Source organism: Podarcis gaigeae (genome assembly GCF_964106915.1).
Source record: "Podarcis gaigeae genome assembly, chromosome: Z".
NCBI classification, from domain to species: Eukaryota; Metazoa; Chordata; class Lepidosauria; order Squamata; family Lacertidae; genus Podarcis; species Podarcis gaigeae.
The window spans coordinates 32,840,306-32,983,422 of record NC_139691.1 but is presented as its reverse complement, the minus strand read 5'-3'; the positions used below and the strand labels follow the sequence as shown (position 1 = coordinate 32,983,422).

General features: G+C 46.3%; 3 protein-coding genes and 1 long non-coding RNA gene across 11 annotated transcripts in view; 2 read left to right on the top strand and 2 right to left on the bottom strand.

The window, feature by feature from the left end:
- The window catches only part of ZDHHC9 (zDHHC palmitoyltransferase 9), a 21,204-nt gene extending 14,997 nt beyond the window's left edge, over positions 1 to 6,207 (top strand). For 4 of the 5 annotated variants that reach the window (XM_083722416.1, XM_083722417.1, XM_083722418.1 and 1 more), the window contains exons 5-10: positions 46 to 183; positions 349 to 398; positions 561 to 662; positions 1,472 to 1,575; positions 3,596 to 3,746; positions 3,999 to 6,207. In XM_083722416.1, the coding sequence (XP_083578542.1) occupies positions 46 to 183; positions 349 to 398; positions 561 to 662; positions 1,472 to 1,575; positions 3,596 to 3,746; positions 3,999 to 4,100 (647 nt within the window). In that variant the 3' untranslated portion in view covers positions 4,101 to 6,207. The remainder of the gene's footprint in view (positions 1 to 45; positions 184 to 348; positions 399 to 560; positions 663 to 1,471; positions 1,576 to 3,595; positions 3,747 to 3,998) is intronic. The other variant, XM_083722420.1, reaches the window with a different exon arrangement.
- Positions 1,829 to 18,162, bottom strand: SASH3 (SAM and SH3 domain containing 3). Of its 2 annotated transcripts, XM_083722422.1 has the most exons (9): positions 17,964 to 18,162; positions 14,173 to 14,268; positions 12,865 to 13,017; positions 11,190 to 11,301; positions 10,543 to 10,706; positions 9,521 to 9,727; positions 8,320 to 8,470; positions 7,854 to 8,032; positions 1,829 to 2,282 (listed from the first exon to the last, which is right to left on the bottom strand). In XM_083722422.1, the coding sequence occupies exons 1-8, from the start codon at positions 18,018 to 18,020 to the stop codon at positions 7,860 to 7,862; spliced, it is 1,113 nt and encodes a 370-aa protein (XP_083578548.1). In that variant the 5' UTR covers positions 18,021 to 18,162; the 3' UTR covers positions 1,829 to 2,282; positions 7,854 to 7,859. The 2 variants fall into 2 exon arrangements, with proteins under 2 accessions (XP_083578548.1, XP_083578547.1); XM_083722421.1 differs by having other exon boundaries at positions 1,829 to 8,032; positions 17,964 to 18,157.
- Positions 18,163 to 21,985: 3,823 nt separating this feature from the next.
- On the bottom strand, positions 21,986 to 56,299 carry XPNPEP2 (X-prolyl aminopeptidase 2). 2 transcript variants are annotated; one of them, XM_083722256.1, is made up of 21 exons: positions 56,045 to 56,299; positions 52,113 to 52,186; positions 51,035 to 51,145; positions 49,724 to 49,787; positions 48,371 to 48,475; positions 46,534 to 46,620; positions 44,131 to 44,277; positions 42,868 to 42,969; positions 41,958 to 42,039; positions 40,763 to 40,961; positions 38,838 to 38,927; positions 37,996 to 38,105; positions 37,388 to 37,465; positions 33,016 to 33,087; positions 31,247 to 31,307; positions 27,049 to 27,118; positions 26,175 to 26,279; positions 25,544 to 25,603; positions 24,083 to 24,159; positions 23,114 to 23,212; positions 21,986 to 22,478 (listed from the first exon to the last, which is right to left on the bottom strand). In XM_083722256.1, exons 1-21 carry the CDS (start codon positions 56,091 to 56,093, stop codon positions 22,284 to 22,286), a joined length of 2,037 nt encoding a protein of 678 aa, XP_083578382.1. In that variant the 5' UTR covers positions 56,094 to 56,299; the 3' UTR covers positions 21,986 to 22,283. The 2 variants fall into 2 exon arrangements, 1 of the variants encoding a protein (XP_083578382.1); XR_014560171.1 differs by lacking the exon at positions 24,083 to 24,159.
- On the top strand, positions 40,969 to 108,738 carry LOC310836817. Of its 2 annotated transcripts, none has more exons than XR_014560223.1 (3): positions 40,969 to 41,628; positions 58,551 to 58,726; positions 108,627 to 108,738. It is a non-coding gene; the product is annotated as an uncharacterized lncRNA (long non-coding RNA). The 2 variants fall into 2 exon arrangements; XR_014560224.1 differs by lacking the exon at positions 40,969 to 41,628 and adding an exon at positions 51,880 to 51,923.
- Positions 108,739 to 143,117: the final 34,379 nt, after the last annotated feature.

Genomic DNA, 143,117 nt, shown 5'->3' with positions numbered 1-143,117 from the left:
AGGTACAGCTTTGGCTCTGCTGATGTGCTTGTCTGGCTCTTGCAGAGCGGTTTGATCATCATTGCCCCTGGGTGGGCAACTGCGTGGGAAAGAGGAACTATCGTTACTTCTACCTCTTCATCCTCTCCTTGTCTCTTCTCACAATCTACATCTTCTCCTTCAACATTGTCTACGTTGCCCTGAGTGAGTCCATGTTTTTGGCGGGGGGGCGGAGGAGGAGAAGAGGGGCTATGTTGCTGGTGATTGAAAGAGCACTTGGGAAGGGGGTGGTTTTATTGGGAAACAATACCTGCTCTTCCTGGTTTGTTTGGCACCTGTAGACTAACTAACTTTTCTCCTTTCACATAGAATCCCTGAAGATTGGCTTTTTGAATACTCTGAAAGAAACCCCAGGGACATATCCTTTTTGCTTCCGCTGCAGCTGTCTCTAACCTGCCTGTTGCAGGAGAATGAGAGAGACCATCTTGAATGGAGGGGCATCAGGGTGGGGTTGTCTGCAATGTGGGGGGAAGCTAAGCCATCTGTGGTTCAGTTCTTGTTCCCTAACTCAGCTGCTCACAGTCCTGGAGGTTTTGATCTGCTTCTTCACACTTTGGTCTGTCGTGGGTTTAACTGGCTTCCACACTTTTCTGGTAGCGCTGAACCAGACAACTAACGAAGATGTGAGTGTCAATACAAAGATACACCCCTTCCAGCAAGCAGCCTTCCAGCTTCATATGTTACTCCTCACACTCTTTGTAGGAAGGCTGCTAAATGCAAACATGGGCTAGGAATCCTGATGGGCAGGAGTGGTTAAATACCATTGGAACATGGTCCAAAACATCTCTTGGATGGATTTGAACTAAATCAGATTCCTTCAAATAACATTGCAGAACCTTTCTTTCATTTTTTAAATCCCTAGTTCTTTCTGAAATGTTTTAGAGGTGGGAGGAAGGTGCAGCTCTGGCTTCTCTACTTTGGGAGCCTCTCTTTCAGTCATAGCCTCCAGAGACTACCAAACTGGAAGAAACTTTTTCAAGTGCAGATTAATAGGCAAGATAAAAGTTTTGCTGGACAACAGTTTGTCGAGTCTTTCAGTGACGTACCAGATTCTGGGACATGGGCATAGCCAGGATTTATGTTAGCGGGAGGAGGCTGGGGGGGGGGCAGAACTGAGTTATCTGTGATGCGATTGGTCAGTTAAGTATTTTTATTATTTATATGATGATGGACAGCTGCACCACCCCACCCCCAGCTGCGCCCATGTTCTGGGAGCAAATCTGCTCTGTAAATGAGAAAGGTTTCTATTAGGACCAAAGTAATTAAGAAAGCAGCAGGGACCATCCTCTTAGAGAAGCGTAAGGGGAGAGGGAGAATCAGGATAACAAGACAGGTGCTTTTTTGGTTGGGGGGTGGGGGGAGGTCTGTCATCATGCAGATGAGTGCTAATTTTGGTGTTTGGTCTTCCTTCCACCTTTTGCTGTTCTTTCAGATCAAAGGTTCCTGGACAGGGAAGAACCGTGTGCAGAATCCCTATAGCCATGGCAACATTATGAAGAACTGCTGTGAGGTCTTGTGTGGCCCTCTGCCTCCCAGGTAATGGTCTGATTTGGGCTTGGATATTACATTATGCCTCTGAGAATAGTGCTGGGCATAGTAGGGTATGGGGTGCTTGGACTGAAGGCCCTCATGTGCGTGTAAGTGATGAGAGACTAATGGCAGCTTCTGGGAATTGGGTGGGATAATCTTCCTCCTTGACTACCAGATCCATATTTTAATTCCTCCTGTTTCCATCTCCCAGTCTTGCTTCATGTTGAGGTCACAAGGAGAGATGGACAGATCCATCTGATTCCAGTCCATTTAATTTAATTTATTTTAAATATTGTTGACCCACCTTTCATCAGAAGTGATCCCAGAGTGGGGTACAATAACTCAATTTACAAGTAATATCCATCAGCACAGTAATATAAAATAAGAGCAGAAAAAAACAAATAACTAAAACAAGCAGTTAGAATGGCAGAAACATTTCTTTCTGCTAATCTGTAGAACTGATAGCAATTTATGCTCCTATTTGAGGCATATGGCTGAAGATACTTTTCCAGACACATGCACAAAAGCTGATCACGTTATAATTTATTACATCTGGCATGGGGAACTTGTGGTCCTTCAGGCATTGTGGGATTATTGCTGTCCTCATTCCGTGTTCCTCAGGTGTGGAGTCTGATGCAAGCTGGAGTTTTAACAACAGGGCCACAGGCTCATGTCAGTTCTGCAGGTGTTGATTTATACATCTGTTCCATTCACTTTCCATATGAATGTCATTAAAAAAACCATAATTGCATAGTACTTAGAATGTATTTCAACAACATGTATTTAACAACTTATTTTATTTCTAAGTACACATTTTAAGGTGGGTTTTGGTACTTGGTGGTGGTTGCTTAGTTCAAGCACCATAAAATTCTATGATATCCACTGAGGGTGGACAGCTGGACAAAACTGGACAGCTAATCATGTTCTGATTTGTATGTTAGTCTAGGAGGTGCGGTGTGTGTGTGTGTGTGTGTGAAATACGACATTCTAGGGAAATGGATAAGGCAGCTTACATTGCTACTGCTTCATTGGGCTAGTTCCTTGCTGCTCTTCCCATTGGAGCAGGGAAAGCATGTCTCAAGCCTTCTGTGTGTGTGTGTGTGTGTGTGTGTGTGTGTGTGTGCTTGTTTGTTTGTTTGTTTATCTAATCAAATAGTTCCATTTGAACTGCATATATTTAAAGCCCAGTGGTAGGTTGAGCTAGAATTAATGACAGGCAGAGCCATACCCTCAGTGGTTATCATAGAATCATAAAGTTGGAAGAGGGAAAAAACAAGCTTTTGCTTCACCTTCTCTGTGGCAGCCCTTTAGATACTTGAAGATGGCTCTCATATCTCCTCTTTTCCAGGCTAAACATACCCAGCTCCTTCAACTATTCCTCAATAGGCTTGGTTTTCAGACCCTTGGTCATTTTGGTTGCCCTCCTCTGCACACATTCTAGCTTGTCAATATCTTAAACTGTTGCACCCAGAACAGGGTACAGTTTTCCAGGCGTGGTCTGGCCAAGGCGGAATAGCAAGGTACTATTACTTCCCTTGTCCTGGACACTACTTCTGTTGATGCAGCCTGGAATAGCATTCATTTTTTTTGCTGCTGTATCACAATGTTGGCCCATGTTAAGGTTGTGGCGCACTAGGACCCCCAATATCCTTTTCACATGTACTGCTTGTAAGCCAGGTGTCCCACATCTTATATTTGTGCAGCTGGTTCTCCCTGGTAGGTGAGGGCTTGCTGAGAGCAACTGAGGTTGGTGCAACAGTGACCCACTATTATTATTATGATTAATATTACTATTCTTTATTTATACCCCACCCTTGAGTCCCTTGAAAGGGACTCAAGGCAGCTTACAGAAAGAAATAAGAACAGCTAAAAACATAGGAGGAGGGAGAATAATAAAAAAACAAGCATAGATCTGTTCACCCTAATGATCCAGATTCCACTCATTAAAACACAATAAAATGTTTTTAAAAGATCAAAAATGTATACTACTATTCTTGATTCACCCCACCGCATCCTTTCTTTGTAGCGTGCTGGATAGGCGAGGCATCTTGCAGCAGGAGAGTGCTGCCCTTGAAAGCAGTGCTGGACCCGAGCCCAACACTCAAGAAGAGGGGACCACAGAAAAACCCAGTGCCCAGGAAACCAGTGGTGACAGTGCCCTCCCAGAGGAGCGTGTGGTAAGTGTGGTAGATGCCGGCTTGCTTTGAATGTACTCAGTAAACATCTCTGCAATCTGGTGGCCAAGGGCAGGGAATTTGATGGGGTTTTCTCAGGCGGGGTGTGTGTGGGTGTGATTTCTGCTATGCAGTCCTAAAAGAAACCTCCAGGAATTGCCAGTTTTCCTTCTGAAATAGATTTTTTTTTTTTAATACTCTGCTGTGACTCAACCTTCATTCTCTTCTCCCTCTTTTTTCCCTTTCTCTCTCCAGCTCCCTGTGCCAACAGGCAAGGTGCCACAGGAAACAGCGCAGCCCCCTTCTGCAGCAGAACCATCTGTTCCATCCCTGGATCACGAGCAGACAACGCACTAGCCTTCAAAGTGGACATGAACGCTGTTTTTGTTTGGCATACTCCTTGTGGAGAGGACCAGGGCAGGAAACAGCTTGGCAGGACAGTGGCCTTGCTGTTCCCTTTGGCTGTTTGTTCACCAGTGGTTGTGACCTGTGTCTACAAACTGATGAGTGCCAGCACTCCCCTTTCTAATGGATGCTGAGCACCCACTATGCTGCTGAGGGACCCTTCCCCCCTCAAAAGGCAATTGCTGCTGCCTAGGGCAGGCCCACTTCCTCTGTCTTTGGTCTCTTAACACTACTAAGTGAGTGCCTCTCTAGCCTGACATCATTGAAGTGTGGAGCCAGCTGGGAAGAAGATGGAGCTGGTGGCACTTTTCTGTACTGTCTTTCTACCTGTGGTTGCAGTATTTGATGTTGGCTGAACTCAGCAGCCAGCAGAGCCAAGTTGATAATGGGAACATAAGACAACCAGGTTTCTACATAGCACTCCTTCCCAAATGTTTCCTGCCGGACCGTGCCATATGGTACCTCTGAACCCCAAGTGGTCCTAAATCATCAAACAACCAGCCAAGGGAGCTCTAGCTTGTCCTTGCCCCCCAACTCCCTCTATTTGTCTAGATATTGAAACTCTGGTACGTTTTTCTCTTTCCTCTTTTATCCCAGTTAGTATGTCTTCCTGGTCTTCTCTCAGTCCCTCCTCCCAACCATTCAAGTCTTCTGAGGTAGCATTGGTAAAAGCTGGCCCCTCCATTCTGCTAAGCTGCTCAGTCAGAGCTACTGAAGGGGCAGGGTGGACCACAAGGTGGTAAAGTGACTTGGGAGCAAAAGAGCCAGTGGCATTTGCTTGGAAAGGATACTACTATACAGGCATAGGAGGTATGCCCTGTTCCCATAAACCACCTGGTGCTCTTCAGCTCAGTTGATCCAGTGTTGAGTGATGCTCTTTGTATTATCTGGCTAAATGGTAATTGCTCTGTTCAGACCTTCTTGTGCCTCCCAATCCCTCCTTGTTTATAAGTGGAGGGGAGTTGCCAAAAAAAGGGCTCTGAATGAGTGGTAGTATGTTTGGGGTGGGTGGGTGGAGTATCCTTCAGTGCCATTTCAAGCAAGACTCATACAGCTTAACTGCACATCATCAGGATTCTTCACCATAGGATAATTTTGTGGCTGCTGGTCAGACTGTTGGTAGGGACATGTTTCTTTTTTAAAACTCTCCCTCCGCATAAGAAGCCAATTACATTGGGGAGAAAACTAGCTGGAACCCTCACTCCCTGAAAAACTAGCCTTCTTCCTGAATCATGCAATTGTAACATAGTTCAGCTGTCACTGAGTAGACCATATCCAAAGTGCAGTGAACAGCATCTCTGAGGTGGGAGCAGAGCATTGCTTAGCCTATTCCTAAGATTTAGCTAACTGTTCAGGTCAGGAGAGCAGAGAAGCTTATCTTCCCCTCACCTCTCCCTGATGGTCTGCAGCTGTGAGAGGTTATATCTCAGTGTATTCCCACTTGGCTTAGGACAGTCACATCACCAGTTCTTCCCACTGTGTTTCTAAGTAGTGAAGCACTCTGGCCAAGTTTGTGCTCTCTTCATCTGCAGGGGTAGAATCAGTGTGTTACCAGATAAGGTTACCAGATGTCCCTGTTCCCCGGGAACAGTCCCTGGATTTACAAATCAGTCCCCATACAAAATCCATTGATGTTGAAAAGTGTCCCCGGATTCATTGAAAAAAATCTGGTAACCTTAGTTTAGCAAGTCCCCTGCAGTGACTGAGAGAAAGGTGGTTCCTCTTCTAACATGGTGGTGTGGTCCATGTAGCTTCCTTATTTCCCCCACTGGGCATGGTGGGAGCCAGGAATACACCTCCAACAATCTGGCAGGGAGCCAGATGCACCTCCAACAATCATTGCTTGATGCCTTGCCAGTGCTGCCCTCCTTCCTTGAGGCAAAGGTGGAGGCTACTTCCGTATTTCCCCAATTACTGACCAAATCTCAAGTGTTGCAACCATATTGTTTGGATTATATTTTATAATGTACTGTGTAAATTGCTCCAGGAAGCAGGATGGTCCTGGCTGCCTTGATGCTTTGGTGTGCTCCTCTGATCTCAATGAAGGTATTGGAATTTATCTGCTGTGTTATGTGTGTTGCCTTGGCACCAGTTTGTCTCCACTGCTAGTCTCCATTATTGGTGTTAGGCTTGTAGGTGGTTCCCCTGCCTCTGTTTATAGTGCAACATTTACTTTAAACTGAATCTTCCGCAGTAAAAAAAGAGGCAGCCTGCCTTGTGAAGTGGTACTTTGCCAGGACACCACCCTTTTGATACAAACAGAGAAGCCACATTGAATCAGTGGCCATAACTGTTGTCAAAGAGGGAAAACCTGATGTGGTATACATGACATCTCTTCCTGCCAGTCATTATCATGGAAGCCTGCTTGGAGAACTGCCTTCAAGTTTTCATAAGACATGGCTTCTGTGTAGGCTGGCGTAGGGCAATTGGATGAGGGGCTGATGGAAACAAACAGGATGAACTGGCTGTCACAGTTGTGTGAGAGGGGCCAGTATGCCTCACTCCACAGCAGAGTGGAGGGTTTCTTTTTTCTGCTGCTTGGGTAGAGGGTGGTGGTTTTAAACCCACTTTTCCAAAAAGGCACTGTACCAGACCTGTGCTTTGGGGGGTAAATGTGCTTTATTGGGATCCTGTACAAAGAGGCTAAATCTTACCCCAGGAAACCCTGGTTCAATTTGCCAAACACAGCCCAACATCCCCAGCCAGTAAAGTGCAGACCTCCTAATCCAAATGGTGCTGCTTCTCAGAGGCAGCTCAGCTGGCCTGTGAATTTACACCTACCTGATGTTGTCCAGATACACAGGAAGCTTCCTTATATTTAGCCAGACCAATGGTCCATCGAGCTTTAGTCCACACTGCCAGCAGCATCCCAAGAGTTTCAGACGGGAAGCATCTCGTGGCCCTACCTGGCTATGCCATGAATCAAACCTGGGACGGTCCTTGTGTAAAACATGCATTCTGCCACTGAGTTATGGCCCTTCCCTGCTTTCTCTCTCTCGTTGCAGTACCACACGTCATTTTAAACAAGATAATTATGGGTATATTCAAAGCAAAAAAAAGTAGTAAATTGTTCATCTTCATTTCCTCCCCACATTAGAGCAAGCCACCCTGCTTTTTAGGTCGTTGTTCCTCCTGGGGAGCCTTTTTCCATTCCACAACGCAAAGAAGGGGAAAGCAGTGGCTACATTCAGAGCATTAATCTCTGCATCTGCTGCTCTTCTTCAGGGATACAGCCCACAGTTATTTAGTTCTACCTCCAGCCTTCAGTCATGACCCCTCTTGTGTCGGTTCTGTATTTTGCGTAAGGGGGGTTGGGGTGTCCTTTGAGCCAGAAGGTACCGAGCCTATGGGTAGAACAGAAACCATCCTCAGCTCAGCACCATGTTCAATAGTTCTCAGTGCCTGTGGTGGGGGGACAGCTTGAGCCAACTGCACGCAAGAAGGCTAAACAACAAGCCTTTCTAAATGCAAAAACCTGTTCTTAAAATTTCTAGCCTGGGGAAACCTGACAGATTCTGGGACCTGACAGATTTATTGATTTATCCAGCCAATACTCCGGGAGTAGTAAGGCTGCAGCAATGCCCTTACTCTTTCTGAAGAGGGAGCTTTTGATTCTGCAGCTGTATCTTCTGTCTTGGAGGCAGGCGCATTTTGGATGACTGCTTACATTTGCCAAACCAACCCCAAGGACGAAGAAGGAAAAACCTTTTCTCAGCGTGAGCCAGCCAGAGAGAGATTTTGCAGCTCTTCCCCCAGCTTAGAGTCTTCTCGCCCGCTGTCCAGTGTCTCTGTCCCTTCAAAGCAGCCAGAATCACGGGGAATGTCTCCCTTTGGCTCTCCAGGGCCCCCCAAGCTTCCTCCTTCATCTTCAGCCTCACTGCTTGCTGGGAAGAGAGAAAGCAACTATTGTTACTGGAAAGCCCACCTGTAGGAAAATAGGAAGCTGTTGGACATGAGGCCAGATTATTTGGCCAGTGTTGTCTACTCTTGAATGCAGTAGCCTCCCATGATTTCAAGTAGAATGGGGTATATTCTATTGTCTGCTACTTGACCCTTTTAACTGGAGATGGTAAGCATTGAATCTAGGACCTTCTGCGGGCAAAGCAGAAGGTCTGCTAAAGAGTCTGTGAATGGGAGGGGAAGAAACAAGCTTTTTAATAAAAGCACTTACTGTCATAATCAAGCAGGAGGTCCGCTGCTGTTAGCAGCTTGGCACGGTGCTGTGGGTCAGTTATATTCAGTTCATTCAGGTGGGTCTCCTGCAGCTCTTTGAAGTCCTCCAAGGTCTGGTAGCCATTCAGTAGCAATGTAGAGGCATACTCCTGATGAATGGGAAAGAGCATCAATGTGCTGGCTATGAGCAGCTAGTCAGGTTCAGTGACTGGGGGACTTCATGTGTAGACTCTGATAGACTTACCTGACATTGGTCACAGCAGCATTCTGATCAGTGCTGGGCTGTGGTTGCTTCCATTTAAATTTCCCACAATGCCCCAGAAGTCCTGAGCATTGTGGGAAATTTATTGGTGGCTACCAGACCCAATCACCCAGTGCTAAGGAAGCAAATTGTTTCTTCAAGTGGAGTCCAAAGCAAGGATCTAGCCCCTGTCCCCAACAACTGCCCTAAGGTCCTACATGCTGATAAAAGATTTTTGCTGAAGAAGTAAGTCTCATTGTAAACCCCGAAAGGGAGAAACAAGAGTAGAGGCTATAACAGTTCTGACAGAGGCCTCTGTGCAACAACATAAATAAGTGTTTTTATAGAGAGAGGGAGGATTTAAAAAGTGGGGACTAGCAGCTTGGGGGAGAAATACAACAGATGCAATCAGAACAGATCTTCAGCAGTGGAGCTCAAATGCTAGTTCTTGTGGAATTTTTGCCAATAAGTTTAGATCCTTCATTGCTGCACATTTGTGCAAGCTGCAAGAGCTTTTATGCAGTGGCTATGACAGCTCTATATGGTATAACTCAGGCTGCTAAAATTCAGGCTGGCCTATTGTTCCTTTATGGGGAATGAATTATGGCTGTATGTACATATGTGGACTATATGCTAGCCTGGGCTTGTTAATCGCATTTGTTCCTAACCTCTCTGTACAGCAAAATGCCAGCAATGAACTAGAGCTACATGCACCCTCCAAACATTCCTCAAAAACAGCTCCACCAAGTCAAACCATTAGCCCATCCAATGTCTATCTAACTATAGTTTGCTAATTAGCACTAAGGCCCAGAGTTCCAGACAGGGGTTGTTTCCGAGCCATATATGGAGATTCCAGAGGCGGACCCCTAGATCTCCTCCACGCAAAATGTGTGCCCAGTCCCTGAACCACAAACCCAACCCTTGTTGTTTTGCTCTGCTGGTAGGGCAACATCCTCACCTCAAGATTCATGCGTTCCAGCAGTTCATGCAAGGTCTTGGGTTTGGGCCTCTTGCTCCTGCTTCGCGAACTGCTCTTTGCAACTGGCGCAGGGTCGTCTGGGATGATGTCCACATAGATGAACTTGAAGGAGCCCACTTTGTTGTTCAAAAGACCAGTCCAGGTACCTGCAGGTGCCTTTGCAATGATGTGGATGACATCTCCTTTCTATGCCAAATGCAAAATCATCACATCTTTTAGCTGATATTACAGCACCACACAGCATGACTATTCAGTCCTACAGGAACACAGGTGCTGGTATCAGCCTGGTATCTCCCTACGTCCTCCCCACCCCCATCCCCAAACTAAGGATTTGGGGTTTCTGTGACCTTCAGGTATGGTTCAGTCAAGCTACTGCCTTCCAACAAAGGAGCCATCAGCCTAGATCTGTCTTGTTTGAGATAGCTACCCTCTGAAAACTAGTCCCACTCTTCATGTTGCTGTGGTGTTGCCAGCTGTACACAAGTAATGGTCACACATCTATTGCTGCGCCCACTTTTTGCTTCTGGCCTTGCTCACCCCTGGTGTGCTGATCTTGGAAAGTTGCCTAAGGGAATGAAGTTTCTCACCTGCTATTATACTGAGTGCAGGGAAGACAGCCAGAACCAACACTTGAGAAATGACAAAGGTTTTATTAAAAATTTAATTTATCCTTCTCAGTTGTTAAAGTGCTCCAGTTTGTGGAGTTTGTGGTCCTGCAGGTGTTGCTGGACTATATTGTCCATCTCTGACCACTGGCCATGCTGGCTGCTGTGTTGGGACTTGGGAGTCCTACAACAGCTGGAGAGCCAACTCTTGCTACACAGTCCTAATCCTACAATGGGTCACCATTGCCACATTGATGCCACATTGGCCTGATCAATAACTTGACATGAAATATTTCCTTTGTAGGCTGATGATGAAAGAGATCGTTCTGCTAGAACAGGTCTGCCTTTGCAGACTTGCATGGGAAGATAAATGCCAAGTGTTGCATTGTTGCTTACCTGAAGTTTCAGAGAGTCTTTATCATACGGACTGGGGAGGAAGTCAGTGTGAACTTTGGCTTTTCCACAAAAAGGGCCAACGTAGGGTATGGGGCTGGCCTCGTCTCCCTTCTTGCTGCTACTGCAGCTGCTTCCCATCAGTCTGGGATTGGACAATTCAGTCCCTGCGGGAGGAGAGGTTCAGATAAGAAGGAAGAAATTGTAGTGGGTGGATTTTGCTGGGGCTTAAAAGTTTGGACACTGGACCTCTGGTAGGTTCAGTGAAATGGAGACAGAGTGATTGATGGATGTAAACTGCCTCCTCCACTTTCAGCAGGGGGTGAGCTACTCAGGGTTTAGGAGATCTCGCCAAGCCACTTCATTCAGTGTGTGCTGATATAAAACTACCCTCCAGCTTGTGGTCTTTCTCCTGCTTCCTCCATCCAGAAAAAGAAATCCCTGCAAACAGAAAGCTAGTGTGCCAAGGAATAAAAAGCGATGTTCAAACCCTTCTCCATGATGCCGCGTTTCCTGTATGGAGGAAACTTGGTGTTGGTGTTGCAGGGTTTTATTTGTACAGACAGGCGTCCTCTTATGAGAACTTCTGTCTTCAGTCCGAAGTGTTTATATAGCCCAGCCTCAGTGCTAAGCCTTCATGCTGGACTCACCATTTGGTGATTGAGAGCTGCTCGTCTCCTCACTTGATTCTGGAAAGACTGGGCCTTCGTCTTCAGTGGGGCTGCTGATGGGAGATGCAGCGGCCTCGTCTTCAGCCTCCCCCTGCATTAGGGCAATAAGGCACAATGAACACCCCTTTGCACTTGAAGAAGAGACAAGGGCGGATTGACTTTGCTCGGGTCTAGTGTCTAGAGCCTGTTTTCTTGTAGCATCCTGCTCGGTTCTGTTCTCCCCCCAACTACCAAAAGTCTTTCCCAGCTGGGCAACCCTTTAACTGAACATGTGCTTTGCATGCCCAGTGGTCCATCACTGAGCTATTAGGGCCCATATATTTTGGAAATACTGGTCGTATGTTCCTTCTCTCCCCACTCCCAAACCTTTAGAGGGTATCATGAATTATGTCACTGCCTTCAAAATATGGTATGTAAATCCTACATAAGTGTTCAGATGCCATGCTGCTGAGTCGGGACCTGGATTTCTCCCTTAAAGTCCTAAACATCATGGTTAGCTGTGGGTACTAAACATGTCATTAGCAATCGTGTATCTGTTCTTACACACCCACACAGGGAAGGGCCAGAGCATCTGCTTTGCATGTGTCCTAATTTGAATCCTTGACATCTCCTTGTAGAGTTGGGAGAGAACCCCGTCTGAAACTCCAGAAAGCATTAACAAGTAGAGACAGTACCAAGCTAGCTGGACCTTAGGTCTGATTTTGTATAAGTCAGCTTCCTATCTGCAGCATTCTGGCCATTTCTTCCCCCTGCCCTTTGCTCTTGATAAGGGTTTCCCAAAAGTGGGTCTCCAGCTGTTTTGGGACTACAACTTCCATCATCCCTAGCTGGCAGGGCTAGTGGTCAGAGATGATGGGAATTGTAGTCCGAAAACAGCTGGAGATCCAAGTTTGGGAAACCCTGCTCTAGATGAATATCCCCTTGCCCAAGCTGCTATTAAGCTCAGAAGGAAAGTTCCTGCTGGTGCTTTCTTTCAGCAGCTCATGGATCTCTGCACCTGTTATTAATTTTTAATTTTTTTAAAAAACAAACAAACAGTGATTAATGATGCATTTAAATGTCATGTCTTGTTTGGTGCTTAGGCTTCAGTCTTATCAGGCTCTGGGCAAGTATTCAAAGAGTTATTATTATTAATAAAGAATTTATAAGCCACTTAGCATCCAAAAAAATCGCAACGCAGTGTAGAAAAGGATAAAAGGCACACGGTGCCAACCACTGAAATAAAACCTGTTCAAGCACCACAGTGGCCAAGTAAGAGACAATAAAATGCACAGCCAGCAAGCTACTCCATAAAGGGTTAGGTGAAACAAAAAGTCTTTAGCAGGTGCTGAAAGCATAAGGTTGTTGGCCCCTTGACCCAAGGTGTCAAAGCATCACAGACCTTGGTGGTTTTGTTTCGCACAAGACACGAGACCCAGGCCTTGCTGCATGAATTGACATCACCAGGCACCTGTACAAGGGGCCTATTGCTTATCCCTAGAGCCTCTTTGCTGGCGTTGCTCTTCGTTTCTGTTGCTGCCTATTTACTTTCCCCTCGCAAGCATGAGGGCTGAGAAAAGAACAAGAAAAGAGCAAGCCTCTCCCTTTAGGCAATGACGCAGTTTAGGTCCAGTGGGAAAGGAAAGTCGGCTGGTCACACTGCCTCGTTTCTCACCTGCTCTGCGAGAGCTTTGGCGGCTGCTTTGCCAGTCTTCCTGTTCATGGTCCGGGAGATGGCAGCTCTCCATCTCTTACCCAGCTTTGAGGTGCTGCTTCGGCCTGAGTCATCTGGGCTGGGCACAGAGTTTGTCTGACTGCCTTCGGGGACCTGTACAGAAGAGGAAAAGTATTGAGAGCAGCTGGCCTGGAAAGGAGGAGAATGCCTACTTGCTGGGTGTGGGATGGGGTGAATCAAACCTTCCATGTGCCCCCAGCAACAGATATGAAGAGGCCTGCCTTTTCAGACAGGCTGAGCTATTTGCATAGCTGTCTACACACCCTTTCCCCACTGAATACAAGGGGGAAAGTGCATGTAAATATATGCACAGTTGCTGAACTGTAGCTTTTGAGATGGGACAGAGATGGACAGCACAGTGTTTTGGATAGTGCAGGAATCACGGAAGAGGGGAAATAAGGACCAGGCGACATCCCTTGAAAGGGGCAGGAGCTCTAACATTGTCAATGTAAACCAGAAATGGGGAACCCGTGGCCATTTGCATGTTGTTTGGGATGCAGCTCCTGCCATTCTTGACCAATGGCCATGTTGGCTGAGGCTGATGAGAGTCCCAACAGCTCTGGGATGTCACAGGTAGGAGAAGCTAACATGAGCTGCAGTACGAGAGGCAAATGTGATGCAGCTGATTCAGGGCCGCAGCAGCGGAAGCCCTAGGCAGGCAAGAGCAGGACTGACTGTAGGCAGTGGATGGGAACAGGTATGGTCCCAAGGCACATGAGACCACTCCTTGCTTTGCTGAAACTGGTGGTCAGCACCTGGAAAGTGACTGGTCAGAGCCATATAGATGTTGCCTGGTAGCACCATACATTTAAAACACACTTATATTGCCTTAACAGTCATGGCTTCCCCCAAAGAATTGTGATTTGTAGCTACAATTCCCAGCATGCTAAGCAAATCACAGTGCATAGATAGAATTCTTTGGAGAAAAGAATGTGACCATTCCATGATGGATAAAAGGTGGGATGTTAGAGTAAGAAAACAAACAGATTAATATGTGAATAAGGGTAAGAAAATAAACAGATTAATATGTGAATAAGCCTGAGCAGAGTCGGATGCTGTGTGATGAGGGTGATATGGTCAGAGTATAAGAGCCTAGAGTTCGAATCCCCATTCAGCACTGAAGCTCACCTTGGGACAGTCACTGTATCTCAGGGCTGTTGTGAGGATAAAACTGGGAGAACCACCTTGAACTCCCTGGAGGAAAAGGTGTCCTACAAATGTTATAGGTAAATAAATGGGGGTACTCACCTCCTCCTCTAGGTTGAATTCCTTCTCACTTGGTAGAGGGGAGCTGGGTTTGGATTTAGGAAAGTCCTTGAAGCTGCTGGATCGCTGCAGGGACAGCTGATAAGGGGAGCAAGAGGGTGCAGAATGTAAATATAGGAAAAAGCAGGGAGCACACATCGGGAAACGGGTGGAGGGGCATGCTCAGCCTCCTAGTCCTCATGTTGTAACTAATTCTGCAACCAAATCTAAGCTGGTGTAACTGGAGAAAATAAAGATTCTTCCTGTTAACCCAACCTCTCATTTCCTCATTCCTCTCTTGCATCCACTGTGCAGTATTTTTAGATTTGAAAGCTCCGCGGGGCAGAGATCTGGCCTCTTATGAAGTGCCATGCGCACGGATTGTGGCATGCACGTCAGACTAGCTGGGGCTGATGGGAGTTGTAGTCCAAAATAGCTGGAGCGGGTACTAATTTGGCGACGGCTATACAACAACCTCTCCCACATCAAGCTCTGTTATTAATATGTTGGCTGGGGAACGGGGGAGTAAATGGGGAACTGTGGGAAGGCGTGGCTCGGGAAGGAAGCAGGCCTTTTTAAGGAAGCATGAACTGTTGTTACGAGGGAAGTACCGTAGAAAGCTGCACGTCTACGCTCCTCGCCAGCTCACGATCTGACTGTACATTTTGGTAAGAGGGAAGAGCAAGTCGCTCCTGTCCTGCTCTCTCTCCAATTAGTCTTAGCATCACTTGGAGTCCACTAACCCAGAAATAGTACCTCGGGTTAAGAACTTTGCTTCAGGATGTGAACAGAAATCGTGTGGTAGCGGCGCGGCGGCAGCAGGAAGCCCCATTAGCTAAAGCGGTGCTTCAGGTTAAGAACAGTTTCAGGTTAAGAACGGAACTCCGGAACGAATTAAGTTCTTAGCCAGAGGTACCACTGTACATGCATTGCATTAATACCTTGCTCTGGGTCTTGCCCGCCGTCAGAGACGGGAAACGGGTGCACGGACGAATCACTGGCCTTAAGCCAACCTAGCCGTTCCCGCTTTCACATTTGGTGTGCATCTCTTTTCTTTTCTTTTTGTAAGGTCGCTACAAAAATCGCCACTCAGCGAATGAAGTGTGTGGCTTGGCATCACCACCAACAGCAAGCTCTCTCGAGCCTAAGCGCTAGAGCGGCAAAGGTGTGCGGGAGGTGGGGCTTAGTTTTTCGAACAGAGAAGCTGCCGAAGTCAGAGGACAGGTATTGCGTGCGCGTGTGTGTCCGCACGCGGTGGCGCATTTGAGGTCTGGAAATGCAAATGCTTGCAAAGCAGAGTTCACGCCTCGGTGCATAAGCAAAGCAGGAGGAAGGGGTGGATGTGGGGAGCTGAGAGCTGCTGGTAAGCCTACACCAGATACACACAATACGAAGCCCACGACTCCGCCCCGATGCAACAGCTGCTCATCATCGCAGTGACCCCGCCCCCCTGAGCAGGACTATCAGCCGGTCACACCAAAAACACACACAGTCAATTCTTTTGCGGTAGCCCTCCAGTCACACGTAGGAAGGCTCGCTTCAGCTCTTGTCGGAGTTGCAAGCTTTCAGCGCTGTGCAAAACTCGGAACTGATTTGCTCAGAGGGCCCCCCAGGTGCGGCGGCCGCAACGAAACTGTGCAATGACAGCTCTAGTCGCGGTCTGTAGTTGAGTTGCAGCTTGAGATCTCACGGGCTGCAGCCCATTTCATCAAATGCATCCGAGAACAGATGCATCTGATGAGGTAGGTTGTTGCCTAGCAAAGCTCTGCCCCCCATTAAGAAGCCAGAAAGAAGATATTCTAGAGGGGGTGCTCTTCTGTGGGAATTTGAACCATTGTTTGGTTTTTGAAGAGAGAAATGAGGAAGTGAAAAAGGGGGTGACAGGAGATGGAGAGGTGAGGGGAACAGCATCCCCCCCAAAGAATGAGAGAGGAAGAAACTGGGGCAGTAACATTTAATCCACTAATGAGTGAGATAAATGGGAAATAATATGCCCTGAAATCAATCAGTCTGCCGTTTGGAAAATATATAAAAGCTGTAGATGACAAACACCATCTTCCTTGTTTTAGGTCAAGGAGGAAAGCAGCTTTGAAGATGATGCAAGCTACGCAACACATGTGAATAGGCTAAAAATTGGGAGAAAGTCATAGCGCAGCCATAGGGCATTACATTTGCATACAGAGGGTCCCAGGTCCAATCCCTGGCATCTTCAAGTACAACCGGGAAAGATCCCTACTTAAAACCTTGGAGAACTGCTATCTAGCCGGCGTAGACAATACTAAACTAGATGGAACCAATAGTCAGCATGAATGCAGCTCCTTGTTCCTAAAACAGACTTATTGCTTCAAAAACATTTGCTTTTAATGTGTGCAAATTTAACTGACAGGTTAATGACCAATACTGTACTCATATTATAAATTCTTTAACACTTATTTAATAGGCCTAAGAAAGAGCACCCTCTGTCTGCAGAGAACAGAGTGGGCACTGAGCTCTGATCTTTCATGTTTCTATGGCTTGATCATTTCACTCCTCTTTTCTCCCGTGTTTCTGGGTTACAGATGAAGTCTTCCCTCCCCTTTGCCCTGGCATAAGTGCTGCACTGTTTATCAGTTGCTGTTTTCCGTGGTGTGGAAAATGTCCCTGGTGGATTTCTGCCCATCATACCACTTAAACTAGAACAAGCTCAGAGTCAGAAAACAAACACACAAACACATCCACATATGCAGTACACAGACACTGCCTAACAAGGATGCCTGTTGAAGGAAACTGCCCTCCCCCCCAAGAAGCAGGGTTGGAAGGCTTGGATGGCCACAGTTTACCCATCCCTGCCCATGAAGCAAGCTGGAGGACTCGTATCTAAAAAGCATCTGTCCTAGACAGTTTGGTGCTCTGCAGGGCTGTCAACTGTCCTGGAGAGCCCCTCTAGGATTGTGGCACTCAATTTCACTGGTATGACAGCCTCACTCCAAGGAAACATTGCTGCCCAAAGAGACCACTTGAGCAGATTTTGCAGTTGCTGTGAACCTAGCTGGGTCCAGCTTTGCCTAACATAGCACAACCACAAAGGGATCTGAGACAGCTTCTACAGCAGCAGGTGCCAAGCAGCATGGGGGAAAGGGGAACACAGAAGCTGCCATATTTTCAGAAGCTTGCTACAGCTAGCTCAATATTATCTATGCTGGCTGGCAGTGGCCTTGCAGGGACTCAGCTAAGAAGCTTTTACCAGCCTTACCAGGGATTGAACCCAAGACCTTCTACATGAAAAGCAGATGCTCTACCACTGAGCTACAGCAACCCTTGAACGAAAGCATAGCCCCTAAGGCAGGGGTCAGCAAACTTTTTCAGCAGGGGGCCAGTCCACTGTCCCTCAGAGTTTGTGGGGGGCCAGACTATATTTTTTTGGGGGAAAGAATAAATTCCTATGCCCCACAAATAACCCAGAGATGCATTTTAAATAACACATTCTACTCATGTAAAAACACGCTGATTCCCGGACCGTCCGCGGGCCGGATTTAGAAGGCGATTGGCCCCTGGGCCTTAGTTTGCCTACGCATGCCCTAAGGAAATCCACAACCCCTAGCCTCTGGCTGGCAAACTATGCTCCCCCAAGAGTCTTCTAAATACAATAGGTACAAAGGACTAGCATGAAACGTAAGCAATTCAGGCCCTGGTGCTCTCCACAGCCTCATCCCATTGGTCAAGGGCTGCTGTTGTGCCCCTACTAGCAATCTGTTGGGCAAGAAGAGGCTTTGGGAAGAGGTGAGGACCTGGTGCTTGCCTCTCCAATCACTCACCTTCCTCTTCTGTACTGGGTCCTTCTCACTGGCATTGGATGGCTTCCGGCGCAACATGGTGCTCTCTCTCCAGAGTACATTCAGTGACAGGCAGAGCAAGAGAGTAAGCCAGAGAGAAGCAGCAGGCTACGAGAAGCGACGGAGGCCAGGAAGTAGGCAGGAAATCACTGCATCACATGGACTCCTTTCCCAGCAACAGGGCCTCAAGCAGCAGAAGTCGGGGGCCCAGCCCCACGCTTGCACATTTGCACAGGAAGGAAGTGGCGACTTACATGCACAGGCAGACTTCTCCACCCAAGACCAAGTGAGAGGTTGATGCCTGTCTTCTGGAAACAAGAGACTCAAAAGGGTGCCTCTCCCCCTGAAAACACAATAGTGGGGCCCTTGCTGTGGTGGTGTGGGTCTTTGGAGCACAGGGGTTGTTTGGAGAGCCAAAGGAAAGGATTATCTATGAACACTCCCATATTTATTTCCATTTTAGCCCACCTTTCCTCTAAGGCAGACGGGGGGAAACCTTGGCTCTCCAGATATTGCTGAATCACAAGTTCCATCAGTTGCAGCACACATGCCCAATGGCCAGGGGTGATGGCAATTGCAGGCCAGCAACATCTGGAGATCCAATGGTCCCCTGCACCACCTGCTGTAAGGAATTTAGCAGGCGCTCCTCCCCATTTCACCTGCACAATAGCTGTGGGAGGTAGGATAGGCTCAGAGAGAGTGTCTAGCTGAAAGTCACCCAGTCAGCCTCCAAAGTCACATTACATCATGGGCTTTGTAGTTTTCTGAACAGCTTAAACAGGCCACCACAATACAAGTGTGATGTGCTGAAGCCTAGTGAAATCAATGGGCTTAAGTGCACCTAACTTTGTAAGTTGGACTGAGGCCTTGGTGGTTTCCTGTGCAGGATAGTGACAGATTGCTCACTGCACAAGCACTAAAAGCAACACAGCACTTCCTGGGTGAATACTGCAGTTGATTTCAGAAAGCCTCTGTATAATTTCAGAGCATGATTTCGCACTGTCAGGATACTACATTTGGACACAAACTCCATTCTGTGCAGGTCCCCTTCTCAATGTGACTTCATGATGATTTGTGCCCACAAATCTATTAGGGTGGTCATGTGCAACAGCAATGGATTTAGGGCACTGCAGGTCCCCCCCCCCCACCCTGGTGCTGAGCTAAGAGGGCACATCATCATACCTATATTTATGTGGGTACCTACTGAGAAGATCCTGAAAAAGGCAACTATACCAAAATGAATTATTGTGAAAATAAGAAAACTGGGGTGGGGAGTAGGGGTGAGCCAAATTTTGTCCTCACTCAGGGCACCGTATTACCAAAGTCCACCCCTGTGTGTAATCTCACTTTTGATACTGTTTGTCACCTGAAAAAGTTTTTAGGTGATCAAACTGCTTCATTTCCAGTCAGCATATATCCCGTAACTTAAAACCCATAATTTTTAATGCCACAAATGGGATTTCATGGGCTACTTCTGTTGCACTATTGCTCCTCTGGACAGCAATAAGGTGGTAGCACTGAAGATGCATCACAGAGTAAACTAAAGCAGAATAAATACTAGTGTACTAGTGCATGATTATTGTGCCAAGAACATGTTACAGAATACACCCAGAATAAAACAATAGTCTGGTAGCAATATTGGCCAGCATAGTAGAAGCTGCTGAATTTTTCAACTTTCAAATTCAGCACATGAGAGGTGCTAAAAGGTTGTAACATGACTTGGGAATTTATAAGATACTTTGGTTATATTAAAGTAATTTAGTTTTGCTTGGTAAGTGAATTGTAAAATTGCATAGAACTCATTAAAAATGATTGTCAGATAAATGCATTTGTTTGTTTATTTGTTTGCATTACCTGACATTTTCAGAAGGTAAAATTAAAATTATTTCATCTTCTGAAAGCATCTTGATATGCTTCTTCATCACATGTAGATTTACCAAGCTAAACGTCTAGTCACAAATGAAAGCAGATCTGAATTCCTCACACCCCAAAACATAGTTTTAAAACTCCTCACTGAAGAAATTCACAGAAATTAAGTTTAACTCCCTAAAATGGCATGACCTATCTGCACAGTAACCTGGCCATATGCGCTTTGGGCATGTGTTTTGTTTGTGCCTCTGTTATGCACTCCGTGGCGCAGCTGCTACTGGGACCATCTTATTTTCCCTCACAATGAATCTCTCCCACAGAAGATGAGTATGACCTTGGTGATTTGAAGCAGCAAGCTCAAGCAATAAAAATGGAATCCAACAAAGTGGATGAATAATAGTCCCAGGCTGAAAGCAAAAGAGGGATGTCTTTTAAAAAAGAGGGGTGGGGGAGAAGAAATAAAAGAGAGGGAGAAATTAATTACATTCCAGCCCTGCCAAGGAGATGGTAGGCACACGGAACATACAAAATGTTATAGGGCTGCGTGACATTTGCAATCCGGCTTCGTGCGATGTCAAGAATGAAGGACGCACGCTGCTCACGTCAACGAATACTAGAATAATTTGTACTTTATTTAAAAATAGTAAAGTGTTTCTTGTCCATGCAAGTCATAACAGTGCACCATGCCTCCAGAAAAGACACGTGACGTTGACATTTTGGCTTTTTCCACACTTGACATTTATTATGGAACTTTGTGTTTTGTTCATTTGCTTTTTATAGGACACCTGCATGATACCATGATCAAAATATGCTCCTCTCTTGTTTTGCCCTCCTCTCATCTCAGAAAATCAGACTTTTAAAGCATAACTGAACTTCTGTGCATTTCCCCCAAGTGTAGATGGTCTATTGCACAGCCATTTTGTCTGGTTATGGCCCTGTATGGGTGGCTCTAAAAGTTTCCTTCTCTATGGTCCATCTCTCTTCTCTGTCCCCGCCCCCACCCCCAAATTGCAGCAGGGCAGAGATCATGATCGTAAGTCTAGTAAGAGGGAAGAAAATATATAACCTTCTGATCTGTTTGCAAGGTGGTTTTATACAACAATGAGTGTCCCACAGACATCTTAATTTGCTTGCAGGTGTTTAAACATCATTCTTTCAAGCAACACTTTCAAGGCATTTATCTATTGCTTTCCAAACTGCAGAAAGTCTGTTTCTTTTTTCTAAGTGGTTTTCTTGAGCAAAGGCAATGGAACACTTAGGCCCACTTTAATTGCAAAAAAACTGAAGTTACAATATGCACTTGAAATTGGGTTTATCCACATTTACCTTTCCTCTGCTCTTCCCAGGAACAGTCTGTGCTTTAAAGCTCCATGTCAAAGCACCTGTTTTTGTTTGTGCTTAGGAGATTTCTCTGCAAAAACCACACTCTTTAAAACTCAATTGGAGTAAATGACAATCCACAGAAAATCCAAACTGAGGTTTCCCAAGCCTGGTGCCCTCCAGATGTCGTTGGACAGCAACTCCCATTAGTCCCAATAAGCATGGCCAGTGGGCAAGGGACTGAGAGCTGTAGTCCAACATCTGGAGGGAACCAGGCTGAGACAGCCACAGATGCTCCATGTTAGTTGGTGAAACGTGAAGAAGACAATCCCATGCACAGATGGGGTGCTGACTCAAGGGAATCAAGTACATTACCGTATTTTTCGCCCTATAGGATGCACTTTTTCCCCTCCAAAAATGAAGGGGAAATGTGTGTGCATCCTATGGGGCGAAGTCGCACAGCTCTCTCACGGCTTATGGAGATTTCCCCGCCCCAGCCCCGCACCTGGGGGGGGGGGAAATAATTTTTTTTCTTTATTTCCCCCCCAAAAAACTAGGTGCGCCCTATGGGCAGGTGCGCCCTATGGGCCGAAAAATACGGTATTTCCTCCTTTTGGGTTTTTATTTTTCTTCGGGGCTATATATACTGCTGTATTAAATCCTGATGTCAAATAGGGATGTATCTTTTTCTGTGTGCCATTTTTACATACAGATGTATTTTTTTTCTTAACTGGGGGGAAATGACACTGACACATAATGCAGTAAGAATGAAGGAGGGCTTCGAATGAACTTTCAGACATGGACATCTCAGGTCCTTCTTTTTAAGGCCTAATGGCAGATCCCTTTATTGGATATACTGTAGGTAAAGATGAGCACAGATTCTCCAAATTCTCAGAGCAGACTGCATCTCTGTAGATCAAGGGCTGTTTGCATATATTTTGTCCTGTAAGGAGCCGGAGACTTGATGGGCAGAAGGCTTTGGAAGCAACAGTGTCCGGCAGCCATAGATGGCTGCTAACTGTAGGCTACGTTTGGAGGTGGAACAGCAAGGAGAGGCAGGCTTAAGTGCAGCGATGTGGACCAGTGAAGCGGTATAATGCCCCAAACTCAGCCCTACACCCTAGGCAGAAGAGTAGAGGTCAAGGTGCCTACAGCCAGGGTACTTAGGGATGTTGTCAGCAGGTTGGTGTGAGAAAGGGGCTCTGTGTTCTGCTCCAGCCACAAGTATTCCTCATCCAGTTTGCGTCTCTGTAGCTCACGGCCGATGTGCTCACGGATGGACTCGTAATACCTGTTGATGTATTTGATCTGGGTGTGTGTGTGTGCGGAGTGGGAGAGACGGAGTGGGAGAGACAGAGAGACAGAGAAATGGAACACTGTGTTTGGTGTGGCAGGCTCCTCCCCTCTTCATGACCCTGCTCTCTTTACCCACCAGGCTTTTGCTACAGATGCTTGAGGATTTTAATCAGTCTGTAATTTTAAGCAAACAAATCTAATTCATACACCCTGGGCCCTTCTTTGGTCTGTTCCAAATTGTTTCATTGGGTTTTAATATTCTATGAGTGCAGGTTTGCAACCCACCCCAGAACCTTATACTGAAGGGCTGGTAGGAAATCCTATTAAATTAAATAAATACTAGTTCAGAGATCGAGCACAGTTCTCTTTTAGCTTTTGCACTTCTCCAAATTTTACAGTTCTTGGCTCAATATACCAAAATGCATACAGAAATGCATGTTTTAGATGCACACCAAATGAATGTTTTATGATCATTTATGTACCCCTATCAGGGCAAAAAATGCATATTTTAGGATAACGTGCATGCAAATATAATGTTAATTTTTGTATGTGTTTTCTTAAAAATTGCAGATGGGTGTAGAAATGGGCTGGAATGAATGAACAATGCCAGAAACAGACTGATCTGCCCACCCTTAGCTTGCACCCACCTGTTCCGAGGACAGGAGGTTCACATCAATGAGGTTCCGGTCATAGGGCACTAGGGACACCACCTCAAAGGTCAGGTAGGGCTCTTCAGACATTTGGTACTATGGCAGACAAAGAAAGGAGGTGGCTCACATTTTTTTCAGCAGTTGCATCAATTTTGTGAGGTTGAGTTTTGCATGTACATTCTCTCTTCTGTAGAATCAAAGGTCAACTCGGGCGTGTGAACAAGCCAAAACCACTCAGCTTCCTCACAAACTACAGTCCTAATGAAAATTACACACCACATTTACTTTTCTTTAAAAACAACAACAACAACCACCCATGGGCATGGTTTGCCATGACACCTTTAGATTCACATCTTGTCTGGCCTTTAGTGAAGTCTGTTCACATATATAATTGCCAGTTGTCAAGTTATAGCATGAAGAAGTCAAATGTTGTCCATACACGACTGAGTTGGCCCCAAGGAAACCCAAGGGATGATGGGGTTGTCCCGCACCATCCTACGGGTGACAATGACCACCTACCCTTGCCCTGGATATTGCGTTATAGCAGGTATGAAGAACCTGTGGCTGTCCAGATGTTGCTAGATTACAGCTCCCACCTGACCCTGCCATCATGATCAATTGTCAGTGTTGATGGGAGTTGTATTTTTTGCACCACACTTCAGCCAAAAAGGCTCCCCTTGTCCTCTTTCTGTGCAATTGGTCCTGGATTAGGGGCTGCAGTTATTTCACACAAAGGACAATTATAAATGCTTTGTTTCCCTTTTAACATGCAGAAGGGCCCTCCTTAGAATGTGAAATGGGAATGAAAGAGACTTTGAGGATTCCAAATACCTTAAAGCCTGACCTGTATGTTGCAGAATCTCTACCTGTTTAAGGTTACAGCTCACGGTTTGTACAGAAAATGTCCTGCAGGTTGTCTTGCACCCACCCATTAGTGACCTATCAAAGGCAGAGAAGAAACATCACCTTGGTCTTTGCTTCTACCACAACAGCAATGTCCTCCAGGCGGATCCCAAACTCACCATCCTGGTAATAGCCTGGCTCTGGAGAGAATGGGGCAAAGGAGAGAGGCAGAGAGAGAGTTCAGAGTGCTTCTGTGCCTCCCCCTCCCCACCAATCTGGCAAATCTTCTTATTTCATTGCCCAAACCAGTCAGGCTGTTTATTTAAATGAGACCCTCTTTAGCAATGCAAATTCCTGGGTATGAAATCCAGAGGGAAGGCGGTCTCACAAAATGGGCTCTGAACGACAGACACTTATGCTGCAATAAATCTTATTAGACTGAAACTGTGGGCAGCTTTAGTTGGTTATGATTCATTGGGCCAAAGATTTTGGGTATAATATACAGCTGAGTGATTGGATAAAATTATGGAAAGAGGGAACAAGGTTTACTGCATGTAATGCATTAAAAGAAAATATAATGAAAATGATGTACAGATGGTATATAACACCTGTTAAGTTGGCAAAAATGTATAAAACTGGTAATAAATGTTGGAAATGTAAAGAAAAATAAGGAACATTTTATCATATGTGGTGGGAATGTAAAAAGGTGAAATGCTTCTGGGAGACGATATATAATGAGATGAAAAAAAATGTTGAGATATACATTTATAAAGAAACCAGAAGCATTTCTATTGGGAATGGTGGGAAATGATATAAGCAGAAAAGAGTGTAAGCTTTTTTTATTTGCCATAACAGCAGCTAGAATATTAATGGCCCAAAAATGGAAGCAAGAAGAGTTGCCGACGACTGAAGAATGGAGAATGAAGATAATGGACTATGCAGAATTAGATAAGCTAACAGGAAAGATCCGAAACCGACGGGACCAGAAATTTACCAAAGACTGGAGTAAATTTACGAATTACATGAAAAGTATTTGTGATGATCAGACGACATTTGTAGGTTTGCAGGAAGTTCTGTGAAGTGTATTATGGAAAATATTGTTAAAATGACGAAAAGGGGAGGATATGTTAAGAAAGGTAAAAGCAATATAAAATTAAGTAATACATAACAAAGGTATAAAACGAAGGATCATCAGCTGATGGAAGTCCAATAAGATTGTATTTGTAATAATTTGTGTGGTATGTTTTATAATATGTATGTTAAAATTAATAAAAATGTATTTAAAAAAAGAAAAGAAGAGAAACTGTGGGCAGCTTTTAGTACGGACACACTAAGACTTTTGGTAAACATGCACATTATTGTGATTTCATGTGATTTAAAGAACTGCAAAAAAAATCTTATTTCTGCTCGCTGTAACAGACTAACACAAGTACCCCTCTAGAATATGGTGTAGTGAATAAAACATTTTGCAGTTCCCAGATACAAACTCCAGAAAGAAAAAGAATCCCTGCCTGCGATTCAGGATGGGGAGGGGGAAGCAAGGCTTGGTGGCATCAGAACCAGCGAAGATCATGTGGCACTTACCTATGGAGGTGAACATGCCTTTTCCCAAGGGCACATTGTTGGCCTGAAAGCCCACAGGCCCTAAAGGTGAGAGGATCAGTTATTGCTATCAGAAAACCAGCCCAAGAGGTTTTGCCATCGCTACTGAACTATGAAGTCTTCCCCTTTTAACGCAATGAAAACCAATTCTCCCATGGTATTTGACCAAAGCTACACAACCCCTGCAAACAGACATAATATCATGAGAAATCTTGGTTTTCATTTTTTCATGTTAAAACTCCCCAAGTCTCTAGTCATGAAGAGATCAGCTTGAAAGTATCCTGATAGGACTGAGCTTAGTTAAAGGTCCATAGTATATCTGCAAGGAAGGAGGACGGGGAGGAAATTGGAATAAATTGGCCCCACCTTCAGTGACCCCCTCCCCCCAAGCTTGGCAAACTTCAGTGCCCTGTGCAAATTACTGGCCTTTGCTAAAGCAGACCCGATTTATAATCAAATGTGTAGGGCAGGCTGTTACAGTATATAGATTTTCCAGAATTCAGCTTCTAGAAGCGTAGAAGGTGGATTGCCATTTTTAAAATGTTTGCTTCATTGTTTGCCACTGTTGAAGGGCAATATAAGCACAATTCAACTTGACCCCGGTGCGACTTACACTCATGAACAGACAAAAAGTTGCCAATGCCATGACCAGTGCCATGGCCGTAGTTGAGCCCAGCTTCCCATAAGGCTCGGCGAGCAAGAGCCTCCACAAATCTCCCTAAAACAGAAAAGTCAAGTTTTGTTGAGGAACGGCAGGAGAGAACACTTAGTTTTCCCGCACACCCTTTCCCACACCTGCAAATCTCAGCAACAGGTAATAAAAGGCATACTTCCTTTGACGTGGAGGTGGAACATAACCAGAATGCCTAGTGGCCATTGATTTGTCTAACTCTTTTTTACAGCCACCCGAGTTGGCTGCCATCACTACATCTTGTGTGACATGGCCTGAGAGGTGACCCCTGGAGAACTGCCTGGTGGGTCAGGATCTAAGTAAAATTGAGACACAAGAGGAAAGCGGTGTGGGAGCGGGAACAGAACAACTGGCAGAGAGACTCTCACCTATGCCCAAAGAATGTTCACAGGGCCAGCTCTATCTTTAGGCAGAGTGAGGAAGCTGCCTCAGGTAAGAGTGGTGCTGATGGCAGTGGCAGCGAACTGATGGAAGACAGAGCTGTATGTATCGCACGTAGTCTGCCTTAACCACCCTTACTAAACTAGACTGCTGCTGTCAGTTATGGTGGAAAAACACCACTGGTGTTTGTGTAAGACTCAACCAGCAGTCCAGCCGGCTTCTGTCCATGGAATCATTTCATTTGCCTCAGGCAGCAAAATGTCTTGGACCACATTCACACATGTTTTAAATGTGTTTTAGATGTATGGTGTGGGTGTGACCTTGGGCTGCCCCTCCTAGAGCTGAAATTAAATTTGGAGGAGGCACACACTCTATATCAGAAGCTGGGCTGACTTTATTTGGTGCCCCCTCTCACCTGAAGTTCTGGATGGAAAGACGAGCCTGGACAGGTCAATGACTCCCATCAGCACACGGGTATAGGCTTCCTAAGAAGTGGAAGAGAAGAAGAAATAAAGAGATGAAAGGAAGCATGTCTGAAATGGAGGGGGGGGGGAGATGAGCCAGATTCATGGAAATTTATTTGCCGTAAGAACACACAAAACCTGCCCTATACTGTTAAACCACTGATCTGTTTTGTACTAGGGGCAGCAGGGAGGGGTGAGGAACCCAACCCTGACCTAGCACTCAGGGATGAAGGGGGGGGGGGACACACACACACCATATTTTCCAATACCTCTTTCACCCACCCACTCAGAGTCCTTTCACCCAGAATTCCCTGGGTTACAGAATAATCCCTTATTTGTTGTTTCTCAACCAAAGATATTGGACCACATCAGTGAGGCCAAGGGGGGTGGGTCTTGTTGTTTGGGCAGCCCAGGACCTCCATACACACAGCCTAGGTTTGTGCCCCAGGGACGTCACTTCGGTGCTACTAATGCAGCAGTTTGACTTCACCCTCAGAGGCACACTCCATTGTTCTCTTGAGACAGATGGATGCCAACAACTTGCTGTTGTGAAAGATAATCAAACAGTATGTTTTATTAAGCACCCAGTTTCCTTGTCTGGTTTGGGAAGCCCCTTGCGGAGCACAGCAGATGAGTTTCCATTCAGAGTCATGAACTGAAACCAACATGCAAATCCTGCAACAAAATATTGCAGTGTTGAGTGCTGCTGCCTGGCCACTGGCCTGCCCTGCAGTCCATTCCTTTATCATTCCAGCCCCACCCTCCACATTCTGTGGCCATTCCATTGAGCATACTTATTTCTTATTCAGCTGTTTTTGTCCCCTCCCCGTCCCAGAATCCTCCCCTGAAAAGTGTTGTTGGTTGTGTTTTTTGTTTTTTGGTACTTTTGCAAACCTCAGGGTTCCCCAAGCCTGCTGATACTTCCTTCTTATGGAGGTGCTGGGAACTGCAGCTCTGGGAGGGGTACACTTTAAATGCATGGTGGGAGGGGGAGACCTGTACCAACTCCCACCTAGGGCCCAATATAGGCAGAGGTACCAGGGACACCGGTTCCACAAGGGAATCAATATACCACTTGGCTTGGTTACTGCTGGGGTCTCCCTAGAATGGGGACAGGTTTCAGGAGGTAAACCAGTTGAGATATTTCTGCCCAAAGTGATGGCGCCTTCATTGTACACCTTTAGGCGCCAGGCAAAAACTTTACTTTTTAACCAGGCCTATGGTTGATCTGCCAACCTAGCAGTTCGAAAGCACGTCAAAGTGCAAGTAGATAAATAGGTATCAATCTGGCAGGAAGGTAAATAGAGTTTCCGTGTGCTGCTGTGGTTCGCCAGAGGTGGCTTAGTCATGCTGGCCACATGACCCGGAAGCTGTACGCCGGCTCCCTCAGCCAATAAAGTGAGATGAGCGCCGCAACCCCAGAGTCAGTCATGACTGGACCTAATGGTCAGGGGTCCATGTACCTATATGGTTGATCTGTTTGACATCTTATACCAGGGGTCAGCAACGTTTTTGGGGCATGGGCTAATTCGCAATCCTGCAGACACCATGGTGGGCCAGAGTGCATGTGTGTGTGTACACATGAGTGCACGCATGCATGCACAAATGCCATTTCCAGCACTCCTTCCAGTGCAGAGGAGGCGTGTGCAGCTTCCCATTGGCTAGAGGAGCTTCCTGCAGCCAATGGGAAGCCGCCCAGCGTCGCAGAAGGCGGTCCCCGCTCTGCTCTGCACCAGTTTAGCCCGGTGCACAGGAGCCAGCCGTGTGGGTGGCGGGGCTCCATGGGCCAGTTAAACAACCCCCATGGGCCACAGGTTGCCTATGCCTGTCCTATACACTTTAAAATGTGGATCTTTTCGGGGGGGGGGGTGTTATTGAGTCATTGTTTTTATTCTGATTATATATGTTGTGATCTTTTCTGTGAACCGCTCTGAGACCTCTGGGTATAGGGTGGTATATTAATTCAATTAACAACAACAACAACATATTACAGTAGGATCCAAACAATATAAATTTAAAGCCTTTGCTGATGACTTATTACAAGACCCAGACTCCAGTGCAGTAAAAGCACTGGAGCTGATACAGGAATTCGGACAAGTAGCGGGATTTAGGTTAAATAAGAGCAAAACCAAAGTATTAGAGAAAAATCTGGACAATGATGAAAGAAAACTACTACAAGAAAAGACGGGCATTGATTTTGTGAAAAAAGTTAAATATTTGGGGGTGAACCTGTCTGGGAAAAATCTGAACTTGTACAAATATAATTATGAGAAATTATGGAATGAAATTAAGAGAGATCTGGAGGTATGGGTAAATTTAAAATTGTCATTAATGGGCCGGATTTAAGATGAATGTGTTGCTTTTTTAAGATGCTTTTTTTGTTTCAAGCCCTCCCAATTATAGATAATGTGAAATGTTTTAAAGAATGGCAGAAAGCTTTATCTAGATTTATCTGCCAGGGGAAAAAACCCAGAATTAAATATAAATTACTTACGGATTCTAAAGAAAAAGGGGGATTTCCCCTGCCAGATTTGAAAATCTATTTTGAAGCAGCAGCGCTTTGCTGGATTAAAGAGTGGATACAGCTAGAAGATACTGATGTATTAGATCTGGAGGGATTTGACAATGTGTTTGGATGGCACACATATTTATGGTATGATAAGGTAAAGGCCCATAATGCATTTAAAAATCATGTAATTAGGAAATCGTTGTACAATGTTTGGATAAAATATAAAGATCTTTTAGAAAGGAAGATGCCCAGATGGCTCTCACCAATGGAAGCGAAGACCCAGAAAAATTTTAAATATGGATACCAAATGGTTCACATATTCAGATTTATTACTGGAGGATAAAGAAGGATATAAGTTAAAACCATTTGACCAAGTTAAAGATAAGTTAAATTGGTTACATTATCACCAGATTAATGAATTGTACAAATTAGATCAGAAAAATGGTTTTGCTTCTGAAAAATCTAAGTTGGAGACGGAGTTGGTGGACACTAAAGTTAAAAATCTGTCTAAAATGTATAAGTTACTTTTGGAGTGGCATACAAAGGATGAACAAGTTAAATCAGAGAAGATAGATTGGGCAAGAGATGTAGGACATAACATAATGTTTGAGGATTGGGAAAGATCGTGGAAGAGAGGGGTCAAGTTCACTGCATGTACAATGTTAAAGGAAAATATAATGAAAATGATGTATAGATGGAATTTGACTCCTGTTAAATTAGCAAAGATTTATCATAACTGTGACAATCTATGCTGGAAATGTAAAGAGAAAGAAGGAACTTTTTATCACATGTGGTGAAAGACTTCTGGGAAAAGATTTATAATGAATTGAAAAAAATGTTTAAATATACATTTATAAAGAAACAAGAGGCCTTTCTTCTGGAAATAACAGGTTTGGAATTGCCCAAGAAAGATGTTAAATTATTTTTGTATGCCACAACTGCTGCTCGAATTTTACTAGCTATGAAATGGAAAACGCAAGAACTACCAACTGTGGAAGAATGGCAGATGAAGATGATGGACTTTTCAGAGCTAGCCGACCTGACCGGAAGAGTCCACGACCAGAATGAGGAGGAATACCAGGAAGAATGGATGAAATTTAATGATTATTTAGTTAAATACGTTAAGTTAAATTAATTGGAAAAAGCTTGCAATTACCAGTTAGGCTTAGGACTTAAATAAGTAATGTGATGAATTATTATGTTTAATGCTGAATTGGGAAGAAAGAGTGATGTTAAGTGATTACGGTATGTTAAAATTATAAGAACTTTGATTTGGAAAACCGTTAAAATGATAAGCACTGAAATTCAACTAGGGGGATACGAGGAAGTCACTTAACAATGTTAAGAAGATTAGTTTTAATAAGGTTATGATTTATGTTTGTTTGTTTATTTGTTAGTGTGTTTTTAATTTTGTGAAAATCAATACTGTAATTTTTTTTGGAAAAACAACAACAACAACAACAACGCACTTGGGAGCCACCTGCTTTACCATAGCCATCCTGAAAGTAGCAAGAGAAAAGGAGGGCAAAGTAACTTAGACAAGGGGGGGGGGGTGAAAATACAGCAGAAGGAAAACAAGACTTAGTCCCCGAGTCCCAGGTGTGCAATCCAGGTGTACATGTAGGAAGAAGAAACAGTACCTTCTGAAAATCTGTGGGCTCCCCCCAGTGGACAGTGCGGGTTATGTCCGTTGTTCCATCTCTGCAGGGGTGAGAGAAGCAAAGCGAAGGGAGCTTTGTCAGGCAACGGTGCCCGTCAGGTCAGGATTTTGCAACAGAGGTCCAGAGCCTCACTTGGCAGAAGGAGCTGGAGGGCTTCCCAAAATGTAGCAAGGCTGGTTTACCACATTTTGAAGTAAAGTCGGTAATACAGTTGCCATGCAAAGAGGCATGTCCCCCACTCCTTAAGGAGTCCAGAGTGTATAAAACTACCTAGTTTTAGGTAGTGAGGAGCTGTTTTGGTGGATTGGGCTCCCCACACTCAGCCCCATGGAGCATGGGGAGAACCTTTGAGAGCAGCAGTTCCCGCTTTGCTACGTGGAACTTGTTGCTTCCAGACACTTAACCCTGACTCTTAACCCTGATTTAGGAAGTGAGGGTTTCATTTTTTAGCAATGCCTTTGTTCTTCCTTCTGGTTACCTGTTAGATCTGAGTAGCTGTATTTTTAAATACCATTTATTGCGCCTCAACCCTGGATCTCCTCCAGAAGACCTGTTCCTTGAGCAGGGATCCTAATGAGTCTTAACAACAAAAATAATGACAATCAGGGAGCACCTCTGCTCTTCCTCCTAGGCATAGTTTGATATTTCAATTGTGATGGGTAGTAAATATTCTGACTGTTTATATGTTGTAACCTGTTCACATCATTTTACAGACTTTATAGAGAAAGCAGACAATAATTTGTAACAACAACAAGTATTATGACAAAATCATTATCCGCTCTTCACCTGCAGGTCTCAGTGTGGGTTACAACAATTTAAAACCAGTTTAAACAAATCACAGGTGAGTCCTAAAACACACTCACCCCTTGTCAAAACCAAGGTAAAGAGGTGTGTCTTCAGCATATGACAAAAACTACATAATGTAGGCACCATATGCACCTCTGTGGGGAGGAGGAAGTTCCACAATTTAGAGGCCGCCACAGGCACAATCCCTCCACTGCAGGGGGTTGGACTAGATGACCACAGGATCCCTCCCAACTCTACAAGTCTATGATTCTACCACCCCGAGCCTGTGAGGGCAGCAGAACTATCAAGAGGGTCCCAGCTGTTGCTCTTAACACTCCATACGGTCAGTGGCAGACGCTGAGTTCTCAAATTTTAGCGGCGCCCTGTGCAATGCCAAAATTGGGCGGCCCCCCCACCTCTTTCACTGCATTCTAAATAATAGTTGTGGCACCCCCAGGTTCCACGGCCAGTGCGACCAAACCAGTTGCACTCCCCTAAATCTGCCTCTGATACAGTCTGTAGGGTAGGATGCTGTATTTCAGAGATCAATAGATGAAACCAAACCCTAGAGTACAAGGAGGTGTCACTGGAGCATACTCAGAGTGCTATCCTTGATAGGAGAAAGCTCCATAAATCCGGAAGCAGCTTGCTAGGTGGGGAGGAGTCTCTTTGCTACCTCTCAGCAGATGGCTCACTGGTGTTTACCAGGAGGCGGAGGAGGAGGGGTGAGGCAGTGGGGAAGTTGGTGATGTGTAAGCACATCAGCAGGAGTGCCACATTGGCTCTGCCAGTGTGTTTGCACTCTGCTGACCTTCCTGCCACTTTCCTCTCTCCCTCCTACAGTACAGTGACCCACCTGCCAGAGGCTCTGGCCCACAAGGTGAGCTGCTTCTCCATAAAACCCACTGCCAAGTGCAGGCACCTGAGCCTGGCCAAAGAGAGAAAGGGCACCCCATACTCACAAATATTGGCCCCCTGAGTCCAGCAGGTACATTTCATTCACAGTCAGGTTTCGGGCAGTAGCATTGGATGGGCTGAAAGAGGAAAAGAAAGGCACAGAGAGGAACATCAGAATTAGCATGTTGGGTCAGGCAATTGTGCCTCCAAGCTCAGTGTTCAGTCGCCAGCAGACGCAGGGAAATTCAAAAACAGGATAAGGCGGCAACATTCACAAAATAAGAGTAAAGGAATATTACTATTATAGGGAAGCACATAGTTTCCCCCAAAGGATCATGGGAACTGTAGTTTACCCCTCACAGACCCCCAGCACCCTTAACAAGCAGTTCCCAGAATTCTTTGGGGGAAAGTCATGTGCTTTAGAGGCATGGGTTGTACACAGCCTCTGTTTAGATGATGGTTTTTATTCCTCCCCTGCCCTTTACCGTAAAGTCCCACGGCAGATGATAACAATATAGATCACAACAATTTACAGTCAGAAAAACAGAGCAAGAATGTAAGAAGCAACAGTGGCCCAAGGGGTGGGAATGTGCTACAAAGCCGTCCTCACAGCACCGGGGCCGATGCAGCTTATCTGAATGTGCCTTGTGTGGAGTGAGGTTGTGGTGAGGCTGGGCTGTGTGGCTGCACCGAGTGCCAACCTGCCACTCTCACTGGTGCATCCCATCCGAGCCACCACCATGGGTCACCCAAGTCCCACCCAGTAAGTGGCAGGGATGCTGGTTTTGGGAGGGCTGCTCCACCTCACCACAAAGGCTGCTAGTAAAAAACCCAAAAAACCCTGCTGAATCAGACCAAAGAATAGACTAATCCGGAACCCTCTTCCTGTTTTCTACAGTGACACACCATACATTTCAAACACCACCCCAAAGAATCTTGGGAATTGTCGTTTACCCAGAGGCGAGCCTAGGTGCTTGTGCCCTTGGCAAGGAACTGTATTGGAGCCTCCAAAGCCAGGAGAAACTATGGAGTAGAAACTTAAAGTTTGCTTTTCTTCACCTTTTGCACTCCGACAGTGATTTCCTCCCTGGCCATCAGAGTTGGGTCTGCTTTGTTCCCCATCCCCCCAATCAGTCTGTCTGCTTGTCCACCTACTGCCTCCTTCTGCTCCATGCTTTCCCTTCTGCTCCCCTTCCTTTTCCCTCCTCCTACAACTCTTCCCTGCTCTTTCTGTCTTTCTTCTCTCCGAGCCCCTGCTCACACTTCTAAAAGCTCTGCCAGCCAACTGGAGAGGGCTCCACAGGGCTGCTGCAATAGTGAAGTAAAGGTAAAGGTACCCCTGACCCTTAGGTCCAGTCCCGCTCCTGCCCACCTGGCTACAGCAGTACACACCAGCAACTGGATTCCTCTGCAGAGATGGCCAGAGGAGCCTGTATGCCTGACCGAACAGCGGAGGAGCAGCCCTGGGGTGTATGCAGGCTCCTAGCCACTCCAGGCGAGAGGTGCAATTCTTGTGCCTTCCTAGGCCTGTGCCCTTGTGGGCTAACCTGGCCAGCCCCTGAATTTACCCCTCACAGAGTTACAACTCCCAGCACCATGAAGAAGCTAGAGTTCCCAGATACTTTAAATGCACTGGATGTCTACACCTGGGTGTTTCTGGAAAGCCCGCAGGCAGAGCAAGAGAGTGACAGCTCTCTCCCAGGATAGCTCCCAAGAGAGGCAGCCTGCTTCTGAATCTGAACATAGCATACAAACAGAGCAGCTAGCAACTATTGGCAGCCGTATCCTCCACAAACCATCTCCTTTTAAAGCCATTGAAATTGGTGGTCATTATTGCCTCTTGTGGGAGTGAGCTCCCTAGTGGCACCTCCATGTCCCAAGGCTCCCAGGTGGGGATATAATTGCCTTTGTGCCTTTCTGTGAGTTTCCCGGAAGCGGGGGGTGGGGGGGGGGCTAGCAATTTGAGAAAACAGGATGCTGAATTCACCAGCAGGGCTCTCTCTCCCTATGCTTTGCAGAGGCAGGTGTGACATGCACGCTCAGGAACCCATGTGCACAAACCACAACCTATATTTGGGCATGCCATTTTTAGATCCTGCCCACCCCGGTTTGTGCAGATTCTTGGCAGCTCTGTGGTTTCCCTCTACACGCTCACGGCTTTTAGGATGGGCTCCTTTATGTGAGCATTGCAGACCAAGGCTATGTGCACATCAGTAGCTTAAAATGCAACAAAGTCTCTCTCTCTCTCATACACACAACAACAACAACAACAACAACAACAACAACATTGTGCTTGTATGTTGCTGTTCAAACCAGTGAGGGGGTGGGGGGATGTCTTCAGCTGATGCACATTAACTGTTTGATTTCCCCCCACCCCTGGCCCAGCATTGCTCTTCGTGAATCTGCAATCTGTACATGTGCAACATCTGCTTCGAATGTACATGCCTTAGCTTAACTGTGAAGTGATCATGGTTTAGGTTTTCAAATCGGGTAGAAGCTGCATCAAACAGCAGTATATCTCAAGAAACAATAGCATGGATAGGGATCCTGGCTCAGTATCATGTGTGCATCGCTTCAAACACCAGCAGTGGGATTGCACTGGAGCCAAAGTAAGTGGTAATGTGTGCCAAGCCTAAGTTCTCAGAGGCTGTGACGCCAGTTTTAACAAACCCAATTTTTCAACTGTTCTCATGGAGAATGCAAGGAGGTAGTAAGGCAGAAGTAGGGAACCTCAGGCCCAGAGGCCAAATCTGCCCCTCCAGACCTCTCTGTTTGGCCCTTTGGGGCTCTCCCTTGGACTGGCTGCCTCTCAAGGCCACACCTCCTCTCTCCTGGCCACGCCTCTCATACCCCCATTTTGTGCTCCTCCTTGGGCGCTTGTGTGGCTGAAAGATGGGAAGAGGCCACACTGACGCATTTCAATCACATGGCTTCCCCCAAAGAATCCTGGGAGCTGCCATTTGTTCATAGCTGTCAACTTACAGATTTGGAAAAAAGGGACCAGCAGCCAAAATAAGGGACCTGCAGCCTCATCTGTTCCAGGCATTCCAGTCTTCCTGTCCTCCTGCAGTCTGGTCAAACTCATGCTGGTAGCTTTGAGAACACTGTCCAACCAACTTTGTAACCAGAGGTTCAACTGAATAGAATCTGAATCACATGCACCACAAGGCCTATGCAGCTACAACTTAAGATGCCTCCCCGGCCTGGCTTTGCACTGCAAAGTTTGCAGCAGCACGTGCAACAAAATAGCACCCAGCATTCAAAAACCCCCTCAGCTTGCATTAACTAGCCACACACAAGGCATGCAAGCTCCAGCCCCCAGTCTTTCTTAGACTTCTTATTGGGTGAGCAACACAGCCAAGCAACACAGTTGGAGCCTCCCTCCTCCCTGGCTGGCAGGGAGAAAGGGAGAGGAGCTGCTTCCTTTGAAATTTAAGGGACATCATTTAAGGGACATCCATCAATAAGGGACAGCAGCGGGACATGGCGCTGGAATAAGGGACTGTCCCTTCAAATAAGGGTCTCTTGACAGCTATGCATTTGTTAAGGGTGCTGGGAACTGTAGCCCTGTTGGGGGAAATTACAGTTCCCAAGGTTTCGAAGGGAGGAAGCTGTGACTGTTCAAGTGGCATAGATGTGCTTTAAATGTTATCGTGTGGATAGGATCGTGTGTTTCCGGCCTGATTTCTGTGTTGCTGGAATGTAGCCTACTGTAATGCTCTGCCTGCACTATAATTTAAAGTAATATCATCCCCCTTTAAACAGTCATAGCTTCCTCCAAAGAATCATGAGAACTGTGCTAAAGGTGCTGAGAGTTGTTAGGATTCCTCTATTCCCCTCACACAGCTACAATTCCCAGAGTTCCCTGGGAAGAGGGATTGATTGCTAAAATACTCTGGGTACTGTAGCTCTTTGAAGGGGCAACACCTCTCAGCAATCTTAACAAATTACAGTTCCCATGATTCTTTGAGGGAAGCCCTTACCGTTTTAAGTGGGGGGTGATACTGCTTTAAATGTATAATGCAGATGGAGCCTCCAAATGTGTACATCGGTCAAAACTGCATACAAAAAAACAACAGGAAAAATTTGCACTAAAATGCTGGTGAATTTGCACAAATCACAGATCGCTGCAGAAATGTAGAGAACTGAATTTAAGAGTGAGAAAATGAGGAACGGGGGGAACTGATAAGGGCAGAGCCCTCCATCCCTATCCATCTCTAATAGGCCCTAGTTAAGGAGATGGAAATGGTGAGTGACATGAGAAGTAAATGGTAGAGTCCTCCACTACTTTGGTTCTGAGAGAGGGAGCTGTCCACATGTTTTGGGTTGTGGGACTGTGAATTTCGAAGGTTACCCGTGTTTCAGTTCCTGTATTGTTTTGGTAAATGTGAATCAGGTAGGTTTGCAAACCAAAACAAATTTATCCTCAATCCCTACCTGTAATGGGCCAGAGCTGCATTCAGACCAGTGGCGGAGATTGTCTCAAAGCTGGGTCCCTTGCAGTTGGCCTCTTCGCTGTGGAGGGAAAGAGAAAACTCTGGTTGGCACCCTTTTCACCCTCCGCAGCGTCATCACCACTGATTGATTTTCATACAGTACTGTTCACATGCCACAATAGCTTCTAAGCCATTTACAAGCATAAAATCTACTATAAATTCCATAGATAATTAAAATAAAAGAATAAAACAACTCTACCAAAATAGTAAAACCACTCAGATTTGATACCATTATTATTATTATTTATTTAATTTCTATACCACCCTATACCCGAAGCATAACAATGTGACAGTTTTTAAAAAACCCCAATTAAAATAGATAGGTCAAGAAGTTCAACTTCAGGGGAATGAATGCTTGTCTAAGCAGGTGTACCTTCAATAACCGGGGGAATGCCAATATAGATGGGGCTTCTCATATTTCAGCAGAGAGGACATTCCACAACACTGGTGCCACCAGTGAAAAGGCCTTCCTCCATGTTCTCACAATGTGATAATCATCAGACAATGGCAAAACTAGCCTAAATGAAGTATTGCCCTTTTCAGACTGACCTACGCAACTGGTCTACATAACGGGCGCCAGAGATTTCATTCACAGAACCGGTGGGAACATTCTTTTCCAGCCAGACCAAGTACCGAATCACTGCAATGGCATCTCGTACCTGTGGTTGTAATCGTTGTTTAGTATTTCTATCCTGCCTTTCTATAATAAGTACACAGATAAACTTACAGCAAAATAATAAATAGCCACGTTGCAAATTTATGAGCATGACCAAAAACACCCTTCCCTCTCTCTCTCTCTCTCTCTCTCAAAACCAAATGGAACACATGATTGCAATAAATATTCAAATATCATTTTATCATCATGTCTGTTCTGGAATGCACACATCATTCACAGATGTCCCATTTTGACTGTCTACACCCTGCACCAAGTTTTCATCTGCAGAGGCATCATAGTTGGCTGGAGCCACACTATATGGCTGCAACATGGCCTCATGGTATAATCTCTTCCAGCATCATGTCTAGCCCTGACCTGATACTGGACATGGAGTCCTCAGAAGACAAAACAGACACCCCATGGGTTGAGAATCTTGGGGAGCTGGCAGGGTCCCCAGAGTTCAATGCTGAAGATCCCTTGTGGGTCCTCCCCCAAGTTGATACTTGATGAAGAACCCCTGAAACTCTCAAAGATGAGGAGCCACCCTCTCCCCCACCAGTCCTGATGGGTGCCAGCCCCAAAGGCTTCAGGTAACACTGTCCAGACCAGTTATGGTTAAAGGGTCCACTTGCTGTGGTTTAGGAGAACTCCCTTGAGCTTCCACCCAAATCTAAACTCACAAGATCATTGCACCACAACGTTCCACTGCTTTTGCACTCGCGGTGGGCTTACATACATGGGCAGCTCGCAGCATCTCTTGCTCCTTGGCATTCTTGACTGCTTTGGTGATCATGACAGGAGAGTACTCCTCTACCAAGAGTTTTTTCTGTAAGACAGGAAGGAGGCAGCCATGTCAACAGGCCATTCTCAGGGGGGATGCACCTGTCGGCTTACCATGAAGCAGAGCAGCTGGAGGCAGGCCTTTGTCATCACTCGCAGAGCATGTTGCGCAGTTTCCCTTTGCTTATGCTGCATTCTATATGTGGCAGTTCTCGCAGCATATCTTAGAGTGCCTGCCTGCCTGCATGCATGCACGCACGATCATCTCCTGATGTCTGCTGTGTCCCTCAATGAACTCCATTTGAGGCAGGGCTCTGGTCCTGGAGCCTGGTTTCAATCCCAGAGCCCAACATTAAAAACACTTGTGAAGTAACAATCATAAGACATGAGGAAGAGTCCCTCTGGATCAGATGAAAGGTCTATCTAGGTTTAGGGGGATTAGCAAATCTTCCAATTTCAGGCTGAATTCACATGGCATTTTATTTCATATTCACAACTTTCCCCCTGTTAGTTCTACAAGACATTGTGGTGAAATACAGTGCAGAAAAAAGAGACTTCAGTTATACCACCCAGGAAAAAAACCACACCTCTGCACAGGTAACTTTCTGTGCAAATGCATATGTCCTAACAAGAGTGAAAGGAGAGGTGTGCCTAATAATAGCTTGTGTGACCTAAAAAGCAAGGCTCGGCAGCTCAGTTGTTATGCACTGCCACCCGCTGCAAACACTGTCAGGTGGCACAGAACCTTTGCAGGATTTAAGACAGCAAACAGCATGCAAAAACCACGCAGGGAGCTTCCTGTGAAGGAAGTTACTAGCTATGTTGGTTATGCTCTCAGAGACAGCATGCTTTTGAATACCAGCTGCTGGAAACTGCAGGATGAGAGTGCTCAGGTCTTGCTTGCCGGTTTCCTGCAGGCATCTGGTCGGCCACTGAGAACAGAATGCTGGACTAGCCTGATCCAGCAAGCTCTTACGTTCTTAATTGCACAGTGAATGGAGGCGATGCACTATTTGATGTCATGTGAAAACATAACAAAACTTTTGCTTTTAGCAAACAAAAAGGGGTTCCCATATGGATGGGCCCAGGGTTGACAATACTAAGCTAGGTGAATCAATTGTCTGACTTGGTACAAAGCAGATTCCTATCCTAAGTTTCCAAACCATGAGTGGTGGTGATGGCTCACTCTCTATGTTCTTCCTTTTCACCTGGGAAGGGCCATAGCTGAGTGGTAGAGCATCTGCTCTGCACAGCGACGGTCACAGGTTCAATCCTTGGCATCTCCACATGGGACTGGGAGTGCCCCCCATCTGAAACCTTGGAGAGCAGCTGCCAGTCAGTGTAAGGTAAGGTAAAAGGTAAAGGACCCCTGAACTGTCAAAGGCGACTATGGGGTTGTGGCGCTCATTTTGCTTTCAGGCCGAGGGAGCCGGTGTTTGTCCACAGGCAACTTTCCAGGTCATGTGGCCAGCATGACTAAACCGCTTCTGGCATAGTGGGACACCGTGATGGAAGCCAGAGTGCACGGAAACGCTGTTTACCATCCCACCGCAGTGGTACCTATTTATCTACTTGCATTGGCATGCTTTAGAACTGCTAGGTTGGCAGGAGCTGGGACAGAACAACAGGAGCTCACCCCCTCGTGCGGATTCGAACCGCCGACCTTCTGTTCGGCAAGACCAAGAGGCTCAGTGGTTTAGACCACAGTGCCACCCACATCCCTGACCAGTCAGTGTAGTAGACCATAGTAAGCTAGATGGACCAATGGTCTGACTCAATGGAAGGCAGATATCTATGCTTCTCCCCCAGTTTTTCCAGTGCAGCCTCCTCTCTGATTCAATGGTTCCCCTGTACAAGAGTCTCTCCATCTTTCTTACTTACCAGGGGGATTTCTCTATAGAGTCCTAGGGTGGTGTATTCAGTCCCGATCCAGATTCGAACGCCATCCTGCTGGGCATACTTTCTCAGACTTGCACTTGCTTGATCATAGTCCTCCACCTGCACACACAGGGGCCCTGGGCACTGAGAGGCCAGCGACTGGGATGCCTCTTTGCTCAGTCGACTCTGGTTCACAAACAGACTAAGGAGGTGTGGGGGCAAACCAAGTGAGGTCGGAAGAACAAACAACTGTGTGTTACTTCGTTGATTCACTTTGGCCCCCTCTAACACTGTACATTTAATGTGCTAGTAAAGAGCTAAAATCGCTTTAAACCAGGGGTAGGCAACCTAAGGCCCGGGGGCCGGATGCGGCCCAATCGCCTTCTAAATCTGGCCTGCGGATGGTCTGGGAATCAGCATGTTTTTACATGAGTAGACTGTGTCCTTTTATTTAAAATGCATCTCTGGGTTATTTGTGGGGTCTGCCTGGTGTTTTTACGTGAGCAGAATGTGTGCTTTTATTTAAAATGGATCTCTGGGTTATTTGTGGGGCATAGGAATTAGTTCATTACCCCCCCCCAAAAAAATATAGTCCGGCCCACCACATGGTTCTGAGGGACAGTGGACCGGCCCATGGCTGAAAAAAGGTTGCTGATTCCTGCTTTAAACAGTCATGACCTCCCCTGCCCCAAAGAATCCTGGGAAGTATAGTTTGCTAAGGGCTCTAGCTGTTAGGATGTCTCTATTCCCCTCACAGAGCTCCAGTTTTCAAGAGTGGTTTAAAAACAGCCCATCCCTCTTCTCAGGGAACTTATGGGAATTTTGTAAACATTGTTTGGCTGGAGAACTGCACCACAGAATTCAGATAGGTTAGAATTTCAAAGGAGGGCTGTGTTTCCTGGAACAATATGAAGACTGAAAGTGAGAATTTGGTAGCGTTGCCTGTAAATACAAACTGCATAGAATTTCTCCCTCATCCCTAATGCTTAGTCAGGACAAAATGCTGAGTTTCTGTTTTGGGGGAGGGGAGGTAAAACAGGAAATGGAGGATTGGAAATGGAGTGTTCTGGAAGAGGGCATGGCTGGCTGGCTGGCATGCACCCTGAGGAGAGCATCTCACACTGCAGCCATTTTATTCTGGATCCCACTTGTTTGAACCAGACCCTTGTTTGAGACGGTGAGTAAGTTGCTCAAATACCTGATATCTGTCTTGGTGAGAAGTGTGTAAGCGTAGAAGACAGGTGTGTAAGGGATGTCATCTCCCCGAAGATTGAAGAGCCCTGTGGAAAGGTAGGAGTTTCTTACAAATTCCATTTTCCCCCTTCTTCTTTTTGCCCAGGAGGCTTTTCAGTGGTTGAAGGAAGCAGGGTAGGGTTATAGGGAGAGTGGCTTGCAGAACGGAGACAGGATTAGAGTCACGGGGGAAGCAGAGGAGAAGGCCCTGAAGTGAACGTGGGTCATTCTGAAATTCCTGGAATCTTGCACAACTCAGAGATTGGGGTGGCGTGCAAACTGTATATAAGGGAACATTCAGATGACCTATTATTATTATTATTAAGCATTCATTCTGAATTGTTTGCAGGGAGATCAGACCATGGTGGATATTTATTGTGCATTCATTCTGATTTGTTTGTGGGGAGGTTAGATGACATTGTGCCAAAGCAAATGTTATCAACACGTTCTCCAGTGCATTTCCCAATCACTTTCCTTATAAAAAAAAAGTCTGATCTTTCGGGGAGAAAGAGTTTGATGTGCAAGATCTCCCAATCCACTGTACAATTTTAATTGGCAGGGATGTTATTGGTCCATCTAGCTCAGTGTTGTATATAGTGAATGACAGCACCTCTCTGGGGTTTCACAAAGGGAACTTCCCAGCCCTACCTAAAGAAGCACAGGACTGAACATGCGACCTTCTGCTTCCAAAGCATCTGGAGCTTTCCTAACAATGCCACTCTCTGGAGCCAGCCCTGGTGGGAGTAGCTCAGGAACAGCAAGTGAGGACAACAAAGGGAATGTGTACTGACATAGCTGAGGAGGCTGCAGAAACAGGCAATGTGGAAATATAGAAAGCAAGCTGTGCATTAACTTGATTACAAGGGAGCACTCACAGGCGGATTCCTCGAGACCAGAAAGCAGGACTGCTGTGGGCTTCCTGCCATGATTCTCCATCTGAGTCCGGATAACAGAAATCTTCTCTTGCCAACTGCTCCCTGAAAGAAGAGGAGGTGAGATGCAATGGGAGGTGGGTTGGCACCTTGTGGCTCCATGAGGGCCACATGCAAGACCATGTGCAGTTAAGAACCAGTTTCGATGGTCCAGAAATGAAGGTATTAGAGGCAGCTGTGAAAACCTGGACAGCATCAGGCTATCAGTGTACAGGGCACATTACGGAGTTACATAAGCAATGGGAGGAGAGATAAACCAAACAGATGAAAATAGGAAATATATACAGAACTTATCTGCCTGATGCCAAGTCAAACCAGGGAATATTAGAACACTGAAGCATGCCAACTTGAATGTCTTTTCTTGCTTCCCCTGAACTTCATTAAGGTTAGAGAAAACAGGCCAGTCCTGCCAAATAACTCTAGTGTAATGTATGAACATAGGAATAATAATAATAAATTTTTATTTATACCCCGCCCTTCCCAGTTCAAAAACCGGGCTCAGGGCAGCTAACAACAAATTTAAAACACTTAATTATAAAGCAGCATAAAATACAGTATAAAAACATGAATAACAATAAAATTCAAAAATAAATTTAGGGGAAATAAGCATTAGATAACACCCAGGGTAGCTGGCTGAATTAGTCCTACTTGGGCCAGCGAGAAGGCCAGGGGAGAATTAGCTGTGGGGTCTCAGAGCGGGTGATCTTCATAAAAGGGTAAGGGGAGAGAAGAGAAGGGAAATAAATGATCAGGCTGAATTCAAATTAAAGGCCAGACAGAATAGCTCTGTCTTACAGGCCCGACGGAAGGAGGTTAAATCCTGAAGGGCCCTAGTCTCATGGGACAGAGCATTCCACCTGGTCGGAGCCATCACTGAAAAGGCCCTGGCCCTGGTGGAGGACAGTCTGACTTCCTTAGGGCCTGGGACCTCTAAACTATGGTTATTCATGGACCTTAAGGTCCTCTGCAGGGCATACCAGGAATCCATCTTATAGTCATAGGATTGGCCAACTAGCTCAGTGCTGTATACACTGGCTAACAGCAGCTCTCCAGGGTTTCAGACAGAGGTCAGGGGATATTCCCTGCTGTACCTGGAGATTCTGGGGATTGAACCTAGGACTTTGTTCTGGACAGGAGCTCTGCCACTGAGGTGTGGCACTTCCCCAGGAAGGCCGGCACCAGTCCATGCATGGCTCAAGAACATACCCACAAAGTTGTCACTGAGTTGGTAGATGGTGTTGGTGGGAGGAGGAGGTCTCTGTGCCCCCCACGCTTGGTCCACCAGGTTGTCCTCTAGGGGAAGGAGGATTATATCTGAACCCTCCAGGACTTGGTTGTAGCTCTCCCAGTTTTCTGCGGAAAGAGGATGTCAAGCAGGTAGATGTGGAAAAATCACCAGTGATTGTAAATATCATTTCCAGAAGAAATTAGTTCCAGTTCACATTGAACAGCAGCCAAGAACGATTACAGAAAAGGAACTAATTTTGTTCCCAAAGGGAATTGATTCCGTTCCAGTTCAGTCCACAGTTAAATTCAGTTTATTCATGTCATCCTTGGTGGTTTCCCCCCAGCCTTCAGTATCTTTCAAGTCGTTCTGCTAAATTAGAATATATACTTAAAAGAACATTGAAACACACTATGTAATGTGAGTGGTTGTTCCTCCCCCCCCCCAACAATTACAATATTTGAACTTAAATAGCAGCATTACAGTCATACCTCGTGTTACGTTTGCTTCACGTTGCAGCTTTCCAGGTTATGAATGCAGCAAACCTGGAAGTGTTTACTTCTGGGTTTGCCCTGCGTGCATGTGCAGAAGCGATCTGCATGTTTCACACACACGCAGAAGTGATCTGCACGCTTCACACATGCGCAGAAGCGATCTGTGCGCTTCGTGCATGTGCAGAAGTGGTCTATCGCACTTCACGAACGCGCAGTAGCGGCACTCTATTTATGGACTTCTCAGGGTGTGAATGGCACCCCGAAATGGATTGCATTTGTAAGTAGAGGTACCACTGTACTTTTTAGATAGGTAAAAATGTGAAATGCAGTGACCACAATCAAACACAGAGTAGTCCCATGTATAAAATTATTGAATGAAAATGAAAATTGAATTGAATTTATACAACCTCCCCAAGTTCCGCTGCAGAAGGAACTGAGGGCTTCTCTCACTTCTGTTTCCCGCACTGCTTTCCCCTGGGAAAACCCACGGTTTAGAGTTGCATTGCAGCAAATGGCAATCAGGTTTCCTGCAGATTGCCATTTGTTCCGATTAATCGCTAAAGAGCATGTTTTCTGAGGGAAGCAGGGCGGGGTGGGGAGCAAAGGTGAAACTGCTCAGACCCATCATGCTTTCTTTGCACTGGACTTGTGGAAGTGGGGATGAGCCCTTAATTCACATTCAGTTCACCTGGAAATTACAGCAGCTGATTTCATGCGTTATTCAGATTTATTTATTTTTTAGTTAATCTGAACTAGTTCAATCCAGGGGCTGAAAATGACTCCATAGGTGCTCACAGGTACAGAGCAGCTTTCCTTGGCCAGGATCTGTGGGCGAGGTGCAGAGCAAGTCACCTGTAGTAGAGCAGTTACTCTTAGACTCTGGGTGGACTTAGGCCTCTCCATCCCTCTTAGAAGGTAAAATCGCCCACTGAGCACCATGGCTTAGTGTGCATTTACACAGTAGTATGTCTAAATCTCATGAGAGGCGTGTTTCCAACTACTGTACCCAACTCCTTGTGCTTGGGAGCCTTCAAGTGAATGCAGGAGAGGGACATGAGCAACATAATGGGAGCAGTATCTCTAGCACTAAGCTGAAACTGTGAAGCTCTCTTGTTATTTTTGCTATTGGATGCTGCATGTTGTTTAAGTAATCTTGTTTTATTTATTTATTGTATTATGAATCTGTGGTGCAAGACAACCTGAATTCTGGATCGGGTTAGTGTTAGAATTTAATTAAGTTGGGATGCTAGAACCAGGAAATAGGCGCACTCATGTGTGTTTAACATAGATCCATGTGTGTATTTGACCTGCGTCCTAATAATTTAATTAGCATATTATGCCGGGCAGACTTCCTGTGTTGTGTATTAGGCACTTCTTAATGCTAGGAAATCAGCATGAGCTGAAAGGTAATGGAGTCATCTTAATTCCCTTTGAGGTGGTGGCCTGAGGATAATGAACTATTAGCATCACGACAGGGTGGGAGCTCTTCCTGAGGCCGAGACAATGAAAGCTTGAGAGGAACAGAGTGATGCAAGCTGTCAGGGGAAGGTTAGAGATGAGTGATTTGCTGCTGAGCTGCAAGGCTGCAACCAGGGGGGAAATAGAAACCTTGTGGTGCTCTGTATCCCTCTCTAGCTAGGCTTCAGGTTGTAAATGTGTGTAAATAAACCATGTATCATAAAGACACCATAGTTTCTGCTGTGCCTCATTTTTCCAAAAGGAAACACCGTCCAGAGGTGGAATAAGGGCAGTACGAGCTGGACCTGTAGTTTGTTAAGGCTGCTGGGAATTGTAGTTCTGTGAGGGGTAAGCTACAGTTCCCAAGATTCTTTGGGGGGAAACCATGTGCTTTAAATGCATAGTGCAGATATGACAAACAGTGCTTCTTACCAATAGAAAAGAGGAAGGGATCCAATCCAATTCTCTCCCCAGCTGAAACTTCTTGAAGAATCCACTGCCCAATAGAGCTGATCCAGACTGCAAGAGAAAGGAGAGTGAACACTGGTGAGTGTTCCAGCAACTGCATGGACCACCTCAAGAGAAGAAGAAGCTAGCTGCAATTCCATTGGTAACATTGGCCATTTAGTCAACTAATGCCATAGCTCAATGGCAGAGCCAGTAGCACCCAATGTCGTTGGGTGGAACTGCCTCCCTGATGCTGACATCACAGCAGCATATTTGGATGAATCTGGACAGGGCAGTGGGTATGGGTCAAGTGGGTCCAGGATGTGATTAAGGCATCCTTGCGGGGTGGGTGGGAGTGGTCCAGGCGATTGTCAAAGGGGCAGTGATTTGATCACTCCTGAAAAGGTCCACACTGGACTTTGCAGTGACTACTGCCCAGCTACAAATACTCCCTTTTCAGATTTAGGGATTGAGAGGGTAGTGGTGTAACAGCTCCAGGCACTCCTGGGTGAAACCAATTGTTTTGATTCATTTCAATCTGGGTTCAGTCCTGGTGATGGGACTGGATTGACCTTGGTTGCCCCAACAGATGACTTTTATCAGGAGAAAGATAGGGTGATGCTGTTATTTTTACTTGCACTCTCAGAAGCGTTTGCTGCCACTGTGCATGGTATCCTCCTGAAAAGACTAGGGTGGGGGGAAGATGGGTGTGAGAGACACTGTTTTACAGTGGCTCTGATACCATCTCCAGGGTTGGTTTCAGAGAATAGCCTCAGGTGACTACCTTCTGGCTCAGTGGCAGCTGTGCTGGGGGGTTCCAAATAGTACCATCTTGCCACCAATGTTATTCAATAACTATATGAAGCAATCAGGAGAGACTATGCCAGCCCTGGACCAGTTGCTTTGTGATGGGCTTGATAAAGGTCAGCAGACTTGAGTCTGAATCCTAGCAAGATGTAGGTGTCACGTGTCAGCGGTTCCTGAGTCTGTGTGCCTGTTTTTCATATATGAAATTGCATAATTGCTTTTATTCTTGATATGAATTTATTGTGAAATCATATTGAGATATTTTATGGGCACTGATTAATGAATTGAATTAGTTAATTAGCTATGCAGGTGCCTCATTAAAAAAAGTGGGTGAACAAAGCATAGCTGTTTCACAAGAAATTCACACGGTGAAAGTAGCCCAGGACTTGTGGTTGGAGTATCTGTTTGACCTGGTCATCCATTTCACACTGAAGTCTCCTAGGACACCTGCTTTAGTCTAGAAGGGCTTGTCTGCTGATGTGTGGCACTAGAGATGAACAAACCTGTCAATTTCAGTTTCTCATTTTTCCAGTCTTAAGTTCACTTCTCTGCATTTCCACATCTGGGTGCAATATATCTATCTATCTATCTATCTCTCTCTCTCTCTCTCTCTATATATATATATATAGATATAGTATTCATGAAAATTCACCAGCGTTTTAGTGCAAATATATTCATTTTCACATTTTTGTATGCACAAGTTTCCCAAAGCAACTTCCCCTAATACAATGCATTTTTGTATGTTATTTTCACTGCTATATGCATTTCTATGCACACGCTGCCCTAGTAGATGCATTTTTCTTCACATTATTTGGCTGGAGGACTCCACTGCAAAATTCAGACATGCCAATTTTGAAAGACGGCTGCTTTTCAGTCTGCATATTGTTTCAGGAAAAGCTAATTAAGAAGGTTCACATTTAATTGTGAGCTGAATTGAATTTCTCCCTATCTCTATGCAGCCCTGGTGGCCAGAGGGGGAACTGCACCCCAAGACATTTTTATGGAGGGCACTAACTTGATTTCTGCAGCTCCCAGTTGCAATCCATTTGCCGCTCAGCTTGGATCCAGTAGCGACTGTCAGTGAAGAGCGCAGCCTTCTGCAAAGTGACCACACCAGTCCCTACAACAAACAAGCAGAACAATTTAATGTGTGTGTATCATGATAAATTCCTAAAATCAGAGTTGCTATGACCTGAGCTTGCTTGAATACACATTCCTCAGCCCTATTTCCTAGCACTTGTTGGAACTGGTTACTACTTGGTGAAGGAAATATACTCTGTACATGCCTATATGCATAGTAAAGCTTCTTTACTATGTCTTGGTATCCCAGAGCTAAACAAGGCCTAAATAAAAGGTAAAGGGTAAAGGACCCCTGGACAGTTAAGTCCAGTCAAAGGCGACTATAGGGTTGCAGCGCTCATCTCGCTTTCAGGCCAAGGGAGCCAGCATTTGTCCAAGCTTTCTGGGTCATGTGACCAGCATGACTAAACCGCTTCTGGTGCAAGAAAACACCATGATGGAAACCAGAGTGCATGGAAATGCTGTTTACCTTCCTGCTGCAGTGATACATATTTATCTACTTGCACTGGCATGCTTTCGAACTGCTAGGTTGGCAGGAGCAGGGACCGAGCAATGGGAGCTCACCCTGTCACAGGGATTCGAACCGCCGACCTTCTGATCGGCAAGTCCAAGAGGCTCAGTGGTTTAGACCCACATCCTAAATAGGTCATATCCAAACCATACATTTAAAGCACATGTCTTTTCCCAAATAATCCCGGAAACTCTAGTTTATTAAGTCAACTAGCCAAGAGGGAAACAGCCAGGCAGGGGGGAATGATCTTTCCTGAGGTAGCACATGCCCTGATTGGCTGTGTAGTTCTGAGGGAATTCTTTTCTCTGTATGTTTGGTTATGTGGATGTTGTGAAGTAATAAAGACAAAATCTCTTTGTTCTTTTCTTCCCAATTTATATACTGTATTATTCAGCTTTTCTGAGTCAGGATTTCATTTCACTCTGGACTCCTGTGTTATAGAAGCGACTTTGCTAACAATAATGTGCTGTTGATATTTCTATGCACATTCCATTAACTTGGCATTCCATCTAGGTGCTGGTTCTAACTCCCAGTGAACAGAAGTCTGTATTAGGCCTAGGCTGGGGATTGGAAACCTGGGACCTAAATATTTCTGAACTACAGAGCTCCTATCCCTCCTAATAACTGACCGTGCTGGCTGGGGCTGATGGGAGCTGAAGGCCAACAACTTGCAAAGGGCCACACGTCCCCCATTTATTGTTCAGGACCTGTGTATCTTAGGGTCCTGGCCAATGTAGACCAGGAAAAGTGGGATGGTAAGTCTGAAAAAGTATTTACCTGACGATCCTGTAAAGCCTGTCATCCAGGATAGCCTCTTGTCCCGTTCACCAATGTATTCACTCTGGGAAACAGAAAAGCCCTCTGAGTGCAGTGAATTGTCTTCACAGAATCATAGATTTGTAGACTTGGAAGGGACCTCTAGGGGCTGTCTAGTCCAACCCCCTGCAATGCACTTAAGTGCAAGAAAGGTTCCCCTTTCTAATAACATACCAGTATATTATCTCCTTTTAAAGGTAAAGGGACCCCTGACCATTAGGTCCAGTTGTGGCCGACTCTGGGGTTGCGGCGCTCATCTCGCTTTATTGGCCGAGGGAGCCGGTGTACAGCTTCTGGGTCATGTGGCCAGCATGACTAAGCCGCTTCTGGTGAACCAGACCAGCGCACGGAAATGCCGTTTACCTTCCCACCGGAGTGGTACCTATTTATCTACTTGCACTTCGATGTGCTTTTGAACTGCTAGGTTGGCAGAAGCAGGGACCGAGCAACGGGAGCTCACCCTGTCATGGGGATTTGAACTGCCGACCTTCTGATCGGCAAGTCCTAGGCTCTGTGGTTTAACCCACAGCGCCACCCACGTCCCTATTATCTCCTCTTAAAAAACCCAAAAGAAAACAGAAAACTTATGCAGCTAGGAAATCAAAATTATGTGTCCAGAAAAACAGAATTCTGCAATCTGCGTACATTATACAAAGTGTGCAGATATATGCAAATTAGAAGGTAAATGGTAAAGGACCCCTGGATGGTTAAGTCCAGTCAAAGGCGACTATGGGGTTGCAGCGCTCATCTTGCTTTCAGGCCAAGAGAGATGGCTTTTGTTCAGACAACTTTCTGGGTCACATGGCCAGCATGACTAAACTGCTTCTGGTGCAACAGAACACAGTGACGGAAAACAGAGTGCATGGAAACGCCGTTTTCTTTCCCGCCACAGTGGTATTTATCTACTTGTACTGGTGTGCTTTCAAACTGCTAGGTTGGAGCTGGGACAGAGCAATGGGAACTCATCCCATCGTGGGGATTCAAACCGCTGACCTTCTGATCGGCAAGCCCAAGAGGCTCAGTGATTTAGACCACAGTGCCACCTGCACCTTTACCATATAGAAATAGATTGTTTTGCATAACCTATCCTGCTTTTGCTAGTCCTGGGAATCTGAAGCCACATACATGGCAAGGTCTCTTACGAGGCCTTGACACACACTTGCCATCCTATCTTTGTAGCTTCAGGTCTGGAAATGTAGTGTTTCTTTTTGGACAGAACCCAGTCCCTTCCCACCCCTGATAAAGGTGGAACGACTGCACCCTTTGCCTTACCATGTGTGAATCCGTGGCAGGAATGATGTAGGCAGAGAAGTTGTGAGACTGCATGTGCAGCCGCAGGGCGCTCAGGCGCTCACTCGTATTGGTGACTGTAGGAGGCAAGTGCTGAAAGCACAAATGGATTATCAGTACAAGAGCAGAAGAGGAAGAAATGGGGGTCAGGACAGCCATTCACACCCCTCCACTGGCCCCTTCTCAATGTTGCCTCACAGTCTCAGCAAAGCACTGACACTTGGACCTCAGAGGCTGCCAGACTAGGTGCTTCATAGGGCTGGACTACACCTTTGTACGGATCTGTCAGTTTTCGTTCTCTCGGTTTCTCATTTTTACACGTTTCTGCAGCAATTTGCAATTTATTTCTTTTTAAATCCTCATGACAATTCGTCAGCATTGTAGTGCAAATTTCTCTGAATATACACATCATTGTATGCAATTCTACCCAATATGCACACTTTTGTACAGTGGTACCTCGGGTTACAGACGCTTCAGGTTGCAGACGCTTCAGGTTACAGACTCTGCTAACCCAGAAATAGTACCTCAGGTTAAGAACTTTGCTTCAGGATGTGAATAGAAATTGTGTGGTGGCGGCGCAATGGCAGCAGGAGGCTACATTAGCTAAAGTGGTACCTCAGGTTAAGAACAGTTTTAGGTTAAGAACAGACCTCAAGAACGAATTAGGTTCTTAACCCGAGGTACCACTGTATTCAGTTTTGAACTAAAATTCACATTTTTCTGTTGCCCTTTTTGCATGTTATTTTCATGAGTATATTTATTTTTATGCATGTTTTAACCTAATGCATACATTATTATTTTTTAAAAGATGGTTGGAGAACTGTGCTAATTTCAGAGCACAGCTAATTTCAGAGCACAGCTGTATTTTAAGGTAGGTGTATTGTTTCAGTTAAGTGTGAATTTGATAAAGTTGATTCAAATGCGAACTGAATAGAGTTTCTCTGCCATCCCTAGATGTTAGACAATTTGGGAAGGGCATTCTCCCTCCCCCTCCCCCATGCACACACACACAAACACAAATAATAGATTCCTCAATTTTGAGCAATATTAAGGATCTCACCGGAGGGGTGATTGTACAGTTTCTGATGTCTTCTGAGTCAGAACTTCTTTTCCTGGGGTAACCTGTGATGAGGCCTAAAAAAGAATGAAACACTCATTCATATTCGAGTAAGAATATCTGGGTTGTGTATGGGGAGCGGGGGAGAGGATGTATGGCCAAATGCTCGTTGACGCATTCTGTTGCAGTTGTTTGCTTCAATGCTAAAGTCCTACTCAGAGACCCGTTGAAATTATTGGACCTAAGGCAGTCATGCCTATTATCTCAGTTGGGTCTAGTCTGAGTAGGACCATCATTGGAAGACAGGGGTTAGATTTATAATTCACTGAGTGCTTGCATGGATTTCACATCTCTTGTATCACAGAGGAAATATAGCCTTAAATATCTGGGGAAGGTGAGCAGGGAAGCCAGGCTCCTGCAGGTATCGTGCTTCAGGGAATAGGAAAGTCTCTAAAAGTAAATATGCTGGGGTGTGGGAACCCTCCACATATGTATAGTCTTCTCAGAACATAGAAAGCTGCCTTATATAGAGTCACACCATTGTCCTATCTAGCTCAATATTGTTTACACTGACTGGCAGCAGCTCTCCAGGGTTTCAGGCAGGGGACGTTCTCTATCTAGAGATGCTGGGGGTTGAACCTGAGATCTTTCTGTTTGTGAGGCAGAGGCTCCAACACTTCAGCTTTCCCCTCTAGTCTTTTAAGAACCAACCAGTGCTCCTGGTTCTATATCTTTAAACTGGACTTGACAGCCCTTCAAAGAGAGGGTTGTCTTCTGGCAACTCTTCAAACAGAGGTCTGTATTGCAAATTAAGACACATTACAACGCGTGGCACTGTGGGTTAAACCACAGAGCCTAGGACTTGACGATCAGAAGGTCGGCGGTTCGAACCCCCACGACGGGGTGAGCTCCTGTTGCTTGGTCCCTGCTCCTGCCAACCTAGCAGTTCAAAAGCACATCAAAGTGCAAGTAGATAAATAGGTACCGCTCCGGCGGGAAGGTAAACGGCATTTCCGTGTGCTGCTCTGGTTCGCCAGAGGCGGCTTAGTCATGCCGGCCACATGACCTGGAAGCTGCACGCCGGCTCCCTCGGCCAGTAAAGCGAGATGAGCGCCGCAACCCCAGAGTCGGCCACGACTGGACCTTTAGACATGACTGGACCTTGCAACCTTTAGACAAGACCTCTGGTGGCTAACTCAGTGGTGGCATATTCACACATGCAAATCATCAGCTGGTCCTGCAGTGATCAACCTGCAAGTGTGAATGAGCCTACCTTTGCAAAAATTTACCAACAAGAGACATAAATATTTAAATCTGGAATGTAGGGAACTGCTGTTCTGTGGAGTCAGATCATTGGTCCATCTAGCTCTGTATTTCTTGCACTAGCTGGCAGCAGCTCTCCAGAGTTTCAGGCAGGGAGCACTCACAGCCCTACCTAGAGAAGCTGGGAACTGAACCTGGGAGCTTCTGCATGCTAAGCAAATGCTCTACCGCCACTGAGCTATGGCTCTTCCCCCTATTCACTGAGTGTAGGAGTCCCAATGATCATTTGCCTTTGCTTCTTTATTGATTTCAGGTGCACTGCACTGATCCTAGTTGCCCAGGCAAACCGTACAAGTTTCCTGAACTTTTTCAAGTTTACTGTCCCTGTTGAGAAGAGGCTGTGCAGAGCTGATCCCATTGGATTAATACTACCATTGGTTTCCAGTAGAGAGAGATGATACTTGGCGTGAGACTGTGTGGTCCGTTCCATTAGCAAGGATGGCAAGAGAGTAATCAGCTCTAGCAATTGGCACCAGATGTGCCACGTTTTCCCTGCTGGCAGCAGGCAGAGGTTTACATCATCGAAGGAGCATGCGGTGCTATACAGTACTTTGGCTCTGTGTTGCAGCCTTAGAAATTCAGCTAGCCATGCTCAGGGCTGAAAGCATATTTAGATAGAGTTAATGGAGTGCAGGGAAAATTTGGGGGGTGGGTCTGCTTTTATTTTTATGCTCCTGTTGGGTTTTCTTTTCAAATTAACAGTCACCTGATGACAGGAAGAAATCAAACAAGGAGAACTATGTCTGTCACTTTTATCTTCACGCCAGGAAAAGTTCCCTTTCCCTAATATGGTCTGCATGCTGAGACACTGTTAAAGGACACATAAATAAGTAGGTACAGTAAACAAAGAAAAATGGTTTGAGATCCTAGGAGTCTTTTTAGGCTCCTGGGCAGTGTTGGCTGGTGGGTGCCCATTGGGATTGGGGGGGGGGCAGACAGGGGAGAAGTAAGTGGAGGCAGAGCCAATGGCAGGCAGAATCAGCTAATGGTAGTTTGACTATATCTTCCTCCCAGCTTTTGCTGCTTTTAAAATTGCAAAAGCCATGGGGATGGGCAGTGTGTGTGTGCCCCCCCCTATAAAAAGAGGTGCAAGGGGAAAAAAGGCCTGGGAATGGGGTAGGGGAGATAATTTGATTCGTACTGTTGTGAGTTTGGAGAGTTAGCCTGCATGATGCCTGCATCCAGTGCTTGCATTGACAGGTGCAATTAATGACAATTCAGTGTCTGTTCTCTGCCGCTGCCCCAAAGGGAACAGCAGCTGATAACAGGGTGGAAGCCCAATGACACAAATCATGGAACATGATAAGCATAGACTGGATGGTTCTTGGCTATGTTTGGCACAATGTAGGATTTGCTGAGCATCCCTCCGGCTTATCATTTTAAGTGCCATAAATTGACTGGAGAATGCCATTGAGCAGTTTACCAGAGTCTGAGTTGACGAGGCACCAGAGTTAGCCATGACGTGAAGCAGGACGTTTCTGCTATTTCTACAGGTTCCCTTTGTGAAGAGTAGGGATGGGTGAATTTCTCAGTTTTTGTTTCTCTCTCTCCCCCCTCTTAAATTCAGTTCTCCATATTTCTACACCAGTTTCCATTTTTTAAAAAGGAAATAAAGCCCTCGTGAAAATTCACCAGCATTTTAGTACTGATTTGTCCTAATATACATTTGTTTGTGTGCAGTTTTACATTTGGGTAAAGCACACTCTCCTAATATAATGCATATTGGTGTTTTGTTTTTGCAGTTTGGAAAATGACAGAGAAATGCATTGAAAAGTGTGGTTGAACAAATGATAAATGGGAAGATATGTAACCTCCCTGCAAGCAAATCAGAATGAATGCTTGATCCAGATCGGGGAGAAATTATATTCAGTTCACATTAAAAGCTAAATTTGTAGTTTCTGAAACAATATGAGAACTGAAACACAGACATCCTTTGAAATTCCCACTTACTAAATTTTGCAATGCAGTTCTCCAACCAGAGTGTTTACCAAAAAAAAAAAAAAAAAGTATTAGGAGAAACTGTGTGTAAAAAGAAATACATTAGTGAAAATAACACACAAGAATGCATAGCATTAGAAGAAATTGCTTGCAAAAATATGTACATCGGTCATAGCTACATATGAAAATGTGTTTATGAGATGAAAAGTTGCACTGAAATGCTGAATAAATTCCATGAGTACTTCTCCCCCCCCCAAGTAGCAAACTTCTGCAGAAATGTGGTAAGCTAAATTTAAGAATGACAAAATGTGAACTGAAATTATAAGATCCTCCCATCCCTAATGCTCAATGAATACTATAATCTAACCTCTGTGAAAGCTTTGTGAAAGCAAATTGGGATGAATGCTCAATAAACTCAAGGCTTTCCTCATGGCTAGCAGATGCTGAAGTGGTTGGATGTGCAGGCCCTGAACAATCTGAGGGAAGTGGAATGTGAGAAAAGCAACCAAAAATTTGTCAACCTTGTGTGCCAAATCAGCCCAGAAGATCCATTCAGTTCTGCCATACTCACCATGAACATGTGGTCATATGGACTGGACTGGCCTTTGGGGATGGTTCTGCAGACAAGCCCTCCCTCCCTCTTTCCACGGTCCCTGTTCCACCAATGTACATACCATGAAGAAGAAAAATCCAGACTGCTATGATGCGGGTAGAGCAGGCCATGTCCTTTTCAGACTGGAGACTCTTCAGCAAGGTAAGGTTTTTGAAGAAATATTAAAACACCGGCCAGCGCTAGAAGACCTGTGTCTGCCAGTACAGATGTGTGTGCCTTGTGGCAAAGTGGCCCAAGAGAGCCCAGATAACTTTCCAGATTGCATCAGTCTCTGCGCTCCAGAGATCAGGTTATGTTCACCAGATAAAACAAACAGATAATGAGGCACATGATGGGGGTGCAAAGTCCAACTTCCAGGCAGCTGAGGAGTCCTGTTATTTCTTGGAACACTTTCTAGTTTTTTTTGTTTTTTTTTTTGCAGTTAACCAAGACAGCTAGTTCATATTATTTGCCGAACGCTTCAAAGGTCTGAGGGCAAAAGCGCACATTATCTTCACAAAGTCCTTTCCCAGTCTTGTGTCTTTTGCTGTTTATAATGCGATTCAAGGTGGGGAGGGGTATTTGTAGGTGAAATTGGCAGGTGGGTGGGTAGGTGGGGTGATTAATACCTCTCTTTCCCACAAATTCTTCCCAGCACATACACCCGCCCACCTCACCCCGTTTGTGTGGAATCATGATCTTATTATTCATTGCATTGTTTATATCTCTGCAATAACCATTTCTCTTCTCAGAATAATTTTCTTTCTTAAGTTGTGGACCAGATGATATCATTGCTCTTTTCTGTACCTCTCAAACCTTTGTCTTGTTATATGTAATAAGCTAAAATAATTTAACTTGGCGGGATGTCACTACCCTGTGTGTGGTTGTGGTGGTTGTTTTTTGGTGCGCAGGTGGATACAAAATGTGGAGATGTAAAAAAAAAAGTTGTTTGGTTGGAAAGCTGATAACGATAATGTCAAGTTTGAAAAAAGCAGGGGATCAGGCAGTGAGGTTCTGTGCTTATTTAAGTACCTATGTGACAGGCAATGTCAGAGATAGCATTTACAGAAATGCTGTTTACAGCATATACACAAGGGTACAATGTGCTCAGTTTCCATACTTAGGCAAAACTGCCCAAAATATATTAAAACACCTTCTTTTGGGCCAGAAGCTCCTCTTCTCCTTCACCTTCCTCTTTGGCCAAGTAATGCTTTTGTTACTTGCAAATACTCTTAAAGTACTCTTGTTTTTCTCCCTGTTAAGCTACTTAACTAAGGCAGAGTCATAAATGAATCTACTATTACAGTAGATAAGAACTACTGACTTCTATGGAGAAACCATCACGGAAATGGCAAATATCGCTTTGTGTTAGTCCAGGTTTCCTTTCCTTTTTAGTGTAGGGAATGTGTGAAACTGCAAAATCTGCTCAAGATAAATAGAGTTTTGGAAATTTCAGCCTGAGCTACGCCTCCAGGTATGGTTCAACAACATTTGGGATCTGGCTGTCACTTAAAAAGGTAAAGGTAAAGGTAAAGGTACCCCTGCCCGTACGGGCCAGTCTTGACAGACTCTGGGGTTGTGCGCCCATCTCACTCAAGAGGCCAGGGGCCAGCGCTGTCCGGAGACACTTCCGGGTCACGTGGCCAGCGTGACATCGCTGCTCTGGCGAGCCAGAGCCGCACACGGAAACGCCGTTTACCCGGAGGTGCTTTCGAACTGCTAGGTTGGCAGGCGCTGGGACCGAGCAGCGGGAGCGCACCCCGCCGCAGGGATTCGAACCGCCGACCTTTCGATCGGCAAGTCCTAGGCGCTGAAGCTTTAACCCACAGCACCACCTGCGTCCCGCTGTCACTTAAGAGCATAGCAAAAGTTGTTACAAAGAGAGATACCTTTGTTGAAACCTGATCTTCTTTCTTTTCATATGTAAGGGAAGAAGATAACAATTCACTCCCACCAACTACTCAAATGTGGCTGTCTAGAGGCTATTTTAACCATTAACGTCTTAAGAAGATGCTTGAAATGACACTACAAACTCAATGATTTTTTTTATTTTTATTTTGGTGGAGATTGTATTATATTACTAGACTTGTACCCAGTTAGTTTTTGGAAAACAAAACAAAAATATTGCGAAAGAAAAAGAAAGAAAAACACCCCCTCCCTCAAGGCAGTTCTTTTCCCCTCAACGGAATTTTTATTTACAGTATGAGCTTAGGAGCATCGGAAGAGAGAACTGAACTTTGCAGGCAAGAAGCGGCACCGTCTGGGTGGGACTTCGGGGCAAAAGTCCAGGGTCCCACTTAGCAGAATGAGCAAAAGCCGCCCCACCCCCCACGTTGCAGCTCAGCTGTTTATTCTGAAGTACGTGGAGTTAATGCACTCTCACTCCAAACGCCCATACCCCAATAACTCCAGAATCTAAAATTACCTAACCGCTGAAGGCAGGAGAAGGGTTAAGCTATTGGGGAAGTCCGTGTTTATCTCAAACTGCAAGTCCTGCCCCAAACCAGAGTACGCAGACTGGTGAAGGTTTCGTCCTATCAGAGTCAATGTACTCTAGCTGAACTGCTCTGTGGTTTCATCTAACACAGATTGCTTAAAACCAAAGTGCAGCAACTTGAAAGGAGCTGAAGATAATAAACAGAGGAAATCGTCCTTTGATGCTGCTGACGTTTAATAGAGAGGAAGTTGATGGTGGTCGGCTTTGCATTTCTCTTGAAAACAGTCAGCCTGAAACCTGGTGCTAAAGGAAGAAATTAAGTACAAGGTAGTTTTTTGTGTTTTGTTTTTGTTTAAAGCACGAAATCATTATTGAATAAAACACTAGGAAATGTCATTCCAGATAGTGCTGTAATGCAGAAGAGATTGTTCATGAGCTCAAGAGCAGAAAGTTTGGTAGACATTCCTTTAACTAAGGGTACAATGATGTGAAGGGACGCAGGTGGCGCTGTGGTCTAAACCACAGAGCCTAGGGCTTGACGATCAGAAGGTCGGCAGTTCAAATCCCCATGACAGGGTGAGCTCCTGTTGCTCAGTCCCAGCTCCTGCCCACCTAGCAGTTCAGAAGCATGTCAAAATGCAAGTAGAAGCGGCTTAGTCATGCTGGCCACATGACCTGGAAGCTGTCTTCAGACAAACGCCGGCTCCCTCGGCCTATAGATGTGAAGGAAATAAGCAGCTATCCTATCTTTAAAAGACATCTGAAGGCAGCCCTGTTCAGGGAAGTTTTTAATATTTAATGCTGTACTGTTTTTAACACTTGATTGGGAGCCACCCAGAGTGGCTGGGGAAACTCAGCCAGATGGGCGGGGTATAAATAATAAATTATTATTATTATTATTATGAGCAATCCCAGAGTCGGCCATCACTGGACCTAAAAGTCAGGGGTACCTTTACCTTTACCTTTACAATGATGTGAATAAATTGTGTCCAAATGTATGATTTGTAAACCACTTTGAGGCTTTATTACAATAAGAGGTATATGAATCACGTGAAATTAATAGATTTTCCACTGAAGGAAAAATGTTGAGTGTACACCAGACTCCTTTTATGTTGCATGCTGTGGTGGTGATGATTATTGTCATCATCATTGATTTGTTAAATATTTAATTATTAGGTATTTGTTTCAGAAATTTCTTGCCTGCCCTTAACTATAAGGGCCCAGGGTAGTTTAGAAGCACATAATATTAAAATCCAAAAGAAGCAGCAGCAGCATCAATTTAAAGCAAACCAAACAATGGTCTCATCCACACCAGATTTTTAAAGCACTGTTATACCACATTATCAGTTGTGGCTTCCCCCAAAGCATCCTGGGAACTGTAGTTTGCTAAGGGTGCTGAGAGTTGATAGGAGACATCTATTCCCTTCACAGAGCTGGCAAGAGGGATCAGTTGTTAAACCTCTTTGGGAATGTGTTCTCCACACTTGCTGTAGACTACCAAGATGATCCTGGGAATTCGTTTATGCTCTTGGATGGGGTTTGGGGCTGTACCTCCCCAACTTGTAAGGGCTGGGTGTTTTAAAGGCGCTTCTGCAGAGAGCTGGGCCTTAATTCGCCCAAATAAAACATTTCAGGAAAGAACCCCCAAAACTAGCTAACTCCAAGCACTGGCAACAATGCAAGGGTTGCTACTTACATCTCTGTGGGTAAAGAAGTGGAAGAGCTGTGTTCAGGCATCCCTGGGGATGCTGTCACCATGGGAACAGCATCAACAGCCTGGCATTGGCTCTTATAACTGGTACATTTTGCTCCGTTGCTGCCCGCCTCTTTCACTGCTTGTACAGTAGCCAAGAGGGCCAGAGAAACACCTCTGCTTCCCTCCCAGCCGTTTCCAGATTGACTTTCAACACTAGAGGATTTCACTTGCCATCCATGCCCTTGCTCTGACTCTGCTGTTCAAGAAGGCAGCTGGCAGAGAGTGCCACAATCCGCCTGGGTTATGTAAGTCTAATAAATGCTCTTCAAATTACAGCAGAGACGGCTGTGCCTGCAAGGCATGACTATGAACAGGAGTCTCTCTAGGAAGCAGGAGAGTCAGCTGCTTTCCTTTCCATGGGCTGTGCCAAGGCACTTGCCCTCAGCGGGCAGCTGGTGCATCATTTATTTCCTTCTGGGCATGGCAATCCTCACCCGGGGGTGCTGGCAAAAGGCACACCATCACACCTCCTCCCTCCCTCCCTCTATGATCATTGCGGGAAGCCTCTCATGATTCTGCTAACGTGCAGAAATGCACGCACAGATTCCTGGAAAAGCTTCCATTAGCCACTCCCTGATTTTAGCGAGAGTTTTGCTGCCTAAGATAATCTTCCGTCTGCTTCTCCCTTGACTGCTAGTGCTGCGCGAAAGGAGGGCACAATCAAAACCTGCAGGCTGTTCCAGGGGTGTTGTTAGCCCTATGCCAATAACTGCTGCCAACTGCAAGAAGGGTATTTCAGTGCCTTTCAGTTTCAACTCCTTAGTGACCCTAAAGAGACACTGTTTTTTTCTGGCAAACTGTGAGCGGCATCTGTCAGAAGTAACAATCCTGCTGTTGAATCTATCCACAAACACTTGTCCAGAGATGTAATGACAGACCACAGACATTTTGGATTCAAATTTCCTTGCTTTTCCTGAGCTTCTGAATATTGCTGCACGCCACCAATCTCTGAGCAGTGTGAGATTCTGGAGGTACCCAAGGTTTGTGTTTCTTTTTGGAATGAAGCACAGTGAAAACTGTGGTGTCTTTATGATATATGAGGCTTTATTAGGCTGTGATGGAGGGGTGCAGAGCATCAGCACCCCCAAAGGGTCTTGTTTCTCCCAAGAAACAAGCAGAAATAAAACATGGATCTCAAATGCTGATTTGACTCTGTCTCCAGCTTGCTGCTTTTCTTCTAGATCACATCACTGCCTACTTTAAACTCCAGCTTTGCCTTTCTAACCATCTCTGAGTTGAATGAGGAGTATCTCTGAGTTGCCTTCTCATTTTCCCTTTGCTCTCTTAATGGCCCATAACCCAGGAGATCACCTCAATACAGGAAGGTAGCCTGGCGTGTATTTTAATACTTGCTGGAGTTAGAAGGATATTGAATGCAGCCTGCTTCCTCCGTTCTTCTAATGTGCTGCAGCTGCTGCCACCCCATCACAAAGTCCTGTCCTAGGGAACCACCTAGAACTGTCTTGTGGAATAGTGAGGGCTCTGCTGGGGTTTCTAATGAACTGTTGCTATTGTTGCTGTCCTTGGCTAGGACTCTCTCCCGCCTACCACGGAGCCTTCTTGTATCATCAAGAACGTTCACCCAGTCAAAGGCAAATTCCAAGAGAAATCAATCCCTTACACTGCAGCTTTCCCAGGAAGCCTCTTCCTTGGCTGCCAACACAGCGAAGCCGGCCAGCTCAACAGTTTTAACTCCTTCCCATTGCTTGCTCAGCTGGTGCATCACAGTCTTCTGAAAGCATTTGTAAATCTTAACATGCAAAGTGCTTAGAAAATCAGGTACAGCAGGGAGTGAGCAGAACAGGCTTGGGGTAGCCAATGCCTTGTTTCTGAAGAAAGTTGCTTGCCAGACTTGGACTTGGAGGATTGTACTTGAAACTGCAGCTTACCTGAGCAGGTGAAGCTCCCAGCACTAGCATGGCTGTCTGCTAATGGCTGCGCACCAAGCAACAGTTAAGGACAGGGTGGAAGCAGCCTGTTGAAAAGTTTGGAACCCTAGTTGCTTCAAGATCCAAGGCCTCTGGTACACATGCAGAATTTGTTTTGCTTGCTCTGGGCCCAACCATTGTCCTGTGCTTTCTAGACACTGGTCTCAGTGGCTTTGCCTTTGCTGCACCACTTTCCCTCCCAAAACTAAAAATGTCTGCTAAATTGTAGCAAACATCAATCTGGAGAGAAGCTCATTAACGTTTGCTCTGATTCAGTGGTAATCTGCAAATTTTCCTAGGGGAAAGCGGGGATGGGGAAGACATTCATTTAAGCTCTCTTTTAATTCCAAAATTACCAAATTTGCACTTTGTGAAACAATATGCAAAGCAAAGAACAGCCATCGTTTGACATTTACATTGCTTGAATTTTGCAATGCAATTTCTCCTGCCCAGTAACATGTACAAAAATGAACATATTTGTGCATAATATTGCATATATTTATGAAAATAACATAGAAATGTGTGATATTAGGGGGAATTGCTTTGCAAAGATGTCTATATTAGGCCAAACTACATAGAAAAACAGGTTTATTAGATGAATTTTTGCACTAAAATGCTGATGAATCTTCTTTAGGTTGTTGTTGTTTTAAACCACAGATTGCAGAAATATGGAAAACTAAATGTCTTTTGAAAAACAGGAAATCAATAGAATTGGAATTGGCAGATCCACCCATCCCAACCCCATACTGATAAAAGTTGTGTCGACAGATGATGCATCTGTTGATTTGGCAGAATCTTGTTGCCAGTGGGGCCCGCTTTACAGAGGTCCATAGCAAGGCTCTCTCGTTCAGGAAGGCTGACGGCATGTGGAGCTGCAGAGCTGCTCCTCAAGGTCTCCAAAGGGCATTCTCCAGCTCTTCCCTTGGGGCTGACATTGGGCCACCTGCTTTAAAGCTGAGGAGCTGGACTTGACAGAGAGAGACACGTCCAGCTGCAGTTTCTACAGCTTGACGTCCTTCTACAGGAATGGCCATTGGCATCCCGCACATGGCTGCAGCAGCAAAACCGGACCTTTGGATCATTTCCCTCATATTGGAAATATGCAGCCCTAATTGCTCTTTGCTGAGCAAAAAAAAGCGAGCCCTGCCCATGGTCAGGGAGGGGAAACTAGTGACTGTAAATGCTATTGTGTCTCAAGCTGTTTATTGTTTTGTTTTCCTAGAATCCAAAAAAAGATGTGGGAGGGGAAGGACTTATCCTTAGCCAAACATCTGTACATTCTCAAAATCCAGCCATTTGTTCAGCAATCTGTTGAAACCAAAAGATGTCTGATGACCAAAAGTTAATGGACTTGCAGAGATTTCTTGAAATGTGGCGGTGCTTTTATGTTGCTGTTTTGAGATGGGCCAGGGTAAGGCTAAGTGGGGGGGGCAGTGATGGCCTGAGGGGGGGGCAGTGTCAGGCAGTTCTTAAATCCAGTCCCCACCAATTCCACCTAAAATAGTATAGGAATAGAGATGGAATAGGGAAAGACAGTAAGGTTTAGTCAAGAGTGGGGTGGGGGCAAGACAGAAGAATGCCTATCTTAACATTATGATGGAACACAGGGAAGAAAGCTGTGGGGAGGCCAAAGTCTCAAACTGCTAAGTACTTAGGTGTGGAAGCTGCCTGACAAAGCATTCTATGTAACTTGGAGTCTTATTCTTTTTACACTAATGGTAGAGAAAACTTGTCAATTTTTCTCATTCCATATCTCAGCAAATGTCCAAATACCTTGCTGCAGAGTCTCCTGCGAGTCTCATGCACTGATGTTAGGAGGAGCCATAGTTCACGGAAAGATCATCTGCTTCGCATGCAGAAGGTCCCAGGTTCAAACCCCCCCCCCCACCAGGTAGGCTTTCAGGCAGTGTGGACATTACTGAGCTAGATGGACTATTGGTCTGCCTAGGCAGTTTCCCTTGACCCTATTTTGTCTATGAATAGTGGCACAGGATCCAAAGACCAAAGGATATGGTTGTATCCATCAGTGCAGAAAAGCACAATGACAATGCAGAGTTCTACAATAAAGCGAACAAATCATTTAAAATAACAAAATGTCCCGTATAATAATAAATGACTACCTGGAAGCATCTTGGACGAACCACTAGGTGGCAGTCCAGTCGCATTGTATATTGGCCAGGTGCTGGCACTCTCAGGAAGGTGCTGAGGCCCTTTTGTGAAAAGCAAAAGGGAGGTTTGCAGGATGGCGGTGAAACATGTTGTTCTGCTGTGAGGCAGTGGAGAGCGCTAGCGTTCCCTGGTTGAATGTATACTTTTGCAAGGAAGAAGGCTGTTCAAGGAAGAAACGGTTATGAAGTGGTCCTGCTTTGAGTTAAACCTCTGGTGCGTCTAGCCTGGTGCTTCCTACTGCGTCTGGTGGTGTCTGGTTAGCAACTTCAGATGGGTTTTCTCTTCAGCCCTGTTACCTGTGAGTCTGGTGATGGCAAGGACTGAACCAGGGACTGCTGTCATCCAAGGAATATGCTCTCTACTCTTGAGAAATGGCCCCCTTCTGATTCCTGTTGCCATCCTAGGGATATCTTTCTATTTCTCTATCTTCTAGTTTTCATCTACCTACCTGACAGATGGGGAAACCTTTTCAGCCTAAGGGCCATATTCCCTTAAGTGTAAGCTTCTGGGGACCACATTCCAGTGGTGGGCAGAGTCAAATGCAAAATGTGTGGGGCAACGGATGAGACTCTACAGCGGGGGTACATTTCCACCGTACAAAATTCAGGGGGTTCTGCACAAGCACACATCTCTTTCCCATATTGGGGATGAAAGATGATTTAACTGAGATAGGTCTCTTTAAAACTCAGGCCTGGTCCTTACTGTATTTCCAATAGCAGGGCTAGAACATACTGTTATGTTAGGGTTCCTTTGCATTTAATTGATGTCAAGACTCTGCTTTCATAGCTGGGGCTGAACCCTGGAACTACGGTTGCCAGACCACCATTTCTGACCTAAAGCCTCCAGGTCTGCATGGTCCCCTCCAGGTGACGGAATTGGATCTGCAGATGAGTGAAAATTGTTGTTGTTATCGTTTAGTCATGTCCGACTCTTCATGACCCCATGGACCAGAGCACTCCAGGCACTCCTTGTCTCCCACTGCCTCCCACAGTTTGGTCAAACTCATGTTGGTAGCTTCGAGAACACTGTCCAACCATCTCGTCCTCTGTTGTCCCCTTCTCCTTGTGCCCTCCATCTTTCCCAACATCAGGGTCTTTTCCAGGGAGTCTTCTCTTCTCATGAGGTGGCCAAAGTATTGGAGCCTCAGCTTCAGGATCTGTCCTTTGGGTGAGCATTCAGGGCTGATTTCCTTAAGAATGGATAGATTTGATCTTCTTGCAGTCCATGAGACTGCAGGTGTACTGCCACTGTGGATCCTGCTGCATGAGGCAGTCACCTCACTTTACGTCATGGGTGGGCTATCCCTGCCTACAAATTACTCTGAGGTGGGGCGGGGTGTCTTCCCTCCACTGTTTCCCTCTCCCAGTTAACCTCTGTTTCCAGGCCTCAGCCCCATGATATTACCAGGGGCAGCCCCTAGATCTCAGGTTTGGTGTTAGTGCAGCTGAGCAGGAAGGCCCTAATATAAGTCAAGGATCCTTCCCAGAACCCCTGAGTTTACTAGCAAGGCTTGAACCTGTGACACATGAAGTAATGATCTTCTCCTGACCTGGAACAGAGTTATTGATTATTTATTACATTTTCATGCCACACTTACTGCGTTTGATGGAGACTTGTGGGGCTGTATTGAGTGGAAGATAGCTCTATTATGGGGTTCTGAGAAGCAGGGCCCCACTTTTATAGGGATTTCGGGGGACTTTATTACAGAGAAATGCGAAACTAATGCTGGAGACATGCTGAAATGCTGGGGTGTCCTTTGAAAGGAGGAAGCCCCCATTTAACGTGTGTTAGCCATCAAATGGGTATCGTATAAGAGTGTTATTTTTCAAGAAATGGTTTTTAATGCGTTTAAAATCAATCTCTGTTCAATCAAGGGGGTGCTTTGACATTTATATTAATTATCATCGGCAAATAAGCAATGATTGGTTTCTCCCCCTACCACCACCCTGGAGAAATAGCAGCACCCAAGATTTTCAGGTATGGAAAACTTCCAACTAACTACTTTAGGAGCCATCTTGATTCCTTATTGGGGCCTGGTAATGGAAAGTGGCTTGGCAGTTCATGTCGCTATGGCAACCCAAGTTTCAGGTTGATGGGAACTAAAGTTGCCATGGCAACAAGGAGGCAAGGGTTTTCTTTCCACTGCTGCTAGTAATTAAAAATAGCATCCTAACTGGCCACTTCTCTAGCCTGCCATTCATATGGCGACCAGCCTGCCGTTTGAGGATCTTAATTCATTTAATGGCAATCTAGATAACTCAGCCTAGCATCATCTTCCCCCACAGCACTGTTCAAAATTATTGGGCAGGGGAAAAGGTCTCATATTTTGCTACTCATTTTATGCCAGAGATAGGGATAATATTACCAGGTAACATTTAATTCTGCACAGGTATCCAAACATTAGGAGAGGGGGACTGGATGGTTTGGATGCTTTGTCTTTTTAGTTTATTCCTTGGAGAATGGGCATAGTTTAACGATAAACCATCTGCTTTTCATGTTTTGCATCTCCAAGAAAGACTGAAGTAGACTCTTGCCTGAAACCCTGGAGAAACTGCTGCCAATCAGTGTAGAGCAGTGGTTTCTAAGCTTCCCCAACCCCCCAGACCACTTGAAAATTGCTTAGGGTCTTGACGGACCACTTAAATGATTTTTCTGCCTGTAGTAGCAATTGCTCTGCTAGATGCTGTATGGCTTTAATTGTATTTTTATTGCTTCTTTTATTACTTATATTGTATTTTATTGTATTGCAAATTGAATTTCATAGAATGCATTATGAAACAAAATATAAAGTAATAAAATACACTATAAGAAAGAAAAGAAGCATTAAATTCAATTAAAAAGCAACATGAATATTTAATGTGCTGCACCCGCTGTTCATAGCCACTGCTCCTGCTGATCTTCGAAGAAACATTCCAGACCACCTGAATGAAGCTGGTGTAGCAAATATTAAACTAAAAGGCCCGTAATGTACATTGTATTCACGTTACACTGTGGGGAGGGAATCTTGTGTGTGTGTATTTGTTCCATATAAGATAAAATCCCACAAAACAACACATAATTTTTCAGGGTCATCCAAGCCTTTGGCAACATGGTAATTTATGAGTTACTTTTTCAACTCAGGCTAAACTCCACATATTTTTAAAACAAAACCCAAAGTAGCAAATTCTGCAAGGTTTTCCACTCTGGGGCAAGTAAGCCACCTATATCCACATCAGGACTTCCTTTCAACATCCCATAGATTTCGTAATCAAAGCTGCAGTGAAGTTGGAATGGGAAGCTTGAGTATTTTTGTCATTTCTTGGCAAAACATTGTCTAGAATTTGAATACCTATGGGCTTTCTGAATAATGTTAATCCATTTGGACTTTCAAACAGGTTTCTGAATAGAAAGCTTCCATCTGAAACAAAAAATATCAAGTCCATATTTGTGTTTGGCATTTTGTCCCAGGGATACTGAGTATTTACAGAGTGGAAAGCCTTATAAATTCTTTATATATAAAATAAGTGGGAAAGTGTTGGGCTGGGTACTAAATATGGCCATCTAGACTTCTCTCTATGGCCCTTAAAATTCTTCCCAAGACACACCACCTCAGAGGATAATGCCTTTTGGATTTTGCCCATCAAGGTAGAGAAAAGGCGCCAAAAGCCTATAAAAGGCAAAATTTGCCTTCGTTCTGCTCGCTTCTTCCTCTGGTCCCACCCACTACTGATATGGCCCCTGGAAGGCTTCCCAGAAAGGAATGTGGCCCTCAGGCTGAAAAAGCTCCGCAACTCTCACATACCCTCCAACATTTCTCCAATGAAAATAGGGATGTCCCATTCCATAATGATAATTTTACAATTTATACCCCCACACATCTTACTGGGTTTCCACAGCCAGTCTGGGCAGCTTCCAACGCATATAAAAACATAATAAAACATTAAACATTTAAAAAACCTTTAAAAAACTTCCCTATACAGGATTGCCTTCAGACGGCTCAGGGGTCGGAAAACTCCACACCCTCCAACATTTCTCCAATGAAAATAGGGACGTTCTAAGGAAAAGCGAGACATTCTGGGATCAAATCAGAAACCGGGACAGCTTTTCTAAATCAGGGATGTCCCTGGAAAATAAGGACACTTGGAGGGTCTGCTCTGATACATATAATAATATAAACAAATACCGTAGTAGTAGCCAAAGATATGCCAATGTATCAAGCCAGGTGAAACTAAACTAAAAAGTGATGAGACAGCTGGAGACTGACTTTCCCAATGCTGCCATAGAGTAACACCACATAAGAGATGGAACTACAGTGGTGCCCCGCAAGACGAACGCCTCGCAAGACGGAAAACCCGCTAGACGAAAGGGTTTTCCGTTTTGGAGGTGCTTCGCAAAACGAATTTCCCTATGGGCTTGCTTCGCAAGACGAAAAAGTCTTGCGAGTTCCTTCGGTTTTTTCCCCCTCCCCCCCCTTTTCCTAAGCCATTAAGCCTCTTATCAGCTGATCCGCTGATAAGCCGCTTATCAGCTGATCTGCTGATAAGCCGCTTAACAGCTAATCGCTAAAAGCCGCTAAACCGCTAATAGCGCTAATCCGCTAAGCTGTCAATGGGCTTGCTTCGCAAGACCAAAAAACCGCTATACTACGAAGAGCCTCACAGAACAAATTAATTTCGTCTTGCGAGGCACCACTGTAAAATAGGGCTGCCAACTTTGGTTTTTTTTTCAAGTGAATTTTTATTGTTTTCCTTGCATATTCTTTTCCAACCAATTGTAATAACACCATACATTCCCTTTGACTCTGCCGAGTCCCGACCCCCCTCCCTCCCCACAACTGGTATATTTATCCTCTTTCCATCACACACATCATTCTCAAATTAGTACTATTATACATTGGAGGTATTATGTCAATCCTGCTAGTGTCTTGACCTCTTTACAATTCTTCTTTAAGTATTCAATAAATTTACTCCAGTTATTTTGGTATCTTTGATCTCCCTGGTCCCGGATCCTCCCTGACAGTTTGGCAAGTTCTGCATATTCTGTCAACTTCGCCTGCCACTCCTGAATAGTTGGTATATCTTGTACTTTCCATCTTTGGGCCAGAAGGGTCCTCGCGGCAGCTGTAGCATACATGAACAAATTTTGATCTTCTATTTTAATTTCTGTTCCTATTAAGCCTAATAGACACGCTTCCGGTCTTTTGGGGAAAGTATATCTAAATATCTTTTTGAGTTCATTATAAATTGCTTCCCAAAATTTTTTTACCTTATCGCAGGTCCACCACATATGGAAATAGTCCCCTTTTTACATTTTACATCTGCCTTTTTACATTTCCAACATTTCCTTTCTTTTTTCCTATACATTTTAGCTAATTTTACTGGTGTCAAATGCCATCTATACATCATTTTTAGCAAGTTTTCCTTTAAAGCCATGCATCCTGTGAATCTCAAACCCTCCTTCCATAATCTTTTCCACGCATCCAATTCAATGTTATGCCCAATATCAATTGAAAATAGGGCTGCCAACTTTGAACTGAAGCTGTTTTGTTAACAGCAATTCCATCTGGCTCCACGAGCAAGTAGCCTTTACTTGTTGACTTCTGCATAGCAAACCTCAGGAAAATGGGCAGGTTTTTTTTTTTTTACTTTGTTCTGACCTGTTGGAAACCCTAAACTTGAACCCTGACTTACTTAGCGTTTCAGTACATTGAAACTCCTCTAAATACCTTGCACCAAACACTCCCTTTCTGGAGGAAACGAACGAACAAATGATCTCTTTCCAATATATTCAACCAAGTACAAGTTATAAATGATAAAAAATGTCTGTGTGTATGTGTGCAGTTTTGCATGATTTGAATAACTTGGCAGCATTTGGAACGCAACATTCTAATACCTTCATTAGAGAGATCTATGTCCTTTCCCAAAAATGACTCTGGGGTCAGCAGCGAATGCTGTTCATTGATCCTTACCTGCATGGATTGTGAGCTGTGAACATGTTCTACTTAAGCTGAGCATAAACAGATGGCCACAGGAGAGGGGTGATACCAACATAAATTGACTGAGCTAGCAGCACAAGTGCCCGTTTTGCTTTAAGTTCCTATCAGGGGACTGTTACCAGATTTTCTAGTTCAAACCCTGGGAGGATTACAAAAAAGGGTTTCCCTGGGCAGCCTCATGATGACGCTTGCGCTTGGATGCAGCTGTGCAAGGATAGGAAGAAGGCATTTCAGCAAACAACTTGTGGCCACTCAGCCAGGTCAAAAATACAGCCGATGAGGGTTGTGTGTGTGCTTCCTTGGCTGCTCAGCTTAGCCTGTAAAGTATCACCATTTACAGCCAGGTCAGAGGTCATGGCCTGCTAGGCCACAGAGCAGGGCCAGCACCTCTCACCCTTTGTCAGTGATTCTGAGCCTGCATTCCTATAAACTTCCCCAGGCTGCTGGTTAATGTCCTTATATCGCAGCGCTAGAGATTGCCACTAATCGGTTTCTTGGAGGGGAAAGGGGTTAAGCTTTGAAGAGGCAGATCATCAACTTTTCTGTCTTTCCAATATGCCTGCTGATACCTGGAAACGCTGCTGAAGAAGGAAGCATAAAGCTGCTAGGATTCCCCCCCCCCTTAATCCAGAAAGCCCTGATCCTTTTCACAGGACTAAAATAAAGCCAGGAACACAAAGCACTGTTTCATACATCCCTTTACATCACTTGGTTTCTCCTTACTGGGTTACTCAGCAAACAGATGCTGACCAGTAACCAAAAGTGTGAACTGGCTCCACGCTGAAATACACTGTGTGCTTAAGATGACATGGAAGCTTTCTCTGCCATTTGATCTGTAAAGACTCACACGTGAGACCTCAGTGGAAGCTGCAGTGATCACATGATGAAAAATGCATGGGTGAATCAGCCCAGATCCAGTATAGTGTGTGGCACAGGGATAGGGGACATGTGGCTCTCCAGGTGAACAACTCCCATTGTCCCTAGTTAGTATGGCTAATACGCAGGGATCATGGTGTTCCACCAACACCTGGAAGGTCACTGATTTCCATCCTTTGGTGTAATGGCTGGCATGTTGGACTACATTTGGGAGATCCTGGTTCAAATCTCTGTTTTGTCATGATGGCATTGAAGCTCTGGGTCAGTTGTTGTTATGATGATAAAAATAAAATGGGTGGAGCTCTGACCTCTGTGGAGTAAAGGTAGAATAAAAGTGCAATGTGAAATAATAATAGATCAGGGATTAGGTGGTCTATATTTATGTTCATTCCAGGCACTTGTTGAATAGCATGCTAAAAGCAAAGTATGACACTGTCTTTTGTGGACTGAGGCCCTGTGCCATGGCATAACAGGTAGAAACCAGCAGGTGAAATTTTCCATTGCTGCATCATCATGCCAGGGGAAAAACTTCTCTTGCCAGCATCTCTCTGTTATGCAGCAATTAAGGACATTATTACAAGTGGAACATAAGGATTGCTACTGATAAGTTGGAATAGAGTGTTTCTGTTTCAGATGGAATTCTCAAATCAGTGCCCAACACTCCCTCTGCGAAATAATTATTCATCTTTTTTGCTCAGTGGTAGAGCACACATTCCCTAGGTTCAATCCTTCCCATCACCAGTTAAAAGGATATCAGAATTTAAGGGTGGGAGAGAAATGTGATTCAGTTTAAATTTTTCCATGAACCTTCATGGAAAAAAATATGAAACAATATGAGCCATGCTTTTAAGATGTGCCCATATCCAAATCTTGTAGTTCTCCCAGCAAATAATATGTACAGAAATGGGTATATTCGGGGAATGCAAACATGAAAACCTTATATTGGGGGAAAATAACACACAATAATGCATTATGTTGGAGAAAATTGCATGCAAGTAATGTGCATATTAATTATTAAGGGACGCGGGTGGTGCTGTGGGTTAAACCACAGAGCCTAGGACTTGCCAATCAGAAGGTCGTGGTTCGAATCCCCGTGACGGGGTGAGCTCCTGTTGCTCGGTCCCTGCTCCTGCCAACCTAGCAGTTCGAAAGCACATTAAAGTGCAAGTAGATAAATAGGTACCGCTCTGGCGGGAAGGTAAATGGCGTTTCCGTGCGCTGCTCTGGTTCGCCAGAAGCGGCTTAATCATACTGGCCACATGACCCTCAGCCAATAAAGCGAGATGAGTGCTGCAACCCCAGAGTCAGCCACGACTGGACCTAATGGTCAGGGGTCCCTTTACCTCTTAATGGGCATATTAATAAAAAAAAACACAATTGCACTAAAATGCTGACAAGTTTTCATGAGTACTTCAAAATTTGTAACTGCAGACTGATCCGAAAATGTGGTGAACTGAATTTAGGATTGGCAAAATTAGAAACTGAGAGAAAACCAGAATTGACAGATTCACCCATCCCTACCTCATAACAGAAGGGAAAGATACCCACGTGTGATCCTGGAGGATCCCTATCTTTCAGAGCAGAGGAAAGTGGGATACATGGATCAGTGTCTTGACCCAATATAAGGCAGATATATATAATACAGAAGAATTGCGCTTTCCGTAGGGGATACATTCCAGAGGAGTAGCATGGAAAAGCAAAATTGTGTAAAGCCAGAACAATTCCCTGGAACCATCACCCCGTGCATGCCATATTACCTTCTGGAGCCAGCACAAGATCTCACAGGACCATTCAAGATCTCATGTAATCTCACTAAGGCACCCAGATCCCACGTGCGACCTTCCCAGAGCCCAGTAAGCAAAGTGGAGGGCTTAGAAATGTTTTCCATGGTGGGAACACCCGCTGTGGAAAGAACTTTTTAAGCTCTCTAACCTGCATATAGGGTGAACTAAAGGTGAGTTAAGTTAATTTGGGGGTAAAACTTGGAATGATGTCTGCTTCCCTCTCCCCCAACCCCCAGCAGGAGTCCCAGATTCTGGTTTACCTTTAAAAACAAAAATGGAAGCTAAATCTGACATCAGTAAAGAAAGTTAGAAAGCAAAACATGGAGGCAGTTTTCTAGGACATATGGATAGGCTGCTATTGCTGAGGACATGTGAGACATTCTTGTATCTTCCTTGCTGAAGAGCTTCATTCTCTTCAAATATGAGTAACTTGCAGGAAGATATAGCCACTGCTATTGGTGGTCACTTTGGTGCAGTTATATTCACCAGTTTGGTTTGGGAAGGGAAGGCAGGATCAGGTAGGTTCTTGCCTACTTCACACTGTTTTTTTTGTGGACAGTGGTTTGTTAAACAGAATAATTGGTTCAATTAATTTGGTCATCTCACACTAAGGTTGAGAAGGAAAAACAGGAAAATGGCTTGGTGATTCCCCTTAGGCAACTTTGGAGGTGGTGTGTAGCTTCTAAGGCTCACAGCTCAGGGCTAAAGGGCACAGTGGTGTCCAAACTTTTTTCAAAAAGGGCCAGATTTGATGAAGTGAAGGGCCGTGGGGGCCAACCTGCTTTTTCCCGGGGGCAGGCGGGACATAGTCTACTTCTTCAGATGCATGAAATGTTTCCCTGAGTTATAGATATGTACCAGGTTTTAGTCTGTGAAATATCATGCCTCTGAGAGGCTGCAGCCCACAGAAGCTTATGTCATAATGAACATGTTAATCTTTAAGATGCCATGAGACTCTTGGTTGTTTTTGCTGAAAAAGACTAACATGACCACCCCTCTGGAAACAGTTAATTAAAGTGTAATTAGTGGATGCTGCTCCATTAAGACAACTGGGACACTACCAGGGTATAAATAACATGTTGTTGTTGTTGTTGCATGTTGTTGTTGTTGTTGTTGTTGTTGTTGTTGTTGTTGTTACCACCACCAACTTCAGACTGTCCTCAGCCAGCCTCCACTTGTCTGGCTTCTTGCTGAAAGCCAATTGGGTGGGGGCTCTGCCTGTCATTGGGCCTGGCTTCGTCTCCTGTTGGTCTCCATGCCTTCTGCCCTTCCAGTCCCAATGGGCACCATCTACCGCTGTCCATCATGTTGATATTTAATTGATACTTGACACCGAGCTGTGGAATTCTGTCCCCACAGAAGTGTGTCTTGCACTGTCATGGTGTAGCTTTCCCTATGAAGATACACTTCTTTACCTTGGCCTTTGACACCTGAGTTATATAATTCTTAGGATCCATCCAATTTCATCTGGCTGCACAGTCATTTGTTTTAATTGATTTTAATATTGAATTTTTTATGTTGCTGTAGCCTGCCCTTGGACCTTACGGCGAAGGAGTTGTAATAACGGATAATAACAATAGTATTCAGCTAAGCTTTACTCAAGAGCAGACCCACTGAAATGAATGGGCCTAACTTAGGTTCTACTCTGAGTCTATTCAGAGTAGAACCTAAGTTAGGGTCCACTCCGAGTAAAATGTGGGTGGATACCACCAAATGTCTCTGGGTATCTAGAGACAGAGCCGGCCCACACATGAGGTGGGGTGAGACAGCCACCCCAGGCGGCACCCCTCAAGAGGCATCACCTCTCTTCCACTGCCTAGCTTTGCCGCTGGTCTCCCTGGCCTCCAGGGGCAGGAGGAGACCAAGGGCAAAGCTATGTGGAACACCTCCCCTCATGCTAAGCCAGTGAGAAGGGAGGCCTTCTGCCATCCAGCTTTATCACTGGAGTGGTGGTGGTGATGTCCCTCAACCCACTCTGGGGGGGGGGTATTCCCCATCCCACCTCTTGAAAGGAGGAGCTGATACAAAGCCCCTCTGCTGGATGGGAACAGGAGTTCTAGAAGCCCCCTGTCTAGAGCCACAACATTTTCTTAAGTGCCTCTTGAGTCTTGGAGCAAATGTGCTGAGAGAGCCTTTCTACTGATTTCCCTTACTATTAGTGGGTGAATGTTGCTGTCTTGTCCTGTTTATGAATTTTCCTGGGGCTGCTGGCAACTGAACCCTGGAACTAGAAGTACCAATTGCCTGACCCAACATGTCAAGTCTGATAATAATGATTTTTACAGAAATAAAGGAGCTTGTGTGCTGAGCACATTTTCTGAAGACCTTAATGGGGCTGTGATGGTATCCGTCCCTTTGGGGATGAGGGGCTTTTGCCAGCATGAGCTGCAAGTAAGGGTGTTTTGGTTCTCTCAGTTTACCATTTTCCCTATCTTAAATTCAGTTGTCTGATGCAAGTTAATTAATTCATTATCTTTAAAAAGCCTTGTTAGTGTTGTTATAGAATTAGGGTAAGCCCTAGAAATCAATAAATTCTAGGATTGTGATTATTTGGGGTGGGAAGGGAGAAATACAAGCTGCAGAGGAATTCCTGGGCTGGCTTATGCAAACCAACTTGGCTGAGCTATGGCTATCAATAGAACAATAGAGGGCCAACAACATGACAAGGTCTGGGATCCATCTTTGGCAGAGGCAGGCTGGAGGCTGCCTGCCTTGTTGCCTCTTGAAATGCCTATGCTGTAAGATCTGGACTCCCTCCATGCAGACTGAAGGTGTAAATAGGTGACTAAACCCTATTTCTTAAAGCACAACAGTCTCCACCATGACTTCCATTCTCCAAAGGGACACAAACCCAGTGTACATACCTAGGAGTCCATGGGCTTTTGCCACCACTCAGCAGACACCCGGGTTTTGTAACACTATTTTCAGTATTTTAGTACAAATTTCTCCTAATGAACACATTTCTGTGTGTGGGTTTTGACCAAGGAAAAGATTTTTGCAAACAAGTTTTCCACATTCTGATGCGTTCTTGTATGCTGCTTTCAGATACATATGCATCTTTATGCACAGTTTCCCTGCATATTTGCATTTTTCTATGCCTTCTTTGCTAGGAGAACTGCACTGCAAAATTAAGAGAAGGGCAAATTTCTAACAAATGGATGCATTGGTTTGGCAATCAGGTAGGTTCGCCTTTAAATGCAAGCCGAAGTAAATTTCTGCTCCATCCCTAGTTGCAAGGTGTGGAGATTGTGCCCCTGCCAAGCACCTGCTTCGGAGGGCAGTTCCCTCAGCCCCATCGTCCCTTCCACCCCCAAACAAAACATTCTTTTGCAAACAGGAAATAGAATTTCCTTGGAAAAGGCACGTTCATTTGAGCTGCCAAGCTCATCTGCGCTGCTGTCCTCCGTTCGGAGTTTCCTCGAAGGACTGTGGCAGGATGCTTTCCAGGTTGGCCCGGGAGCGTGCGCAAGGGAGACATCCTCCCTTTGTTGGCTATTGTTAGCCTTCCGTCACCTGCAGAAGCCATCGGTGGCGTGACTCAGGCCCTTGCTATGTCTCTAGGAAACAGGATGCATGGCAGTGAGGTGGCCTGGGGTGCGGGCCAAGGAACGCAGGAATGCGGATACTGGGGTGGGGGTTCTGGTGGAAGGAAGAGTTCCCCAGAATGTTGGAAAATTAGATGATTGTGGATTATGACGGGCGGGGGGGGGGGGGCGGGGAAGAAAGGTGTTTCAGGAGAATCTGGAGTGAGAAGCTGCCAGGGACTGTAGCAATGGCTTGGCATCCTGGAGAACCAGATGGTCTCCTCTCAGGCTTCCTTATCATGTAACAGAGGAACGGGGAACCACAAACACAGGGGCCAAATCAGGCCTCTCAAACTGGTCAATGGGGCCCTTTCCAGCAGTGGCGTAGCGTGTGGGGTGCAGGGGGGGCCGGCCGCACCGGGCGCAACATCTGGGGTTAGGGCAAATCCACGGGTTAGGGGGCGCAAATCCACGGGTTAGGGGGCGCAAATTACTTGCCTTGCCCCGGGTGCTGACAACCCACGCTACGCCACTGCTTTCCAGGCCTCTCCCTATGCCAGGCCACACCCGTCCACATTGAAACATGTCCTTAGAATTGTGATAATGCCTGGATGGAGAATGAAGTGAGCTGTTCATACACAATCCTCTGGCTTTTGAATGGTTGAAATGTAGCCTACTTGGAGAAAGATGTCTGTTGCCCTGCTCACTTTCCTCTCACCCGCTGCCCTGAAGGGAGAAGGGAAATTTGTTTCACATGTTATCTCTCTGAAAGAGAAATAGCCATATATTTCACCTTAACACTCTCATACTAAGCATATTTTATCTGAAGTGAGTCCTGGTGATTTTTATGGAGTTAACTTGTCATGTAAACATGCCTAAGATTGCAGCCTTGTTTCAATATGAGAACATTATTGGATTCCATTTATGAATGGCTTCCCATAGAATGAGAGAGCCTTGTTGGATCAGACCAATGACCCATGTAGTCTAGCATTGTTTTTTCACAGTGGTCAGATGCCTGTGGGAGCACAACTCTCTCTCCCTTCTTAATGTACCCAACCGAATCTCTTCCATTATGGTAACTACTTTCCCACCTTTTGGGGCCTTCATGTTGCCTTCGGTCATGTCTGAAGCCTCCTCTGAAGCTTCAGACAAAGCTCTGTCTATTTCTTCCTGGAGCTCTAACCTTGCAAGATTTGCTTTTGGTCCCCATATTCCTTGGATCATCACCTTGCTGATGCTGTATACTGATTCTGGTTTGGATGTCAGTAGGATCCATTCCACTTAGATTTTGTCCTGGAGCGATTGGAGCAGGGCTGACAACTTGAATAAGGAGGGCAGGTAAGCTCTGCCCCACATAATCAATCACAAGATGTGGCATGAACACACAATTTGAATGGCAATGTCCATCGACTGGGGGGGGGCAACCCCCTCAAATATTTTATGGAACATGCCAAAGGGAGGTGACCAAAGCCTAACATACAGGTTTGTCTCCATTGCTGAGTTCATCACATACTTTTCCCATGTGTGATAGAGATAATAGAATCACAGAATTGTAGAGTTGATTCTCTTGTCATGACTCCAACACCACTATGTGTCGATACATTGACATAGTATTTGAATAGGTGCATATGCATTTAACACCTACCATCCATAGGCTCCGATTGCATGGCTGAGTCCTGGATTTTGTCAGGGCTATTCCTTGCACCATTCAGGCTCACGTGCATTGAATTTTATGTACATATGCACTACCCAAATGTTATGCACACATGCAAACATCTGGCAGTGTTGGAAGTGGGACTGTCAGGTGGGTGAGGGCAGAAGGGAGAGAAATCAAAGTGGTATATTGTCTGAGCATATAAAATTATGCATCTAGGTTAGCTCTATAGTATAGATATACCTATGGGTTGATTGATAGTGTGGAAGGCAGGGATGGTATTACTTGCTAGAGATGTGGTTTTCATCCAATCTGTTTCTTTTCATGTAAACTCAACATTTATTTTGCACATACTGGGCAATTCCAGACTGTCACTATTTTTGAATGCAATTTAATCACATACCGGCAGATTTAGGTTGCACAATTAAAGTGGATTTGTGCAGCAAGTGTTCTCTTGTGCAACAGACCCCCTTCCCCCACCCCCCAAAGGCAGACTTTTCATGACAAGGAAAGTGATAGAGAAATGTCCTAGGGAAACAATGGTTTGATGCATTGTGGCTTAACCTAACCATAAATAACAATGAGCGCTCAATAAATAGCCAACTTTGTCTAAACACAAAACTTATGCAAACAAATCAGGATAAACGCTGAATAAACAATTCATCTGGAAGTGAGCACTGGTAGTTTAGTCTCACATTAGTTTCCTTTTTAAAGCATTTCCCTTCTGAGCTCTTTGCACCACCATAAGCCATGATTGTTCCTTTTTCATACTTTGTCCTCAGGCTATGAAGAAAAGGAACAGCGTTTGCCCTTATTCCCTTGTATATAGAGAGCGCTACTATTAAAAAGGTTTCTCTGCCCAACAGCTCATCTCTGTTGCCTCAGTAACTATGAACTCTCCAATTAGATTCCCCCTCCAAAACTATATGAAAGATGATATACTTGTTAGAGAATTAAGAGATAAGCCTCCCCACCCCCTCAGCCCTGCCAATTTCCCTACCCATGTTTAAGCAGCAGTAGTGAAGCAGAGATAAGCCCCTAAGCTTAAAAAACACATTTTTAATAATACTATCAACACACAACTTTGGCATACAGTGGTACCTCAAGTTACATACGCTTCAGGGTTACATACGCTTCAGGTTACAGACTCCGCTAACCCAGAAATAGTACCTCGGGTTAAGAACTTAGCTTCAGGATGAGAACAGAAATTGTGCGACGGCAGCGCAGCAGCAGCCGGAAGCTCCATTAGCTAAAGTGGTGCTTCAGGTTAAGAACAGTTTCAGGTTAAGAATGGACCTCCGGAACAAATTAAGTTCTTAACCTGAGGTACCACTGTATATTTTTTGGGGGGGGAGATACCAGATTTGGGGGTTCACAGTTAATGGAGGACAGACGTACTGCCTTGCTCTGCATTCCTAAACTAACAGTGCAACGCTGTGCATTTTTTCTCAGCTGTAAACTCCCCTGTGTTCAAAAGGGGCTTATCCCCTGGTAAGTGTGCATAAGGTTGCAGCCTGTGCAGCCAGGGCAGGTGTGGACCTTTGTGCTTGTGCAAGTGTTGCACTTCCCTGTTGTGTGTGTGTGTGTGTGTGTGTGTGTGTGTGTGTGGCACACAAGTGCGAGGTTCTCTTCCCACCCCATTAAAAAATAACTTTTAAGCATCAGAATGAGAAAATGCCAAACAGCAACACACATATTGGAGAATCACCAGGATTTCTCATCCCAGCAAGGGAAATTCACTAACAGAAGTGGGAAAGGATGTAGACTCTTGATTCAGCATTCCCAACCCCCCACCACTGCCCATCAGCAGAGCCAGATGGTCAGTTGGCACCCTGGCAGGAGCTTCTGCAAAACCCTTTTAGCTGATGGACAACAATCAACACAAATCCTAGAGATCCACAGAGCAATTTTGGGAAAGGCTTGGCTGGTTTGGTGGTCTCCAGTCTCCTAGATTTCCTAGCGCCTGTGGGGTGGCAGTGATAACAGTGAGTTTGACCACTGTAATTGAAGGCTACTGAAGACTGGCTCCTTATGTGATTATCGTCGCGGCACAGAAAGCTTTTAAGTGGCTATGGCGTGGTGTTGGGGGGTCCCAGTCATGTAACTCTGCCCCAGGAGCTTGAGACTGGTGCACAAAGTGAGTCTGTGAAGTGACTGAAGGGAATGGATGGGTGGCACAGACATTGTGGGCAGAAGATAGAGATTTTCTGCAGGGACATTCTGCATCCTCTGAATCGGGACGGCCTCGGGGGCAGAACATACCGTATTTTTTGCTCCATAAAACGCACCAGGCCACAAGACGCACCTAGTTTTTGGAGGAGGAAAACAAGAAAAAAAATATTCTGAATCCCAGAAGCCAGAACAGCAAGAGGGATCTGGCTTCTGGAACAGCCTCTTGCTGTCCTGGCTTATGGGATAGCCGTGTGCAGCCTCTTCTGGGTTGAGCCTTCATCCTGCTGCCCGGGAGAGGCTGTGTGCAGCTATCCCATACGCCAGGAATCACCAGGCAGCGGGAGGAAGGCTCCCCCAAGAGCTGTGGAGCGTGTGCGCAGCTCTTAGGGACTTTTCCCCGAGGAGGGAGAAGAGCAGCCCGTCATGGGTTGCCCTTCTCCCTCCTTGGGGAAAAGCCTGCAAGTGCCACACAAACACGCTCCACGCGGTTCTTTAAAGGGAGTGCTGAGCAGAGCCTCCCACCTGCATTCGCTCCATAAGACGCACACACATTTCCCCTTTTTAGGAGGGGAAAAGTGTGTCTTATAGAGCGAAAAATGAGGCATATAGGACAGTGTACAGACAACCTTGGGCATCTCTCCCCAGTTCTGTTACCACAGAGTCATAGGTAAGGAGCCTCCTGCCCACCAGTTGGAATAAACTTCTTTGTGAAGTGGTGAGCTCTTCTTCATTGTTGGTATTTAAGCAGGGGGGCTAGGAGGCTGTCTGTCAAGGATGCTCTCCTTGCATCCTGTATCACATATTCGGCATTGAAGCAAGGGGTTGGATCAAATGACATCCAAAGTACTTTCCAGTCCTAGGATAACTGAAAAGGAAGGGGTGGCCAAGGCTGCCTATACACCATGCTGCATAATATTGAATTTCTGCCCTGTGACCATCAAAATTTGGCACTGATCAAACCAGATGCTGCAGCCTGTGCAGATTTAAAATATCCAGCAAAATTCTGCGTACTTTAAAATTAACTTAATGTATTCCACAATACTTACCTTTTTGCAATAAATTGTTCTAATTATGCAAATCAAGGGGAGGGGCAATGAACTATGCAAGGCATTGAAACCCCCATGCCACCAACCACTGAAAACCTTCAGCTACTCTTCTGGTTTTTGATATTTTAGCATGCGCTGTCCACATTCTTGCAAGTAGTTCTTCTAAGGCCCAGTCGCCGGATCCGGCCCAATCGCCTTCTCAATCTGGCCCACAGATGGTCCAGGAATCAGCATGTTTTTACATGAGTAGAATGTGTCCTTTTATTTAAAATGCATCTCTGGGTTATTTGTGGGGCCTGCCTGGTATTTTTACATGAGTAGAATGTGTCCTTTTATTTAAAATGCATCTCTGGGTTATTTGTGGGGCATAGGAATTCGTTCATTTATTTTTTCCAAAATATACTCCGGCCCCCCACAAGGTCTGAAGGACAGTGGACTGGCCCCCTGCTGAAAAGGTTTGCTGACCCCTGTGCTAGAGACTTTGTTCCTTTTTTTAAAAAAAGAAAGATTTTCTGGGAGCTGAATTCTGTGTTCCTCATTTTGTGTTTCTTGTGCTTCTATAGAACCCTGCCACACACATGGTCTTTGAAAATGTCTCTTGGCACAGATAGCTGTCATCTTGGCTCTTGCTCCTTTGCATACAATACACAACAAGAAAAAAAGGACACACTATTTTTTCCTGCTCAGCTGTTTCTGGTGACTAAACTGTTGACATGCTTTGATTGAGTGCTTATTCAGGGCTTATCCATACTTACCTTTCCCCTGTAGCCCACACTTTAAGGTTTCATGTCTTTTGCCCCCTTTTGCTCCAGAGCTTTCCTTGCACCCCCCACGCTTTCAAGCTGAATGAGAGCAAACTGCAATTCGCAGAAAACCTAAACTGATATTTGCCTTGCTTTAACACTAAAGAGTGGGCTTTCATGGGAAAAGCTCTGAGCGGGTGAGGAGCAGGGGGCAGGGGACGACACCCGCTTGGACACAAAGCTTTTAAGTGCAGACCTGTGCCTACAAAGAGCGCTGAAAAATATAAGTGTAGATAAAGCTGTCACACAACTGTGGTTGCACTGGTGACAGCTACCCCTTATCACAAATAAATGATTCCATCATTCACTTGGCACACAGAGAAAGTGGAGTTTTGTCAGCATTATAGCCTTGTGGAAATGTGGGCTGGTGGGTGATGTTTCAGGATCAGTCTGATTTTTATGCATTCTGGTTTGGTCTTATAAAGCCTCAGCGTGAAGTTGCACACATATCCAACAGCAGGCATGAGGCTCCCTGATACAGATCTGGACCTTGGTGGGGGCAAAGGGGTAAATCTCCCCTCCCCTGCCAGGTCCCAATCCAGATTGTGCTGTTGCACTTGTTGTTTTTTTAAAGCACACCCACACAGTTACTGCAGATTAAATTTGGCCCTTACAACGTGGGTGAGAATGGTCACCCTAAATCACAAAGATGACAAAGCAGCCTTTGCCAGCCTAGTGCCTGCCAGGTATTTTGACTACAGCTATAATAATAATAATAATAATAATAATAATAATAATAATAATAATTTTATTATTTATATCCTGCCCATCTGGCTGAGTTTCCCCAGCCACTCTGGGCGACTCCCAACAGAATACTAAAAACACGATAAAAGATCAAACATTAAAAACTTCCCTGAACAGGACTGCCTTCAGATGTCTTTTAAAAGTCAGATAGTTGTTGATTTCCTTCACATCTGATGGTAGGGCATTCCACAGGGTGGGTGACACTGGTGAGAAGGCCTTCTGCCTGGTTCCCTGTAACTTCACTTCTTGCAGGGAGGGAACCGCCAGAAAGCCCTCGGTGCTGGACCTCAGTTGAACGATGGGGGTGGAGATGTTCCTTCAGGTATACTGGGCCGAGGCTGTTTAGGGCTTTAAAGATCAGCACCAACACTTTGAATTGTGCTTGGAAACGTACTGGGAGCCAATGTAGGTCTTTCAGGACCAGTGTTATATGGTCTTGGTGGCCACTCTCAGTCAACAGTCTAGCTGCCGCATTCTGGATTTGTAGTTTCCAGATCACCTTCAAAGGTAGCCCCATGTAGAGCACATTGCAGTAGTCCAAGCTGTGTTAGCTGGGGCTGATGGGAGTTGTAGCCAAAAACCTCCAGAGCCACCAGGTTAGTGAAGGCTGGATTTGAATATTTCTCTTACCGCCCCCCTCCCCACTTTATTTTGACACATTGGCACCCAGTACTTTGCCTTCCAGGACAGCACAAGTGAATCTAACCATCACCCTTCTGAAAAAACAGACATCATTGATGTGGAGAAGACTTACTAGTACCATGTAGGCATGGACCATAATTCCAGGTTTGACTACTTGACAATCAGGGGTCTAGGGGGTCTTTACCAGCATCTGCTACCTGTTCCATCTTTAACTGGAGATGCCAGGGATTGAATTTGGGGTTTTCTGCATGCAAATCATGTGCTCTGCCACTGAGCCTTGGCTCCTTCCTTGTAGCAAGTGCTGTGAAACCAACCCCCATAGAGGCCTATAGGGAGCTGGACAGAGTTTCCTTTGATTAAATAATAATAAAAAATTACCCCTAGTGCTCTCTAGGACATGAACCCCAACTGAGGGGAAAAGACTTAGCTAAGTGGTAGTGCTTTGGTTGCTCCCCTGGGATAGGTTGTTTGACCATGACTGTGTCTATGGAGTATGTGCAACAGACTTTGTGAAACTAGCTGCTAAATGTGCTGCTTGCTGGTTGACTTAGGGATTTTGTATTGTGATCTACTCCATATTTTGTTGTTTTAACATGCTGTTTGCTACTTTGGGAGCCTTCGGGTCAAAAAGTGGTGTATAAAGAAACAAAACACGCATATGTCATTGCCTGAATTAGCTCCCACTGCAAGCCTTATCTTCCATTGGAATCAAAGTGGAATAGTGAGCAAGTGTTGGCACTTCTCAAAGGGGCCCTGTTCCCAAGAACAAAGAAAAAATAATTGCTGGAGAAACTTAGCCATGGGTACATTTAGGGGAAGGCTCAGTGGTGGAGCTTGTGCTTTGCTAGCAGAAAGTCTCAGGTTTATTTCCAAGTATCTCCAAGTTGGACTGAGAGAGACTCCCATTGTCTGAAATCCTGGAGAGCCGCTCCGGGATCATTGTGGACACTACTGAGCTGGATGGAGCAATGGTCTGACTCAATATAAGGCAGCTTCCTATGGTCAGGAGTAGTGGTGTTTTAAAGATACCAGAGACATTCTTGATGATTAAGACACAGAGTGAGTGGTTCATGAGCCACCAAAATTGCAATGGGCAGAAGCGGCTTTGTGGCAGATGCGCTTGGGGAAATGCTCCCCCCCCCATCCCTTCCCCCACTTTCCATCCAGGTCAATACTGACATTCCAAGAGCATGAGCTGTCTTGAGACCAACTCTGTCACGGCATCCTTCCTCTTAAGAGCACTTCCTTGGCTGGTTCCTGTTTATCCCCCAGACTCCAGGCCATTTGCAGAGACACCTTGAGGCACTTCAATGTCTCTCTCTCTCTCCCTCCCTCTCTTTAATCTCTCCATCCCCTGCCCTACATCTTTTGTTGTGTTGGCTCTGCTTGCGATGCAGATGTTTCTGTCGCAGGAGGAACTTGGCAACCCGTGCCAGCTAAGGCTGCAAAAATGCTTCCACCACTCTAACGTTTTTCCTCTTTATGTTTCTGTCAGGTGTCTTGAGCACAAAAACAATGCCCTTGCAAACTTTAAACATCAGCAAAAAATAAAATCCAAGATAGATGCCAATAAGGGCTTTCAATCAAGACACAAGTGACTCAAGCCTTGGAGATAGCTGTTGGGAAAGGGCTCAGTGGTTGAGCATCTCCTTTGCATGCAAAAGGTCCCAGCTTTAATCCATAGCATCTCTAGGTAGGGATGGGAGAAAACTATACCCAGAAGAGCCACTGCCAGTCAGTGTAGATAATGTTGAGCAAGATTGGTCATTGGTCTGACTTGGTATAAGGCAGTTTCCTATGTTCCTATGTCCCGAACTACAGGGAATTCAGAAGAAAAAGGGATCTCCAGATAGGGGTTTCATATAAACCAAGGGTAGGAAATCTGTGCTCCTCCAGATGTTGCTGGATTATAACTCACATCATCCCAGACTGGCTGGGGCTGATGGGACTTGGAGTCCAGCAACATCTGGACAATAGGTTTCCCGTTCCTTTTGCAGAGTTGTTCAGATATCACAAATGGGTCATTGGATTTTCTTAGCATCGGATCCCCCTAGAATGGTATTGCGTGGCATAAGACAATAAACCTAGAGTGGACCTGGAGTTAATGCACATGACAACTTAGGCACATTGATTTCAGTGGTTCTACTCTGTTGAATACAACTCATTGTGTGAATGCTTGGGGGGGGGGGAATGCAGTCATGAGGAACGCCCATCCCATAATGAACATTTGCCTGGAAAAGCCCAAAGATTGCCAGCCCACAAGGAATTCCTACCTTGAGTGTAGAACAGGATAGAACACCTGTCAATCTGACATTTTGACATTATAATTAGGACTACAAAATTTAAAAAATAAATGTTAGATTAACTGATTTTAAAATACCTTTAGTTGACTAAATTTGTTCTCGATTAATTGGACAAGGGAAAAAAATGAGGGACACCCAACGTATTATTACTCCATTTTAAAAACAAGGAGTTATAAAGTTCATACCACAAGCCCCATAATCAAAGAGGCATTCTCTGTTCTTCCGTACCCAGGAGGGAAATACTCTTTTAAGGTGATGCTTGCTGCAACATGTTAATGTATTATCTAAGAACAAAGGAAGTATCTTTACTGCTTTGGCATTATGGTTTCTACCAACATGTAGATGTGCACAAATCTAATTGACAGATTAATCAGCTGATTGGCCCAAACTCGTAAGGCTGAAAATGTTTTGTTGGTTGGGTTGCAGCTCTTTAAAAGATTGTGACTCTTGGCTAACAAAGCTGGAGGTGGTGCTGGCATAGAATATTTGCTGTGCTGTAGCATTAAGAGATGGAGCTGAGAACCAGGAAGTCCTTGATAGGCATCTCTCCTTTGCCATAAACTCACCTGGTGGCCTAAGGCCTCTCTCAGCCTCATTCTGCAAATGTGGGGGCAATAATAGTGAATTAACCTTATAACAGAGGTAAGAAACCTATGGCACTCCTGATGCTATTGGACTCCAGTTCACATCGTCCTGTGCTAGCTGGGGCTGATGGGAATTGGAGTCCAGGAAAATCTGGAAGGTTTTACCTATTCCTACTTTACAACAAGGTTGCGGTAAGGTTTACATCTTAGAAAAGCCTTAAACACTTGAAAGTACTGTACAGATTTCAAGTATTACTCTTCTCACACATCACCCTAAAAGCTTATCTTAAGCCTCTTGTGTTTTCCATGCATCCATCTATTTGTGCAGGATAGGAAGTGTCCCCATTTTGAACCGTATGTTCATTCTAGCTCATGTAAGCATTACACATCCAGGAAATGTAATCGCTATATAAATATTTAACATCATCATCATTATTCAATTTATATCCCGCCCTTCCTCCCAAAGGAGTGAGCTTTTCAAGCGGCCAAGCATTTTACAGATACCCTCTTGCTGTGATCTTTAAAACAATCGTGTAACGCAGATCAGAATCACTATCCCCATATCTGAGCTACTAAGGTGGTAATCCTAACCTTGTTTATATGGGAGTAAGAGCCATTGGAGTTAGTATAACTTGCTTCTGAGTAGACTTGAGTAGGGCTTTAGGTGGCTTTTTTTGCAAGGGTGAGTATTTAATAGTGGGGAAGATCATGGAAGCTTTAAAAAATGCTGAAATGTCCACCACACTTCCATTACACTGCAATTGTTTACTACGCAATAGCCTTGCTTCCACCGATTTAAAAGCCAGGACAGCATGTGTCCTTTTTGCTTAGATAATACAGCGCTAGAAAAATAATTATCTTACAATAGGTTATCAACAGTTCAAATGAGCTCAGCAGCTGCAGTGTGGGAGCTGGCTGGCTATATGCTACTGCTTTAATGTTGCTTATGATTGTGCATTACCTATACATTCAGTAGAGACAAAGCGATCCCCCAGAGGCAGATCTTCTAGAAACTGAGAAGGTGGTGAACCCCCCAAAAAATTCAGTTTCAGAAACCTCCAGCTGTATGCAGTTGTGGCTGGTGGCCATTGGAGTTGGTAGGATGGAAAGCAAGGAAACCAACCATTATTTTATGTATTTATACATCACTTTTGAGGCAGACCTCAGTGGTTCACATAAGGTCTTTACAACAATAAGCATCATTTTAATTTTATTTTTAAAAAGAAAGCTGTAAAAAGAATGGAAAAGACAGCACTTCTGCTCAGGGGCGAACAAAGGCGTCGTGGCACCCGGGGTGGCAAACCGCTATGTATGGCACATGTGCAGCGTCGCTATGTACAGTGTACGTATATGCGCTGTACATAGCGGTTTGCCGGCGCCGGCACTCCAGCGCCGTACGGACGGTGCCGGGGTCCCCTGCTCACAGCTGCAGCCGCAAATGGAGCATCCTCCGTTTGCAGCTGTAGCGGTGACAGTAGGATCCCACCGCTGTCCGTACAGCGCTCAAGCAGCACCGGCAGCAAACCACTATGTACAGCGCATGTGCGCCATCGTTATGTACGGCGCATGCATGCAAAGCCGCACATGTGCTGTACATAGAGTTTTGCTGCTGGCCCTGGGATCCTCTGCTCGTGGCTGCAGCTGCGGAGGATCCTCCACATGCGGCTGCGGCAGCGCGATGGTTGCTCATGCTACCGCAAGCCCCCACAGATTGCCTTCTTGTCACCCCCCCCCAGACATGGCACCCAGGGTGCACCATCCGCACGCCACTGCTTCTGTTCTTCTTCCCCTCCCCACCCTCTCAGGGTAAGATGGTCCATAAAATGCTGCTGTAGTGGCAATTTCAGGGAGAGAGAGGCTGCTACAGAATCTGGATGGCTACAGTTCATCAAGCTTCTTTCTTTTCCACCTCCTTGTAAGCAGTGTTTCAAAAAAGGTAAAAGGGCAGAAGTTCTGAGGACTAGTGCAAAAGAGCCCCCTGCTCCATCTTCTCACAACTGCCCTTGTTGGTAAGATGATTAGTTTGATGCAATCCTTGGTGGAAGCAAAAACGAATGTCTTTTGGCTGCTGGCTACCTATAGATGAAGGTGGTAGCAGTATGTACAGTTCTCGCTAGGGATGGGTGAATCTCCATTTCCCAGGGCTAAGCTGTGACAAACTATGAGCTGCAATCAAGGTTTGTTCTTGGGTTACCTGTGCTTTGTTTGTGGGAGATAAGTGCCTTCCTCCTCTGTTAAACCTTGCTGCAGGCACCTATAATGCTGAACAGCTTAGTTGCCCACTGTTCCTCACAGTGGAACTGGTGTAGCCACCTGTTGGTGGCCATGCAAACAGCAGCATGACAGTGGCTTTAACATAGCGATAATAGATAGATGATAGCTAGCTAGCTAGATAGATAGCTAGATAGCTAGCTAGCTAGATAGATAATCAAGAGTTCACACTAAATTGCTGATAAGTTTTATTGAGGACTGCTTTTTTTAATAAAAAAATTGCAAACTGATGTGTAAGTGTAGCGTAATGCTGGTGGTAAACAAAAGAGGTTTAAAGACTGTCTCAAGGCAAATCTAAAAAAAATGTAGTATAAACACTGACAACTGGGAAACACTTGCCTGTGAGTGCTCCAGTTGGAGAACAGCCTTTACCAAAGGTGTCATGGGCTTTGAAGACACTCGAACTCAGGACACAAGGTAGAAATTTGCTAAGAGGAAGGCACGCTTGGCAAATCCACACCGTGATCAACTCCTGCCCGGTAACCAATGTCCCCACTGTGGAAGGACGTGTGGATCCAGAATTGCCCTCCACAGTCACTAACGGACTCATTGTTAAAACCGTGTTTATGGAAGACAATTTTACTCGGCTACAAGTGATCGCCAAAGAAGAAGTGTAGAGAACTGAGTTCAAGTCTAGGACAATAAGAAATGGGGAGGAAGCTGAGGGCTGCCGTATGTCTTCTTTTTCCAGAACACGTCCTCTTTTTCAAGGGTATGTAAAACGAGAGTCGTCATAGTTAAATGTAGAAGTTGGCAAATGTGTCCTCTTTTTTGCTCTTCAAAATATGTCAACCCTAACATAATCACCCATACTCACCCCTTAAGTGATGTGAGGTTGAGAGAGTGAGAGGGAGTGAGTGGGTGGGTGGGTGGGTGGGTGCACACTTGGCCTTCCCTCAGTCTGACCCAGCAACACCCTGCGAAGGCCTGGTGGTCTCTCTGCTAGCAGTCTCCTCTGCCAGCTATTCCACCTCCGCCCAGATCCCCTTTGACCACAGCTGTTTGGATGGAAGCTTGACAGGGAGTAGCAAATTTCAGAAGAGAGATCATTTGAGGCCCCCTTGCTCTCTTCAGTCTAAGCCTGAAGGGGACGATTCAACATGCTTTTGTTTCTGTCTGCCCTCAAATTCTGAGAGCATTTAGATAAAGAATCTTTCAACAAAGGCTAGATTTCGGGGAGTGAGGGTAGGAAGGGGAGCTGCTTGGCTGGGGCCAGTAGAACTGTTACTCCACCAGCAACCTTATGATTTGCTCATTTTTCTGGGATGTGCACTGCCATGTGTACTATACTGTGGTTTTCTTGAAGATCTGTGTCAGAAAATATCACCAAGGAACAGGTATATGCATGTGTACATGGCCCCTTTTATCACTGCTGGGCTGTACATTCATATAAACAAAATATGAAGACCCTCTTTGGGTAGAGTGCTCTTCTTTTTTTCCTCTTTTCAATACAGGCATGGGCAAATTATAGCTCAATTGTCCAGGTTCATGCAGGTAGCAAGAAGAGGAAACAGGGGTGGAAGGGAGTGGCAGAGAGAGAGAGAAGAAAAAGAATGGCAGAATCCTAGAAACACAGAATTGCAGAGTTGGAAGGGGACCATGAGAATCATCTAGTCCAACCCCCCTGCAAGGCAGTGATCTTTCACCCACCATGGGGCTTGAAGCCACATGTCTCATGCTGAGAGACTGAGCTGAGAGAGGTGTGCTGCAGAGAGAGAGAAGGGGTGGCACAGAAAGAAGAAGTGGCAGGAGAGAGTGAGCAAAGCCATGCTGCACTCAGTTTTGGGTCTGTCCCTGGGCCATCACTGGTTTTGGACCGAGAAAGCAAGGGGGGGAGGAAGGGGGCACAAAGGAGTGCCTCACTCACTTTCGGATCTGACCCTGGCTACCACTGGCTTCAGCCCTGTCCATCACTGGTTTTGGCCTCCCACGCAGCTGGCATTCAGGTCTTGACAGATTACTCCCAAGGGAATGCAGCCCTCAACAGGAAAAAAAAAACTCCCTGTCCTGTTTTAACATAAGAGAAACTTCACATGAGTAGTAAACCACCTACGGAAAGGTCATTCTAAACCACGCTGCAAAAACATGTGGTTGCATTGCACGTATTACATGTTTGGTGATGGTGAAAGAGAATTTAGGGGTTTGCAAGTGTGGAGGGGTGGTGGAAGGCTAGCAAACCTTTTTTTTTAAAAACTATTTCAAAATGCCTTTTACTTCAGCGGCTGCACACTTTGACTGCACTGAATCTGGGAGGATTTCTCAGAAAAGGCCTAATTGTCATGTAGTTAACAGCTGCCAAGACACAAATTGCAAAAGCCTGGAGAAGCAGAAATGCTCCAGAGATTCAAGGATAGGATGAGCACATAAGATCTCCTCCCAACTAAAGGGGATGGGCCTTGCAAGGATGATTTTGGGGAGAAGCAGCTCCCATTATCTTTTCTTTCACTGTGGCGTGTGTAGCAACATAAAGCAAACTCCTTTAAAGTGACAATTGTTTTGCATTTCCTCATAACTTTTCTCTATACTGAGTTATTTTGCTCTTTTAGTGCAGCTGATTGGCTACAGTGGAAGCAGGATGCTAAACTAGGTGGACCTTTGATCTTCTGTCTCCTACACGCTCAGCTTGCCAACATTCCTGTTTTGAGCCCTTAGCTGTCCACTGTTGGAGGCAGAGTGCTGGGCTAGATGAACTTTTGGACTTAAGACAATAAGGGAATTCAGATGTCTCTGGACTATAACTCTCACCATCCCTGACCACTGGGAATGCTGTGGGGGGGGGGGGAGCTGATAGGAATTGGGAGCCCAGCAGCATCTCCCCTTCTGATGTGTATATGTGCCCACCACTTGGTTCAGTGCAATCTTCTAAGTGGAGTGATCGGTGCATACCAAAGAGTAACAAGCAATGAGGCTAAACTCAAGTGGCTGGCTTCCAAAAACAAAAGATACAGAGAGAATAGTGATTACTGATAAAGGGATGCTAAACACTCCTGTGAGATATTTGGGGAAATAGTGAAGAAGGGAAATAAGGGACCCCTTTTGGGCCACAATTCCTCTTTGAGTGAGCATCATCATGGTTGTGGCCCAAAAGGGGTGAATGGACTCAAATCATAGACTTGAAAGGCACCTCATCTAGTCCAACCCTTTCCTCAGTGTAGGATCTGCAATACAGGATGCAACTGCAGCATCCCTGACAGACAGCTGCCCAGCCTCTGCACAAGTATCTCCAGCAAAAGAGTCACCAGCTCCTGAGGCAGCCTGTTCCACAGCTCCTTTAGCTAGGAAGCTCCCTCCAGTCTTTAGCTCAAAATCCAACTTCCCTGCCATTTCCACCCATTAGTTCTTCTGGAGCAAAAGAGAGCAAGTTGCTACCTTTCCTATAGTCTCAGGGGGGCAATTCATCTCAAGCCCAGGCATACCATCCCTTGAGGATGTAAACTGCCTCTCCACTGAAAAGTATTTGATCCAGCAACAAACTGGTGCAGACATTCTATCCATGCTCATTTATTACCTGGGATGTTGGCTCATTCACACGTAAGTTTGGGAGCTGGGTGGTGGCGGTAGAAGTTTCACCTCCCAAATAATTTTATTTATTTTATTAGTATGATTATTAATTTCTGTACCGTGGTTTACAATTTAAAAGCACAAAAATACGTAACACAGTAACAAACAAAACAATAAAAATTCCTTCCAGTAGCACCTTAAAGACCAACTAAGTTAGTTCTTGGTATGAGCTTTCGTGCGCATGCACACTTCTTCACACGAAAGCTCATACCAAGAACTAACTTAGTTGGTCTTTAAGGTGCTACTGGAAGGAATTTTTTTTGTTTTGACTATGGCAGACCAACACGGCTACCTATCTGTAACTGAAACAAAACAATAACACCCTCCCAAAAACTCATAAAGGCCACAGATTGCTTACTTAGTCAAAGGCCTGGGGAATATATATATATATATTACCAAGTAAATGGAGTTATTATGTGGAGTCAAATTGCTTTTAATATTTCTAATGTATATACGGAGCACTTGATTCAAACCAAGTCATTTATAATAAAGAAATCAGTATGTGTTATATATTATATATTATGGCAAGTATATTGGCGTTTATATTATGGCTCATTTAGATTGTGCATTGAGTAGTTTTTTCGTATGGATAAAATATAGTTGATGGAGGAGGAAAATTAAATTAAAGGTGATGACTTCTCAGGGGTAGGAAGCAGGTCCAGCCCTAACATTGTACAGAATGAGGCAGCTGCTTCAGGCAACAGCTGCTGGAGGACTAGCAGTACTGTCCTTGCACCAGCCAAACTAGGCTATAGACTTCTGGTGAGGCTAAGGGATGCTGTCACAGGTCTGGGATGCTGACACAGGTCACCAACAGTACAGAAATGACACTCTCAGTCTGGTCGGCTTTTGAATGAGGACTGAGCAGGGTGAAGCCATCTTGTCCTTTGCCTTGGGCAGCAAAATGCCTGGGGAATGTACCAGGAGTAGGGACCTCTTTGCCCTAATATTGATGAACTGCAGTTCCCATCAGCCCGTGGCAAACATGGCCCAATGGCCAAGGATGAGTGGAATGGTGCTTCAGTAACATCTGGAGGGCCAGAGGCTCCCCACGCCTGGGAAAGACCAACCATGGGCAACCTTTTATGGTCCGAGGGCCAAATTCCGATCAGGACAACCCTTCCAGGCCCATGTGGATGTGCTTTAAGTTTAAGGGGGACTTGGGTTAAACCACAGAGCCTAGGACTTGCCGATCAGAAGGTTGGCGGTTTGAATGCCCGCGACAGGGTAAGCTCCCATTGCTCGGTCCCTGCTCCTGCTCACCTAGCAGTTTGAAAGCACGTCAAAGTGCAAGAAGATAAATAGGTACCACTCCGGCGGGAGGGTAAACCCTGTTTCCATGTGCTGCTCTGGTTCGCCATATGTGGCTTAGTCATGCTGGCCACATGACCCGGAAGCTGTACGCCGGCTCCCTTGGCCAATAAAGCAAGATGAGCGCTGCAACCCCAGAGTCGGCCAGGACTGGACCTAATTATCAGGGGTCCCTTTACCTTTACCCATAGACAGTCCTGGGGTACTTTGGAGTGTTTGAAGAGGAGGGGCGGAAGAGGGTTCCGGTATCTGAGAGCCAGGTTGGGGGGGGAGGGGAGAGGCTGGGAACTGCGGTACTAGTTCTGTGTATGGAGGAGGGGATGTGATCTCTTGGAGGTGTCCTGAACGGCTCTGTCAGGGGCGGAGTAAATCCCGCAGATGGGCGGGGTGTGGTGGATGCCGCTCTTCCTAGCGGGGGCGTCCTTCGCCCACCGCAGGAGGCAAAGCTGCTGTGTGGGGCGTGGGGTGGGGGGAGGGGGAGGGCGGCTGCACGAGGAGAGCGCGGAGGTGGCGGCAGGCGCGCGGGGGGGGGGGCGTGTGGAGGCAGCCACATGACCGGGCGGGCTGCGAGCCAAGGCGGACGGTCTGGGTCTCCCCCGACGCCCGCCTACAAATGCAGGCGGGCCGCGGCGGGAGCGGGCGCGATCGCTGCTGCTGCTGCTGCTCGCTGCGTGACTGTTGCAGCCGGCTGGCGTGGCTCGGCCCTCGGCGTCGCGATGGGCGTGCGGCGTTGGCTACTGGCGCTGCTCCTTCTCTGGCTGGCTCTCAGCCCCGGCTCCGGAGGTGGGTGGCTGCTTCGCTTGACCCTCGAGGGCGGGCGGGATCGGGGCTCAGAGCGCCGCACTTGTTGCCGGGCACGCACGCTAAGCGGCGGGGTGGGAAGGAGGGATCAGCGCCGACCGGGTCGCCTCTTCTCCCTCGCGAAGGACGCGCTCCTGACCAAACTGCTGCCCGACCTCTCGCCCTCTGCTCGCCGTCGGGGCGCCCGCTCGGCCAGGAGGGGACGTGCCAGGCGGCGCGCCGCCCTCTCGCCCCCTTCTCCGGTTACGAGAGAGCCAGAAAGAGACGGCCTGGCACGGACAGCGAGATGGCGGGCGGGCAGTAGCGCCGGTCCTCCTCTGCTCTCTGCTGCGCCCCTGGCAGGCAGCGCCTGTTGCAGCAAGATCGGGGAAGCCTGCGCTCCCCCCGGCTCCCCGCGCGCGGCAGGCATGCTTCTCTGCACATCACAAACCAGCGTGGGACTGCCTATAGGGTCTGGTGGAAGTGGGGCTTTCACCCTCTCCCTGCCACCCTGCAGCTGTCCAGAACCCGCTTGCCTTGGGGGCGGGGAGGGTCCCAAAACGAGTCCCGTGCAAGTTGCAGGGATCGTGCCTGTTAGCCTCCGCTCTGCTGGCAGATGTTCAACAGATGAAGGCGGCTCACCTTCTGCCAGCTGACTTCTATCTGTTGAATGCCTGCCTGTTAGCAGCCACTTGAATCGGCGCAGGTTCAGCTGCTGAATGCTATGCACCCACTTCTGGGGAATACTTTTACCTGCTGAATGTCTGCCTGTTTAGCAGCAGCTCCACTAGCAGACGTCCCAAAGGGGAACGCTTTGCACTCCCTGCTGGGGAAGGCTCCATCTGTTGAATTCCTGGCTGCCCTTCTAATGAAGAGCCACATGTGGGCAATGGGGCAAGAGGCAGGGAAAATAGGACAACTCTTACCCTGGGGAATGCTTTTCAATTTGAGGGGAAAGGGGCTGCAGAGGCTTTCAAGGTGAGGAGACCTTGATGGTGCACCAGGGTACCTGTAGCAGCAGGGAGTAAAGAGGGCAGCTTTGAGCTGCCCTTACTGGCTTAAAGAGCAACAGCTGACTGGAGCACCACCTGACCCTCCACTCCTTGTCAGAAGATGCCAAAGGACTGTAGCCAATGTGAGATCTCAGCACGTCCCCCTCTTGGCACAGCCAGGACCAGCTTGCCCAGGGTGGTGCATTCGAGTACCACTTTGTGGGCAGGTTGGGATGGGAGGAAGGAGACTGGCACCAGCCTGCTCTTTCTGGCTGTTTAAGCTGGTCCTGCTTGCCAGGTGCTGATAATGTCCCTCTGTGTGTACTCTGATTCTTTTGTGGTTAATGGCTACTGCCAAGGTTAATTTGAGGCAGGGTTTAGTCCTGGGACCCGTTTCCAGTGCTGGCATTCCACCTTGGACCCTGTGGAGAAGGAGTGCCCCTGAGCACGGGCAGAGAGCACTGTACTGTAAATCTGTACCTCTACTATAAATCTGTAGCCAGCTTCCCCATATCTGGAAACTGATGGGAAGCAAAAGGTGTGGCTTCTAAATAGGTTTGAGCCACTGCGCTTGTCTCTTCTCTACCCTCCCTGTTGGCATTTCCTCTCGTGATCTTTCTCTGGTCTTTGCCTCCAGTTTGGGCCCTGTAGTGGCAAGGTAGGTCATGGGCATTTTGTAAGGCACCAGGGACTAAGGTAGTGTCCCAAAGGGATGCAGAGCCAGAGGATGGGGGTTTGGAAGACAGCCAGAGGGGTGGGGTAGGGAAGGGAGCTGAAATAGGTTGATCTCACAAGCATTTGACCATCTTGGAGAATACAAGGTTGCTTTGCTCCCTCCTCTCCACTGAGCCTGACATTCAAGCATTTGGCATCTTAGCCCTCTGAATATGCATGTGTGTCAGATTTCAAATGTGCCTCATAAATACATGTTTAACATGTAATGTGATGGCGAACATGGTTTTTTTTTTACATTGTTCCAGTTTCGACAATGGTACCCATGAACAAGCTTTGTGGTAGGTACATCACCCTTTCCTTCTCAGCACAAGTCAGTTACAGCATGAGTCTACCAAGAATCACAGTTTCCTATTTTGTCCGAACTTAGAAACTATGGTTACCAGGTTGGGAAACAAGCCAGGATCGTAAACAAACTTCAAAGCATGTTTTGTGATCCTAGCTTGTTCCAAAAAGGTGGTCCTTTCAGGAAACCTGTTTATTGAACATTCATCCTGATTTGTTTGCACAAAGTTTGCAGGGAGGTTAGATGACACCTAATGTATCTTGCACATTCATTCTGATTTGTCTACAGGGCGGTTAGATGATGTTGCATCAAGCAATTATTATCCAAACACCTTCCAAAGCACTTCCCCTTACTTTCTTTATTGTAAAGAAAAACTGCTTTTTTGTAGGAAGTGGTTTTATTGCACAAGAGCACCAAGTGCAACTTTAAATGTGCAACCTGAATTTGCCAGCATGTGATTCAATCTCACTCCAAAATAGCATCAATCTGGAAGCGCCCCAGGATATTATAGTTTCCTAGTCCTGAGGAACTGGGAAACCATGGTTATTTGGACACTTCCAGCTTTAACCAGCTCACATCAAGGAGGAAAGCTACAAGACTTGCATATATGTTAATTTATTAAGGTGAGATAGGACCATCTAAACCAGCTCACATGTCATAGTTGAAAAACCTGGTATGTACCATAGCTGCTCATTAGTACAAAATAACAACCCCTGTAATTGGGCTGTTTAAGATGCTTTGATATCAGTAATCATTACAATGTTAACCATGAAAGGAGGGTTGATATTATTATCCTTCTACTGCAGATATGAGACATGAAGATGGTGGCTTTCGCAAGGACACCTAGGGAGTGAATGGCAGAGTTGAAATTTGAGCTTGGGTCTGACTTGTACACTGAGTTCCTGCTCCATCAAAAACTGCAGGGTTGACTTCCAAGTACAAATGCTTAGAATTAGCGACTTATGCCTTCCTTTCACTTTACGATCTGCATGGAATGCATTTCTGCGGTGTGTGAAGAAGTGGCTCTGAGTAGCAACGTTTGGATGGGAAGTGCCCAAGCAACAGCTGTTTGTGAACAGCTGCCCAGGATGGGCTGCAGGAAGGAGCAAAGCATGTTGGGAGGGGAGTATGTGGGATGGAGAATAAACTGAGGAAAAATGAGGGTGGAAGGTGAACTTGTTATTGTGCTGCTTGAAAAAGAAAAATAGATATCTTAATTAGTGGCGGGGAGGACAGACCTGCTGTGGGCATTCCGTGCAGCACACCTCCCCAAAATCTTAACAGTTCAGCTGTTCAGATAAGTTCCCTCGCTTGTGCAAACATCAATCTATCAAGTGCTTCCCCTTGAGGTGTGTTTTGTGTGCCTATGCCATACCTTTCATAAAAGTCACACTGCTGTAGCATTTGAATGTGAGTCCTGATGAGAGCAGGAGAAAGCAAAGGTCTTCCAGGACCTGACCGTCAAGTGCGCAGGGAGATTTAAGGGCTCCTGTTAAAGCATTTGCAAATAAACAGGACTTGTTGCAGGGGTTGGCTACCCGTGGCCCTTACAGATGTTGTTAGATTGCATCTCCAATCCTCTCTCAACACTAACTATGCTGGCTGGGGGCTGATGGGAGTTGAAGTCCAGCAACACCTGGAGGGCCACAGGTTCCTCACCCTACCTTATTAGATAGAGGGGAATGTTTTTACCCTGTTGGGAACACAGGAAGATGCTTTAGCTCAGTATTATCTACACTAACTGACTGTGGCTCTCAGTGTTTTCAGAGAGATTTCTCAGTCATGTCTGGAGATTGCCAGGGATGGAACTTGAAACCTTTTGCATGCAGAGCATGTGCACTACCACAGAGCTATGGCCCTTTCTTAGAAGGTGAAGCTGGTGCTTCCTCCAAGCACAGGTGTATGTGAAAGACATTTCCTGCATTACTTACTGCATGCTGATGGTGAAAAGGTTCATTCCTCTCAATTAAATCCACAAATGGGCAAATACTTTGGGGAGAGCTTTTGCAGTCCCCTACTCTTTCCCAACATCAGGGTCTTTTCCAGGGAGTCTTCTCTTCTCATGAGGTGGCCAAAGTATTGGAGCCTCAGCTTCACAATCTGTCCTTCCAGTGAGCACTCAGGGCTGATTTCCTTCAGAATGGATAGATTTGATCTTCTTGCAGTCCATGGGACTCTCAAGAGTCTCCTCCAGCACCATAATTCAGTTGCCTAATCAACAGGAGAACCATTGTTCATGTGTGTGTGTTTTCCCAGAACTGCTCAGCAGGCCCCTGTCATTTGAATTATAGCAGAAGGACATGTTAAAGGTATGTGCAGAATAGAAGGGTAAATCTGTGTTAGACTAATGCACTTAAACCACTTTGTGACACATTGTCAATAAAGAGCTGAAAAGATGGTGTTTGAAGACAGGTATACAGAGTGAAGATTACTAACGCAGGTGAAAATAGAACCAGAGCATGGGTTAATTAACCTGGAGCACCTGGATGTTGCATTGTGCATATGATATTGGATACCTGTTTTCCTGTCTTTACACAGAAGTGCCAATTCTTAACAAGTAGCAACTGCCATAAAACCGGGATCTCTCGCCAGTTGTTTGAAATGTAGACTTCTATCCTAGCCTGAAGATGATGGCAATTGCCATCATTATGGTAAGGAGTCAGGTCCCCACTGAAAAGAGGGAAAATAGAAACAGAACAGAGAGAATCTTATCCACCCAGCGGTGCAAAAAATGGGAAACAGGGTGCTGGCAAATTGCTTACAGCTTTGGTCATCTCGCAGTCTTCTTGCAATCACTATAGCTCTGAAAATTTGTAACAAAACTGTGAGATTTAGGGTAAAAATGATATGCAGTGCTAAATGAGTCACTGGGTTTTTAATTTAATTTTACTTCAGCTGTATTTGATTTTGCTGTATCCTTATTTTGCTTTAAATAGCAACTGCCACAGTTTCTACAAACACACACACACACACCCCTCCCCCTAAAAAACCCTGCTTTTATTATCCTCTGGAAGGTTCTCATTGAACCTTGTTAGTAACCCTGAAAGTGGACATGTGTCTTCTCATAACACAGGGTGTTGCAATGCAGCCGACAGAAAAGAGGATTGGTTAATATCATCAAAGGTGGTAGGTCTTTCTGTTTGTCACTAGTGTGTAGGAGAGCCGAAGTTTATAAGATGCTGAATGTTAACTGGGGTGGCTTTCACACAGTAGTTTATTGTGGAATTGGTGCTGTTCACACATACATCTTTATCATGGCATCTGCATGAAGCCGCCCTCTGCAAAATGCCCCATATTTCTCTTCTCCCCCTTTTAACCAGGACAGTTTTCTGCATTGCTTTTCTTCTTACTGGATTTTCTGTGGAAATGGTAAATCCATATGAAATGGTAAAAGAGTATAGGATGGCACTACAGTGCGGACTGTGTTGTGTGGATGCTACACTATAAACCTCCATGCATGCATCACCATGTCCACAATAAAGTGCTTGCATCCCTTGGGCCAGCTCTGGGCATGTTGCTCAGCAAGTTTAGACCATCTCTCATGCTAGCTTGTCTCTGGGAGGCATTTCTGCATAAGAATGAAACGCCGTGGGGCAAGGTGAATATAAAATGGAAGAATGGTAAAAAGAGGTGTGGGATATAGCTATTAATGATAAATTAACAAGGGCTATTAAGGTAAGACAGGGAATATGCACGAGAAGTGATTTTGAGGAGATATGGAAGGTATTTGTTTATTATAAAAGGTATAATTATAAAAACAATAATTTTTAAGAAGGAAATTAAATGTCCTTTCATACAGCCAAATATTACGTAACTCGTCATTAAATAAATAAATAAAGTGGCATATCTGTCCAAGGCACAGCAAGACAATATCATCTAGGCAGCGCCGTTGACATTTTTCCCCATCACTGAACTCAACTTGGACCGTTGCCATGGGTCCTAATTTAAAGAAAAGAGCCTCTGATGCCGCTTCCAGTAGCAACGTGTCTAGTTCTGGTGCGTGTCAGGCAGATGCTTGCCGCCATGCAGGTCCGGCCGATGGGCCTTTGTTGACAGGAATCCAATGCTCTTCCTCCCTCCCACCCCCACCCAAAAATAACAGCTCAGACAAAGCTCTTTTCATAGCAGTAACAAACACCATCCTGTGAAGGCCACACGGTCTGGAAAGGGAAGTCAAGACAACATCCCCAAGAAGCTTCAGAAAAGTGCCATCTCCACTGTGGCACAGCCAGCAAAGGGCATCTTGGCCAAAAACCAGACAGGACTCAGCTACTGCACCTAAATCTTCTAGTAGCATGGGTGCTGGAGTTATCAGAAGAAAGCCATGGTCGCTTCCAGACAATCTGTTCATTTTGCATCCTCAGTCTCCATCAGCCAGTGTTGGATGTTGCTGGATTAAATTACATCCCTGCCTCTGAGCTATACATCTGAAGCACTCTTGCAGCACTTTGAAAATAGTGATGGCTTTCCTCCAATAATTACTAAGGGTCTTCTCAGCAGTGGCGCCCTCTTTGTGGAACACCCTCCAGTCAGATGTCAAGGAGATAAAGAACTACGCAACTTAGTCAAAACAAAAAAAATTCCTTCCAGTAGCACCTTAAAGACCAACTAAGTCAGTTCTTGGTATGAGCTTTCGTGTGCATGCACACTTCTTCAGATACACACGAAAGCTCATACCAAGAACTGACTTAGTTGGTCTTTAAGGTGCTACTGGAAGGAATTTTTTTTGTTTTGACTATGGCAGACCAACACGGCTACCTATCTGTACACAACTTAGATTATGGAAAACTAACACAAACTTTACAGCTTGCTATCTGATTAAGGAGAATATAATGAAGATGTTTTATTGTTGGCACCTCACCCCAGTAAATTTATCAAAGACGTACAAAAAACACTCAAATCTCTGTTGGAGATGTAAAATAGAGGTGGGGACAATGTATCATGTGGTGGGGGTGTGAGGTGGTTAAACAGTTCTGGACTGTGGTACATGAAGAGCTCAAAGATTTAGGAGTTCAATTTCCAAAAACCCAGAAGCGTTCCTGCTGGGTTTAATATCTAGTGACATCCCCAAGGATAAAGGGAATGTATTCCTGTATGCAACAGCAGCAACCAGAATATTAGTGGCAAAAAATTGGAAAACAGACAAAATACCAGAACTACTAGAATGGCGAGCTAAAATTTGTGAATTTGTGGAGATGGTAAAGGTAACAGCATCAATTAGAGGCTGCCCCAACCAAAAAAAATTACAAAGAGTAGGAATGCATAAAGGTTTACATTAAAAGAGTTGGTTTCAGAGCTTAAAATTAATAGGCAACAGCTTAAAGGGCGCAAGGATATAGGATCATATTATAACAAATATAGAACAACAAATATAAACAGCTGTTAACGCAACAGTAGGTAAAGAAGGTCACACATGGGTGAAGGGAAGCAACGGGTTTAGGGGGAGGGAGGTGAGGGCATTAATTGAAAAATTGTTAAATACATATATATTGGATCTAAGAGATTAAGAATAAGGAACCAAAAGAAGGAGACAAATATTAAGGAATATGAAAATAAGGGAAGCTGAGAAGAATCCGTATAAATGAAAACATGAGACTCAAGGTTTTGTTATATACTGTTTTACTTTGGATGTGAAGTCTTCTGTTGTAAAGATTTTCCATAAAATGAATAAAACATTTTAAAAATTGGGGGGGGGGGGACTACACAACTTGTAGAAGACATATGAAGGAAGCCCTGTATCAGGAGGTTTTCGATGTTTTATTATGTTTTCATACATGCAGGAAGCCGCCCAGAGTGGCTGGATATAAATATTATTATTATTACTATAACTACTACTACTAGAAATGTAGATTGTTAAGGGTGCTCAGAGTGCTTAGCAACATAGGAAGCTGCCTTTTACCAAGGTTTCAGGAGAGTCCCAGCCCTAAGCAGAGATGCTGGAGATTGAACCTGAGACTTTCAGAAAACAAAGCAGATTCTCTACCACTGAGCTATAGCCCTTCTCCTGCTTCAACAATCAATCCCTTGTCTCAGAGAACTCTGGGAATTCAAATTCTGTGGGATGGGGAAAACATTCTGCATCTTTAACAAACTACAGTTCACAGGATTCTTCTCCCCGCAACCCTCCAGTCATGATTGTTTTTAAAGTGATATAATAGTGCTTTAAATCTATAGTGCAGATGGGGTCTTTGTGACTTCACACCCTCCAGATGTTGGACTCCCAGTTCCCCTCATCTCTGGCTGTTGGCTATGCTGCCTGGGCCAGATGTGCCCGAGCTCTTTCACAGAGGCAGAGCTGCAGTTCTGAGTGATTTAACAGCTAATCCCTCTTCACAGACAGCTCTGGAAATTGTAGCTGCAGGAGGCAGCTCCTGACACTTTAACATACTACAGCTCCCATAATTATTTAGGGGAAGCCATTACAGCTTAAAGTGGTATCATGTTTGTTTGTTTGTTTGTTTTAAGAAAATGGTGTGAATGTGGCCATAGCGCATTATGAGCCGGCAGTAAGAAGTAGCAGGTTGTGGGGCTGAAGGAAATAGTTTTACTATTGAATGGCTCCTGTTTGAGATAATTCAGGAAATGGGCTTTGAGGCCTGGGCTGATTGCCATGACTACTGGGCAATTTACCTTAAATAGCAGGAGGAAGCCAGACCATAATCTTGGAATGTGTTGGGTGCTTGAATTCATTGCTAATCATGCTTGGAGTAGACCCATTGAAATTAGTGAACCTGATTAATTTAAGCCTGTTAATTTGGATGGGTCTACTCCAAGTAAGGGATACAGGTGGCACTGTGGGTTAAACCACAGAGCCTAGGACTTGCCAATCAGAAGGTCGGTGGTTTGAATCCCTGCGACGGGTGAGCTACTGTTGCTCGATCCCTGCTCCTTCCAATCTAGCAGTTCAAAAGCACGTCAAAGTGCAAGTAGATAAATAGGTACCGCTCCGGTGGGAAGGTAAATGGCTTTTCCGTGTGCTGCTCTGGTTTGCCAGAAGTGGCTTAGTCATGCTGGCCACAAGACCCAGAAGCTGTACGCCGGCTCCCTCGGCCAATAAAGCGAGATGAGTGCCGCAACCCCAGAGTCGGTCACAACTGGACCTAATGGTCAGGGGTCCCTTTACCTAAGTAAAATCTAGTGCAGTGCTTCTCAAACTGGGTGGTATTGGCCCCGGGGGAAGGGATTACCTAGGGGGCTGCTAAGAGGCAATGGGAGGGTAAAATTGGAGGTGTAACTGACTATCAGACATTGAAAAGCTGGTGTCACTTAATCAAGTTCATCCGCTTTGTTGAATTAATTAAACAAAATAGTTTTAACTGGATTTTGAATAAATGAGTAATTAATGGTTACTGTTTTGAACACTGATGTGGCAGGAGAGGATGTCAAGTGTGGCTGGAAGATTGAAGGACAATCAAGGAAACATTTAAACATTTCAGTGTAGTACAGTATAGAATCAAAACAAAATTTTATATGCAGAATGAATCTCCCCCCCCCCCTAAAAAAGAGCATCAAGTGATGCTGATAACTTAATTGCTGTGAAATGGGATTTTCAATTCTGACAAATATGAAACATCAGAATAGAGTAAGGCTAATTTGCATCGATGAGGAAATGAGAGTTATTTTGTCTCAAATTAGGCCTAAAAGCAAGCTCACACGAGTTTGTATACTTATTTAATGTACATGATATGTAAGAGGCTCATTTGTAATTATATTTTGGGAATAGATTTGGGAATAGATTATGTAGTTGCATTGTTTCATACTTTCTGCATATCCCATGATCATATTATAAAGTAGTTGTTCTCTGTGTTATAAACCAAGCACTGCTAGTTGTCATTGTTTTTCAAATGCATTCCTATTAATGAAAAGTTCAGCGTGGCACAAGCAAATTTTTATTCTGAAAATCCCATTTGCACATTTTGTGAATGAGAAAATGTGATCTGCCTGGTAAGGCTTGATTTCAGCCAGACTGCAGAACTAGGCTGTGGTGTGTGTGTGTGTGATGTTTTTGGTGAAGAATGCTCCTGAGCATGCACAGAGTGCGTTTTCTGCCTCACTGAGTAACTGCACCTTACTCTCAGGCTCTTAGAAGATATAGAGGCATGACTTCCAGATCAATGGTTTTGATTTCTCTCATACACACACACACACACACACACACACACACACACACACAAATTCCAACAATCATTTAACATAACTTCTTATCTTATACAATATTTTAGACTTCCGTCAACAACCTCTGAAGATTTCCCGTTCTTTATCACTTGTTCTGTATTTCTTATTTCTCCATTGCTTTTAACTAATACCGGTAATTCTTTTCAAAGTCTTTCTTGTGACCCTCCTTACAGAACTCCTTGCAGTCCTACTAGCATAATCTGTTTATCACAATTGCTTTTCAAATAATTCAAATATTTACTCCAGTCCTCTAAGAATCTCTGATCCCGCAGGTTTCGAATCCTTCCTGTTAATATATCTAATTCTGCAGAGTCCATTAATTTCAAATGGTTTTGACTTCTTAACTTCGCACACCTCAAGAAATAAAATATTCTATATGTGTGATTATGAACACAGCCCTGGCAGATCAAAATTAAGACAGATGAACGTGCCAGTTCATGCTTGTGTTGCTTTAGGGGTTGGCACAGTTTGGACTTTTCAGTCCTGTGTAAGGAGCTGTTTTGTACCAAGTCCAAATCACACCACTGATGCCATCTAGCCCAGGACTGGTGGTAGCTTTCCAAAATATCAAGCAGATCAGTGCTTCTGGTTCGCCCCGGACAGAGCATTGAGAGGAATGTGTCAAAATCAACACATTCATTGCTCTGCACACTGTGGCCCCCAGAAGGTTGCCTGGGAGAGAATGTGGCCCTTGTGTTGAACCAGTAAACTCTGGTTTACTGCATTTGACCCTGACTCCACGTAGACCACTTTGAGCAGAAAGACCTGGGGGCTGGCGGAAAGTTGACAGGGATGAAACAGAAGGGAGAGGAAGTAGGGGGTATGGATGTATATAGTAGGAAGAAGGAACTGGTGTGACCTGATGAGATCAGGAGTCCCCTGGGAGATTCCAGAAATATCTTCTCTTTCCCCCCCTTTCATTGATGCTTCCTCCTTAAGAGGAAGGAGCATGGAGCACAGAGGAACACAATCCTTTGTTCCCAGAGGTGCAATCCCACCCGCCATCCCGGGTCCTGCAAGTCTGCCCACACATCAGAGTAAGGAGTGGTCATTGTGGACCCTAGGAACATGCCCTATACCCTACGGCAGACGGAGGACATGTGGCCCTATGAGGCATGCATGCTGCTTTATGGACACCTGACAATACATCACTTACAAATTCAGTGTTCTGGGTTTAGTGAAAACATTTAAATCTGGTTGTTGGTTGAGTTCTAAGCTCACCCATTCAAACACATGTACAGTGGTACCTCTGGTTATGTACTTAATTTGTTCTGGAGGTCCGTTCTTAACCTGAGGTACTATTTCTGGGTTAGCGGAATCTGTAACCTGAAGCATCTGTAACCCGAGGTACCACTGTATCTCTAGATCAGGACTGTGCACAGTGTGTGATTTCATGGCATTAGCCTGAAATCAGAATGGTACTTGTTCAGTTTTGCAGGAATCTCCCACTGTAAAAGAAGGCAAATTTCTAGTTCTTAAAGCTCTGAAGTCTGATGTGTTTCGTTGAAACGGCTGTTTCACTTATGCCTTCATTCGGTGCACCTGATGAAGTAGGCTGTAGTCCGTTAAAGCTTATTTATTTAAGTTAACTCAGTGTTCATGCATACTGCTTGCTGGCACAAAAGAGCTCTAAGCAGTTTACAAGACGATCTCAAATACTCATTTAATATACCAGTAAGAACAAACATTAAAAACATGTTGCATTGAAATATAAAATAGAAGCAGTAATTTTAAAACGTTTGTACCAACAAAAATCACCTGTCAGAATTACATGCCTGGAATAGTAAAAGATTTTAGCAGGCACTGAAAACAATTCAGTGAAGGATGCCCTCCCATCAGATGTCAAACAGATAAACAACTGTTTGACTTTTAGAAGACTTCTGAAGGCAGTCCTATTCAGTGAAGCATTTAATGGTTGATGTTTTACTGTGTCTTTTATATTTTGTTGGGAGCTGCCCAAAGTGGTTGGGGCAACCCAGTCAGATGGCTGGCATATAAATGGAGTTGTTATTAAATATCAATGGACAGGGAGTTCCAAAGTGTAGGTGCTGCTACACTTAAGAGATTGATTTTTTGCAAGTACAGAATGGAGATTAACTGACGCTTGTAAAAGTGCCTGCTCTGCAGATCTAAGTGATCAACTAGGCACAGATGGGTTGAGGTGTTCCTTCCAAGTAAATTGATCCTAAGCTGTTGTGGGCATTATGTGCCAATAGTAATACTTTGAATTTAACCTGATAACAAATCAGCAGCCATTACAGACCTCTTATGATATATGCTAGAATAGCATATGCTATATAGAGCTTATGCTATGATGATATTTATTAAGGTTCTATAAGACTTTTTGTTTTCAGTTGAACTTGCTGTTTTCAACTGACAAAGCATACGTTGGCCAATTTACTGTTAGACCCGGGATGGTGAATCTGTGTCTGAAGCTATTGGACTCCACCTGCCATCAGCCATCGGGGCCAACCATCAGGGTTGATAGGAGCTGAAGTCCAACAACATGTGTGGACAGGCAGCAGGTTTCTCACTCCTGCCTTAAAAAGATGATACCATGCTTTTCAATTAGGTATGTTTGATGGAAAAGTGCCTGTCATCTTTTAAGTATGGATTAAGGATATGCAAGGAACCTTGTACAGTGGTACCTTGGGTTAAGTACTTAATTCGTTCCGGAGGCCCGTACTTAACCTGAAACTGTTCTCAACCTGAAGCAACACTTTAGCTAATGGGGCCTCCCGCTGCCGCCGGAGCATGATTTCTGTTCTCATCCTGAAGCAAAGTTCTTAACCTGAAGCACTATTTCTGGGTTAGCGGAGTCTGTAACCTGACGCGTATGTAACCTGAGGTACCACTGTACTTGGAGAATGTAAGTCTTGCATCTGCCTGATTAAGTACAGTTGCAAGGGATGAAGTACTATGAAACACCTGCCAAGTTCTCCTGTAATTTACCTTGTTCTGCCAGCACTGACTTGTGCCTGGGGTGTAGCTGTTTCACGTACGTGCATGTAATTCATTATATAGTTCACAATTCAGTGTCCTGATATTCTCACCTCTTTCTCTTATTCCTTTGCAAAACAAGATTCTAGTCCTTGTTGTCGTTGGCTGTTTTGAGACTTGGGAGCGGCATGACTGAATGAGTGTTGTTCTTGGTGCAAATGCATATTTATTTTGTCTCACTGCTGCTGCTATTTTTCCAAGAGGTTTTTTTGACACACTATGGAAATCTGTTTATCAGAAGTGATGGCGAATGAGGGCATACTCACCAAACACAACAGTATCTCTCTCACATACCAATTGCTTTCAACACTCAGGGCGGAAAAGGAGAATACCATCTCCAGTCTTAAAAGTAGGTTAAAAGATTCCAGGCTGTGCTCTGAATTGATCTTGTTGGATGGCATATGGAGAGATTTTTTTACAGTTACAAATATCTTTTGATTCATTGCAGTACAGTGGTATCTCGGGTTACATACGCTTCAGGTTACATACGCTTCAGGTTACAGACTCCGCTAACCCAGAAATAGTGCTTCAGGTTAAGAACTTGCTTCAGGATGAGAACAGAAAGCAGCAGCAGGAGGCCCCATTAGCTAAAGTGGTGCTTCAGGTTAAGAACAGTTTCAGGTTAAGTACGGACTTCCGGAACGAATTAAGTACTTAACCCGAGGTAGCACTGTAATGTTAGGTTTGTGGCCCAACAATGAGGAGAGAGGTGTTTGTGACTGCATGCTCCTACAGTTATCCAAGAGACACGTCTTTGCTGTGCCATCACATATACCTGAGAAATATGTAATCCTTTATATTATTTGAAGCAGGGATGGTATACTTGTGGTCATCTAGCTGTTGCCCCAGTCAGCCTGGCCAGTGTACAGAGATGATGGGGGTTGTAGCCCCAAAACATCTTGAGTGCACCAGGTTGAGAAAGCCTGCATTAAAGCCAGGACAGTGAACCTGTGGCCCTCCAGAAGTTGCTAGACTACAAGTCCCATCATCCCTGACCACTAGCCATGCTGGCTACGGCAAATGGTAACTGGAATCCAACAACCTCTGGAGTTGGCAAAGGCTTGTTTTTGCATACAACATTTTGAGAGTGGGAATTGGGAGACTTTGGGGGTGCATTTTCACTCAATAACTTTCTGCTTCCTCCCCTCCCCCCTTCTCAGGACCTCTGTCAGAAACATCTGATGGGAATGAACCTGTGGAAGCACATGTCTTGAACCTGGTGCACCCCAAGAGAGTTCGGAGTGCTGTGGGGCATCGGCAGAATGGCTGGCGGAAGTACCGGCGCCCTCGTCCCCGCCTTTCACACAAGGGGCCTATGCCTTTCTAGAGCAGGTATAGGAACTTCCAAAGTTGCCTTTTATTAAGTCAGACTGTCTAGATCAGTATTGTCTGCACTGCCTGCCTATGGCTCTCCAGCATTTCAAGCAAAGAGTCTTCCCCAACCCTTCAGGGACCTTCTGCATGCCAAGCAGGTGTTCTGCCACTGAGTTTCAGCTCCACCCCTCCCAGATCAAGGACAATACAGTGCCAGCATCCAGAGTGTTGTGGTCCTCTGACAATGCTTATGATAGAATGGCTTTCATATTTTGGTCTCTCCCAAGGCATGGGATGGGGAAGAATAAAAGGGAGTGCATTCATCCATCTATAGGCCTTATTCTGAGGGCAGCTGAGGTTATTGGGGTGGGGGTTGTAGTGGGCTGCTTGCCCAGCACTTGTCCAAAAAGAGGACTCTAAATAAATGCCCAGATTTTATTTTGTTGAACAGCATGTTTAAGCCGCTCTCTAGCCAAGCCTATCCTTTGTAGAGGAAAAAGCTATCAGTAGCTGCTAGCCATGATGGCTGTGATCTGCCTCAGCAGTTGGAGGCAGGATTGCTTCTGAAAGACCAGTTGTTTGGGTAGCAGAGAATGCTCTTGTGCTCATCTCCTGTTTGCAGGTTTCCCACGGGCACCAGACTGGCCACTGTGAGAACAGGATGCTGGACTAGATGGGCTCCTCTTATGTTAAAGCAACTTCCAGCTAAAACCTTCACAATGGGCGAACAATAAACACCCTATTAAGAAACAAGCCTGTAAAAACAACAACCACAAAACAAATAAAACAGCATCGACTAGACAATAAACAGTAAAACCCATCAGGAAAGCTAAGTATAAAAAGGGAAGTTTTGCAGAGATGTATTTGAACAAATTTATTTTTAGACCAGAGGCAGCCAGTGTGGGGTTCTCCCGATGTTGCTGGACTCCAGCTCCCACCATGTCAAGCCTGAATGGCCAGTGGTCAGAGGACAATGGGAGGTGTAGCCCACAGCATCTGGAGGACACCAGATGGGGAAAATTGATCTAGACCAGTGCTTCCCAAACTTGGGCCCCTAGCTGTTTTTGGACTACAGTTCCCATCATCCCTAGTCTTACTAGCTAGGGATGATGGGAGCTGTAGTCCAAAAACAGAAGGAGACCCAAGTTTGGGAAACACTGGTCTAGAGCAGTGTTTCCCAACCTTGTGCCTCCAGATGTTTTTGGCCTACAACTCCCATCATCCCTAGCTAGCAAGACCAGTGGTCAGGGATGATGGGAGTTGTAGGCCAAAAACATCTGGAGGCACAAGGTTGGGAAACACTGGTCTAGAGACTGTACATAGTAGAAGTCGACTGCCCATATTGCCTTGCTGTTTATATCTAACAAAACTAAACGTATCCTCTCCTCCCCTTCATAACATGCAGAAGGGGTTGTTAGACATGGGTGCCTTGATCTGAAAACCTGTCTCAGCTTTGGAAGGAAGCTGGCTTGGAAATGCAGGAGTGGGGAACCTCCTATGGCCCTCCAGGTGTTGCTGAACTACAGCTCCCATCATTCCTGGCCATTGGCCAGACTTGCTAGGGATGGTGGGAGTTGTAGTTTAGCAACTTGTGGAGAGCCAAAGGTTCTCCACCCCGCAATTAGTGTAAGGAAATCAGGTAAGGCTTTGTATCAGCTCTCTGACTTAGTGTTCCTTTGTCGTTGTTTGCAGGATCAAGTCCCGCCCAGAAAAGGCCAGCCTTCATGCGTCTGCTCTGCTTGATAAACTATCCGCTTGCATGGGGCTTCCACCCATGGTAGAACGTGACCCTACCGGCCTAGACAACACCGAGTGGAAGGATATACGAGTGCAGCGTTGCTGTTGTCCTCTTGCGTTATCTCTTAGTGTTATCTCCTACTCAGGCTGGTTTCAGCTGCTTGCACCTCATCTTCTCTATCCCTCCTTCTCTTCACCTTAACTCAGCTACTGTCACCAGAGGCTGAGGCTTAGAGTACCCTTCCGCAACCTGGTGCTTTCTGAAGGCTGCTGGGAGTTGTAGTCCTGGATGGCACCAGGATAGGGAATGGTGTCTTGAAGAAGATGCTGAGGTTACCCAGGATGGGAGTGGGGGAGATGAAGAAACGGGTAGCAATGGGCCTGCAAGGATCCCTACACCTTGTGTCATGTCCCTCATGTTTGGAGGAATGTGCCAAGGTGTGGCTTGTAGCAAAAGCACTCCTGTCCTCCTAAGTCAGCTGCTGGGCCCCTGCTGCAGCAGAGGACACAGCTGGAGCCAGAAGGCCTTTGGCCTGTGAGAAGCACTTTGTCAGGTGGAGAATGTGCATGCAGGTGTCTCAGCCACCCCATTTTGCATCTGACCCATCACTGAGCCCTCTTAATATAGGACAGCCACCTCCCCATTCTCCCTTTGGCGAGGCTCCTGTGCTTTTGACGTATGCACAGAAATGCAGCAATGCAGCCGCTAGAACTTTCCCCCTAGATGCAGTTCTACCCTAGGGATAAGCTGCACCAACTGAATTTCTGCCTGTCCTACAGTTTTTAGGTATAAGAGCCCTGCCCAGGGTGAGAATGGCAACCCTTTTCTATGCCAGATTACAAGCCTAGACCTTTCTTGGTACCAGGAGCAGATGGTGCTCAGCTGACCTCCTGTCAGTTGTGTTGTTGCTGCTCACTGGGAGATGAAGGGGCAAATGGTGTGGTTGGCGCCATGCAGTGTATAAGCTGAGCCAATCCAATGCTCCTGCTGGTGCGTTTACACCACACCAACCTCCCCTCTACCTCCTTGTAGGCAGTAGATGGGACTTCCTTGATGGGAGGTCAGGAGAGTGTTGCCATCCCACCAATCCATCTGCTACCACTTGGTGCGGAATTTGGACATACTCTGACACATGCATCCTGTAACTGTAAGTAAGGACTGATTTGGAAAACCTCTGCCAAAACCTGTCCTTCGGCCTTTTCCAAAAGCAAGTTTTGACCAATTTGGGCAGGTTTGTTACAATTTGTACTCCCCACTGTTTGACATGGTCTCAAACACATGGATCCAGGACACAGGATATCTGGCCAACCCACATGGCAACTTGACCTTTTCAAGGTAGCAGCCGCTGTAACAGGTTACGTGGGTACAGCAACCACCTTATTTGGCCAGAGAATAAGAGAGGCAGACCAGAAGTAGTGACCTAGTGGGAGCCAGCTAAGCAAAGTGGCCATGAACTATAAGTCAGAAAGAATTGGTTCAGACTTTAAACCTCAATCATAAACTTACTGGGTGACCTTAGGCTAAGAGAACAGGGGTATGCATATCTGCAAGCCAGGGTTATTAACATGGGCCTACCTTATAGGGGTGTTGTATGGATGAATGAGGCAAATATCTACATAAACACTTTGAACACCTATGTAAGTGCCAAGTGTTGTGGTTATGGGCTGATTTGGTTGACCAGAGGCGTTTGGGGTTCTTTAGTTCACTTTTGCTTGTGGCTTTGGCACATATTAAGCATTTAAGGCGTGTGTGCATGGATCAGGTGAGGTGGGTGTACCTGCTCTCTGTTTTGCACTGGGAGGGCGGTTTGGGCCAAGGGGTCTTGCTGTGAGGAAATGGCATGTGTTAGCGGTGAACAGGAGCCTGGCCTGGAAGCTCACATCTGTATAACCTTTTTCAGGTGGCTGTTGACTGTCTTTGTACAAAAACACTAATTTATACCAGCTGAGGACATCTTATTGTGTCAGATCTTTGTTGGTAACTGGGTTTTCTGTGTGTGAGTGTGTGTGTGTAAAGATTTGTTCTATGTAAATATAGCTTTATAATAAAGAAATATGAAAACAATAAACCCTTATTATTATTATATTGAACTTGCAGGTGGTGTTTTTTCCCCTTCCTTGCCCTACTTTTTGTGGGGAGGCTACTGGTGGGCTGAGCCATGACAACTGGGAACGGGGAACTGATGGAGATGGATTGAGGATTAAATCTGTAAATAAAAATTTAACCTGTCCCACCTGTGTGCGATAAATATGAGAATAATCAGGCTGTGGAGCCCTTTTTAGCAGAGTAAACCCTCTTAGGCGTTTTTGCAGCTTACTAGAAACTAGGAATTAGGTGATCACACCTTTTATCCCTATTTATATGTGATCTGCTGACCTTTCCTCTCTTTGTCCCCTTTTCTAAGAATAAATGACATCTTTCTGTAAGGATAGAAAGGTTTACATTCAACGGTGCCAGTTAATACTTCTAAGTAATAGTCAAGTAAAAATGCCTCCTGGTTACAAAATACAAAACTAGTTCCCAAAATGGAGTTTGGGCTCTGAGCATATACGTCTGCTCACATCGCTGGCTTGAAAGAAGAGCAAGAGACCTCAGACAGGAAGTACAAAGGATTGTCTCCTTTGTTAGAAATTCCCGCCAAAGCATTAAGGAAGTGACCTCATACAGTCTCTTCTATATTGATTCAGGGACTCTGTGAGTGTCGGCTCCTCACGTGCCTGTCTAGCAATCATGGATTTGTGAATTTGACTGGAAATCCCACAGAAAACCTCAGCCCCAGGGCAAGATATGGCCCTCCAAGCCTCTCTCCTTGGCCCTCAAAAGTCTGCCACACACCAGGCCTCATTGACCCTGCTTTGCACTCTCATTATTTCTGCCCAGCTGGAATGTCCCATTGAGGCTAGATAGCTCAGTCAGTAATCCTAAGGTCATGGGTTCAAGCCCCATGTTGAGTGAAAGATGCCCCTGGTGGCCACTTCCAAGTCTACAGTTCTATGAGTCTGACACTGATAATGCCTGTTGCTTGCCTGAGTGTGAGTTTGTGTGGAAACTAGACTATGGTACAAAGAAAGTTTCCATTCATTGCTCCACCCAATTTTGCCTCTGGCCACACCCACTACTCTTAGGTGGCCCTCAGAAGGTCGCCCAGAAGGGAATGTGGCCCTTGAGGTTTCACACCGCTGCATTAAGAAATCCCTCCATGGAATAGGGACTCTCTTGGCGAACAGAGGAAGTTGCCTTATGGTGGCCCAGACCTCATGTCCATTGAGCCTGGTCCAGTCATACCTCGGGTTGAAGTAGCTTAGGGTTGAGCGTTTTCGGGTTGTGCTCCACAGCGACCCGGAAGTAACAGAACACGTTACTTCCGGGTTTTGCTGCTCGCGCATGCACAGACGCTAAAAATGATGTCATATGCGGAAGCCGTAAATCGCGACCTGCGCAGACGTGGGTTGCGTTCGCTTCAGGATGCAAACGGGGCTCCAGAACAGATCCTGTTCACATCCAGAGGTACCACTGTATTGTTTGCTCTGCTCAGACGGGTAGATGCTCTCCAGGGTGCCCAGCAGAGAAGGGTCTTTCCCATCACTGGCTGCCTTGTCCTTTCAACCGGAGGTATCCAGACTTCAACCTGTGACCTTTATTCAATGCATATGATCTAGGCTCTGGGCTCCTTTCCCAGGACACTGGCATCTTTCTTTCACCGGGCTGTGGCCAGGATTCAAACCTGGATCCTCTCGGAGCCTAAGTGAGAAAAATGGCCCTAGACCAGCAACCCCAACTTTCTTTACCATCATTGGGACTGTGTTGAGGCTGGTGTGTTACAGGAATTGGCTAAGACCCTAAGAAAGACAAGAACCAGACTTAACTGTAGCTCCTGGGTACAAATGCTACTACCATTTAGATTAGTTTACTGCATCCCACTAAAAAAACAAAGTTCCAAAACATCTTACCGCCAAGAAAAAAATTGCAATCATAAAATCACATAAGCATTAAAAGAAAATTTAACAATACAGTATCATTTTATTGGTGCTGACCAAATACTTGGGAAAACTAAAACATCTTTGCCACCAAAATGATGACAAGGTTGATGCTAGCTGGGCCTTCCTGGGGAGAACATACCATAAAGCTGCTACCTATTTATGTCATGCTGTCTCGACCTCAGAGGTGGCATGCAGAGAAGGATCATGGATGATGATCTCTGGGTCCCAACAGGTTCATATGGGTGGTGGCTTCTATGAAGTTCACCTCTCAAAATTAATTGTGATAGAGGGGGAAGAGCAGGAAGACAAATTGTATGAAAATGCTGCAGTCCAGGGATGTGGAACCTGTGGCTCTCCAGATGGTGGGTCCCATCTCCATCATCTCTGACCATTGGTCATGCTGGTTGTAGGAGTTGGAGTACAACAGCTTCTCCACCCTGTTCTAAAGGCAAGGCTAGCAAACTTCATAACATTAAAGCAGGTGTATGGAACCTTTGGCTCCAAAGAATGTTGCTGAACTACATGTTCCATCAACGTCTTGCATGCAGAAGTTCTTTCACTCAATCCCTGCTTCTATATCTGGAAGCATAACTTGTTTGTTGAATAGGGAATGTTTGGGATATGTTTTTGAAAAAGAGGAGTTCTGCAAGTATTTCTCCACGAGAGTGAAGAGTTCATTAGCAACCAGCTGGCATGTGTGGCAACCCACTGAACAGAGCACCCTAGATTTCAATGCCAAAAATGTGGGTATCATAACATTTTTTATAGATCAGCTTAGCATTTGTAACTTCTAAATTGTACAACTGTCATTTAGTGTAGCTGGTGTTTGATTAACCCCAAAACAATAATTTATATTGTGCTTAATGAACAGATAAGTTTAATGATAATTTATTTACTGCACACCATTTTTTTCTGATATAATAAAATCAAGCTCTATCTCCCTAATCTGCTATATATTTAGAGAAAAGTCTCCATGCATTTGGACAGCTCTTAAGTTGCTGAACGGGACATGGGTGGCGCTATAGGTTAAACCACAGAGCCTAGGACTTGCCGATCAGAAGGTTGGCGGTTCGAATCCCCTCGACTGGGTGAGCTCCCGTTGCTCGGTCCCTGCTCCTGCCAACCTAGCAGTTCGAAAGCACGTCAAAGTGCAAGTAGATAAATAGGTACCGCTCCGGCGGGAAGATAAACGGCGTTTCCGTGCGCTGCTCTGGTTCGCCAGAAGCGGCTTAGTCATGCTGGCCACATGACCCGGAAGCTGTACGTCAGCTCCCTCGGCCAATAAAGCGAGATGAGCGCCGCAATCCCAGAGTCGGTCACGACTGGACCTGATGGTCAGGGGTCCCTTTACCTTTAAGATGCTGAACACAGAATTTGTATTTGTTTGGATACAACTGGACACCTTTTTGAATCAAGATGGTGGGCTGAACCTTTCAAAACTGCACTGGTTTCAACCACATAGGCCAACCAGGTACTGTAGACCAGTTTCTCCCCAAGCTGGTGCTCTCCAGGTGTTGTTGGACTCCAATTGGCACGACTCCCAGCCAGAACCGCCAATGGTCAGGGAGGTTGATGGGAATTGTAGTCCAGCAACAAACACTTGGAGGTCACCAAGCTGGAGAAGGTTGAGGTAGACTGAAGGAGGAGCCCATGGTGGGTGACTTGGCTCAGGACATTCCAGAACCTGGAACTGGCTTTGCAGTGGAATTCCATCCTTTCTGACTCAGAAGTCCCACTGAATTCAATTAGACTAACTTTTATGTTGGCTGCAGCAAGTCAGCATTGTTTTGAGTGAAGACAAGTGTGTTGGTGTGTGTGGGGAAAGGTCCTCTAGAGCTGCATCCTTTTGATCTAATCCATCTCCAGCTTTCTACCAGCCTTGCGCTTATATTCCATACTTCAAATGTCTCATTCAAATGTCTAGAGCTCCCTCCAGTGGTAGTCTGTGGTGGAGTTCAATCTGGAGTTATGCAGTTTTGTCCCATTTGGAGAAAAAGAAAGCAGAGAAAAATCGAACTGAGTTTGAACATCTCCCACAAAACTTACTAGGTCACGAGAAAGGAGCAAGAGATGGAAATAACTAAGAATTTATTTAAATAGAAGCATGGCTTTTTTATTGACTATTGGAAAAACAAAGCTAAACAATGAAGCGGCATGTTGTATGAGAATTATTGTACTCAAATTGCTCCTATTAACTCTCTCTCCTCTTTCCACCCCTCCCATCTCTTTCATCTCTCTCTCTCTCTCTCTCTCTTTTCCCCACCCCACCCCATATAAACTAGAGTATTTTTAATACTGATTTATGGAGAATTTGAAAGGGTGAAGTACGGTAAATGACTTTGAGATTACTTATACAGTGGTACCTCTGGTACTTAATTTGTTCTGGAGGTCCGTTCTTAACCTGAAACTGTTCTCAACCTGGAGCACCACTTTAGCTAATGGGGCCTCCTGCTGCCGTCAGGGTTGAGATCTAGAAGTAAAGCAGCAAGCTGAGAGGCAGGACACGATGTTTGATTTCTGTTTTAACCCAAGGCTGTGGTTATGGGAAAAGCAAGATCCTCCACTGCAGGTTCAGATTGCATGTATGATTCTACAATCATTTCCCCCTGGTTTCCCCTAACGTAGCTCATAAATGTCAGTGGCCTTGGGGAAAGCCACTTCTGCCCTACAGAGGAGGTGGAGTTGTGGGCCCCCGCGCGATTGGGGGATTCCCAGCCTCGTCATCCCCAGGCCAGCCAATCGGCTGGCTCTGGGGGAGTGGCCTGCCCTATTTAAGGCAGGATTCGGCTGGGGATCTCCCTCTTTGCCGCCTGCCAGCTGTTCTGGTTTTTCCCACCCTCCCTCCTTGACCTTGCTATGGACCTCGGTTGGTCACCTGTCAAAGGGGCCTGGTAGGAATTTTCCCCCTTGGCAAATTGGCACCAGCCACTTGGTTTTCGCCTACCTCGTAGCAAATTGTCACAACTTTCTTGGTATTGGCAGTTAGGCATTGGTATTCTTCTGCAGATGGAAGAGGGGAGGTAGCGCCATCGCCTGCCCTGCATATTGAAGGGTAGTCCGACAAAGGATTCGGGGGGAGGTGGCCCTGTCCAAAGCCTGGGGAGGTGAGGACCTAAGGCACACCCCCAATCGGTGACTCCGGGGGAGTTCCTAGTTGATGTGCATCAGCAGGACTCCCCCTACTGGTGGTTAACCCTTCCCAGACTTCAAGCGGACGGGCTGAAGTTGGGTATAGTCAGTTAGGACCAATGCCTAAGCCAATACTGCTCATCACCTGTGGCCTTATTTAGCCCATTAAGCTTAATAATTGTGTCATGTGTCATTATATCCACTGGGGGGCAGCAGGAACTTGCCACACAAGTAACTCTCAGCCTGAATGATGTCACAAAGCTATGGTGATCAACCTAGCATCATAGAATCGTAGACCTGGAAGGGACCACGAGGATCATCTAGTCCAACCCCCCTGCAGTGCAGGAATATTTTGCCCAACATGGGTCTTGAACCCACAACCCTGAGATTAAGAGTCTCACGCTCCACTGACTGAGTCAACCACTATTAATACACAGCTGGCACAGCAGACACCAGGGAGACAGGACAATGCCCAGAAAGTGTATAGGTTGTGAATTTTGTTGTTGTTATCTTTCTTTCTTTTTTAAAGAATATAATTTAGTTTGGTAAACAACATAAGTTGACTGATAGGCAGCCATAATGATAACAACTTAACTAAACTGCCAAAACAAACAGTCTTTTATATAGTACAGTGGTGCCCCGCAAGACGAACGCCTCGCAAGACAGAAAACCCACTAGATGAAAGGGTTTTCCGTTTTGGAGGCGCTTCGCAAAACGAATTCCCCTATGGGCTTGCTTCGCAAGACGAAAAATTCTTGCGAGTCCCCGCGAGTTTTTTTCGCTTTTTTCGCCCTTTTCCTAAGCCGCTAAGCCGCTTAACAGCTGATCCGCCGCTAAGCCGCTTAACAGCTGATCCGCTGATAAGCCGCTTAACAGCTGATCCGCTGATAAGCCGCTTAACAGCTGATCCGCTGATAAACCGCTTAACAGCTGATCCGCTGATAAGCTGCTTAACAGCTGATCGGTAGAAGCCGCTAGACCGCTGTAGCGCTAATCCGCTAAGCTGTCAATGGGCTTGCTTCGCAAGACGAAAAAACTGCTAGACGAAGAGAATCGCGGAACGAATTCTTTTCGTCTTGCGAGGCCCCACTGTACAAGCAAGCTTGTGCCCAGCACTGCTTGGGAATTATAAGAAACAAACAGAATCAGTGCAGTTTTGCAATCAGTGGTTTAAAGCAGCACAGTTTTGAAAATTACAAAATGGCATCCAATTGTATCCAAAGCATAGATGAAAACCTGCTTTTTGACCGGCAGAATGATAATAATAATAATAATAATAATAATAATAATAATAATAATAATAATTTTTTTATTCATTCCCCGCCCTCCCCAGCCAAGGCCGGGCTCAGAGCGGCTTACAAGCAATAATAAAAACAAGTTGAATGATTACAACTTAAAAACAAAATTAAAATACAACATTAAAATATTGAAACATTAAAATATTAAAATGTAGCCTCATCACAGGAGGAGAAGGAAAAGAAAAAAGAAAGAGAGGGAGGGAGGGAGGGAATCAAATTGGCTCCAAGCCAAAGGCCAGGCGGAACAACTCTGTCTTACAGGCCCTGCGGAAAGAAATCAGATCCTGCAGGGCCCTGGTCTCATGAGGCAGAGCGTTCCACCAGGCCGGAGCCAGAGTTGAAAAGGCCCTGGCTCTGGACACAAGACCTACCCACTCTGGAAGAATGGCAGATGCAAGTAATGGACTACATGGAAATGGCGGAAATGACTGGCAGAATCCGAGACCAGGGAGAAGAGTTGGTGGAAGAAGATTGGAGGAAATTTAAAATTTATTTACAGAAACATTGTAAAATTTTTGAATGTTGATGACATTAAAATGAATTGAAGGCGTTCTAGCAACAAGGTTAAAAATAAGATTGGATTGATAATAGATAAATTAATTGGATATGAATTTGCTGAACTAATTTTCAAAAGGGATACAAAAAAGGGAGATGTGAGGAAGTCAGGAAAATAAGTGAATCAAAGATGAGAAATTAAAAAGAGGGATTTTTCTTTTTTCTTTTTAGTGTGCTTTTTTGTTTTTCTATCTTTTTCTATAAGTTAAATGTTTGTATTTTTTGTATTTGGTAACTATATTTTTGTGTATGTGTTTTTTCTTTTTTCTGCTTGTTATTATTTCTAAAACTTAATAAAATATTATTTTAAAAAAAGGCCCTGGCTCTGGTTGAAGCCAATCTAACTTCCTTAGGGCCCGGGACCACTAGGGTGTTGTTATTTATGGACCTTGAGGCTCTCCGTGGGGCATACCGGGAGAGGCGGTCCCGTAGGTACGAGGGTCCTAGGCCGTGAAGGGCTTTAAAGGTCAAAAGCAGCACCTTAAATCTGACCCTGTACTCCACCGGGAGCCAGTGCAGCTGGAAAAGCACTGGGTGAATATGCTCCCATGGCAGAGACCCCATGAGGAGCCTCGCTGCAGCATTCTGCACCCGCTGGAGTTTCTGGGACAGCTTCAAGGGCAGCCCCGCGTAGAGTGAATTACAGTAGTCAAGCCTGGAAGTGACTGTCGCATGGATCACTGTGGCCAGGTCGGGGCCACATAATATTGTTATATTATATTAATAAATGGTAGGATTTTGATTATTTGGAGTTTTAAAGGGAAGATTGCAGGGCACTAGGAAAATGCAGGCTAAGCTTTCTTTCCAAGCCAGGGCCTCACCTGGGATAGAGTTGTTAACATGACAAAAGGTGTTGATGACCTATCTGAGAGGAATCTTGGCAGACTGGGGTTGCCATGTTGGGGGGGGGTGTTTGAGGTGTCAGGAAAAGAGAGTTTTTAAGCAAGGTGTTCTGGGAAGAGGAAGGGAGAAGAAAAGACTGGGATCCATCTTGGGCAGGCTGGCTGAAGGCTGGCTGGGAGAAAAGCCTTTGACTGCACTGCTGTGGGGTACAAGCCCCTCTTGAAATGACCATGCTGCAAGCTCTGGACTCTCTCCATGAAGACTGAAGGTGTAAATAGGTGAATAAACCATATTTTTTAAAGCTGCAGCAGTCTCCGCCATGTCTCAGTTCATGAGTGCCTGGAATGCACAGACACTTGCTACAGCTTGGCAGAGAGAGCAGGAGACGACCAACTTTTGTAACAATATTTTAAGCAGTGTCCTAATGCATAGGAAGCAGACAGACGAATTTCCAAAAATATATAGCAAAAATATATTTCCATTCCACTTCTATCCTGCTTTTCCTATGAGGAACTCAAGATCAGACCCTCCAAGTGTCCCTATTTTCCAGGGACAGTCCCGAATTTACAGAAGCCGTTCCAGTTTCTGATTTGGTCCCAGAATGTCCCGTTTTTCCTTTGGACGTCCCTATTTTCATTGGATAAATATTGGAGAGGGTGGAGTTATCTGATCCCTGAGCCATCTGAAGGCAGCCCAGTACAGTCATACCTCGGGTTACAGACGCTTCAGGTTGCGTTTCTTTTCGGGTTACGGACCGCCGAAACCTGGAAGTACCGGAATAGGTTACTTCCAGGTTTTGGCGGTCACGCATGTGCAGAAGCGCTAAATCGCGCTTTGCACATGCGCCAAAGCACCAAATCACAACCCACACGTGTGCAGACGCGCTGCTGTGGGTTGCAAATGCTGAGGTTTGCGAACGTGGGGCTGAGAGACTTCAGAGAAGTGTGACTAGCCCAAGGTCACCCAGCAGCTGCATGTGGAAGAGCGGAGACGCGAACCCGGTTCCCCAGATTACGAGACTATCGCTCTTAACTACTACACCATTTTAATTAGAGAAAGGTTGGAGGGTATGCTCAAGGCAGTGTACATGTTTCTCTCTCCCCCCCCCCCCATCACTTTCCCAGTTTTATCTTTGTTACAACCACTCTGTAAGACAGGAAAGGCTAGGCCTACGGATGCCCCTCACACTGTTGCTGGACTAAAACTCCCATACCCATGACAGGTTACGCTAGCTGGGTTTGAAGGTAGCTTGAGTTCAAAATCTCTGGGTTAGGCAGGGTAGGGAGAGACTGGCTCCAAACCACCCAGTGAGTCTCATGGCTAAATGGGCCTTTATGCCAGAGTCTTCGCAGTCCTACTAAACAGACAGGCAATTCCATTAGGACTTCTGAGTTATGGTCTTGCTAAGGAGAATGTCTAATGCTAAGGCAATGGGGGGAATCTCCCTAAAACGTCAAAGACATGCACTCTTTCAGGTGCCAATAGACATCTAACACTTCCATTTCATTAAAAACAACAACATACACACAGAATTTTATTGGTTCCATTTCAATTTAAGAGAGGGTCCTCAATACATTTCTGTCAAATCTCTCATGTTTTCTGGCCCATCAGCTGGCCCCCAATTTAGCCAAGAATAGGTCCCTGGCTTGAGGGAAATCTGGTAAGGAACTAAGAAAAACACAGCAATGTTAAGCTTCAGGGCTATCCTATGGCTCCTAAGTTCTGCCTCTAATGATGCGACTACAGCAAGAATGGTTAACCTTTTCCCAGGCCCCTGAAGTTGTTGGACATCAGCCCCAAGCTAGCATGGCCTATGGTCAAGGACGATGGGAGATGGAGTCTAGCAACTTCTGGGAGGGTGGAATCTCCTCATCCTGGGATTACGAAACACGCTGCGGCACACGCACATGGCTGTGGTGAGTCAGCATCATGGCCTCTACAGCTCCACAAAAACATCAAGCCAGGACACCCCCCCCCAAAAAAAAAAAAACCCTGATAATGATGCACTTCAATTCCTCTTCAAACCAGGAGACCCCCCCCCCCCTGGAACTCTGAAATATTATTGACATCTTGCATAGCTTGTTTGGCTGCTTTCAACCTTGAAGCATTAGCAGGAGGCATTACGGCAGACCAACACAGCTACTTACCTTTAAGGAAGAATTAAAATATCACTACATGTACCTTGGTGTACTCCAAAGCCTTTGTCATGACAGCTGCATGCCCCGAAGAGACAGCGTACAGTCTTGACTGTAGTCCTTGATCAGATCATTATGTACAGTTCTACAACAAGAGCTGTGCTCGATCAAGAGTCCAGTTAATCCAGTCCAGTTAATCTAGTGTTCTGTTCCTGCACAGGTCAAGGAGATGTCTCTGAAGAAGCTCACAAACAGGGCATTATTGAAGGAGAATACATACATATGCTGCTATTTTTCCTAGAAAAAGAGGTCCTGGAACTCACCTTGAATGCTTCCTTTGTTCTCTTGTCATGGCAAAGGTACCCACCTGAGAGGTGCAGGAGCTGAATTCCCGCTTTAAAAAAGCCTCACGTTCACAATTTTATTTGTATTCTGCCTTTCCATATTTAAAACTATGCTCAAGGCGCTTTCAACATGAAAAAAAACATAATTACAAACATAAGTAGGCATAAACAATAGTGCTAAGAGTTTGGGTGGCACAGTTTGTGTGTGTCAGTCCCCGCTAAACCCTGGATCCAGCAAGTGTTAAAAGCTAATCAGGCCTTCTAATTCTGTGAAATAGCCAAACTAGCTTCCTTGTGAGGTGATGGGGGATTTAAGGGGCTCAGTGCAAGATGGCAACTGGGTGGGGCCCCCTCCCTCAGCAGAAAAAGCCAGGGATGAAACCTCAAAGTAAAGCAGCAAGCTGGAGGGAGTCAGCGCAATGTTAGATTTCTGCTTGAATCAAAGGCTGTAGCTATGGGAGATACAAGATCCTTTGGGGTGATAATACCGTGAACCCCTCCCTTGTAGGCTCAGATTGCATATATGTGTGTAAATGCACCATATATTCTAAAGACACCACGGTCTCTGCTTTGCCTCATTTCCAAAACGAAACATGAACCCCTGGAGTCTCACACAGCTCAGAGATTTGGCTGGTGTGCAACAATAAATAAAACATTAACAAGCACACAACCAATTAAAACAATTTCCACATAAATCATAACATCTAAAATAAATATGCAAAAAAATTGAATAACAATAACAGACAGGGTCAGAGGAAGGGGGTGCGGTGGGGGCAGTACGTCCCAGGTGTCACCACTGAGGGGGGTGACAAAATGCCGGGTGGCACTCACCGCAGGACCTGCAGTGTGCCCAAGCCACACATCTCTCCTGGGAGAGACGCAGGGGCTTGGGCGCACACAGGCTCTGCACTGCCCCAAACAGTCCGCCTGAAGAGTTTGGATTTGATATCCCGCTTTATCACTACCTGAAGGAGTCTCAAAGCGGCTAACATTCTCCTTTCCCTTCCTCCCCCACAACAAACACTCTGTGAGGTGAGTGGGGCTGGGAGACTTCAGAGAAGTGTGACTGGCCCAAGGTCACCCAGCAGCTGCATGTGGAGGAGGGGGGAAGCCAACCCGGTTCACCAGATTACGAGTCTACTGCTCTTAACCACTACACCACACTGACTCTTTCACCTCCCCTTCAGTTGTAGGGCGGCTAAGTGGGAGGAGGCAGGCAGACTCCTCAGAGGCCCCGCAGAGCGTCCTGCCCCAGCTGGCCCCACCCCCACAGGTGGCTGGCCCCACCCCTGGACGCAGAACGCATGCTGCCCCAGGCGCCCGATCGGCTTGCTCTGCTGCTGATAACAGCAACAACACCCCCCCCACACAACAATACCCCAGCCCAGTAGTCTGTGATCAGCAGCCTTAGCTTTTGTAGCTGTTATGTAGTGAAGTTCACCCTGGGCCAGCAGGGGGATACTGTAGATAGTTTTCACTCAGGTCTGTAGATAGTTTTCACTCAGGTCCACGTCAGTTATTTTAGGCGGGAAACTCTGGGTTGTTGTTGCTACAATGTTGACAGCCGGCTGCCTATAAAAGCAGGCCGGCTGAGCTGTTTGCTGTTCAGTTTTCTGTTCCAGCTTCCAAATAAAGAGCTGCTTTGGAGAAATCGCTGTGTCGTCTGCCATGTCTACCCACTATTCTACACTGGCGACGAAGGTGGGATCGGTGGACATCAGAGCACAGCCAGATGCGGCCATCCTCTGAACTGAGCTGAATCACAGAGCGAAATCACTGGACAGAACCAATTCAGAGCTGACCGTTCTGGCGAGAGCACTGTGTTCCATCCATCGCCCTTCTCTCCGGCATCGGAATCATGGCTTCACTTGTGCCTCTACCGCCGTTTGCACCAGCCTCTGAATCATGGGACTCCTACCTCGCTCGGTTTGACAGCTACCTCCAAGCCAACAAGCTGACATCAGTATCAAAGGATCGGAAGCGGGGCCTATTCCTCAGCCTCTGTAGGCCTGAGGTGTTTGAGACAGCCTGGGCATTGGTTGCGCCTGAAGCAGTCCAGGCAACACCATGGGACACGATCCAAGAGAAGCTCCGCAACCACTGCGCACCAAAGCCGTCCAAGATTGGTGCCCGCCATGCGTTTTACCACCGGAACCAGGCAGAGGGGAAGTCAGTCAGCAACTACACCACTGCCCTCAGACAGGCTGCCATGCACTGTGAGTTCCGAGACTTAAACGATGCCCTGATGGATCGAATCGTCTGCGGGGTCCGGGACATCCATCTGCAACGCTGTCTCCTCGCCAAGGCAGACCTCACGCTACAGAAAGCCATTGAGGAGGCTGTGCCCTCAGAAGCTGCTGAACGCTCCGCCCAGGAGATCCGCAAGTCCAGCAGCCCGTGTCTTGCTAGGAAGCCAGTTCCGGTGCATCATGAAGAGGCCAGCAGTGATGAGGCATCCTCCATTGAAGACGATGACGTGCACCAAAGTGGGAGCGCAGGAAGTTCCAACAGAAGTCCAAGGGCCAACTGAAATGTGCCGGCTGCGGAGGCAACCATTCCCGTGCCAAGTGTCGATTCAGAGACGCCATCTGTAGGAAGTGTTCCAGAAGGGACCACATTGCTAAGGTCTGCCGATCGGCTCCGTCTGACACCCCCCCTTCACCGACTCGCAAGTCCAAGTCTTCACTCCAGTCTGCCAAGGAAAGCTGTTTCGCTCTCACCAACTGCCGCTGCCCATCTGGAACCACGATTGGCCAAACCGACTCGCCTATGCGACGCAAGCTGAACGTCACGGTGCTCATTGAAGGAGCTCCATGTGACATGGAGATTGACACCGGGTCTGCCCTGTCCATCGTGTCTTGGAGCACCATCAAAAGACTGGTACCCAGAGTGTCCAAAAGGCAACTTGACTCTCACCGCGTACACCTGAGAGACTACCAGGGAAACGACATTCCCGTGGTAGGCGTTGGCCGGTTCCGGATTGCCTTCAAGAATTTTTCGGGCCTGCTCCGACTGGTGGTGGTCGAAGGTCAGTGGCCAAGCCTCCTAGGGCTAGACTGGTTTGATGCCCTCGGCCTGGAAGTCACCGGCATCAACTGCATCTCTAACGCAGAGACTGAGGGTCTGGTCAAAGACTTTGCCAAGGTTTTTTATGGCACTTTGGGGCAATATACAGGTACGCCTATCTCCTTTAGCCTTGATCCACAAGTCGCCCCCATCAAGCTAAAGCCACGCCGGGTTCCCTTTGCTCTCAAGGCTAAGGTGGATGAACAACTGGACAAGCTGATCGCCCAAGGAGTTTTGGAGCCGGTTGACCACGCCAAGTGGGAAACCCCCATCGTCACGCCTGTCAAGCCAGACGGGTCAGTGAGAGTCTGCGCCGACTACAAGTGCACAATCAACAAAGCACTTCAGCAGCACGCTTACCCGGTTCCTGTTGTTCAACACCTGCTGCATTCCCTGGGTGAGGGGAAGGTCTTCGCTAAGCTGGACCTTGCCCAAGCCTATCAACAACTGCCCGTCGATGATGCCACTGCTGAAGCCCAGACGATCGTCACCCACCGAGGGGCATTCCGTTGCCGCTGGTTGCAGTTCGGGGTGAGTGTGGCTCCTGGCATCTTCCAAAGCCTTATGGAGCATCTCCTGCAAGGGCTTCCGGGTGTGGTACCATATTTTGATGACGTCTTGGTGTCCGCAGACTCACACCAGCAGCTGTTCGAGCGCTTCCGTGCCATGCTGACCAGGTTCCAAGAGGCCGGGCTCAAGGTAAAGAGGGAGAAGTGCCAGATCGCCGTTCCACAGGTAGAGCTCCTGGGCTATCTTATCGACGCCTCCGGCCTTCACCCGAGCACATCCAAGATCCGCGCTATCCAGCAGGCCCCCATCCCAAAGAACAAGACGGAGTTGCAGGCGTTCCTGGGGCTGCTGAACTTTTATAACATGTTCCTGTCCCACAAAGCCACAGTGGCTGAGCCTCTTCACCGACTCCTTAGCACAAAGACGCCTTGGGCCTGGGGTCATCGGCGGCCTTCAACGCGGTCAAGGCTCTCCTTTCATCGGACCGTGTGCTGGTACAGTACAGTGAATCCAGGCCGCTGGTCCTTGCCTGCAACGCCTCACCTTTTGGCATCGGCGCTGTCCTTAGTCACCATTTTCCAGACGGAAGAGAAGCACCGCTTGCCTACTTTTCCAGGACACTATCTCCAACGGAACGGAATTACAGCCAGCTTGACAAGGAGGCACTGGCACTTGTGGCTGGAGTGAAGAGCTTCCATGAATACCTCTATGGCAGGACTTTTGACCTCATCACTGACCACAAGCCGCTCCTGGGCCTCCTCGCCAGTGATCGTCCAACTCCACTGGTCCTCTCACCACGCATGCTGCGATGGACTGTTTTCCTGGCTGCCTACCACTACCGGCTCGTCCATCGCCCGGGGAAATCAATGGGCCATGCTGACGCCCTCAGCCGTTGCCCTCTTCCAGCGTTTGTGGAAGACCCGGCTCCAGCTTCATCGCTCCTCCTGATTGAGGATCTTCCGGCAGTGCCTGTATCGGCTGCCACTGTGGCCTCCACATCTGCCCAGGATCGCACCATCAGCCATGTGCTCAACTGGGTGTGGAGGGGGTGGCCACAAGGGCCTTTTGCATCGGAGTTCCAGCCCTTTGCAACCAGACAACATGAAGTCTCGGCTCATCGCGGCTGTCTGCTGTGGGGAGACCGCGTTGTGATTCCCCAAAGACTCCATCAACGCGTCCTGGAGGCTCTGCACGTTGGCCACCCGGGAATTGTCAAAATGAAGGCGTTGGCTCGGTGTTACGTCTGGTGGCCTAACATGGATGATGCCATCACTGCCTGGGTGTCCGCCTGTCAAGCGTGCCAAGAATCGAGGCCTGCACCACCAGCACCTAAGGGACACACCTGGGAGACTCCAAAGACACCCTGGTCGAGGGTGCACATCGATCTGGCTGGCCCCTTTCACGGCCGGACCTTTATGGTAGTGGTGGACGTCTATTCCAAATGGCTGGAAGTGGCCCTGATGCCCTCCACCACTACCAAGGCCGTCATCCGGGTGCTGCGAGGCCTCTTTGCGACGCATGGGTGTCCTGATGTCCTTGTCTCTGACAACGGACCGCAGTTCATGTCAGGCACTTTTGAGTAGTATCTTTTGGGACTGGGCATCCGCCATGCCCTAACGGCACCCTTTCATCCATCCAGCAACGGGCAAGCGGAGAGAATGGTGCGCTCGGCAAAAGAGGCACTGGCGCGCCTGGACCGGGGAGACTGGCACGAGCGGGTCGCCGAATACTCGTTCGTACAACACATCACCCCTCATGCAGCCACAGGGCGGAGTCCTGCTGAACTGCTTATGGGCCGCCGCCTCAGGTCACCGCTCGACCGGCTGCACCCGGACTTTGCTGTGGCCAAACCCCCACAGTCATTTGTTCCAGGAAATCAGGTCTTTGCCCGGAACTATATGGGGGACATTCCTTGGGTGCCAGCCACAGTAGTGGGAGTCACTGGACCTCGCTCGTACCAGGTGGCACTCGAAGACGGACACTTGTGGCGCCGGCACATAGATCAGCTTAGGTGCAGGGTTTGGGACTTGGACACTACCGTGGTGCCCCTAACTGCGCTTGTGGCTCCAGAAGAGACACTTACAGATGGCGAGGCTCCACCTACACCTCCCTCGCAAACTGCCAGCGTGGAGCCGAACCAAGCCACTTCAGAGGGTCTGCCAGACTTACCACAGACTCAGACCACTCCACTTGCGGAGGCTCCACCCACAGCAGCGGATCCAGGGAATTTGGTTTCAACGCCACCTAGGGTCGCACCACAGCCTCAGCAAGAACTGTGTGGCCCTCCGGACTTGGCTACCAGTCCCCAGCGGTCTGGCAGAGTTTCCAAGCGCCCAACTTATTTAAAGGACTATGTTGTTGGACATGTATCACTGTTGGTCTAAGTATGGGAAATGTAACCAATATGCTTTTATGCCTAATTGAACCATTACGTGTAGTGCTGTATATAAGGAAACCATTACGATTGTAACTAACGCCTTATCTCGGTGGGGAGGGGTGTTATGTAGTGAAGTTCACCCTGGGCCAGCAGGGGGATACTGTAGATAGTTTTCACTCAGGTCTGTAGATAGTTTTCACTCAGGTCCACGTCAGTTATTTTAGGCGGGAAACTCTGGGTTGTTGTTGCTACAATGTTGACGGCTGCCTATAAAAGCAGGCCAGCTGAGCTGTTTGCTGTTCAGTTTTCTGTTCCAGCTTACAAAATAAAGAGCTGCTTTGGATAAATCGTTGTGTCGTCTGTCATGTCTACCCACTATTCTACAGTAGCTTGAATCTGTGAGGGCCCCACCCTCCCAGGCCAGGTGGAAAAGGCTTGCAAGCTAGGAATCAGGTGTTCTAGACTCACAGCCGAGCTGGTCAGCTGAGATAGCACCAGCTCTTAAGCAGCAGTGTAGCTAGCCGCTCAGGTGCCTGGTGTGGGGGCGTGTCCTGCAGCTGGGGGCGGGGCAATCTGCCCATGGGAGCAGGGCGAGCCTCTCCGATACTTGGAGGCTCTCTGCTGCCTCCCCCTCAGCTGTAGGGCAGCTGAGGGAGAGGCGGTGGGCCGAGGCAAGTCCCACACTGCGTGGAACCTGCAGGCGCCTAAGCCACCACGTCACTCCTAAAAAGTTTCGTGAGCCCATTTTTTAAAAAACTCATTTTGTCACACACACACACACACACACACACAGAGAGAGAGAGAGAGAGAGAGAGAATGATGACACCCAGGGCAGATCGCACTCCCCGCACCCCCCCTTCCTCCACCACTGCTCTTAAGGTAGCTGAGGTTAAGGGACAGGGACTGGTTCCAATGGACATCCAGCAAGCTTTACGGCTGAATGGGGATTTTAACATGGGCCTCACTACTCCTAGTCCAACACTCTAACCATTGTATCATACTGTTTAGGGCTTTATAGATGAAAACCAGCACTCTACATTGTTCCTGAAAGCAGAATAGGTGCTAGTGGAGATGCTGTGATATTGGTCCTAGGCAACATATGCAGCTGCCATATTCTGAAGCAGTTCTGGTATGTTCTTCAAAAGGTAGTGAACTAGCTTAGTTTAATGAATTATTTGAGCTACACCCAAAAATTGTTAACAGAATTTCTGAGTACAGTGGTACCTCTAGATACGAACGGGATCCGTTCCGGAGCCCTGTTCGCATCTGGAAGCAAGCGTAACTAGCGACGGCACGTCTGCGCACGCACACGCCGCTTTTCGCCGCTTCTGTACATGCGAGTGACGTCATTTTGAGCGTCTGCGCATGCGCAAGCGGCGAAATCTGGAAGTAACGTGCTCCATTACTTCCAGGTTGCCGAGGAGCACAACTCGAACGCGCTCAGCTCGAAGCGTATACAACCCGAGGTATGACTGTAAACTGAAGGCGGATTAAGTTCATTTTGGGAACGGAACTTTGAACAATCTCGAGTTCCTCATCAAGTTCATTCTCTGTGCGTTGTGGTTGTTTACTCCTTAGACTCTTTGGGTCTTTAAGCTTTTCAAAAAAATATATAAGCATTTCACATCCTGCTATGTGTGTGTTGATGTTTTCTTAGCTTTCTTAAGTATATTTTATACTTCAGCACGGCAGCCTTGGGGGGGGGGGGGAATGGCTGAGGATCATTTAGATGAACCTGAACTGTGAACTGAACTAATTTATTCTGCAAAGGGACAAATGTGAACTGGAATTAGTTTCTCTTTGGACATGTTGAATTAGAACTAGTTCTTATTTAAAAGGAACTTTAACACACTACAAAATAATGCAGTCTGGGTGTCATCAGAGTCCAGACTCTCTCTTTTCAAGATGGGCCACAGCTAGTAACATCAATGTAAACTGACAAAAGACCTTTTGATCCTAGCTTCCGCCTGCATGCCCATATTTGGTTTCAAAACAATAAAAATAATAAGCATCCGAAGCTGCAAACCTGATGCTTCGAGGACAAATCTCTCTCCACAGCAGGAAGAACACCATATCTCTGAACCACCCCCGTGTTTTCTGGATTTGATTTCAGCTGATAAGCCTACAATGACAGCCTCCTTAATGGAAAATACCACATCTGTTAATGCTGTTATCAGATCTGTTATGATGTCAAAATATGATTTTCTTCAAGGAGTGTCACGATGACTTTTCTTGATCCATTGGCTTAATAGTTCTGATGGTATAAAGAGATGCAGCCTTGAACCATGCAAAAGCTAGGCTTGGAGGGAATACGTGGCATTATAATTCTTTTCTTAAAAAGAGGTGTTGGAAGCGGGGGGGGGGGGGATTTCAACCGGAACTGGCTGAAACTCAGCTCCACCACTTCTCAGGTGGGTGCTGTTGCCATTAAAGTGGTACCTCGGGTTAAGTACTTAATTCGTTCCGGAGGTCTGTTCTTAACCTGAAACTGTTCTTAACCTGAAGCACCACTTTAGCTAATGGGGCCTCCTGCTGCTGCTGGAGCACAATTTCTGTTCTCACCCTGAAGCAAAGTTCTTAACCTGAGGTAATATTTCTGGTTTAGCAGAGTCTGTAACCTGAAGCGTATGTAACCCGAGGTACCACTGTATAAGAGAACAAGGGAGGTTTTCATGGTGAGTTCTGCACCTCTTTTCCTAGAAAAATAGCACTGATTAGAACTTTCATCATGAGTAGGCAACCTAAGGCCTGGGGGCTGGATCCGGCCCAATCGCCTTCTAAATCCGGCCCGCAGATGGTCAGCATGTTTTTCCATGAGTAGAATATGTCCTTTTATTTAAAATGCATCTCTGGGTTATTTGTGGGGCATAGGAATTAGTTCATTTCCCCCCCTCCAAAATATAATCCGGCCCCCCTGAGGGACAAGGACCAGCCCCCTGCTGAAAAAGTTTGCTGACCCCTGACTTACATTCTAAGCTTCATGAGTGCAACTTATGCACAAGGTTTAGACACAGGAATATGCCTTACGCTGCATCAGACCATTGTGAAAATCCAACTTAGCACTGACTACATTGACTCACTGGCGGAGGAAGAGGAGTGCGGGGGGAGCACACCGCCCCCGGCAGTGCAATCCTGGTGGGGTTTCATGACGGCTGTCCCCCCCCGCCTGTGCTGGGTGTCCCGCCCCTGCGGGCAACGTGCCCCGCCCCCAGGACGCATGCCCTGCACCCTTGGGGGGCATTTGTGGGGCATAGGAATTAGTTCATCCCCCCCCAAAAAAATATACAGTCGTACCTCGGGTTAAGAACTTAATTCGTTCCGGAGGTCTGTTCTTAACCTGAAACTGTTCTTAACCTGAAGCACCACTTCAGGTTAACCTGAAGCACCACCTGAGGTACCCCTGTAGTCTGCCCCCCCCCCACGGCTGAAAAAGGTTGCTGACCTCTGGTCTTGAGCCTCCTCAGTCTTCAGGACTGGCGCAGGGGCTGTGCATTTCAGGGTACCAGCCAAGGACCATGCCCCAATATTTATTGCTGATTCTATTGAATCCATCAGTATATTGTTGTGAAGTGACCTGGCATTTTTAATGAGGTGCAATATAGGCTCGCCTTACATCTTACAGTGGTACCTCAGGTTAAGTACTTAATTCGTTCCGGAGATCCATTCTTAACCTGAAACTGTTCTTAACTTGAAGCACCACTTTAGCTAATGGGGCCTCCTGCTGCTGCCGCGCCGCTGGAGCACGATTTCTGTTCTCATCCTGAAGCAAAGTTCTTAACTTGAAGCACTATTTCTGGGTTAGCAGAGTCTGTAACCTGAAGCATATGTAACCTGAAGCGTATGTAACCTGAGGTACCACTGTCTTATTATTATTATTATTAACAATAACAATAATAACAATAATAATAATAATATAGTGGTACCTCAGGTTACAGACGCTTCAGGTTACAGACGCTTCAGGTTACAGACTCCGCTAACCCAGAAATACAGTCATACCTCAGGTTACAGACGCTTCAGGTTGCGTTTTTTTGGGTTGTGCACCGCCGAAACCCGGAAGTACAGGAACGGGTTACATCTGGGTTTCAGTGGTTGTGCATGTGCAGAATTGCCAAGTGCTCCGCCCCCAGGACACATGCCCCGCCCTTTTGGGAAGCGCGCCCCGCCCCTGGGGTGCGCGCAAGCCCCCCACCTGCTCTCTGCCCCCCTTCCCCCGGTGCTGGAGCATGAAGCTCTGCTACTGCATTGACTGGCAGCAACTCTCCAGGATGTCAAGCAAGGAACTCTTCCAGCCCTACCTGCAAATTCTAGGGATTGAACCTAGATTGCACCTGTTTGTAAGGCAGGTGCTCTACCAGTTGAACAAACTGATTATGTACTCTCGAATACTGTGCATTACTTGTAAAGAAGAAGCTTCTGTGAATGTGCAGTTTTGGAGAATTTTGTTTGCAGATTATGTCCAACAGGCTGCATATGGGCAGGGGTTGCCCCTGGCCCTGAGCCCTCACTTTCCTAAAGGTAAAGGTAAAGGGACCCCTGACCATTAGGTCCAGTCGTGACCGACTCTGGAGTTGCAGTGCTCATCTCGCTTTATTGGCCAAGGGAGCCAGCGTACAGCTTCCGGGTCATGTGGCCAGCATGACTAAGCCGCTTCTGGCGAACCAGAGCAGCACACGGAAACACTGTTTACCTTCCTGCCAGAGTGGTACCTATTTATCTACTTGCACTTTGATGTGCTTTCGAAGTGCTAGGTGGGCAGGAGCAGGGACCAAGCAACGGGAACTCATCCCCTCGTGGGGATTCGGACCGCTGACCTTCCACAGCACCACCCGCGTCCCATCTCATTTTCCTAATCATCCCCTAAAAACACAATTTGTGGTGGCAAAAGCAGTCGGTGTAAAACACGGGAAGCTGCTTGGTCCATTTAACTCTGCATTGTTTACTAACAGCTGATCTCCAGGGTGTCAGGCAAGGGGTCTCTCCCAGCCCTTTTTGGAGATGCTGCTGCCTCAATCTGGGACCTTCTGCATGCAGCCTGGGACCTATCCAGCTGCCAGTATATGTGGTGGTGTACAGCCAGTCCCACAAAATTAGAAGAAATGCAGCTTCCCATCCAATGTCCGAAAGAGAGAAGTCTGGGTGGCCTGCACTCTAAATTACTGCTGGACCCTGGCACTGTCATCCGCCACCAACCGTCAGAAGGAAAGCTGTTGTTCTGATAAGTATCTGTTTGCAATCCAACTAGGAGACACTTAAGTGCAGTGTGGCATGTGGGCAACAAGCCTATGCCAAGCTAGATCAAACACTTTTCTGATATCAGGGAAGGTGACAAAGGATGAACAGCTGAGATAAAGAAATTTTAGGATCTGAAGTTGTATCAGGAGAAAAATACGCCTCTTTCAAACAGGGGTTACATAAGCCATTTTGAATATATGGCAATAATATGTGTTTGGATTGTGCAGAAGTGAATCCAAGAAGGCAACAAGAAGCAAATCTCAGTGTTCAAAGTATCCACTTTTTTGGGGTGGGTGGGAAACACACTAAGATTTTAGACACTGGTCAGGAATGGAGGGAGACAGAGAATGCTCATCTTAATTCTGAAAATACAGTGCATGAAACCATATAGGCCTACACCAGGGATGAGGAACCTGTGGATCTCAGGTGTCATTATGCAGACCCTCCAAGTGTCCCTATTTTCCAGGGACGTCCCTGATTTAGAGAAGCTGTCCCGGTTTCTGATTTGATCCTGGAATGTCCTGCTTTTCCTTAGGACGTCCCTATTTTCATTGGAGAAATGTTGGAGGGTGTGGAGTTATTCGACTCCTGAGCTGTCTGAAGGCAATCCTGTACAGTGGTACCTCGGGTTGAATGTGCTTCAGGTTAAGCATGTTCAGGTGGCGTTCCACAGCAACCTGGAAGTAACGGAGTGCATTACTTCCGGATTTCGCCACTCGCGCATGCGCGGAAGCGGCGAAACACAACCCGTGCATGCGCGGACGTGCTATCGCATCTTGCGTTCCGTTCGGAATGCGAACGGGGCTCCGAAACGGATCCCATTTGCATGCTGAGGTACCACTGTACAGTGGGTTAAGAACTTAATTCGTTCCGGAGGTCTGTTCTTAACCTGAAACTGTTCTTAACCTGAGGTACCACTTTAGTTAATGGGGCCTGCTGGTGCCGCCGCACGCCAGAGCCTGATTTTTGTTCGCTTCCTGAAGCAAAGTTCTTAACCCAAGGTACTATTTCTGGTTAGCGGAGTCTGTAACCTGAAGCGTATGTAACCCGAGGTACCACTGTATTTAATGCACTGTGGAACCGCTATTAAACAGGCCTGGTTTCCCCCAATGAATGCTGGAAGCTGTAGTTTGTTAAAGGTGCTGAGAGTTGTTAGTATGTTTTTATTGTAATGATGTGCACATTTTAATCTCTCTCTCTCACACACACATACACACAATATTAATGTTTAATTGCAGGCCCTCCAAGTGCCCCTATTTTCCAGGGAGTCCCAGATTTACAGAAGCCATCCCAATTTCTGATTTGTTCCCAGAATGTTCCTCTTTTCCTTAGGATGTCTCTTTTTTCACTGGAGAAATGTTGGCGGGTATGTTACTGGTTTCAACAGAAGCAAGCAGGAAAGATGAAAAAAGGCTTATCCACACTTTTGCTTGTCCCGTACTTAGAAAGCTCTCCTGTGCTTGCTAGGCATAAGTAAAAGCTGTCTTCTGTTTGCCCCACTGCTTGCCACAAAGCTGCTTTGCAAGTGGTGTATGTGTACGTTCAGTTTTCATTTGGGCTATGGGAGGGGGGATAAGCCCCTGCTTTCCTGTCTTAATCCCCTCACCCACCTGTTATTTACAAGGTGGGTGGAAAGACGCCGCTTTTATCTATTCACAGATCTCATCAACTGAAGGCCACCGCCAAACAGGTCCTTCTGTTGGACCTTGAGCTCTGCCCACGTCATCCTTCAGCCTGCAAGAGACATCAGGGTGGCAACGACTGGCCCTGGAAGTGACTAAGGGAACAGCTGGCTTCAACCCTGATGGCAACAGGGCTTGCTGAAATGCCTCTTCACGAGCCAAAGCAAGGATAGATTTGCAAGCCAAGCTGCAGGATAAATTTAATAGTCATACTAAAAAACCAGTGCTTTTTAATTTTATTTTTAGGAAAAGAGTTACAGGCACTCACCATTCTTTTTCTTAGAATGGTGATGGGGCCCACCTGAGAGGTTCCAGAACCCACCTGAGAGTAACTGAGTTCTGGCAAATTCCCACTGGGGAAAAAGCCCTGCTAACAATGATTTTTGTATGTGCCCTGAAATGCCAGATTCTACAACCTACATAGATTATCCTGTTCAAGGACGTCTGTGTATTGTTACAGGCTACCCCATCCTCTGAGTGGTAAGGAATACTAGGCACTTTCCCAGGGTTCAGTTTCCTTTGAATGACGCAAAAAAGCTCAACAACTTTGGCAAAACAAAACCAAGTTGTGTCTGGATTTCAGTTTTTGAAATAGGGCAACCCTAATAACCTTGATCGTTCTTTGAGGATGTTGATGAGGACACTTAAGATATTTTGTCTTCCAAGTATGACTAGTTCAGCAATTTCCTTTTGTCAGATTTCAACCTCATCACATGCAAAGAATTGGAATGGGATCATCCAGACTGACCTCCACAAACCGTCAAAATATTTGTTTCTGCCCAGGAGCATCACAACCTTTGGAGGTTCAACCCCCCGTTTATTCTTCAGACAGCAGTCAGGAGTGATGATAGCAGGCCTCTAACCTGTCCCATGAAGCCCAGGCCTGGTTGGCACAATCTCCCTCAATTTTGTTTTCTAAAAAAACATTTATTGGAGGTAAAAATGGTTTGCAAAAATGACTGCCACGACTCACCTGTTACCTGCTCCTGCCTGGCCTAGCCTCTGTCTGTGCTGTTTTCGTCCCATCCTCCATATTGTCTCCTTTTATTGATTTTATTTTATTTTTTAAAAAACAAACAGTAGGGGAGACATGACAAGAGCACAAATGGCAGCTGCATTTTGCCTGTTATCCGCCTGCTTGTGCCTGGTTTGGCGTTAAGGTGTCTCCTGCCTGTTTGGCTACCCTCAGTGTGTTTTTTTTATTTTGGAGGAGGAAAGAGGTGTTGCTATTCTTAGTGAGGAGTAGGTCAGGATTGTAAGGATGCAGGTGGCGCTGTGGATTAAACCACAGAGCCTAGGGCTTGCCAATCAGAAGGTTGGCGGTTCGAATCCCTGCAATGGGGTGAGCTCCCATTGCATGGTTCCTGCTCCTGAAAAACCTAGCAGTTCAAAAGCAGGTCAAAGTGCAAGTAGATAAATAGGTACCGCTCCGGCGCGAAGGTAAACGGCGTTTCCGTGCGCTGCTCTGGTTCGCCAGAAGCGGCTTAGTCATGCTGGCCACATGACCCGGAAGCTGTACGCCGGCTCCCTCGGCCAATAAAGCGAGATGAGCGCCGCCACCCCAGAGTCGTCTGCGACTGGACCTAATGGTCAGGGGTCCTTTACCTTTACACTTAGTTCAGGATTGCAGCCAGAGAGAGAGAGAGAGAGTGAGAGAGAGAGAGTTATTCAACACTTCTGTTTTCTCATAAGTGTTATCAACACAAAGTGGGGTCAGGAATGCAGCCTGAGAAAGTGTGTGTTTGTTGCTCAATTTTGCTGTTGTTCTTTCATGATTCAATGCCCCATTTACTTTGCAGGAGATGTTACAGTTGCTGCCATCTGTCTGTCTCGAGGGACAATTGAGTGCGCCTCTGGGGGTGAAGTAGATGGCTGTGTTACCAGCTCCTACTGCAAAAAAAACTTTTGCGCGGACAGGCGGAGACCCCCGATCCTGGGCGACACCCGCATGTGTTATTTACGGAGTTGAATAGGATCCAAAATGCAGCAGTCTGATTGGTCCTAGAGCAATGCAGCAGTCTGATTGGTCCGCAGTTCCCAATCCAGCTCCAGGTGTAAGTGAATCCAGCTCCAGGCGGAAGTGAGTCCACAACCTGATTAGCCTACAGGAGAATCCCGGAATTAGCCAATCACGTGCAGCCCATTGTGTAAATAATGTATATAAAGCAAATATTTTGGGGGAACATTCATTCCTCCTCACCACAATAAGCTGAATAAATAGCATGAAATCCACTCTCAACTCCGAGTATATTTCACTGGCGATGAAGGTGGGATCCCACTGAGCTGACCGCCACACACAGCACCGCAGCCACGCCACCTGCCGCACCGCTGCCTCTCACCGTGTATCCAGGCTTCAGCTCCGGGACCCAAGGAACTCAGAATGGCAACCGACAGCAGCTTCTCGCCGTTCAACCCAGCATCAGGAGACTGCGAAGCATGCGCCTCCCATTTCACCTTCCTCCTAGAAGCCAAAGGGGTCACCAACGACACCAAGAAGAGGGCAATATTCTTCAGTGTCTGTGGAGAGGAGGCATTCCAGTGGCTGCTGCTGCCACCGTGAGTGCTGGGGAAGGCCGCTCCCTCCTGCAGGCCAACTCCTCCAGGCCTAGGGGACGGGGCCCACACTCACCACTGCCACAGCTTTAAGAGGCCTCATTGAGGCACTGGGACACTGCTGCTGCTGCCACCATGAGTGTTGGGGAAGGCTGCTCCCTCCTGCAGGCCAATTCCACCAGGCTTAGGGGGCGGGGCCCACACTCACTATCACCACAGCTTTAAGGACACTGGTGTTGCTACAGCAAATGTCAAAAATGTTTTTATGTGTTTTAAAAGTGTTTTTACTTTTTACTTTGTTGTACCAATGTGAATGGTGGTTTTTATTCATATATTTTTATTTTGTTTTGTTTTATTTTGGTTTGGGGTGGGATGGATGTTAAGTGGGGTGGGTATTGGTTTTGTTTTGGTATAATTGTTTTTGGTTTGTTTTGCTTTTCTATTTTTTAAATGGAGGTTATTATGAGGCTTGGGATTGCTACTGTGGAGGGGCGAGGGAGGTATGGCGGTGGGGGCAGTTGTCATAGGCGAAGGGGATCGAGATACAGATATGCTCGTACCCCTTCCAATCTGCGCCCCATCCCGAGGGACGAGGGTAGGGTGAGCAAGGATTACTCACCTCCATCACTGGTGCTGTGCAATGCCAGGTCTATAGGCAACAAAACCGCCACCCTGCGAGATTTCTTTACCTCGCAGGGGGTCGACCTGGCTTGTGTGATGGAGACCTGGGTGCGCAACAGTTACCTTACGAGAGATGGCGCCCCCAGGTTTCTCCATCCTCCACCAGTCCCGGACTGTGGGCCGGGTGTGTGTGTGTGGCATTATTAATCTGGGAAGATTGTTCTTTCAGGGTTCTACCATCGCCATCGATCCCCGGCATTGAATGTGTTGGCCTAGTGTGGGGCTCCGAGGTGAGCTTGGCTGTCTGGCTGGTGTACCGGCCACCTAGCGCACCAGCAGCCACCCTGTCAGGCCTGCTGGAGGCGGTGGCTGGCTGGGCCTTGGAGTTCCTAACCTATTGGTATTGGGGGACTTCAACATCCATGCTGATGCCACTCCCTCCTCACAGGCTCTGTACCTGGTGTGTTCCATGGCGACAGTAGGGCTCTCCCAGTTTGTTTCGGGCCCCACACATCAAGCAGGCCACACACTGGATTTGATCTTTGGCGTCGGTATAGATGTGATCATGTCTCCTTCGATGAAGGTGCCATGGTCTGACACTACGCTCTGAAAGCCAGGGTTGACTTTCCACCCCCACCCTGCTTAGGTGGCGAGCCGATTTGGGCTCACCCGCAGAGGCTGATGGACCCTGATAGATTCCACCAAGCCTTGTGGGACCTTGCTCCCCCGGCGACTCATTGACTGAGCTTGTTGAGGGCTGGAATATCCAGCTCCTGACAGCCATTGATGAAATCGCACCTAAGCGCCCTCTGCAACCCTGCAGAAACTGGATTCCCTGGTTTACAGAGGAGCTTCGGAAAATGAAGCAGGACCTCAGACGGCTAGAGCGAGTACGGCGGGGTGCCTGTGACGGAGCCTCAAGAACACCTTATAGGGTTTTTATGAAAACCTACGAGATGGCAGTGAAGGCCGCTAAGAAGTCTTACTTCTCGGCCTCCATTGCATCCACTAGCTCTCGCAATTATTTAGTATAATTAGGTCTTTAAAGTCCCTCGAGGGACAGCCAAATTTAAATAACAATTTGACACACAGTTGTGAGGCATTTGCGAGCTTTTTTGCGGAGAAGTCCTATTGCTCTGCCATGACCTCCCTGCCAATTTGGATACAATAAAGGAACTGGAGGCCCTTCAACTGTCCTCGGGTCCAGTAATGGACCAATTTGACCGGATATCCCCAGCCGATGTGGACAGACTCCTCCGAGCTGGAAAGTCCACCACCTGTCCTCTCGACCCATGACCGTCTTGGCTGATTAGAGCGTGTCCAGATGAGGTGCGGGGCCCCCTGGGGGATATCATCAATTTGTCCCTTGGCACCAGGACATTCCCAGGGGAACTGAAGAAGGCAGTGGTGCGCCTGCTCTTAAAGAAAACATCATTAGATCCCTTACATCTATCCAATTACCGCCCGGTTTCGAATCTTCCATTCCTGGGTAAGGTGATTGAGAGAGCGGTTACTGAACAGCTTGGTGGGTTTCTGGATGAAACATCAGCTCAGGATCCATTCCAGTCCAGCTTCCACGCTGGTCATGGGACCGAGACGGCTCTGGTTGCCCTAACAGATGATCTCCGCAGGCAGCTGGATCGAGGCAGGTCGGGGCTGCTGATTCTTCTAGACCTGTCAGCAGCCTTCGACATGATTGATCACGAACTCCTGGACCACCGCCTTGCTGACGTGGGGATCCAGGGCACAGTCCTTCAATGGCTGCGCTCATTTCTCTCTGGTCGAGGACAGAGGGTGGCGCTTGGGGGAATTGTCATTGTGCCACTCCTTGGTGTGTGGAGCGCCTCAGGTTGCAATACTCTCCCCAATGCTTTTTAACATCTTTATGCGCCCCCTCGCCCAACTTGTCCGGAGTTTTGGGCTGGGCTGCCATCAGTATGCTGATGACACCCAACTCTATCTGTCGATGAATTGCCATCCTGACTCGGCCCCAGACACACTGATCAGATGTTTGGAAGCTGTGGCTGGATGGTTACGTGGGAGCCGGTTGAAGTTAAATCCTTCGAAGACAGAGGTCCTCTGGCTGGGACGGGACGATATGGGATTGAGGGGGCAACTCCCATCTCTTGCGGGGGCGCAATTAGTGCCAGCACCGTCCGTTAAGAGTCTGGGTGTAATCTTCGATACCTCCCTCTCCATGGAGGCGCAGATTACAGCTATAATAAAGGCGGCATTTTTTCATCTCCGCCAAGCTAAGCAGTTGGCTCCTTACCTCTCTCGCCCTGATCTAGCCACTGTGTTCCACGCGACGGTCACCTCCAGACTGGATTATTGTAACTCGCTCTACGTGGGGCTGCCCTTGAGATTGACCCAAAAACTCCAGCGGGTGCAGAATGCCGCGGCGAAACTCCTTATGGGATCTTCGCTGCGAGATCACATTCACCTGGTTCTATACCAGCTGCACTGGCTCCCAGTGGAGTACAGGATCAGGTTTAAGGTGCTGGTGTTAACCTTTAAAGCCCTATACGGCTTAGGACCCTCGTACCTATGGGACCGCCTCTCCTGGTATGTCCCACAGAGGAACTTACGGTCTTCAAATAAAAACATCCTGAAGGTCCCAGGCCACAGAGAGGTTAGGCTGGCCTCAACTAGAGCCAGGGCTTTTTCGGTTGCAGCTCCAATCTGGTGGAACGCTCTGTCACAAGAGACTAGGGCCCTGCAGGACTTGACATCTTTCCGCAGGGCCTGCAAGACAGAGCTGTTCCACCAGGCCTTTGGTCAGGGCGCAGCCTGACTCCCTCCTTTGGCAGTCTTTACAGAACTTTAGCCTAATGGTTGCCATCAATTTGATTTTAATTAATTTTTACAATGAAATATTTTTAGAATGTTGCACTATTTTATTGTTGTTAGTCGCCCTGAGCCCGGCTTCAGCTGGAGAGGGCGGGATATAAATAAAATTTATTATTATCATTATTATTATATTTGAAATTGCCCAGGCTCTCCTTGCGCCTGAAGACATTGCTACTGTTCCTTACAAAACAATAATGGAACGGCTGAAGGGGCACTTCTTGCCGCAGCCCTCAGTGATGGCTCGTCGAAATGCCTTCTACGCAAAGCGGCAAGCCCCTGGGGAAACCATAACTGGGTTTGTGACCTCTCTCCACCAAGCCACCCGGTTCTGCAACTTCTCAGAGTTGGAGATCATGCTTCGTGACTGTCTCATCGGTGCCTGAAGGATGAGAAGCTGCAACGACGCCTCTATGCCAAGAAGACCTAAGGTTCCAGGTCGCTCTGGAGGAGGCCCTGGCAACGGAAGCTGCCGAGAGGTCGACGCAAGAGGCACAGCCAAGCCTGCCGTCCCAACTGAGGGTCCACCATGAAGACCTCGCCAACGACTCAGGATCTGACAGGGAGGAGGTGTACCGAGTTCAGTGGCGCACTCAAGCAGCGCACAGACCATAGCTGCCTCGATGAGAAGCAGGGAACTGCACAAGCTGCGGGGAGAGTCACGAGAGAAGGACCTGCCGTTTCCGCAACGCAGAGTGCAGGCAGTGCAGAAAATCAGGACACATTGCCCGGGTGTGTTGGGCTCAGCCCACCCAACGCCGGGCGTCAGATGACTGATCCAAGAGCCCCAGGTCCCGGGGGCCCAACGCACCAAGGCAACTCGATGAAGATCACGGACTCCCAGGTATACCAGTTGCCCCATCCCAACATAGAGAAAATTTATGTAGAGGTACAGATAGAGAGGGCCCCTTGCCGCATGGAGCTGGACACGGGTTCAACTCTATTCATAATCTCGGCAAGGACCTTAAGGAAACTGTGCCCTAGTGGGGGTCTCAAACTCAGGCCGGCCCCATTCACCCTCTGAGACTTCCAGAAACGTAAGGTCCCCACAATGGGGATGTCTCAAACTCAGTCTTGGCACACTTCGACGAGAGACTGCCGGTGGTGCCAGCATGTGACGCCTCGCCCTATGGCATTGGTGCTGTCCTGGGACACCAACTCCAGGATGGAAGAGAGGTGCCGGTGGCATACTTTTCCCAGACACTCAATGCAACCGAGCGGAACTGCTCGCAAATCGACAAGGAGGGTCTGGCAATTGTGAAGGGAGTAAAAAATTTTCATGATTTCTTGTACGGGCAGCCCTTTACCATGGTGACTGACCACAAGCCATTGCAGACCCCCCAAGTGCTGTCTCCTTGCATCCTCAGGTGGTCAATTTTCCTTGCCAGCTACCAGTATGCACTGATTCACCGCCCTGGGAAGGTGAT

Coding starts and splice junctions, on each gene's coding strand:
- XPNPEP2 (XM_083722256.1), bottom strand. CDS start 56,093: ATGGCCTGCTCTACCCGCATCATAGCAGTCTGGATTTTTCTTCTTCAT. Junction 38,928..40,762: donor TCTATAGAGAAATCCCCCTG/GTAAGTAAGAAA, acceptor CCTGTCTTACAG/AAAAAACTCTTGGTAGAGGA. Junction 33,088..37,387: donor GCAGCTCTGGCCCATTACAG/GTAGGGATTGAG, acceptor TTCCTCTTTCAG/CCCATCCAATGCTACTGCCC.
- SASH3 (XM_083722422.1), bottom strand. CDS start 18,020: ATGTTGCGCCGGAAGCCATCCAATGCCAGTGAGAAGGACCCAGTACAG. Junction 13,018..14,172: donor AATTCAACCTAGAGGAGGAG/GTGAGTACCCCC, acceptor TCTTCTGTACAG/GTCCCCGAAGGCAGTCAGAC. Junction 11,302..12,864: donor CCAAAGCTCTCGCAGAGCAG/GTGAGAAACGAG, acceptor GCCCTAATGCAG/GGGGAGGCTGAAGACGAGGC.